Source organism: Lemur catta, chromosome X (assembly GCF_020740605.2).
Source record: "Lemur catta isolate mLemCat1 chromosome X, mLemCat1.pri, whole genome shotgun sequence".
Classification (NCBI taxonomy): domain Eukaryota; kingdom Metazoa; phylum Chordata; class Mammalia; order Primates; family Lemuridae; genus Lemur; species Lemur catta.
Window position 1 is genome coordinate 55,041,314 of NC_059155.1, and position 144,179 is coordinate 55,185,492.

At 40.1% G+C, this 144,179-nt stretch overlaps 1 protein-coding gene across 3 annotated transcripts; it reads left to right on the forward strand.

Moving 5' to 3' along the window:
- The first annotated feature begins 404 nt into the window (after nucleotides 1-404).
- Nucleotides 405-98,632, forward strand: PHF8 (PHD finger protein 8). 3 transcript variants are annotated; one of them, XM_045537628.1, is made up of 22 exons: nucleotides 405-1,101; nucleotides 2,023-2,212; nucleotides 20,487-20,572; nucleotides 21,274-21,382; nucleotides 24,830-24,990; nucleotides 25,606-25,747; nucleotides 27,226-27,412; nucleotides 29,649-29,811; nucleotides 37,102-37,189; nucleotides 37,543-37,649; nucleotides 39,198-39,289; nucleotides 43,058-43,147; nucleotides 45,062-45,364; nucleotides 46,129-46,232; nucleotides 52,468-52,643; nucleotides 52,939-53,024; nucleotides 53,537-53,670; nucleotides 54,236-54,546; nucleotides 73,856-73,951; nucleotides 91,012-91,121; nucleotides 94,823-95,159; nucleotides 96,074-98,632. In XM_045537628.1, the coding sequence occupies exons 2-22, from the start codon at nucleotides 2,115-2,117 to the stop codon at nucleotides 96,160-96,162; spliced, it is 3,069 nt and encodes a 1,022-aa protein (XP_045393584.1). In that variant the 5' UTR covers nucleotides 405-1,101; nucleotides 2,023-2,114; the 3' UTR covers nucleotides 96,163-98,632. The 3 variants fall into 3 exon arrangements, with proteins under 3 accessions (XP_045393584.1, XP_045393585.1, XP_045393586.1); XM_045537629.1 differs by lacking the exon at nucleotides 45,062-45,364; XM_045537630.1 differs by lacking the exons at nucleotides 94,823-95,159; nucleotides 96,074-98,632 and adding an exon at nucleotides 91,888-92,110 and having other exon boundaries at nucleotides 586-1,101.
- Nucleotides 98,633-144,179: the final 45,547 nt, after the last annotated feature.

The window sequence follows — 144,179 nt, forward strand, 5'->3', positions numbered from 1 at the left end:
ATCGCAGTGAGTACTCCCCAGCTACCCCGACTAAAGCCCGCCCCCGCCACCACCTATTAATTTTGCAGTATGGAGTCACAGAGTTCACCTCCTCTCATAGGAGGAGAAGGCTGGGGAGGAGGAGTGTGCGTGTGAGTGTTGCTTAACTCCCAGTTTGATCCGAGAAGGGGGTAGGCTAGGAAGTTTCTGGCCCCACGGAAAATGGAGCCAAGCGTCTGCCTCGCCTAAGATGGCGGCTTCCCCGCCTCTCGGCTCAAGGTCTTCAGCGGCAATTGGGCACCTTGAAGAGATGAGCAAGTGCAAAGGCGGCTGAGCACCGCCCTCCTCTCTCAAGGTGGCGCCCCGCCCCCGATGACGTCACGGGGAGCCGGCGGCTCGCAATTCGCAGCCTCCGCCGCGCTTACCTCGCGTGCCCGGCCCTCATAAGATGGAGGTCGCCTGTGCTCTCCGTAGCAGTGGCGCCACTCTCAATATGGTGGCTGTTTACCCCATATTTCTCCTCCCCTCTCGGTCTCAACTTCCTCGTTGTTTTGAATAAACTTTATTAACTACTCTGAATTGCATACCACCGCCCCCGGGCTTCTCCCAGTGACTTTTCGGGCCGTCTTTCTCGGATCTGGCGGCCAGTTCATCTCCTTCCTCGTTGGTTTGCTTGCGGCTATCTCCTGACAGCCCAGCAACGACGCCACTTGCTCGTTCGCCAGGCGGCCACTGGACTAGGCCCGAGCGGCCAGGCTCGGGGAGTGTTGTGGAGAAGCCTGCCCTGAAGCACCGCCGGCCGGCTGGCGCCGCTCGACTCAGCGGATGGTTCAAGGGGAAGGCAAGCTAGGTTCGCAGCGTTAGAGTGACGATCCCAGAATTCGGCGCGCGCCGCCCCTGGGGCCGGAACTGCCCGGCAAGCCTCCGCTGAGCAAGGCGCAGCGCTACCCCGGAGCCAGCCCGGCCGCCGGCTTCTCGCTGGGACTGAGCTCCGCGGGTGTGAGGAGTCCCTGCAGCTCTGGGCAGGAGGAGGTGCCTGTAGGATTCGGGACCGAAGACATTCTTGTCAGGTTTGGGGCGTGAGGAGGTTCCTGTCAGTTGGGGAGGCGTGAAGAGATTCTCGTAAGTTTCGGGGGCTGCAAGGATATTCCTCTCAGCTTCAGTATCTAGGATGAGATCCCTGAAAATTTGGGGGGACTGGGGAGCCCTCTTCAGTTTAAGGGGGCTGTGAGGAGATGCCTGACAGTTTTTGAGCGGTGAAAAAAAAATCTTTGCTTAGTTTCGGGAGTGTGAAGAAATTCTAATCAGTTTTAGGGGTTTTGAAGATACCCTTTTTAGTTTTAGGGATACATGGAGAACCCTGTCATTTTGAAGTAGAGGACGAGCTGATCAGTTTTGAAATTGAGATTTATTTCAGTTTTGTGGGTGGTTAGACTCCTGATGGTCGAGGAAGGAATGATATTATTGAGAGTGAAGGAAAGGATCATTTAAACTCTTAGAACACGACCCCAGAACTGTGATTTGAGTTGGGCGCCTAGTCTTTTCTGCCTTGTTTCTGAGGGCTTTGAGGTAATTTTCGAATAACCTGAGCAGTTCAAGGATCTCTCATCTCTCTCTGGTTATCCCTATTTGGGGGGGCGAGAGGTGGGTGTTTTCTTGAGGTACCCCCAGCCTCATTCTTGAGCTGTGATTTGCGTCATAATGAAGGGAGCCCTGAGAGGCACAGAAGGAGAGGGTTCAGTGAGGGATTAAAGAAGCTTCCCGAAAAGCCTTCAGATATTTCCCTGAAACCCGGAAAGAAGTTATCTCTGACTCCGGGGCTGAAGAAGGTGGGTGTGTGTAGGGGGTGGGGGAAGCCTCGACAGCTCTGGGTTCTCTACGTGTGACAGAAATTTTGAAGGCCGGTGGACTTTCTCCGGTTGCCCCCTACAGCCACACCAGCTGTGTTGCATCCCAGCGGCACTAACTCCCCATTCGAGAACTGAGGGTTGGTGCTCGGGTGGGGGCCTGATTCACTCTGTAAAAAGTGTTGTTTGTGCCCAGCTGTCATCCAGAGAGGACGCGTGCCGCTGCCTCCCACCCCTCTTCACACCACGAACCTGGCCCGCCACGGAACCCTCCAAGGCCGGGCGAAGATGGCCTCGGTGCCGGTGTATTGCCTCTGCCGGCTGCCTTATGATGTGACCCGCTTCATGATCGAGTGTGACATGTGCCAGGACTGGTTTCATGGCAGGTAAGGGCTGGATGGGATGCAGTGGTCAGGTGTGTTCACTCGCTCTCTCCTTTTCTCAGCTCTTTTTAGGTTCTAGGTCAGGAACTGCCTCCCCACCCCCACCCCACCCCGAAAGAATTAATTCCAACCCCACTCCCAGATCCAGGTTCTTCCATCCCTTCTTGCAGACCAGGGCCTAGCTAACATTGGCCTCTGGTTTCTCCTCTTTCTCTGTTTTCCCCTCCGTATTTCTTCTTTGCATCCTTCTTTTGAATATATATAATTTTAGATTTATAAGCCCCTTCTTTCCCAGCTACAAAGAAAGTATCATTTTTGTATTCTGGCAGTTTTGTTTTGCCTCAGACACTGGCTTTGGGGGAGACAGTACTGCATTTTTGAGATGTTCAAGTACAACAAACATGGATTTCAGTTGTGGCTTTGCAACTTACTATCAGACTGACCTTGGGCAAGTTGCTTTGCCTGTGTGAGCTTCATTGTCTTCACCTATAAAATATATCAAATTCATCCATCCTGACTGCGTAAAGCAATTTGCATGCACTTGATAAATGGACTCAGAAATGCAACAGTATTTTTATTTAATAGATAACAGTATTTTTATTTAATAGATATTGGGTAAAGCAGCATGAGTGAAACCACTAAAAATTCCCTTCAGTTAACCATGTGCGCACATGAGCACCTGTCACCCAGGATTCCAGAAACATTAGTGTCTGGAATACAACTATAATGTCCCATTATTGGGATTTAAATCCCAGCTATGGAAAGAGCCTTAAGAGGGCTTTGTACGCTGGAGTACAACAAAACAGTATATGGTGCCCTTCTCCTGTTGTATGTTAGATTCTAGAATTTTCAGTTGTTACTGGTCTCCTCCAGAGAAGCTGTTCCTGTTATGCTCAAGACAAACTAAAGGTGCTGATGCTGCCAAAATCCTGCCCTCAGCAGGGACCACCCCCATGCAATGCATCCAAATTCATATTTAACCAATCTTTATTGAATATTTACTGTGTGCCAGGCACAAAGTTCTGGTTACTGCGTCATGTTATTTAAGAGGGGACAAACCTAGAGGGTGGGGCCTTCTCCTTTGCCCTGAAAATACGTGGGGGATTAAGATGTCTTTCAGGATTCCTGGCATCTTTGCTAGTGCCGATCAAGTCACTTCTCAGCTTAAAATTCTTTCAGTGGTTCCCCTATGGGGTAAAATTCAGTCTCCTTTATGTGACAGACAAGACCTTTTGTGATCTACTTGTTCAGTCTCATTTCCTACCACTCTTCTCTCTTGTTCTTTATGTCCTAACAAGCCTGAACTACCTATAGTTCTGGGAAAATTTTATACTGCTTTATGCCTTTTTGTCTCTGCACATGCTATTCCCATTAATGTTCTCTCTTTTACAACTCACAGAATACCTCCTCTGTGAAAGCTCTCGTTCCTCTGGGTTCCCATTGCACTTTGTGTGCATCCTTATTAAAAAGTAATTATTTCATCATATCATAGTTATAAATATGTCTGTGTCACTTATGAGCCAGAGCTCCCTGAGGGCAGAGATGTCATGTCATCTTTTCAGTTTTGCTGTTCCCAGAACCTAGCTAAACATATAATAGGTGCTGAGTATATTTTTGAATGAATGAATGAGTCTTCATGAAAAAAATCTATTGCCTATGGCCTTTACTTTGGATTGTATAGGAAATGTATAGGTAGGTTCAGACCTGGAAAATGGGCTCCTGCCTACAATATATATACCCTAACTCCTTACTCTGGGAACAAGGAATAGGAATGAATGTTTCCTGAGTGCTTATGTGTGCCAGACCCCATGACAGGGACTTTGCATAAGTTATTTAATTTACATTCAAGTCTGACAGTTAAATATTTTCTTTGATTGATTGATTGACAGTCTCTGTTGCCCGGGGTAGAGTGCAGTGGCATCATCATAGCTCACTGCAACCTCAAACTCCTTGGCTCAGGTGATCCTCCTGCTTCAGCCTCCCTCGTAGCTGGGACTACAGGTGTGTGCCACCACCATGCCCAGCTAATTTTTCTATCTTTAGTAGAGATGGGGTCTCACTCTTGCTTAGGCTGGTCTAGAATTCCTGACCTCAAGTGATCTTCCTGCCTTGGCCTCCCAGAGTGCTGGGATTATAGGCATGAGCCACCACATTTGGCTGATATTTTTCTTTTAAAAGATGTTAACTTCCCCTGGTTATTTAGGTGAGACATGCTCATTATAGAAAATACAGAAAAAGAATAAAGAAGGAAATAAAAGTCACCTGTGAGTCTACTCACTGGCACAATCCACTGTTAAATTTTTTGTTGCGTTGACTCTTGTCTTTTGACTTATAATATAAACATATTTTCACACAATGGGATTGTATTATAAATACCATTTTGTAACCTATTTCTTTATTCCTACTTACCATTCCTACTTACCATTCTAATGTGAGTATTTGCCGGGTTGTCAAAGATTCAGCTAAACCTGATTTCTGATATCCCACCATATATATGTGTCACTGGTTATTTGGTCATTTCTTTTATGGTTGGACATTTACATTATTTGTACTTTTTATATTATAAATAATGTGAGGAAACTTTGGGGGTTCTGGAAATATTTTGCATCTTGATATGAGTGCTGGCTAAGACAAAAAGAAAAACATTGTGGTGAACATCTTTGCACAGTAGATACTTGACATTTACAAGGAGCACCATTGAGGTTCTTAAGAATTCCAAACCTACAAATATGGAAATGGGCTTATGGGCCAGGCCCCTCTTTAATCACATTTTTGCAGTGAGTCCTGTGTTTCTGTGCACACTCTGAAACAAGTTAACTGCTTTAATTTTTTTTTCCAAACCAGAATTTTTTTTTTATCTCTTGTCATGCTTCTCTTTATGGGCTGCCACGGAACAAGAAAGCTAGCTGAGAATCAGGTCCTTGGTGGGTGGGTACTCTTGCTTACTCAGTGCATTGCTCGCTCTCCCTCTCTCTCTCTCTCTCTCTCTCTCTCTCTCTCTCTCTCTCTCTCTCTCTCTTTCACACACACACACACACACACACACACACACACACTGCACAACAGGCTCACAGTGCTCCATTTCAGTTTGTACTTCAGCACAATTGAAAATGACTAAATATTGCTGGGCACAGTGGCTCACTCTTATAATCCTAGCACTTTGGGAGGAGGCCATGGCAGGAGGATCACTTGAGGCTAGGAGTTCAAGATCGGGCTGGGCAATACAGTGAGACCCCGTCTCTACAACAACAACAACAACAAAAATAGCCCAGCATGGTGGTGCACACCTGTAGTCCCACCTACTTGGGAGGCTGAGCCAGGAGGATCACTGGAGCCTGAGAGCTGGAGGTTGTCGTGAGCCATGATCATGCTACAGCACTTCGGTCTGGGTGTCAGAGCAAGACCCTGTCTCATCAAAAAAAAAAAAAAAAAAAAAGGAAATTACTAAAGATTGCTTTGATAGTTTTTGTCATGCTTATAATAGTTAAGCCTACAAATTTTAAATCCACAAATGTCTAGAGGTGATAGAAATCTATCTGTTCACATCTCTAGTGACTTCCATAGTATAGATTTCTTGAAGTCCAATTAGGGATTATGGAATGTAATGCCAAGTTACTTCCTGGAAAGGTCATAGGAAGGGAGGCAACTCTTCCATTTTTCTGATGAGAATCTGGAACTCATGGAAGTTAAGTGACTTTCTGAGTGTAGATTTCAACTTTGAATTATCTGATCCGAGAGCCCAGATTCTCAAAAGTGGAAAAAATATGGTATAGCTTCATTCCTCCTGTAAGAAGCTAGGTTTTACAAAAACACTTTGATTTGTAGAACAGTGGTTCTCAAACTTTAGTGTGCATCAGAATCACTTGGAAGACCTGTTAAAACACAAGATAGGTCAGCCCCAGCCACAGTGTTTGATTCAGTAGGTGAGCAGGGCCCACCCTCCAGTATCACTGATTTAGAATATTATCCTATCTCGATTCCTTCCCCTTCTTTGGAGTGTGATAGCTTCTGATATTGGGGGACAGATGGGCTAACATATCATTACTGTATACTAGTCATTCTCAAAGTGTGGTTCATCAACTAGGAATTTGTTAAAAGTTCAAATTCTTGGGCTGGGACTCAGCAATCTATATTTTAAACAGGTAATTCTGATGTACCCTAACATTTGAGAATCATTGCCATACATTGGGGAAAACTAGTCGGGAAACATTTATTGGTCTGGGGTTTGACGGAAAAAACCTCACTCCTTTACAGTTTTCCTGTTTTTGAAAGAAGTATTGGTTGACACATCCCCAAGGGGGTGGCTGTGGTGTGGATTCTAAACTCTAGAGGAAAATGCACTGGTTTCAGATCTGGGTTCCAATTCTGGTTCTGTTACTTATTAGCGAAGGATTTCATCTCTGTGAAGCCTCAGTTTCCCTGAGAGGTTGTGATGATTTAAATAAAATTGTTATAGCTGTCATTTGTTGAGCACTAGCTAATGTAACAGTCATTATGCTAAGCACTTTGCCTAATTATCTTTATTTAATCTTTTTGGGAGTTTTAAAAATTATGAATTCTATTTAGTAGTTATAAGACTATTCAAATTATCTATTTTATTTTATTTTATTTATTTATTTATTTATTTTTTTGAGACAGAGTCTCGCTTTGTTGCCCGGGCTAGAGTGAGTGCTGTGGCGTCAGCCTAGCTCACAGCAACCTCAAACTCCTGGGCTCAAGCGATCCTACTGCCTCAGCCTCCCGAGTAGCTGGGACTACAGACATGTGCCACCATGCCCGGCTAATTTTTTTGTATATATATTTTAGTTGGCCAGATAATTTCTTTCTATTTTTTTTGTAGAGACGAGGTCTCGCTCTTGCTCAGGCTGGTCTCGAACTCCTGACCTTGAGCGATCCACCCACCTCGGCCTCCCAGAGTGCTAGGATTACAGGCATGAGCCACCGCGCCCGGCCTAAATTATCTATTTTATATTGGCTGTGTTATAGTTTATATTTTCCAAGGAATTGATCCATTTAATCTAAGTTGTCAAATTTATGTTTGTGGAATTGTTCATTGTATTCCCTTTATTATCCTTTTGATATCTGCAGGCTCTGTAGTAATATATTGTTTCATTTCTGATATTAAAAACTTGTGTCTTTTTATTTGTCAGACTTGGTAGAAGTCTGTCAGTTTTATTGATTGTTTTTTCCCAAAGAACAAGCTTTTTGTTTCATTGACTTTCTCTGTCTTTCTGTTTTCAATTTCATTGATTTCTGCACCTTATTATTTCCTTCCTTCTTTGGGCTAATTTTGCTCCTCTTTTTGTAGAGACGGGGTCTTGCTGTGTTGCCTTGGCTGATCTCAAACTACTGGCCTCAAGCCATCCTCCCACCTAAGGCTCCCAAAGTGCTGGGATTACAGTCATGAGCCACTATGTCCAGCCTGTCTTTTTTTTTTCCTTTCCTTTTTGTTACCTCTGTTCTTTGTGCCTCTGTTTTCTTTTTCCTGCCTTCATGTAGGTTACTTATACCTTTTTTAATAATTCCATTTTGATTTATCTATAGTATTTTTGAGTCTGTCTCTGTATAGTTTTCCAGTATTACATTTTACGTACAATTTACCACCATCAACTGGTGTTGACATTTTACCACTTTGAAGAGTAGAAACTTTTACTTTTCTTTACATGCTTTTATGCTGCTTTGTTTATAATGTAATTAATCTTAAATATTCTACATACATTGAGAACCACATCAGACAATGTTTTAATTTTTGATTCAACCATCAAAAATGATTTAGAAAACTGAAGAGAAGGAAAGTATATTCTGTTGACCCATATTTTTACTCTTTCCCTTTTTCTCTCCTCCTGATGTTTCAAGATTCCTCCTTTTATCATTTCCTTTCTGTTTAGATAGCTTCCTTTGCCCATTCTTTTTGTATAGGTCTGTTGGCAATAATACTTTTAGTTTTCCTTCATCTGGGAATGTCTTGATTTCCTAGAGAATCTTTTCACTTGATATCAAATTCTGGGTTTCCAGTTCTTTCAGCACTTGAAAACTGTTTTGCTACTTCCGTTTTGCCTCCGTGGTTTCTGTTGAGAGATTCTTTGTCATTTGGATTGGTGTTCTCCTTTAGGTAGTGTGTTATTTCTCTCTCACTGCTTTCAGTAGTTTGATTAGTGTATCAGTGTGGATTTCTTTGGGTTTCTCTTTTGTTGTAGTCCTGTAAGTTGCTGAGGCTGTGTTCATTTTTTTCAATCTATTTTCTTTCTGTTCATATTGGATAATTTCTATTCTATCTTCAAATTTACTGATTCTTTGCTCTATTGTCTTCATTCTACTGTTGAGCTTGTCTAATGAGTTTTCATTTAAGTTACTGTATTTTTCAGTTCTAAAAGTTCCATTGGGTTCTTTTCTATATTTTCCATTTCTTTGAAGAGACTTTCTATTTTTTGTTGGCAAAAATCTTAGCTCATTGTAACCTTGAACTCCTGGGCTCAAGGGATCTTCCTGCTTCAGCCTCCCAAGTAGCTAGGACTACAGGCGTGCATCACCACGCCTAGCTAATTTTTAAAATATTTTTTGTAGAGATGGGGGCTTGCTATGTTGTTTCAGGCATGTTCATAATTGCTCACTGAAGCATTTTTATGATTGCTTCTTTAAAATCCCTGTCAAATAATTCCAACATCTGTCTCATCTCAGTGTTGACATCTATAGATTTTCTTTTTACCTTCAAGTTGTGATTTTCCTTGTTCTTGATATGATAAGTGATTATTTTAATTATATTCTGGACATTTCAGACATTATGTTATGAGACTCTGTATTTTATTTAAGACTTCTGTTTTTGCAGGCCTCTTCAGATACTGCACCCCAGTGGCAGGAAAGGGATACTACTTTATTACTACCAGGTGGGGGAGAAAGTACAGGTTCCCCACTTGGTCTCTGGTGACACCCACACCTGCTAGGTGGGTGGATCCTGCTGTCCCTAGTTGGTCTACCATCTTTCCACCTTTCAGTCTTCTTACTTTGTTTCATATATAATGTCCAAGGTTTTTAGTGTACTTAATGGCAGAAATAGGGCAAGTAAGTCTACTCCTCATTGTTCCAGAAGCAGAAGTGACTGGTTAATCCTTACAATAGCTCTTTGAAGCTACTGTTTTCCCCCAGTAGGTTAAATAACTTGCCCAAAGCTACATATCTGGTTAACTGCTGGACCACAAGCCAAATCTGGGTCTCTTGGATTCTTACTGTAGAATACAGAACTATAGACAGTATAAAGCACTGTTTAGGTTAGGTTGTTAGAAATTGTGGATGATAGGGAAAGTCAGTGTTTATAAATTCATACATGCTCCACATTTTTGTTCCAAGTGAAATCAGGTTAAAGTGGAACACCATTGTTTTTGATGCAGCAAAAGGGTAACCCATAGCTTTGGGAGTGTGTGGCAAAGGGAAGAGGAGTCTCAGCATTCATATTCAGGGCTTTCTAGATACAATGTTTGGGCTACAGAATTGCTACCCTGGAGAAGGTTTTGTGGAATTAGAAGGGTCAAAAGGACAGGGTGCTCTGTAAGGATTCATAGGATGTCTCTTTGGAGTAGCATAATTTTTTTAAATAACTTTTTATTTTTAAATGATTATAGGGTCATAGGAAGCTGCAAAAAATATGTTGGGAAGGGGTGTCTTGTGTACCCTTCACCCAGTTTCCTCCATGGTAACATCTTGTATGACTATACTACAATGTGAAAATCAGGAAACTGACATTGGCACAATTTACTAATCTTATACCTGTTTTATATGCACTCATTTGTGTGTGTGAATGTGTATTTAGTTCTCTATACTTTTATCACATTTGTGGATTCATGTAATCCCCACAGTCAAGATACCGAACTGTTCCTTCACCACTGGGGTAGCATAATTTTTGCACCAGCCCACCTGAAACGAGTTTGGGATGGCAAATATGTACCAAAGCATAGGTGGTCAGTGTCCTTGAGAGGGGTACCATGGAAATTCAGGAGACAATGGAAGGTCTGTAGGCATGATGTCCAGCACTGACTTATGGTAGCTAAATGAAAGTTTGTTTTGGAAACAGAGACAGTGATGCACAGTGGTGAAAACAAGGCCTGGGAGTCAGGGAAACCTGGCCTGGAATCCTAACTCTTCCATTTACTAGCTCTGTGACCTTGGGCAGGTCATTTCACCTCTCTTAAGCTTCCGTTTTTCTCAGCTTTAAAATACAGATAATCCTTATTTCATATGGCTGTTGTGAGGCTTAAGAAGTATCTGTAAAGCATCTAGCTCAGTCCCTGGCATAGTAGATAACTCATATCTGTCTGTCATCTAGAACATTCATGCAATAAATATTGAATAGTTACTGTTTGCCAAGGAGTAAGCTAAGAACTGTGGGAGAGAGAGATGAGTAAGACACAGGCTGTGACTTCTAGATAATCTTAGACTAGAAAATAAGATGGATTCATTCATTTATACACTCATGTATTCAACAGATATGTGCTATGTGCCCGTTCTGGACGGGTGGGGGGGGTGGAGCTACCGGGAACATGAGACACTAAACTAATAGTTGTACAGTGTGCCAAATGATAGTAAATGATCTAGAGAAAACTAAAGCAGGGTGAGCCAGAGAAGGAGTGTCACTCCCAGGGTTGAAGGCATGATTATTTTATATAAGGTGATTACAAATGGGCTACATATGAACCCGAAGGAAAGTAAGGGGAGGGAACCATACTGGTAAGTGGGGGAAGAGTGTTCCAGGTAGAGGAAATAAAGGGCCGGAGTGGGGAATAGGCCTGGCATGTTACCATTTCAGTAACAGCAAGGAGGCCAGTGTTATTGGAACAGAGTGAGTGAGGGGAGAATAGTAGAAGCTGAGTTTAAGGGTTGTGGGGCACAGATCATGTAAGGCAGTGATTCTCCAAATGTGGTCTGTGGACCAGCAGGACCAGCATCATCTGGGAACTGGTTAGGCCAATTCTTGGATCCTACCCTAGACTTACTAAATCAAAAACTCTGGAGATGGGTCCCAGGAATCTATGGTTTAACAGCCCTTCAGATGATTCTAATGCATGCTAAAGTTTGAGAACCAACCACAGTTATAGGGCCCTATAGGCCATTGTAAGGACTTGGTTTTTACTCTGGATAGGTCCCACAGAAGGTTTTGAGCAAAGGAGAGTTGTGATCTGATTTAGTTTTGGCTGTTGTGAAGACAGACTCAAAGTGAGGAACAAAATGGAAGCAGGGAGAATTTGGGGGCTACTGTAGATCATTATTCCTTAAAGTGTGGTCTCTGGACCAGCAGCATCATCACCTGGGAACTCGTTAGAAATACACATTCATAAGCCCACCACAGACCTACTGAGTCAGGATCTCTGGGGATTGGGCCCAGGAATCCATGTCTTAACAAGCCCTCCAGATATTTCTGATGATCCCTAAAATTTGAGAAACACTGATCTAGTTAGGCAATGGTGCCTTGGACCAGAGTCATTGGTGATAAGTAGTTGGACTTTGAATCTTTGAATATGTATTGATAAAGGATTTGCTGATAGATTGGATTGGGGTTATGAAAGAAAGGACTCAAGAATGACTCCTTTTTGAGGAGTTTAGTATAAAGGGGAACAGACTAATAGGGCAGTGACTGAGGGTTTTTTGTTTGTTTGTTTTTTGAGATAGAGATAAAAGCCTATTTGTGTGCATGTAAGTGCATATGAAGTGGTTCTGTTGGTGCATCCAAAGTTTAGTGAAGCCTGCTATATGACAGACTTGTGCCAGGGACTGGGTAGACAAAGGAGAAACTTCCCAGGTGTACTGGAACTTGCTCAGTGTCCTTTGCACCCCTCCACGTGTCCTGTACCTGGAGTAGGCGGTAGGGGAATGTTGAGGGTTAGGGGTTGAGACATGAGGAACCCCAGGAGTGGGATAGGAACATTGCCTCAGGCATAGAATAGCAAACTGCTCTTATCTGCTGGGCTGACATCCTTTGATCATATTCTCCAGTTTTGGATTACAAAGCCACCTTCGGATTACAAGCCTGGGGCCCTTTGCAGACATCCAGGCTGTAGCCCCTCAGGCTTCAAGGTCGGGTCCGTTTGCAGACATCCCTCCCTGATCAGTGGAATGTCCCCCTCAAGGTCCAGCAGCTTTTGCTCAGTGAACTGACATGTCCACAGGTTGCTCTTTGGCAAAGTCCTGTCCCACTCCTGGGGTTCTCAGGTCTCGACCCTAACCCTCAATAGGGGAACAGACTGATGGGAATGGTAGATGCCTCAGCTTCTGGTTTTATAGATTGTGCTTGTCTGGTCAAGGCTGTTACAAGAAATCAGAAATTGACTTGAATTTTTCTGATATTTTTTGAACAAAGGAAGGAAGGTGAAATATGCTTTTTCCTCTTTATTTGTGAACGAAGATATTGGCTTTCCCTGGGGCACAGGTGGTGACAGTACCTGGCTCCTTGGGCAACCTCAGAGAGCAGAAGTTGAACAGATAAGAAACCAGACAGGATCTTGAGTAGCCTCATCACCTCTCAGGCTTCTCCAGCCCTCAGCTCCCACTCAGTTCCACAGCCCTGGAAGAATTTAGTGCCTACTTTTATGTTTTTATAGGACTTGACTCTGCTAATTACTGCATGTTATATTCTGGTTATATAGTGTAGTGGTATAGTGGAGTCATGAAGACTTGAATTTTATCCTGCTCTGCTGCTTCTTAGTTTTGTAATTGTGAACAATTTACTTAATCACTCAGACTCAGATTTCTCATCTATTAAATTAGAATTATATTAAGGGTGGTGTTGATAGCTAGTACTTGTCATATTCCAGGTACTTTATTTTACCTATTTAAGCTCATTTAATACTCATAACCACCATGTAAAGTGAGTACTCTTAATACTTCCATCTCACAGATGCTGAAACTGAGGCACAGAGAGGTTAAGTAAATTGCCTGAGTTCACATAGCTAGTTAGCAAAAGAGGTGAGATTCAAACCCAGGCAGTTTGGCTCCCAAGTCTCTACTTTTTCTTTTCTTTTCTTTTCTTTTCTTTTCTTTTTTTTTTTTTTTGAGACAGGGCCTTGCTCTGTTCCCCAGGCTAGAGTGCAGTGGCATCATCATAGCTCACTGCAACCTCAAACTCCTGGGCACAAGTAATCCTCCTTCCTTAGCCTCGCAAGTAGCTGGGACTACAGGTGTGTACCACCATGGCTGGCTGATTTTTCTATTTTTTATAGGGACAGGGTCTTGCTATGTTGCCCAGGCTGGTCTTGAACCCCTGGCCTCAAGCCTCAAACAGTTCTCCTGCCTTGGCCTCCCAAAGTGCTAGAATTAAAGGCATGAACTACTACACTTGGCCCCAAGTCTATACTTTAAACCTCTATGCTTTAGTGTCTCTGAATACTGTACAGAATGCCCTGACTTGTTGTGTAGATTAAATGTGATAACATATGTAAAGTTTGTAGCTTAGTTTTTTTCATAATTCCTTTTATGCAGGCTTCAAATTCAGTCATACACTCACCATCTTTACCTGCTTTTTTTTACTTTATATACCACCCATGAAACTCTTCTGACAGTGCCTTTGTCTTCTCCTCTAGAATGTTTACTCCATGAGGGAAGTGTCTATGCTCAGTCAATATTTGTTGAATTTATGCACTCATATGCTTAATAAATATTAATTGAGTGCCTACTATGTGCTAGACTCTACAGTACACATTGGGACTAATTCATCTTAATCTTGAGAACTGGTGCTATAAAAGTTGTCTTTTTCACTGAGGAAGCCACTCAGAGCAAATCAGCATTTACCACCTTTGGTCCCAGGTGATAAGTACTGAGACAGTACAGCCAGAAACCTGATTTTCGTCTGTCTCTCTCCTTAATATGAGGAGTTATCTAGCCCAATGAATGTTTGTTGACTTGAGTTGAATAATAAGTAAAGCAAGACTGGGAAATGGAAAAGGTGAGGACTTTTGATGTATTGTCTGCCAAATGTGGCGGGGACAGACAGCAAGGAGGTGAGCAATTGCAAGTAAGCATGGTGAGTGCTGAAATAGGGATAGTGTGTGTGGGATGCCACAGCAGCAGGGAAGAAGAGCAGAAATGTTCCAGGCAGAGGGAGCCATGTATAATGAACTCAGAGGCCAAAGCTAGAAAGAGCATGGCACTGAGAACCCAACTGGCTTTTTAGAGCAGCGCTGCCTTCATGGGCGTGCAACCACTATAGTCACATGGGGCCCTGTGCTTGAGGTTTAATGCTCTATGGTGGTTGTCTTGAACTTCTTACCTTTGAATTTGTGTTTTGTATGTGATGGGACAATGTGTGTTGGGGACTTTGAGCCTTGGGTCGTGTGTGGTTTTACCTCCTGCTGCCTTCTTGCCTCCCCAAACAGGTTCTTGGCTGGTTGCCTGGCTGCCTGGGGCTCTGGGCCTAGGTGCAGGTGTGGAGAGAGTCAGGGCTGGGTGCATGCACCCTGCACACTGAATCACCATGTCATCCCAGGGCATCTAAGAGGGTCTATACTTGTTCCTTGAGTATTCCCATACCCAAGGGAGCGTGACAGTAAATAGCATATAAAAGTCCCGTGGTAAGTTGAGAGAGAGAGGCCATGGAAGGAAGGAAAAAGATTTTTTTTTCTGTTTTTTGAACAAGGGGCTCCCACTTTTCATTTGTACTAGGCCCCACAAATTGTGTAGTTGATGCTATATGGGAGGGGTAAGAGGTGAGCTCAGCCAGAGAGGCAAGGTATTTTATGCTTTACCTTAAGAAAAATAGGGTGCCTGCGAGGCGTTTTAAGCATGGGTTCACGGAACAAGTTTGTGTTTTTAAATGATCACTTTGGCTGTAGTGTGGAGGACCAGTTGGGTGGGGACAGAACAGTGGCCAAGAACCCAGTTAGGAGGGCTGGATTAGGACAGGGACTGAAGGGTGACAGAAGGGCATAATTGATAGCTAATTAGGAGATAGAGTTGGTAGGACATGGTGATAACTTGGATAATAATAATGAACATACATGGAGCACTTACTGTGTGCCAAGCACTGTTGTAAATACTTTATATAAATTAATTCATTTACTTTTGATAACAAGTTAATGAAGTAGGTATAGTTTTATGCCCATCTTACAGATGAGGAAACTGAGGCACAAAAAGGTTAAGTAACTTGTCCAGTATCCCACAAGCAAGCAAGTGGCATAGCCAGGATGCAAACCCATGACAGTCTGGCCGTAAACTCTGTGTACTTAACTTGATGGTAGAATGCCTACTTCAGGGTATGGGGGAGGGGTGAATCAAAGATGGCAGCCAGGTTTCTGGCTTGAATGCCTGGTGAGGTTATGGAGTCATTTGCTCAAGTAGCGAACCTTAGAGAGGTTGAAGGGGGAGAAATTGAGTTTGGACATGTTGAATTTGAAGTATGTAAGTGGGCTATCCAGTAGAAATGTCTTCCCCAGGAGACATTTGGAGGGAAGGGTCTAAAGTTCAGTGGAGAGATCTGGCTTGGAGTCATGAATACATAGAGAGTACATGGAACCCTGGGAGTGAGTGAAATCAATGAGGGAGAGTGAGGAGAGAAGAATGCCCAGGCAAGGGGACCTAAGAAACTTCAACATTTAAGGACTGGGCAGGAGAAAAAGAGTTAATTGGGAAACAGGAGGTGCATCCAGAGATATAATTAAGGTCACGTCATATCCTTCCTCATAATCCTCCTGTGGCTCCCTAGTCTTCCCCTAAGAAAAGCCAGAGTCCTTTACGGTACCCTACAGGACCGTACTACATGAGCCCATTACCTTTCTGACCTGTTACTGTCCTCCTAGCTCTCTACTTCAGAACACTCTCCTCCTCTCTGTTCCTTTAAGTCTAGGCATGTTCTTGCCACAGAGCTTTGTACATGCTGTTCTCTCAAACTGGGATACTCTTCTCTCATAGCCATATGGCTTGCTCCCTTATTCCCTTCAGTTCTTTATTCAATAGTCATGTTGTCAGTTCTTCCCTGGCTTCCCTACCTGATACTTTAGTACCACTACCATTCTTTCTGGCCCCCTGTGTGTGTGTGTGTGTGTGTGTGTGTGTGGTATTGTGGTATGTGTGTTATATATACACACATGTATATTCCCCTTTCTGCTTTATTTTTTTCCTCTTAACTCTTCTCACTATCTAACATACAGTGTATTGCACTGATTACATTGATTTATCTTGTCTCTTCTCTGATACCCTCACTAGAACTTCAGCTGTATGAGAGCAGGGATTTTTGTATGCTTTGTTTTGTGTCTTTGTCTCACCAGCATCTAGATCACAGCCTGGCAGATGCCCATTAAATGTTAGCTCATTAAATGTCAGCTGAAGAAAGGATACCAGGCAAATGGAGTGCTAGGGAAGTCAAAGGTAGAGAGCTTATCAAGTGAAGAGAGCACCTCAAGTGGAGAGAGTACAGGGTCAGCAGTGTGAAAATGCTGCTAAAAGGTCGAGATAAAGGAGAAAAGTACCTATTGTATTGTATCAACAAGGGGGTCAGGACATCAGTAATATCTGTTTTAAAGAAGGTGGAAACTAAATTTACACTGTAGAAGAGGATGAGAAAGTACACATAGCAACCCTTAAGTTCTTTTTATAGGTTTACCTCTGATAGAACACCTCTGGATACTGCTGGGCCCCTAGGGGAAACTTCTCACTGTATACACTTCTGTACCTTTCAGTTTTATACAATATACAACTATTACCTATTCATTAAAAAGGTCATTATGAAGCTGTGTAGGTTTAAACAAAGATGTTTGGCTGTGAAGGGGCAAACAGGAGGGAAGGGGGGTGAGTGGGTCTTGTCTTTTTTAGTTGTAAAGATCAGTGTGCTTGTTTAAATGTTACTGTGAGGAGAAGGTAGAGAGAGAGAGGTTGAAGATACTGTGGAAAGAAGGGATAATTGATTAAGAAGGTATGAAAAGATGTGACGCAGGTGGAAAAGATGGCTTTAGAAAGAAGGAAAGATAGTACTTTTGTTGTAACAGGAAGAAAGGATGGGTGCAGGAGAAGATAGATTTGGTGGTAGGAAGTTGGCATAGTTCTATCTGATTATTTCATTTTCTCTAAGAAGTAGGAAGCAAGATAATTAGCTGAGAGAGAAGAGGGAGGTAGTGGGGTCAGAAATATGAAATAGCCACTGTGGATAATGGTAAAGAGAGCTGAACAGGGAATTATAGGAGGATTGTCAGGCAGCAGGATCCAGATACTTTGGACAGTGTGAATTTATTGTAGCACCAATCCAATGAGTGATTTCTCTCCAGCCATGTCCAGTGGTCCAGTGTTATGTAATTGGATTGAGCCAGGGTTAGGGTTTGCATGTGGGGATAAAAGTCAGTGGGGCCTGTGAGGATATCTGTAAGAAAATGCTTGAAATGAGGAATACTGGAATCTCAGCTAGATAGGGAAAGATGAAGTCAAGAATTGGTGAATAGGTGACAAGTAGGAAGATCAAGGGATTTTGAGGGCAAAGAACCAAGTGTAAATGAGTGAGAGCTAGATGGATACACTTGTGGTCAGAGAGGGTGATGTGTGAATTTCGTATTCCAGAGGTGGAGCAGTTGCTGTTGTTGACAGGGTCTTAAGGGTAGTCATGAGAGTTGGTAGTTGAAATGGGAGTGGAGGTAACAGTCTCTGGAGATGAGAAGGTCGAAGAATTAAGTACCTGGGATGTTGGACCTCCACATTGATACTGATCTCATGTAGGATGTTGGCAGGACTTGGAAAGGAATCTGTGAGCAGGTGCTTCAGTGAGTAAAGGGATACGTTGTGGAGATGGGTATCTGGCAGTGATGAGGAGGAGTAGGAAATGGTATGGCTGGTGGTATAAAACTCAGAGTAGTGGGAGCTCTTAACACAAGGGTATAGGAGAGATGATTTTGAAGTCTCACTGGAAAGGGGATGTCTACCGACAACCCAGCCCTGAGTTATGAGGATCTGGGAGAATGTACAGATAGATAGGTCTGTAGCATACGGCTGCTTAGACTTTCTGTGGCGAGCAATCAGGGTCTTGTTTTTTATTTCCAATTTATAACATTTTTTATTTTATGAAATAAAAAATGAATTATGAGAAAAATGGTATGAACAAAAAAGCCATACAAAATGTAAGCCCCCAATTTTTATTATTAAATTGAATGGATATAAAATTACTCTGCCAAATTGCCATAAAAGCTTTTACATAAAAGTGATGCATATTCTTCCTTTCTGTACTCATCACAGACCTGTAGTAAACAGTTCATGGGCCAGCATTAGTCCGTGGAACGCACTTTGAGTGGCACTGGTAGAGAGAAGATGGTTTTCTCACTGAAGGAGGGTTTGTTGAAAGGCATACATATGTAGAGCAGTTTACCAAGGGGTGGGATTGCTGAGGTTATGACAGAAAAGTTGGGAAAGGAGATGGGCAGTGAGTGTTTGGGGTAGAGAAAGCACATAGCCATATGGGGTGAATGTTCAGGAGAGAGAGATGACTGGAAGGGCTTCCTTCTTGAGCACTGTCCAAGGGGAACAGAGGTGTGAGACAAAGCATGCAGCTCAGGGAAGTGAGTTAATGCTGCAGAGTGGTTTAGGCAGGTGCAGGGTGAGGTCTGGATTGGGTAAAAAAAAATAACATTAGCTATCACTTATTGATTACTGTGTACCAGACTGTGCTCACTGTGCTACACACTTTATATGCATTATTTGATTGAGTCCTTACAGAAAAGCCCTACAAAGTCGATGGTGATATCCCCTGTTTATTGATATGCTACAGGTTTACTTACATAGGATTATTAGTGGAGAAGATGGTAGCGTCCTAATCCCAGGAAGTCAGTTTATGAGCATGGTCTTGGCTGAAACAATTTGAGCTCTGCCCTATTTTTATACTCCCTGCTATGTGTGGCCGACCAAAGATTTTAGGAATTTAATCTTAGCCAGAAGTTATTTGAAGGGTTGCTGATGCCTTTCTTGGTGGGGGAAGAGTTTAATTTTGTGAGATTACCACCTCACATACATGCAAACTCAAGTTTTCAAAATTAAATTCTTAAGTCTTTAAAATATGAAATAAATAATACAAGCTCACTGTAGAAAATTAGAAATACTGTTGAGCCTAAGAAATATTGATTTATAGAAATGCCACATATATTTGGGGCTGATCAACAGAGACAGGCCGCCGGAGATGCGAGCTGATCATAAGATGCTGCCCCAGCCCAGACAGAACCATGCGGTTAAAGTAAATAGCATAAGGCACAGCTCATGTTGACTTCTAAAATCTGTTCTAAAGATACAATTACCAGAGCCAGGATGTCTCTGTTTTTGCTAAAGTAATAGCCTTATCATAAAACTTAGAAGTTTGCCCTAAGAAGATTTTATCACTGATTGTTCACCTAGATAGAGTTAGTTAAAGGATCTGTAGTAGCCTTTTAGAAGGCTTTGACCCTAAACCAAACTACCTATTATTATGTAAATCTCGTTGCTCTTGGCAACCAAAAACCCCTATCTGTGTAAAACCAGTCTGGGTTGCATTTCCGCTGGAAGAGATGCTTTATCTTTATCCCTGCTTTATCTATCTTCATAAATCTTTATAAACTATATCTTTGGCTCTGTGTATTATTTTTATTTCTGTTTCCTACTATTTTTCATCCTTTGCGACAACCCCTGTCTGAGGGACCCGAACTTTTGCTGGGAATGTAGCTAACTCCTTGCAAAATACAGATAAGAAAAAGAAAAATGATTACCTATAATCCTTTACTCAGAGCTGCTGTTGATTATAAAATATTATTTTTAGTCCTCTTCATCTAATAAAGTATCTCAATAAAGTTTAAAATTTGAGTTATATTTTGAAGTAATATTTTGGATATACTAAGTTAAATAAAACTATTAAAATTAATTTCACTTATTTTTTTTACCTTTTTATATAGTTATTAGAACATTTAAAATTAGATACTTGGCTCATATTCTATTTCTATTGGATGGTGCCTCTCTAGAGTCTCTTCCAGACCATTCTCACTCTTAATGAAACTTTACTGTGTGTACATTTAGCACTGTCATCATTGTTTTAGACCAGTGTAGTCCCACAGAAGTTTTGCATTTATGAAAATGTTTTAAAATCTGCCTAATACGGTAACCCCTAACCACATGTGGTTGCTGAGCACTTGATTGTAGCTAGTGTGATGGAGGACTTACATTTTAAATTGTACTTGATTTTAATGAATTTAAGTGTAAGTAGCCACATGTACTTAATAGGTACTGTACTGGACAGCACTGTTCTAGACTTTATTAAAAAAAAAATAAAATTTCCATAAACCCTGACTGGTTTTCTCTTTTCCAGTTGTGTTGGCGTTGAAGAGGAAAAGGCTGCTGACATTGACCTCTACCACTGCCCCAACTGCGAGGTTTTACATGGGCCCTCCATTAGTAAGTAGATCTTAGGGTTTCCCAGAGAAGACAGTCTAGAGGAGAGACAAAGCAAAAGAGGCATGGGAGGGCGACTGCCTTTGCCTGAGTGCTTCAGATTCTTTCTCAGGAAATAGCAGAAGCTTATGCAGGCAGACCTGGCAGGCCAGAAGCTGCCCTACTGAGACAGCAGAAGTGCATAACTTCACCTCCCTCCCTTTTTTTTTTTTTTTTTTTTGAGACAGAGTCTCACTCTGTTGCCCGGGCTAGAGTGCTGTGGTGTCAGCCTAGCTCACAGCAACCTCAAACTCCTGGGCTCAAGCAATCCTTCTGCCTCAGCCTACTGAGTAGCTGGGACTACAGGATGTGCCACCATGCCTGGCTAATTTTTTCTACATATATTTTTAGCTGTCCAGATAATTTCTTTCTGTATTTAGTAGAGACGGAGTCTCGCTCTTGTTCAGGCTGGTCTCGAACTCCTGACTTTGAGCGCTCCTCCTGTCTCGGCCTCCCAGAGTGCTAGTCCCTCCCTTCCTAAGGATTGTCTAGAGGCAGCACCCATCTTCACCAGGAATTTTCCTGAATCTGTGAGGGTCTCGTTCACTCCAGATGCTCCGAGGGGTTGTTAGATTGGATGAGAAGAAGGATTTGCTGAGGCTTCTTCTTAGAATAATAGCTCATGGTCATTCTGACTCATGATTTCATGTCTTTTTCTGACTTAGTGAAAAAGCGCCGTGGATCTTCAAAAGGGCATGATGCACACAAGGGGAAGCCAGTGAAGACTGGGAGCCCTACGTTCATTCGAGAGCTCCGGAGTAGGACTTTTGACAGGTGAGGACTCCTGTCCCCAAGGGATTGTGAAGGCCAGGGCTCTGGGAGGCTGGGACCACTCTCTTCCCAGCTTTCCCACTGGCTGTCCCATTAGGTCCCTCCCCCAGTTCTGTGAGTATCTTCAGGGCTCTGCGAATTCCCTCTGGGGAAGGAACTTCTGGTTTGGTCAGTTTCTGAGAAACTTTTGGTAGTTGGGAGGCAGTGTTCTCCTAAGTCAGGAGAAGATACTTACATGTTCCCAAGGAATGCTAGAACTAGAAGGACTCTTAAAGATCAGAAAGTTTAATTCTCTTTTTTAAAATAGAAATAATTTGAGTGGTTTTATAGTCAAAAAGAGGTTTCTTCTTTTTTTATTAAGCTGGCCTTGTTAAAAATTAATTATTTGAATTAAACAAAAAATGAGTTAAAATTAATAAATAAAACACTCTTTTGTTTGTTTTTTAATTCATTGGTCCATTTTCAGATTTTCTGTAACCTAAGTGTTATTTGGATTAAGTGTTTTTTCAACTTAATGTTTTTTGTGTTTATTTAAAGGCAGTGAGTCTCCTCTCTACCCCATACCTCTCAGGTTCCTTCTCCAAAGTCAACAAATTGCTTGTGCTTTCTTTCAGAAATAGTTTTTGCGTATACAAACATATATGTATTTGTGTATCCCTCTTTTTCTTTTTTTGACATAAATGGAAATACTATATTGTTCTGCATCTTGCTTTTTTTGAAAACCTAAATTATGTGTCTTGGAGATCAATCCATAACAGCGCATACAGATATTATTCTTTTTCATGGCATTGCTTGGTGTACAATTTATTTAACCAGTCCTCTATTGATGACATTTAAGTTGATTTCAGTATTTTTAGAGAAAAATGCTATAGTGAATATTTTTGTATTTAAGTTTTTGCACATGTTGAGTATGTATGTAGATTTACTATCTAGAAGTGAAATTTTGTTAGATCAAAGAGTATGTGCTTTAAAAATATTTATAAATATTGCCAATTGTTTCCAAAGTGGCTATATCATTTTACACTCCGACAGACAATTTATGAGCATGCTGATTTCCCTGTATCCTGGCCAGCATTGTTGTGTTTTTTTTTTTTTGAGACAGAGTCTTGCTCTGTTGCCCAGGCTAGAGTGAGTGCCGTGGCATCAGCCTAGCTCACAGCAACCTCAAACTCCTGGGCTCAAGCGATCCTACTGCCTCAGCCTCCCGAGTAGCTGGGACTACAGACATGCGCCACCATGCCCGGCTGATTTTTTCTATATATGTATTTTTAGTTGGCCAAATAATTTCTTTCTATTTTTAGTAGAGACAGGGTCTCGCTCTTGCTGAGGCTGGTCTCGAACTCCTGACCTCGAGCGATCCACCCGCCTCGGCCTCCCAGAGTGCTAGGATTACAGGCGTGAGCCACCGTGCCCGGCCCAGCATTGTTTATTATCAAACTTTTTTTGACTTTCTGGTAAGATGATAAGTGAAATATCTTGTTTCCAGTTACATTTCTTTAATTATGGAGAGGATAAGTAGATTTTTGCACATTTATAAACCATCTTTTTTTTTCTCTGCCTGCTTCTATTGATAATTTTTCTTTGTTGTTGTTGTTGTTCTCTTTTTTTTTTTCTGTTTGTTTTTTTGGAGACAGGATCTCACTCTGTTGTTTGGGCCTGAGTGCAGTAGCATCATCACAGCTCACTGCAATCTCAGACTCATGGGCTCAAGCGATCCTCCTGCCTCAGCCTCCCAAGTAGCTGGGGCTCCAGGTTTGCGCTACCACGCCTACCTATTTTTGTTGATAATTGTTCTACGGTGTTACTGTTTCTTACTGGTTTTCAATAGCTTTCTTGCAAAAAATTTTAATTTTTTAAGAGACAGGGTCTCACTCTGTCACTCAGGCTGGAGTGCAGTAGTATGATCATAGCTCATTGTAACCTCAAACTGCTGGGCTTCAGTGATCCTCCTGTCTCAGCCTCTCAAGTAGCTGGGAATACAGGCATACGCCATTATGCCTGGCTACATTTTTATTTTATTTTTTTAGAGATGGAGTCTCACTATGTTGCCCAGGCTGGTCTTGAACTCCTGGCCTTGGCCAGGCATGGTGGCTCATGCCTGTAATCCTAGCACTCTGGGAGGCCGAGGCGGGTGGATCACTAGAGGTCAGGAGTTCAAGATCAGCCTGAGCAAGAGTGAGACCCCATCTCTACTAAAAATAGAAAGAAATTATCTGGCCAACTACAAATATATATAGAAAAAATTAGCTGGGCATGGTGGCGCATGCCTGTAATCCAAGCTACTCTGGAGGCTGAGGCAGAAGGATCGCGTAAGCCCAGGAGTTTGAGGTTGCTGTGAGCTAGGCTGACGCCACAGCACTCACTCTAGCCTGAGCAAGAGGGTGAGACTCTGTCTCAAAAAAAAAAAAAAAAAAGAACTCCTGGCCTCAAGCAATCCTCCTGCCTTGGCCTCCCAAAATGCTGGGATTATAGGAGCCATCACGCCTGGCCAAAGTTTTAATTTTTATGTAGTTAAATGACATGGGCCTTGTCTCTCCCATGTTTTTCTACTGCTCTTATGGCTTCATTTTTTACAGTTTAATCCTCAGACCATCTAGAATTATGTAAAGAGTAGAATAGACAGTGAGCTTAATATGTTTGTCTCAGCACACCTTGTTAAATAATCTTTTCACTAACATGATTTTGCAAAAAAAAAAAACAAAAAACAAAAAAAAAACCTCCTGTTTCTAGTTAACTAAGTATGTGTGTTGAGAAAGTGATTGTAAAAATTGTCTTCTGGGTTTTCTACCTCAGTCTTTTCCTTTGCCAATGTGTTTTTTATTTGTTTGTTTTTTTAGAGATAGGGTCTCACTCTGTTGCCCAGGCTAGAGTGCAGTGGTACGATCATAGTTCACTGTAATCTCAAACTCATGGGCTCAGGTGATCCTCCCACTTCAGGCTCCTTTTTTTTTTTTTTTTTTTTTTTTTTTTTTTTAAAGAGAAGGGATCTCACTGTGTTGCTTGGGCTGGTCTCAAACTTCTGGCCTTCAGCAATCCTCCTGCCCCAACTTCCCGAAGTGCTGGGGTTGCAGGCACCAGCCACTGCACCTGGCCCACCTTTTTTTGCCAGTGTTTTCAGCTGGGTGATGCTGCTCTGAGTTAGAACAAATTCACTAAACTTGTCAGAAAAGACCTGTCTTTTCTTTGTGGGCAGGCTGTTGACTGATTTATTCCTTTGTCATTCAAAGAAGAGCATGTCATTGACAGGATCTTTCCTACCTCTGCCAGTAGCCTGACCTCTGGCCTTGGACAGGTCATTTCTTCTCTGGCGCATGAGGTTTATGCCTTTAGTTGCCAGCCCACATTAGGTCCCTTAAGGAAGACCCCCACCTCTTGAGTGAGTGACAGCATCCAGTAAGGCCTTTAGTAGGCAGGGCCTTAGGCTCAGGCTTTCTCTCCTGTTGCCTACAGCTCAGATGAAGTGATTCTGAAGCCCACTGGAAGTCAGCTGACTGTGGAATTTCTGGAAGAGAATAGCTTCAGTGTGCCCATCCTGGTCTTGAAGAAGGATGGGTTGGGGATGACGCTGCCTTCACCATCATTCACTGTGAGGGATGTGGAACACTATGTTGGTAAGACACCACAGCCCCTTTTAACAGTGACATTGTTCACTCTCTTCAAGATCTATGTCGCTTCCCCTTCAGTAGTCTACCTTTTGTATTTCCTTTATAGCTGTCTTGAGAATCAGGTTAAGTGTCTTGCCAAAGTCATTTGGCAAAGCTAGAACCAAAATCCTAGTCTCCTCTTCCTTTTCCTTTTAATAGACCACATAATCCTATGTTGAGCCCCATTTTTTTACCCGGAGAATTCTAAGGATCATGGTATCTCTGAGGTCTGTTGAGATAAGAAAGCCTTTGACTGGTGCACTCACATGCCACTTGTCTTCTAATCGTGAGTTTTTAGGGAGAAGAAGAGAAAGAGTGGAGAAGCAGGGCCCAGATTATAGACTGTACTATGTGTGAGGCTGTGTGTCAGGTACTTCTGTAGCCCTTGTAGGTCCAGACCCAGCACATAGGTTTAAGGGAGAGTGTGGTGGATTCCTATCCCTGCCCCCCAAACACACACCATATACTTATAGTGTCTGAGGAGAGAAGCTTTGAGTGTAAGGCCACTATAGGGACTGGTGAGGGGATGAGTCTTCCCCAGTCCCTGGACTACTTGGCGCACAACCTATCTCTTTGCTCCAGGTTCTGACAAAGAGATTGATGTGATTGACGTGACCCGCCAGGCTGACTGCAAGATGAAACTTGGTGATTTTGTGAAATATTATTACAGTGGGAAGAGGGAGAAAGTCCTCAATGTCATTAGTTTGGAATTCTCAGATACCAGGTAAGAGGGGCAGGGGTTAAAAAAAGCCTGACAAAGTGCCAGGAACTTGTGATATACTGAGTGTATATCCTTTCCCTTCTTTCTGGTGGTTTCTTCCTTTGGGATGGAGAGCTGAGTTATACTTTCTAGGGTAGCTGCTCACATTATAACAACTGAGTCATAGTTTTCCTCCACAGTTTCTAGCATTGGATAAATTATACAATAGCTGTTTTAATTAATTTTAATTAATTTTTGTCTCCTTCAAGACCTTAGGCTAGCATTTTTTTTAACCTTTTTCTAGTATTTAGATTGTGGCATGGTCACTGTCTAACTACCAGGATAATTCCTCTGTTCCTAGAAATAGATTTACTAAAATTACCCCCAAGTAGTTTCTCTAAGGATAAGTTTTCTTAGATCGAAAAAGAAAGCTATATTATAACCTTTAGATGGTTCTGTCTGGACTCAAACTCAATAGATATATAGTCTTCTCTGTGATCAGAAGTGTGGGAAATACCAAGAAATCATAATGTAGCTTTTTACCCTTAGGAAGCTTACTGTCTGATTATTTACATTTTTAACTTTTAATTTATAGACTCACAAGAAGTTAGAAAAGAGTGTACAGGAAGTTAGAAAAGAGTATACAGGAAGGTCTGTGTACCCTTCAGGCATTTTCCCTCAATGATAACATTTTACATAATTATAGTACAATATTAAGACCCTTGGCTGCTGTTTTTCAGATGCAAGGTTAAACCTGGGGGTGTTTTAAAAACTATATTTGTTATCCAAATATAGTATGGGCAAGTAAAAAAGCTATATTTATTAATACCTCACTTCATCCTGAAAGACTATTTGAGGTAGCTTACAGAGATACAGAGAGGGAAAAAAAAAGAAAATTGGAGCAAAAGGAGAATAAAAGTGGCAAAGTAGGATGCATTTGGTGAGTACTCTGCATATAAAATGAATGTATGAATGTCTGGACAGTTGGTGGAGATGGACTGTAGAGTTTTCACTGAATTTCTTGAAGGTCAGAACAAAGAGTGCAGTACAATGTTATAAGATTTGTGGCTTTACATAGGATAAAAACAACCAGATGTTTCAAAGAAACACTGCTTTGCCTGGATTTGAGCCCTGAGAGCTTTATCTAGTGGTTTCTCATAAAGAAGACACTGAGATGGGGACAGTATGATAATTTTATAAACCAAGTGCCAAGTGAGCAGACTGGGATAGGATGGGAGAGTTTGAGCATTTAGTGGAGGAAATAAGCACCTTCAACTGGGGAAGGCTGTGAAGCTGGGACTTGGGACTTCTGCAGCTGCGGAGAATGAGGATATTGACCAGTCTTACAGAAATAAGTGCCCTATTTGTTCCTTTGGAGATTTTGTGGAGGGAACTTGTTCTCTGTCTTATCTGACTCTCACTGAAATGTAGGGTATTTTATTCAGGCTTCAACCTTCAATTCCCAATCAGCTGACACCTGCTTTCTACTCCTTCCTTGCTAGGCTTTCTAACCTTGTGGAAACACCCAAGATTGTTCGAAAGCTGTCATGGGTCGAGAACTTGTGGCCGGAGGAGTGTGTCTTTGAGAGACCTAATGTGCAGAAGTATTGCCTTATGAGTGTGCGGGATAGCTATACAGACTTTCACATTGACTTTGGTGGCACCTCAGTCTGGTACCATGTACTCAAGGTAGGAATTCATATGGCTTCTGGAGGCAGCCAGGTCTTGGGCCTCCCTTTATGTGTCAGGTGGCAGCACAAAACAGGCTGTTGAGGCCCACCTGCCTCCTGGATTCTATTTGGGTGATATTTCCACATAACTACTCTATCAGGGTTGAGTACTTGGTAGATGTACCATATATACTAATGATGGTCTGTCTGTACTTTACATTTTTGATGCTTAATCAAAAAAAATTTTGAATAACAGATGGCTTGGGTTTTTCCAGCTGTTACCTTCTTTTTTTTTTAACAACCCCTTCCAAATGGTGTTACCTTCTTAATTGAGCCAATTTATAATCCTACCATCATGTATGAAAATGTTCATATTTACTTCAGAAATTTATGATAACATGAGAAAGTTCCCCCCAACTTTATTGAGGTGTAATTTATATACCATAAAATTCATCCATTTTAATTGTACAGTTTGATGAGTTTTGACCATTGTATATAGTTGTTTAACTGCTAACACAGGATATATGAGAAGTCTTTTTAAAGTCAGGATTCCTATAGATTGTTTCCATTTTAGTGATTGTTATAATTTTGTAATTAGTGTATTCCATGTCAGTGACTATAAAGGATTTTTGAGGTCTGGAAAACAAATAGTTTTGATTTTCACCATTGTTTGTTTTTTATTTTTATTTTTGTTATTTTTTCACCATTGTTTATACTATTTAGTTTTATTATCAGAAATGCCAAGGGAAAAACAGAAAACTTGGATCATGGCTCTTGTCCAAATGATCTCAAATCCTTAACTAGTTGTTCCATTGATTTATCCTGGAGAAATTGGAGTATGTAAATGAAAGTGCTATTAAGAAAATATTAGATTTAACTTTTTTATTTTCAAATAATTTCATTTTTATGGAAAAGGTGCAGAAATAATGGGAAGAACCCTTATGTGCCCTTCACCCAGATTCCTCAAATGTTACTATTTTATTATATTCTCTTTCTCTAAAGCAACATAATAAAATGGTTACATATTTTTTTTTCTGGGACATTTGAGGGTAGTTACAGATAATAGTGTTCCTTTATCTTAATAATTCAGTGTGTAGTTCTTAAAAACAAAGGCATTTTCTTATATAATCAGTATAGTTATCAAAATCAGGAAATTAACATTAATATATTAACTAATCTACAGATTTGATTACCATTTCTCCAGTTGTACGATAGATATTTTTTGTGTTATTGCTTTTCTACACTGCAAATTTGTTGTGAAATATTGGTTAAACCAGTTAAGCTTTGAGGATATTTTTGTGCTACTGGGGTTTTGTTTCTTTTTTGCCAAATTATCTGCCTGGTGATTATCCAGGCAAAATACAATTAGGAAATAAAATGTTCTTCCAACAGATAATCACCTAACATATAATCTTTCAGAAGTCCTTGGGCGATTACTAAACTTTTAAACTTTTATTAGCTTTGATTGTAGATGTGAGAAGAAACACTCTGTAAATGGCATTTAAAGGCACATTCAATTTTCTTCTCATAAGTAATGTGGCCTTAAATTCTTCTAAGGCTAGTAGTATTGATCTGCTCATCTACAGAGGCCATTTTTCGTTTGTCATTGCATCTAAAATAGGAACACTTGGTGTACATTTGTCCTAACTTGAACAATTTTGTTTGAAATGTCCTTTTCAAATTGTTTTTATCAAGTTTATAGAAACTTAAAAGTACAAAAAGCGAAAAGACCTTTTTGAAATTTTCTAAAGCCACATAAAAATGATTCTTGGATGAGTTTGGGAAAGAATTCTGGCATACTGCCATGGTTTTGGAGCATGGAAGAGAGAATAGCCCTTTGGAGTACCCCTGAAGGACTTTTCTGGGAACCCTTGGTATTTTTTTTTTTTTTTTGAGACAGAGTCTCACTCTGTTGCCTGGGCTAGAGTGCCATGGTGTCAGCCTAGCTCACAGCAACCTCAAACTCCCAGGCTCAAGCAATCCTTTTGCCTCAGCCTCCCGAGTAGCTGGGACTACAGGCATGCGCCACCATGCCTGGTAATTTTTTCTGTATATATTTTTAGTTTTCCAGCTAATTTCTTTCTATTTTTTTTTAGTAGAGACATGGTCTCTCTCTTGCTCAGGCTGGTCTCGAACTCCTGACCTTGAGCAATCCTACCCGCCTTGGCCTCCCAGAGTTCTAGGATTACAGGCGTGAGCCACTGCGCCCGGCCAACCCTTGGTATTTTTGGCACTTCAACCTCTTTTTGTTTCAGGGTGAGAAGATCTTCTACCTGATCCGCCCAACAAATGCCAATTTGACTCTCTTTGAGTGCTGGAGCAGTTCTTCTAATCAGAATGAGATGTTCTTTGCGGACCAGGTGGACAAGTGCTACAAGTGTTCTGTGAAGCAAGGACAGACACTTTTCATTCCTACAGGTCTTCCCTGGGCCCCTCTGGGAGGGTTCAGGGAGGGCAGAAAGAAGAAGGAAGCTTGTGGCACCATAACCAACCCTTTCTCATAATATATTGATCTGATTATGTGGGATATCTCTTTCGTATGAGCTGAAGGCTCAGAACTGGCCTCAATAAAATTCATGTGGTGACCAATGGACAGCATGGTTGCTTGGCAGGCTGCCGGTGGAGGGGTTCCAGGAGGAGGCTGATAGACTTTTGTGCTGGATTGATGTCAACTTGGGTAGTTGAACAACAGGACTCTGAGCCAAGACTCTAGGATACTGACTGGGAGGCTGGCATTCTAGGCTATAAATCAGAATGATTTGGGATGATGATGGACTTTTTTTCCTAAACAATACATGCCTGGAGTTTTATCCCTACAATTATGAGTTCTTGGGTCTGGGGTGGGGTCTAAGTATGTGTATTTTGGAAAAGTCCACTTGTCTCAATTTGGGGAGAGTTGACAACTTTACCTGATTGGGTTTTCCATGAACACAGTATACCTCTTTATTTAGATTTTCTTTGATTTCTTTCATCAGAATTCATGTTAAATTATCTTAAAATGTTTGGTAGAATTCTCTAGTGAAATCACATGGACCTGGAGATTTGCTTTTGGGAAGATTTTAATTAACATTCAGTTCCTTAATCTTCACAAGGCTTTTCAAATTATCTTTCATATTAGATGGGTTGTGGTAGCCTGTGCTTTTCAAGGAATTGGTCTATTGTTATCTAAATTGTTAAAGTTATATTTGTAGAGTCCATAGTATTTCCTTATTATCCTTTTGATTTCTTCCAAGTCTCTAGTGATATCCTCTGTATCATTCCTAAAATCAATCCTTAGTTATTTTTGCCTTCTCTTTCGTGTCAATCTTGCTAGAGGTTGGTTAATTTTATTGATTTTTTTAAAGAACCACATTTGTTTCATTGATTTTTCTTTGTTGTCTTTCTGTTTTCAATTTTATTGGTTGCTGCTTTTATCTTTATTTTTCCTTCCTTCTGCTTGCTTTGGGTTAACTTTGCTCTACTTTTTCTAGTTTTGAGATGGGAGCTTAGTTTATTGATTTCAGACTTTCCCTCTTTCCTAATGTAAACATTTAGTGCTATAAATTTCCCTCTCTGCACTGATTTAGCTGTGTCACACAAATTTTGATGTATTTTCATTTTCATTAATTAAAATGTGATTTTGGGTTGGTCCGAGTACAGTGATATTTATAACTAATTGATCACAACCAGTTACAGATTCCTTTGTTCCTTGTCCACTCCCACTGGTTTACTTGACCAGAAAAAAAAAATGTGATTTTGAAAAATTGAGATGTACTTACATAAAATTTACCACTTTAAAGGGTACAATTCAGTTTTTAGTATATTTACAAGGTTCTACAACTATCACTGCTAATACCAGAAAATGTTCATCACCTCAAAAAGAAACCCTGTACTCATTAGCAGTCACTCATCATTCTTCCCTCCTCCCAACCCCTGATAACCACTTTTGTATCCTTTGTAATCCTTTCTATATGAATTTACCTCTTCTGAATATTGCATAGAGATGGAATCATGTAGTATGTTGTCTTTTGTGTCTGGTTTCTTTCACCAAGCATAGTCTTTTCAAGGTTCATCCATGTTACAACATTTATCAGTACTTCATTCTTTTTAATGGCTGAATAATATTCCATCATATGGATATACCACATTTTGTTTATCCATTTGTTAGTTGATAGACATTTGAGTTGTATCTACTTTTTTATTATCATGAATAATGCTGCTATACACATTCATGTACACGTAGTGGTGTGAATATGTATTTACAGTTTTCTTGGGCATACACCCAGGAGGGGAATTGCTGGATCATATGGTCACTCTGTGTTTAACTTTTTGAGGAACCAACATACTGTTTTCAATATTAGCTGCATGCACCATTTTATATTCCCAACAGCAGTGTATTGAGGGTTCTGATTTCTTCACATCCTTCCCAACACTTGTTATTGTCTGTCTTTATGATTATCGCCATCTAGTGGATGTAAAGTGGTATCTCATTGAGGTTTTGATTTGTGTTTCCCTAATAACTATTGATGTTGAGCATTTTTCCCTATACTTACTGGACATTTGTATATCTGTTTTTTTTTTTTGGTGAGAAATGTCTATTGAGTCTTTTGCCCATTCTTTAATTGCCTTTTTATTGTTTTTTTGTTTGTTTGGTTGTTTTTTTTTTTTTTGAGACAGAGTCTCACTCTTTCCCAGACTAGAGTGCCGTGGTGTCAGCCTAGCTCACAGCAACCTCAAACTCCTGGGCTCAAGCGATCCTTCTTCCTCAGCCTCCCCGAGTAGCTGGGACTATAGGCATGTGCCACCAGGCCCGGCTAATTTTTTTCTATATATTTTTAGTTGTCCGGCTAATTTCTTTCTATTTTTTTTTAGTAGAGACGGGGTCTCGCTCTTGCTCAGGCTGGTCTTGAACTCCTGAGCTCAAATGATCTGCCCTCCTCGGCCTCCCAGAGTGCTAGGATTACAGGCATGAGCCATTGCACCCAGCCTTTGTATATTTTGAATACTAGACCTTTGTCAGATATATGATTTGCAGATATTTTCTCTCTTTCTTGGGGTTGTCTTTTCACTTTCTTGATAGTGTCCTGTGAAGCCCAAAAGTTATGAATTTTAATGTCTAATTTACCTATTTTTTTCTTTGCTTATGCTTTTGGTGTCTAAGAGACTTACCTAATACAAGGTCATAAAGATTTATGCCTATGTTTTCTTCTAAGCATTTTATAGTTTTGGTTCTTACATTTTGATCTTTCATCCATTTTGAGTTAATTTTTGTGTATGGTGTGAGGTAAGGGTCTAATTTCATTCTTTTGCATGTAATTATCCAGTTGTCTCAGCACCCTTTGAAAAGACTATTCTTTCCCCATTGAATTGTCTTCGTTCCTTTGTTAAAAATCAACTGACCAAAGATGTATGGGTTTACTTTTGGACCTGGAATTCTATTCGATTGATCTATAAGTCTGTCTTTATTACAGTATCACACTATCTCAATTATTATACATTTATAGTAAGTTTTCAAGTTGGGAAGTGTCAGGCCTCCAACTTTTTCAAGGTTATTTTGGCTATTCTCGGCCCCTTGAATTTCCATATGAATTTTTTGGTTCAGCTTTTATATAGATTTTTTAGTGGTTGCTGTAGTTGTTACATTATACATGTCACAGTCTACTGATATTTATCTTTTACCAGTTTGAAGAATGAGGTTGAAACCTCTTTTTATGTCCCTCTACCCTTCCCATTTTCTTAAATTTTCTGACATTTCACATGTATTTTTCTTTCTTTTTTTTTTTTTTTTTTTTTTGAGACAGAGTCTCACTTTGTTGCCCGGGCTAGAGTGAGTGCTGTGGCGTCAGCCTAGCTCACAGCAACCTCAAACTCCTGGGCTTAAGCGATCCTACTGCCTCAGCCTCCCGAGTAGCTGGGACTATAGGCATGCGCCACCATGCCCGGCTGACCTTTTTTTTTTTTCTATATATATTTTAGTTGTCCAGATAATTTATTTCTATTTTTAGTAGAGACGGGGTCTCGCGCTTGCTGGTCTCAAACTCCTGACCTCGAGCGATCCACCCGCCTCGGCCTCCCAGAGTGCTAGGATTACAGGCGTGAGCCACCGTGTCCGGCCTCACATGTATTTTTCTTAAATATTTCTTCTGCATACATTGAGAGCCACATCACACAATGTTAGAATTTTTGCTTCACCTGTTCGAACATAATTTAGAAAACTCAAGAGAAGGAAATTCTATTGTATTTACCCATATTTTTAATCATCTGTTGTTTTTTTTTCCCCTGGTGTTCCAAGATTCCTCCTTTTATCATTTTTTTCTGTTTAGAGTTTCAGGGTAGATCTGCTGGCAACAGATTTGCTTACTTGTCCTTCATCAGTAAATGTCTTAATTTTCCCTTTCATTCTTGAAGAATATTTTGCTGGATATAGAATTCTGAGTTGATACTTCTTTTTTCAATACTTGAAGAGTGTTGTGCTGTTTCTTTCTGGCTTCCCTGGTTTCTGATGAGATTTGGCTGTCATTTGAATTGTTTTTTCCCCCTAAAAATAATTTGTCATTTCTTGCTGCTTTCAATATTTTTTCTTTTTCTTTAGTTTTCTGCAGTTTGGCAATGTTGTGTTTTGGCACAGATTTCTTTGGCTTTATAACTGAATATGTTCACCGAGCTTCTTGAATGTGTAGGTTTATGTTTTTTGCCAAATTTGTTAAGTTTTTAGCCATTTTTTTTGTTTCAGGTGTGTTTCTAATGCTCATTAAAGCATTTTTATGATGGTTCCTTTAAAATTCTTGTTATATAATGCTAACATCTCTTTCTAACATTATATTTTATAATTTTGGACTTTCTGTTCTGTTTCACAGGTCTGTCTATTCATGTATCAATATCATTGATTTGATTACATTAGTTTTCTAGAATGGTTAATATATTTTGAGACAAGTCATCCATTCCCACCTGAACCCTACCGCCATCTGCTTTTCTCTTTTATAGTTTTCTATTCCCAGGCATTAGTTCACCCACCTTTGAATCCTATGCCAGGTCTAACATAATGCCTTTTCTATACTGGGCACTTAATAACTGTTTGGTGAACTGAATTTGCCTACTAGAGGTTTGAGTTAGATTAATTTACATCTTGATAGAAATGCCCGTACACTGGGTACATTTCGTAGTTCCTCTACAAGTGTCAAGTGTCTGCTGTGTGCCCCAGCATTGGGCTAGGTGCTAAGGACAAACAATCAATAAGCCTTTTTAGCATATAATGTTTAAATAGCCACAATAGCACCAATAGAGGTATTCACCAAAAGTTTTGGAGAAAAGTTTCTCTAAAACTTTGCCAAAAGTTTTAGAGAAGAGTACTTTTAGTCTAGCCAGAGTAGGGATTGACCAAGGAAGGAAAGGCAGGAGAGACATTTCAGACATAGAGAAAGGCATAAGCAAACTGAGGCTGTGTGAAGTAGCTTATGGATACTAGAGTCTAAAGAACAAGGGCTGGGGGTAGGGATGAGTGAAGCTGAAAAATAGGTCAATGAAGGTTTATTTCATATCTTTCCTTTTTTTTTTTTTTTGGTGATAGGGTCTCGCTTTGTTGCCTGGGCTACAGTGCAGTGGCATCATCATAGCTCACTGCAATCTCTAACTCCTGGGCTCAAGCAATCTTTCTGCCTCAGCCTCTCAAGTAGCTGGGACTACAGATGTGTGCCACCACACCTGGCTAAGTTTTCTATTTTTCATAGAGATAGGGTCTTGCTATATTGCTCAGGCTGGTCTCAAATGATCCTCCCACCTCAACCTCCCAAGTAACTTGGGACTACAGGCACACACACCACACCCAGCTAATTAAAAAAAACTTTTTTATGGAGACAGGATCTCACTGTGTTGCCCAGGCTGGTCTTGAACCTCCAGTGATCCTGCTGCTTTGGCCTCCCAAAGTGCTGGGATCACAGACATGAGCCACTACACTCGGCCTATTTATTTAGTTTCTAAAGAAATATTTCATTTCAGGTGTAGCAAAAGATATAAAGAATAATATAATGAATAGGTATTCATAACTCACTTAAAAAGATATAAATATTACAGATATATTTGAAGCCTCAAGTAATACCTCTCCTCATTTACGTGCCCATTCTTCCCTCTCAGAGCTAACCATTGCCCTGAAGTTGGTATTTATCATTCTCATGAATTTTATCCTTCTATTACACGTAGATATGCCTCACTAAACAATATATATTATTGTTTTACGTTTTTGAATGTTATGCAAATGGAAGCATATTGGATGTATTCCTTTTTTTTTATTTCAACATATTATGAGGGTACAAATGTTTAGGTTACGTATATTGCCCTTCCCCCACCCCCCGAGTCAGAGCTTCAAGCATGTCCATCCCCCAGATGGTGTGTATCACACTCATTATGTATGTATATACCCATCCCCTCCTGCCCACTCCCTCTGAACATTATGATTGTGAGATCCATGTTGATAAATGTAGCTGTAGTTTGTGCATTTTACTTGCTTTAAGGTATTCCATTGTATGAGTATATGACAATTTATCCATTTTCTCATGGATAGACATTTCTTCGAAGAGTTTCAAGTAAAGGATGATATGGGCAGATCTTTATTTTAGATATATCACTTAGGATTGGATGTGGAGGATAGATTTGAGATTGTCATAGAGCAGCAATTTGCAAACACTTTGTTCTCCTTTATACTCTCAGAAAGTTATTAAGGACCCAAAAGGGCTTTTATTTGGTTTATATTTATCAATATTTACCATATAAATTAAAACAAAATTTAAAAGTATTTATTAATTCATTGAAATATTATAAGCCCATTACATGTTTTAGCACAAATAATTTTTATGAAAATTATTTGTAAACCAAAAACATTTAGTGAGAAGAGTGATGTTGTTTTACATTTTTGCAAATCTCTTTAACATCTGGGTTAATAGAAAATAGATTCTCAGGTCTGCTTTTGCTTTCAGTCTGTTTGATATCACGGCATGTATCGTCTGGAAAACTCCACTGTACACCCATGAGAGAATAAGGGTGGAAAAGGCAAAGAACACCTTAATATGATCATGAATATAGTTTTGGCCTGAAAGAGTCTCAGGGAGCCTGAAGGTTCCCTGGATCACACCTTGAGAACAGCTGGTATAGAAGAGCCAGTTTAGAGGCTGTTGCAATAGGCTAGATGAGAGATAATGAGGGTTCTGAACCAAAGAATTGGTTGGATGGATGGAGAAAGGAAGATGAACATGAGAGAAATTTAAGAAGAAAAACCAGAAGGTCCCAGAAGGTGATACAGGGTCAAGGGCAAGGGTAATAATCAACCTGCAAAACATCTATTTAGCTAGGAAATGGCAGCATTTGAACCCAGGTCCATCCAATACAGAAGGTCTTTTTGTTTTACCCAGGGTAGAGTTAGAAGGAGTAGTTATGGCAAGGAGGTGAAGCCCTTCTTAGAGATAAGAGAGAGGATGAGTAATGCAACAGAAAGATTTTGAAGTAGAGAGGAGAGAAGTAGTAGTTATTAACTCCATAGGTTGGTCCAGTTCAGGGTTATAATGATGGCAGACTACTAGGCCAGGTTGAGTGTTGGGATAGTGGGAGATCTCAGAATGTTCTGAGTCACTGACAGGCTAACTGCTCTTAGGAGTTGGGGTTGAGCTGAGTGGGCAGTGGAGGTGTCCAGAGGAAGAAAGGCCCTCTGCCAGCTTTGATTTTTGCCTTGTTACACTGCAGGATGGATCCATGCTGTGCTGACTCCTGTGGACTGCCTTGCCTTTGGAGGGAACTTCTTACACAGCCTTAACATTGAAATGCAGCTCAAGTGAGTCCTGAAGCTGTGGTGATCCCAAGTTGGTGATTCCTGTCTGCTAAGAGTCCTTGGGCTCTCCCTTGGAGTGAGGAGTGCAGTGGAGGAGGGGAGACAATCAGAAAAGGATGAATCCTGTTTCCTGATGATGTCCAGTTTGAGGATTAACACCTTTTCCTCACTTAATAGTTATGTGACTTTGGGCAAGTTATATAACCTTTGAGCCCAAAGTTTTCTAATGTATAAAATAGGGTCTTATAGGGTCATTGTGAAGATTAGAGATACAAAGCATCCAAAATAATACCTGATACGTAGTAGGCACTCAGAAAATGGATCCTTGTTTTTATTGTTATGCCGCCTCCTTCCAGAGCCTATGAGATTGAGAAGCGGCTGAGCACAGCAGACCTCTTCAAGTTCCCCAACTTTGAGACCATTTGTTGGTATGTGGGAAAGCATATCCTGGACATCTTCCGAGGTATGAAGCCCTTTGCCAACTATCCCTTTTGCCCTGCTTCCCTGAGTGTGTGTGTTCTATCACCACAAAGATCTCCTCACTATGTAGATCAAAACATGTTGTACACTTTAAATGTATACAATAAGTGATAATTACAGCCTTAAGAAAATCTCCTTAGTGCTACCCCTTTATAGTTTCACCCACTCTCTTCTCCTGCACCATCCATAAATTCTGGAAACTACCAATATGTTTTACATCTCTATAATTTTGTCATTTCAAAGGCATTACATAAATGGAATCGTATAATATGTGACCTTTTCAGATTCATTTTTTTACTCAGCATAACTCATGGCAGGGCATGGATTTTAACCTTTTTATTTCGCACGGGTGGCTGAGAAAATTGGATCACAGTGCAATTATCCCTATTTCCCGCTAGTTAAGATAAGAAACTCAATCTGAAATGTCTAAGAATTTCCTGGATGTGATTCCCGTGGGGATAAGGCCTAGTCCTGACCATTTTGACACCCTGTTGAATCCTGGGTATCAGCCCAGGTGAAAGCCTACTTGCTTGCTGGGTTTCTTCTTTCCTGGTCTGCTCTGAAATAGAGCAGGTCCATTGCTCCGGCCTGAGATTCTTCAAGGTGACTTGGCCAGGAAGAATCAGTATCTCAGAGTTACAAAGAACCTCAGAAACCAATAAGTACAGTTTCCTATCTGATACCTCATGCCCTTATTCTGCCACCTAGACAGACTGTCACTTATGTGTTCAATCAGATGATGGATAACTAACTGCTCATTACCTGTTCTGAACAGCTCAGTTCAGTAGAAAAGCCTTTATAGAGCCTAAATCTGCCTATTTGTAATAGCTTCCCCCTGAAATAAGGCAGAACATAGCTAATCAATCTTCTATATTAATGGCCCTTCAAATCTGAGTAGATAGCAATCATGGTCCTCTTGAGTGTTCTCATTGTGAAACCCAAGAGGGAGTAATGTAATGGAAGAAGCACAGGCCTCAGATTTAAGAAGACATGGTCTCAGTCTTGGCTCTGGTACTTTTTTCTGTTTGTTTTGTTTTTTTATTTCAGCATATTATGGGGGTACAAAAGTTTAGGTTATGTATATTGCCCTTGTCCCCCCCACCCCCCGAGTCAGAGCTTCAAGCGTGTCCATCCCCTAGATGGTGCGCATCGCACTCATTATGTATGTATACACCCATCCCCTCCCCCCCCATCTGCCCGACACCCGATTAATGTTATTCCTAAATGTTGGCTCTGGTACTTACTAGGTGTGTGCACTTGGTCAAGTCTCTTTGCCTCTCTGAGCCTCAGTTTCCTGCACTGTAAAATGAAGATAATATTATCTGGCTCATAGGATGGATTAAATAAGATAATAAATGTCAAATGCCTACCACTTAGTAGGTACTTAGTAAATGAACACTATTAGAAGAACTAACGTCTAGACTTATGCTCAGAACCCTGAGCATTTTCTCTGGTTGCCTAACAAGGGTAACAAGTCCTTTACTTCTCTACATGGCTTCTTTGACACTCTGCTTGCTCTTTTTCCCCTTAGGTTTGCGAGAGAACAGGAGGCACCCTGCCTCCTACCTGGTCCATGGTGGCAAAGCCCTGAACTTGGCTTTTAGAGCTTGGACAAAGAAAGAAGTAAATATGCCTATTTCTCTATCTCTTCTAGAGTTCTGCCCTCCATAGGGACTGGTATTTGGTAGATGCATTAGAGACACAGACCAGAGAAGCTTGTGGGCTCCTGGGTGTAGAGTGGAGAACTGGGCTAGCATTCCTTGGATAACAATTTAAGCCTTCTTTCTGATTATAAAAAGTAATACATACTTACACTGAGAAAAATACAGAAGGGACTGGGTGCGGTGACTCTAGTCTGTAATCCCAGCACTTTGGGAGGCCAAGGCAGGAGGATTGCTTGAGCCCAGGAGTTTGAGGTTATAATGAGCTATGATTGCATCATTGTACTCCAGCCTGGGTGACATAGCAAGACCCTGTCTCTTAAAAAGAAAAAATATAGAAGAGTATAAAGAAAGAAAAAAATCACCTGTAATTTTAATACTCAAAGGGAACTACCATTAAAATTTGAGTATGTTTCCTTCTGATATTTTTAGTATGCATTTTAAAACATAATTACTGTCATACTGTGCAGTTGACCCTTAAACAATGTAGGGATTAGAGGCTCAGACCCCTCCCTATGCAGTTGAAAATCTGCCTATAACTTTCGACTCCCCAAAAACTTAACTACGAATAGCCTACTGTTGATCAGCAGCCTTACCAATAACATAAATAGTGATTGACACATACTTTGTATGTTATATTATGTGCTATATACTGTGTTCTTACTATAAAGTAAGCTAGAGAAAAAAAAGTTATTAAGAAAGTCATAAAAGGAAGAGAAAATACATTTACTATTCATAAAGTGGAAGTGGATCATCATAAAAGTTTTCATCCTTGTCTTCATAGAAGGAAAAGGAGGGGTTGGTCTTACTGTCTCAGGGGTGGCAGAGGTAGAAGAAAATCTGTGTGTAAGTGGATCTTTGCAGTTCAAACCCGTGTTGTTCAAAGGTCAACTGTATATCCAATTTTGTATCTGAATCTATTGGCTTATCTTAATTTTCCTGGGTCACCAAATTTATCCACACACATTTACTAATAGTTACTTGATATTCTTTTGCAGGGAATACCTAACCCACTTGCTTATTATTTCCTTTTAATTAATTATTTTTTTGGGGGGTAGTTATAGAGAATCATACAGTAAATATCTGTATGCATCAGTCTCTGTCCCTCATCTCTTGATTGTTTCTTTTTCTTTTTTTTTTGAGACAGAGTCTCACTTTGTTGCCCAGGCTAGAATGAGTGCCATGGCGTCAGCCTAGCTCACAGCAACCTCAGACTCCTCGGCTTAAGCGATCCTACTGCCTCAGCCTCCCGAGTAGCTGGGACTACAGGCATGCGCCACCATGCCTGGCTAATTTTTGCTATATATATTTTTAGTTGTCCAGATAATTTATTTCTATTTTTAGTAGAGACGGGGTCTCGCTCAGGCTGGTCTCGAACTCCTGACCTCGAGCGATCTGTCCACCTCGGCCTCCCAGAGTGCTAGGATTACAGGCGTGAACCACCACGCCCGGCCCAAAATAGTTTTTTAGAAATGTACCAATATCCATCTATCCAACCAAATACTAAACAGTTATAAAAGAGAGTAAGAAAGCTCTCTATGTACTGATTTGGAAAGATCTCCAGAATTTGTTAAGTAAAGGTGCAGATTCATGTGTATACTACCTTATATATGTGAAAAGGGGGGAAATAATTTTATTTGTATATGCTTGTATTTGCCTGAAGATACACAATCTGGAGGATGCAGAAACTAGTGAAAGCGGTTACCTCTGGGGATGGGATGGTGAGGTTGATGGCAGGGACAGGGTAGGAGTGAGGCTTTTCAGTATATATCTTTTTATATAGTTTGATTTTGACCCTTGTAAATGGATTGTATCCTTTCAAAATATTGAGTTTTTTAAAAACAACCATAAAGTGCAAAAAAAAAAAAAAAAGAAGAAATAGCAATATATACTCTTATATTTCAGATACTCCTTCTCCTGCATACAGTGACCAAAGGAGACCTTTTAGCCACTGCAGGCTTAACTTGCGCAATCTCCCCATTTCTTGTTGCCAGCCTTCCCCTCAGATATTCTTAGACTTCATGTTTTGGGCCTTCACTTGCTCCCTGGGCTCACCTATACCTGGACTTTATCCTGTAATTCTGTTTCTCTACACCTCTTAAGTGTGGCTACCTTAAGTTTCATCTCTGACACCTCCCATGAAGTGAACTTCAGAGTGACTGTGTCCCAGAAACACCAAAAGGGAGGTGGATGGGGCTTTAAGCACTCATGCCCTGGGTCAGGATGGACCCAAGGACCGAGGGATAGCCCCAGACAGCATGGCCAAAGGGAGCTGGAGGACAATAGAACACAGTTCTGAGGAGCCCATGCTCATGGAAGATGTCTTTTGTGAAGTGTAGACAACTTGTGTGGGAGGCACTTGCTCCCTCACCTTTCCAGAGACCCTGTTGTGGGAGGGAGGGAGCCATTAAGGTTATACAGAAGGGTCACATCGGTTCTCAGTTCCCCTCCCAGCCACCAAAATAAATTCCAGATAAATTAAAAGAGTTAAAGGAAAGAAGAATTAAACCCTGAGAAACAAGAAGGAAATGCTGAGGAATTTTTATCAGCCCTCTGGATACAGAAGTGAATAAAAAGTGAGTGGGGAAAATCATAGTAGAAAAGCTTGAGATCTACATAAAAACGTAAATCTTGTTACTCAAAAAGATGGCAGATAAATTAAAAGAGAACCAACTAAAAGGTTGCTGTTGAGTTAGCTATGGGCCTGTAGCTGCTCAGCACTGAGTTCTGTCCTCACAAGTAGGGAGGCCAGTTTGTCCCCATTGATCTCCCTGAGGTCCTTGACTTTTTGAGGGGTGTGGCCCAAGCCCACAACTGAGTTCCTCACACCTCTTGATACTGTCATTTATCAGGTATATGTTTTGCAAATATTCTCACAGCGTGTGGCTTGTCTTGAAGTAGCAGAAATGGTGAAGTAGCAGAGGTTTTCAAAGAGAAGTTTTTATTTTTGATTGAGTCCAATTTATCTGCTTTTCTTTTCTGGTTCATGCTTTTTGTGTCCTAAGAAATCGTTTTTTTTTTTAATTCAGGGTATTATGGGGGTACAAACATTTTGGTTACATGTAATGCTGTTTGCCCCACCCAAGCCAGGGCTACAAATGTGTCCCTCCCCTATACAGTGCGTTCCACTTCCATTAGTTGTGAATTTACCCCCCCCAACTCCGACTGGCACCCAGTGAGTGTTACTACCATGTGAACAACTTAGTGTTGGTCAGTTAATACCAATTTGATGGCGAGTACGTGTGGTGCATGTTTTTCCATCCTTATGATACCTCACTTCGAAGGATGGGCTCAATCTCTATGCAGGATAATATAAGAGGTGCTAGATCACCATTGTTTTTTGTAGTTGAGTAGTATTCCATGGTATGCATATATCACATTTTATTAATCCACTCATGTATTGATGAGAAATCTTTGCCTAACTGAAGGCCACAGAGTTTCTCCTCTGTCTAAAGGGTTTATTGTTTTAGGTTTTACATTTAGGTCTGTGATCTATTTTGAGGTTTTTTTTTTTTTTGTGTGTGTGTGTGTGTGTGTGTGTGTGTGTGTGTGTGTGTGTTATAAGATATGGATTGAGGTTCTGTCTTTTTTTTCATATGGATATCCAATTGGTCCAGGACCATTTGTTGAAAAGACTACCCTTTCTCCACTGAATTGCCTTGACACATTTTGTCAAACATCAGTTATCCGTTGTTGTGTGGGTTTATTCCTCATGCCTCTTGTTTGACAGGCTCTGCCAGACCATGAGGATGAGATCCCGGAGACAGTGCGGACTGTACAGCTCATTAAAGATTTGGCCAGGGAGATCCGCCTGGTGGAAGTAAGACGCATAGGAGGGGAGAGAAGGTGTTTGGGAAGGGCTTGAGGCTCAAATGGCAGGTTAGGCCTCTGCGCTTGGCATGAGAGTCCAAGGGAGGAGTTGGGAACACCCCACCAAGGATCCTATTTATTCAGTCATTCATTCATTCAAATAATTATTATGTGCTTTGAGTGTGCCACACATTGGGCTAGTGTCTTATAATACATAAATAATACAGTGCTTGCCCACAAAGAACTCAGTCTAGTAGAGGACCATGAGCAAAGTTAACCTAAGTCTCAGTTTCCTCATCTCTGAAATGGGGATAATTGTACCTACCCAAGGATTGCTAAAAGCATTAAATAAGATAATGTGGGTAATGTGGGTTGAGTGCTAAGTATAGTGCTTGGCACACAGTGGGTACTCAATAAATTTTGATGCTGGGTTGTGGTGGTGGGTGGTGGTGGTGGTTATAGTTGTTGTTGTTATTAATATTTTGACTCAGTCTCTACATTCTGCAAAATGACAGTTCTCTCAGATTGAAGATGATTACAAAGCCATGTTTCAACAGGTGGCATATACCACGAGGCAGTAAGGTATAGTGGTAAGAGACTCAGAGAAACCTGGGTTCTGGTTCCTGGGCAGTAAGGTATAGTGGTAAGAGACTCAGAGAAACCTGGGTTCTGGTTCCTGCTCTGTCACTTGCAAGCCTTTCAGAGCCTCAGTTCCCTCATCTGTAAAGTGGGGATAACACCAGCCTTTCAGAGTTTTGTTAGAATTAATAGCTAATGTATGTAGAGCACAGTGCCTGGCAGAGTAAGTACTCAATAAATGTGAGCTATTGTTGTTAATAGACTTTACAGCAAAGAGAGAACTTGGTGTGGGATGGTAAAGTAGCAGAGGCACCAGAGGAGAATTAGACTTGGGGATGTTTAAACTTTCCTTTAGCTCAGAAGCTGTAAAGTTCCATTTAATGTCCAGGATATACATCCATGCTGAAGGGTGGTCAGATTGAGCTACTGGGAAGTTGGGCTTCCAGACTCACTGCTTGTAGCATGTTTCACTGCCTACACCATAGCTTACAGTGTCCACCTCCTACCTCATTTTCCTCTACTCTTATCTGTCAAAATCCTTCAGGATTTAGTTAAAGACCTGCCTTTTCTCCAGCTCTTCCCATTTAAACCAATTTTGTACACACACAACTTTGGGCTGGTTGGAAGAAGACTTAGAGATAGATCATATCAGGTCCACTGGCGTTCCAATGTTTTAAAGCAGTGGAATCTTTTTTTAAAAAGTGAGATCTTATGTGGAAGCCCAATATATACAACAAATCAAAGCATAGCTGCTTTGAATAGGATGAAGGTAGGAGACTTGGGGCTCCACTTGTTTCTCTCATCTGCCTTCTACTTACCTCCAGTCCCCAGGGCTCCTCCCAAGAAGCTCAAAGGAGCCACAAAACATCTTCAAAAACCACCTTTCCAGTGTAGCTCTTAAATTTTACAGCGGAGCAAACAGAACCTCAGAGTGGTCAGATAACTTTCCTGAGGTTAGAGAGCTAGGTAGTAGCAGAATTAGGACTAGAACCTCTCTCCTTCTCTCAAGTCCTGTAGTCCTTAGAGTTTGAACCACACAGATTAGTACTTGATTATTTTCTGTCTCATATCAGTTCCTCTTGGAGTCTTTTCTCTCCAATTTTGATAGTAGTGCTGGGCTTTTCCTTTGCTCGTCTTCTCCTTACTCATCAATGGCTGGGCAAAGAAATGCCACCCAATAAATTCTTGATGACTCATTTTGCAAAATCTAGGGTGTGCATATGTGGAGCATCTGTAAGCCACTTCCATGGCAGTACCATCCGTGCCAGGAACAGACCTCTGCTCTTAGTTTTGAGAGAACCCTTGAGTAAGCTCTAACTCCCCTCGTGTACTAACACTCTTATAGGATATCTTCCAACAGAACGTTGGGAAGACGAGCAATATCTTTGGGCTGCAGAGGATCTTCCCAGCCGGCTCCATTCCCTTAACCAGGCCAGCCCATTCCACTTCAATGTCCATGTCCAGGCTGTCACTGCCCTCCAAAAGTGGTTCAAAGAAGAAAGGCCTGAAGCCCAAGGAATTCTTCAAGAAGGCAGAGCGAAAGGGCAAGGAGAGTTCAGCCTTGGGGCCTGCTGGCCAATTGAGCTATAATCTCATGGACATATACAATCATCAGGCACTGAAGACAGGCTCTTCCCAGAAAGCAAAGGTGGGTGCTGGCCCATGAGTTCAGCCCAACCCTTTTGGGTGTCCCTTGGAAGAGCAGGGTTTCAAAAGGACAGGCTATCCTGTTCTCCTGCCACCTCCCTTAGGGCCCCTGGTGTTTGGCTACCAGTCCCACTCATTTAACAGGCATTTATTGAGACCTTTTCTATGCTGGGCACTGTGATAGGTGCTGTGGATGTAACTCTCAAGAGGCTAACAGGCTAGTGAGAAAGACAGACATAAAAACAAATGAGTGCAGTGAACTATTGTGGATGCCACAATCAAAGGTGTATGTGGGACCTTGAGACATAGTGGAGGGTTGATTCCATCTGGGTAGGGAAGATGGTCAGGAGCTCTTTTCAGAAAACATGACACTTGAGCTAAAGTTTCAAATGCTGGGCTGGAAATGAGATTTGAGAACATTGTGTATGAGTGTCACGTTGGAGTCTTGAATAGGTCCTTGAGAAAAGCCCTCCCCTAGGGTTCTACGTTGCCTCAAGATTGTGGTGCTCTCCATGGGCATCTGATGTCCCCCCGCCCCCCGCTTCTTAAGGGAATATATTTCACAAAACTGATAGGTTTCCCCTGAGCCAGCCACACATTCTCAACCTCCTGCTCCTGTGAGTGGGGGCGGGGGGCAGTATGGCACAAGGCCTTGGTTCAGGTGGTTTTGACAGTGAACTCAACCAGTGAAACCAGAGGGAACTGGCCATCCTGATTCACGTGGGAGTCCCAGGCAGGTGACAACTGAGCTTCCTCCTTCCGCAGTTCAACATTACTGGTACCTGTTTGAATGACTCAGATGATGACTCGCCAGACTTGGACCTTGATGGGAATGAGAGCCCGCTGGCCCTATTGATGTCTAATGGCAGGTGAGGTGGGAAGAAGGAGCACAGACATATTGGGACTATCAGTGGCAATATGCCACTGAGACAGGGCATGGAATTGGGACCTAGGGTTGGGACACGGACCAGGAGGGGCTGTATTCAGGGCAATACTTAGCTATTATCAGTTATCATTGCTTAGTTCAAAGAACCATGATGGTGTTGGTGGGTGGGTAGGGGGGAGGTCTGGAATCTAATTGGCAATCTTATCTTGAGAAAGCACTTACATAATGTTATAGAAATTTCAGCAAGTCATTGGGTCAGAACCACTGGTAGAAATAAGTAGTAGTATAGGATACTTGTTAAAAGCATTAGTTTTTTATATACCTTTTGACTTGCAATTCGACTTTTAGGAATTTAATTTACAGAAATCCTTGCACAAGGTGTGTAAAGAGGGAATGTTCAATGTTCACTGCATCATTGTTTGTAATAGTAAATAATTGGAAACATCTAAATGTTCATCAATAAAGGCTAGATAAGTAAATTGTGGTATATATCTATAGAATGGAATATCACGTAGCTGTTAAAAATAATGAGACAGCCTAATGTCTGTTGACACAGAAAGATGTCCAAGATATATTCTGAAGTAAAAAAAATCAGGTTACAAAATAATATGTAGGAATAGTTCCATTTTTATTTTTACTTATTTATTTATTTTTTTTTTTTGAGACAGTGTCTCGCTCTGTCTCCCCGGGTAGCATGCAGTGACATCATCATGGCTCACTGCAACCTCAAACTCCTGGGCTCAAATGATCCTCTTGCCTCAGCCTCCCTAGTAGCTGGGATTACAGGTGCACACCACCACACCTGACTAATTTTTTTTTATTTTTGGTAGATGTGGGGTCTTGCTCTTGTTCAGGCTGGTGTCGAACTCCTGACCTCAAGTGATCCTCCTGCCTCAGCCTCCCGGACTGCTAGGATTACAGGCGTGAAGCCACCATGCATGGCCCCCTTTTTATTTTTAAAAACATGTGCACACACCTATGTATATGCATGTGTGGCAAAGCAATATACAGACTTTTTTGTTTCTATTTATTTTAATTTTTTGAAAAGTTTAAAAATATAATTTATAAGGTTTGAAATAAAAAAATGTGAAAGAGCACACAGTGAAAAAATCTCATACCCATCTTTCTTCCCCTGTTTCCCTCCCATGGATGGCCAATGTCAGTGTTTTCCCTCCAGAGATATTTGTACAAACTTAGGCAAATAAATATATTTGTTTTATATTTTATACTTGTTACATCAAATTTTTAACAGTGGTTATCTCTGGAAGGTAGGATAGGGGAGGTGTGAGAGCAGGTTTTCACTTTAGTAGCATTGGAATTTGTACAATAACCATGTATTACTTTTCTTAAAATAATTTTTAAAGAACACTTTCTACAAGAATAAAATAGAAGCTGTTTAGAACAAAATCATGGATTTGGGAATCAGATGATTCTGAGTTCAAATCCCAGCTGTGACACATATTTGCTGTGTGACCTTGACAAATTAACCTCTCTGAGCATGTGTCCTCATTATATCTATTCTATAGCTAAAATTTATCTTAGGGTTGTTGGAGGATTAAATGAGATAATGTAAGTAAAGTGCTAATCACAGGGCCTGGCACATAGTAAATGTTTAATGAATGGTAGCTCTTATAAATGTGATGATGAAGATGGAGGTAAAAGGTGATGATGATGATGTAGGTATGGCCAGAAATGGTGAAATATGTAGGGAGGCTGAGGCAGAGGAAAGCATTACAGATTATCATCTAGATACACAGAACACTACACAGCAGCAATCAAGAGCCAAGTACCAGGCCAGGTGCGGTGGCTCATGCCTGTAATCCTAGCACTCTGGGAGGCCGAGGTGGGCGGATCGTTTGAGCTCAGGAGTTGGAGACCAGCCTGAGCAAGAGCGAGACCCCATCTCTACTGAAAAAAATAGAAATGATCTGGAAAGCTAAAAATATATATAGAAAAAAATTAGCCAGGCATGGTGGCATATGCCTGTAGTCCCAGCTACTCGGGAGGCTGAGGCAGGAGGATCACTTGAACTCAGGAGTTTAAGGATGCTGTGAGCTAGGCTGACGCCACGGCACTCTAGCCCGGGCAACAGAGTGAGACTCTGTCTCCAAAAAAAAAAAAAAGAAAATTATAAAAATAAAAAAGAGCCAAGTACCAAATATGAACAATGTAGGAACACAAACAACAAAGATACCTTAATAGCCTCTTTCTAGGGAAAGGTTGTCTTCAGATCCCAAGGGAGAGTGTAATAGGTCCACCTGAATGGAAAATAAGGGAAAAGGAAGTAAGAGCAGGGTGGATTTTGAAAGCAGAACTATTCTTGGGGTTTGAGAACCCAGTTACTAAAGAGTAAGATTAAAGAGGCTGTTGAACATTGCCTTTGTTCAGATCTCGTGGTAGGTTTCCTGGGGCGGAGAAAATTGAGAGTCCTAAGATATTTTGAGACATTTTCCCCTCCCCCACCAGTCCTTCTTGTGCTTCTTCTTATTACCTGCCACAGCTGCCAGAAGCTGCTGTTAAGTGAACCTCGAGAGTCAAAGTATAGAAATATTTACAGATGATGTGATTTTATCTCTGGGCTTTTCTCCAAATTCAGTGTTTTGTGGGGAGTGAGGTATAGATGAAACAAGACTGGGTATATGTTAATTGCGGAAACTTACTTGAGTGACAGGTACATGGAAGTTCATTATACTTTTATATTTTTGTAAATGTTTGAAATTTTTTATAATTAGAAGTTAATAAAAGACCAAGGTATAAATAGTTATCATTTCTTGAGTATCTGCTCTGTGTCCAAGTTTCTTAGCTGTTTACATACAGTATTTTATGTAGTCATCACAACCCCCAAAATAAGTATTGTTATTATTGTTACCAATGTGAAAACTGAGACCCAGAGAACTTTGTTTTAATATTAGCTACACTGAGCACTTTCCATGTGTCAGGCTCTGCATTAGCTCATTTAATTGTCCTAACAACCCTATGATGTAGAAAACACGTCAATTTAATGACAGTCAATTCACTAAAAGGCAATTCAATAAAATGACTGCTGATTGTAAAAAAGTATACTGATTTACTAAGAACTTGTTTCTGTTTATGATGTTTATTCTAGCAGTTTATACTGGTTATTATTGTTTACCATATGTAACAGGATTGTATAAGCCACTTTTGAGGTTTTTCCATTTGCTTTATATGGTTTTAACTAATTTCTTTAGGTATAATTTATGTACTATAAAATTAACTTGCATTAAGTATACAATTAAATGAATTTTAGTAAATTTACATAATTGTGCAACCATTGCCATTATCCAGTTTTAGGATATTTCTGTCACCCCAAAAAGATCCTTTGTGCCCATTTGCAGTCAGTCCATATTCTCATCTCCAGGTCCATGCAAGCCCTAATCTACTTTCTGTCTCTATGTATTTGCTTTTTCTGGACATTTCATATAAATGGAATCATACAATATGTGGCTTTTTGTGTCTAGCTTTTTTCACTTAGCCATAATGTTTTTGAGATTCATCTATGATGTATCATCATTAGTTGATTCCTTTTTATTGTTGAACAGTATTCCATTGTATGAATATACCACATTTTGTTTACCCATTCACTAGTTGATGGTCATTTGGATTGCTTCTACTTTTTGACTATTATGAATAATGTTGCTCTGAGCATTTGTGTACAAGTTTTTGTGTGGACAGACGTTTTCCTTTCTTACCTACAAGTAAAATTGTTGGGTCATATGGTAACTCTATGTTTAGCTTTTTAAGAAACTTCCAAGCATTATTCTAAAGTGTCTGTACCATTTTACATTTCAACCAGCAATCATAAGTTTTTCCATATACTGGCCAACACTTGTTATTTTTTTGTCTTTTTGATTATAGCCATTGTGGTGGATGTAAAGTGGTATCTCTTTTGTGTGTTTTTTAAAAATAAAAATTGTATACATTCAAGGTGTACAATGTGATTGATATTTGATATCAGCTACACTGTGAAATGATTACTACAGTCAAGCTAATTAACATTTCCATCATCTCACATAGTTACCATTTTTTTTGTGTGGTGAGAATATGTAGATCTACTCTCTTAGGAAATTTCAAGTATACAATACGGTATTTTTTTTTTTTGAGACAGAGTCTCACTCTGTTGCCTGGGCTAGAGCCGTGGTGTCAGCCTAGCTCACAGCAACCTCAAACTCCTGGGCTTAAGCGATCCTCCTGCCTCAGCCTCCCGGGTAGCTGGGACTACAGGCATGCGCCACCATGTCTGGCTAATTGTTTTCTATATATATTTTTAGATGGCCAGATAATTTCTTTCTATTTTTAGTAGAGACCGGGTTTCACTCTTTCTCAGGCTGGTTTCGAACTCTTGACCTTGAGCGATCCTCCTGCCTCAGCTTCCCAGAGTGCTAGGATTACAGGTGTGAGCCACTGCACCCGGCCTACAATACAGTATAAACTATAGTCACCTTGCCGTACATTACAGCTCTAGAACTTATCCATCCTACATAACTGAAACTTTGTACCCCATTCACCTTCCCCTAATGACCACTATTGTACACTTTGCTTCTATGAGTTTAACTTTTTAAGATTCTACATATAAGTGAGATCATGCAATATTGTTTTTCCCGTGGCTTGTTTCACTTAGCATAATATCTTCCAGGTTCATCTATGTTGTCACAAATGGCAGGATGGTTTTGATTTTCATTTCCTTAATGATTCATGATGTTGAATATCGTTGAGCTCCTTTTTTTTTTTTTTTTGAGACAGTCTCACTCTATTGCCCCGGCAAGAGTGCCGTGGCGTCAGCGTGGCTCACAGCAACCTAAAACTCCTGGGCTCAAGCAGTCCTACTGCCTCAGCCTCCCGAGTAGCTGGGACTACAGGCATGCACCACCGTCCCTGGCTAATTTTATATGTATATGTTTTTAGTTGTCCAGTTAATTTCTTTCTATATTTTTTCAGTAGACATGGGGTCTGGCTCTTGCTCAGGCTGGTCTTGAACTCCTGAGCTCAAATGATCCGCCTGCCTCGGCCTCCCAGAGAGCTAGATTATAGGCATGAGTTACCATGCCTGGCCTCGTTGAGCTTATTTTTGTGTGATTATTGGCCATTTGTATATCATCTTTGGAGAAATGTCTGTTGAGACCCTTTGCCTTTTTTTTTTTTTTTTTTTTTTTTTTTGAGACAGAGTCTCCCTCAGTCGTCTGGGCTAGAGTGCAATGGCATCATTATAGCTCACTGCAACTGTAAACTCCTGGGCTCAAGCGATCTTCCTCCCTTAACCTCCTGAGTAGCTGAGACTACAGGGGGGCACCACAATGCCTGGCTAATTTTTCTATTTTTTTGTAGAGATGGGATCTTGCTCTTGCTCAGGCTCGTCTTGAACTCTTGGCCTCAAACAATCCTCCCACCTTGGCCTCCCAAAGTGCTAGGATTATAGGCATGAACCACTGTGCCTGGCCTTGTTGCTTGTTTTTAAATTGGCTTATTTTGTTATTGACTTCTAAGAGTTCTTGAAATATTCTGGATATAAAACCTTTGCTAGATAAATGGTTTGCAAATATTTTCTCCCAGTCTATGGCTTTTCTTTTCCTTTTCTTAATGGTTTCTTTTGAGGTGTAAAAGCTTAAAATTTTACCTAATCCCAGATCACAAAGATATTTTTCTGTGTTTTCTTGTAGAAGTTTTATCATTTTAGCTTTTACTTTTAGATCTATGATGCATTTTGAGTTAATTTTTGTGTATGATGTGAGGTAAGGGTCCACATTCATTTCTTTGCATATGGACATCCAGTTGTCTCAGTACCATTCGTTGAAAGGACCATCCTTTCCTCCACTGAATTGCCTTGGCCTCTTTGTCAAAAATCTGTTGATCATAAATTTAAGGGTGTATTCAGAACTCATAGTTCTGTTTCCCTGATCTGTATGTCTGTCCTTATGCCAATGTCACACTGCCTTGATTACCATGGATTTAGAGTAAGTTTTTAAATTGAATAGTATAAGTCCTCTACCTTTGTTCTTTTTCAAAATTGTTTTGGCTGTGTTAGGTCTTTTGCATGTTCATGTACCTTTTATTATCAGCTTGTCAATTTTTACAAAAAAAGCTGGCTGGATTTTGATTTGAATTGGGATTGCATTGACTCTACAGATGAATTTGGGGAAAATTGTCATCTTAATAATATGTATGACTGTTTGTTTTTATGTTCTCTTTCCCTTTTTCTCTAGTACCAAGAGGATGAAGAGCCTATCCAAGTCTCGGCGAGCCAAGATTGCAAAGAAGGCAGAGAAGGCTAGGTTGGTGACAGGACAGGCGATGGAGGACGAATTTGACTTGGATTCAGATGATGAGCTCCAGATTGATGAAAGATTGGGAAAGAAAGCGACCCTGATAATAAGACCAAGTATGTCTCTGTTCTTTCTCTTTCCTTCCCTGCCCATTTTGCATTAGTTTTTGACCCCTGTGATAGACTTAAGACCTTATGCCTGAGCTTGTGGACATTCTGATTTACTAAGCTCTGTAGGCCTCCATTGTTTCCTTTGTTCTAGAGATTTGTTTGTCAGCTGATTGCTAAACTCTCTAAATTAGTCATCTATGGTCATTACTTCCAGTAAAATTAGTCTTATTTTCCTTCTTCTGGGTATTTGGTTCAAATGCTAATCTTAGCTTCATAATAAGTGTATTCCATTGTTTTCTAGAATTTCCCCGGAAATTACCCCGTGCGAAACCTTGCTCTGACCCCAACCGAGTTCGCGAACCAGGAGAAGTTGAGTTTGACATTGAGGTGGGAGCCTGCGCTGTATCTATTCGTCTTCTCATTCTGGTCACAGAGACAGAAGATAGATTGTCATTCTAGTTGGGGGAAGGGGGAAGACAACCTATGCCTTCAATTCTTGAAATATTTATTAAGTGAAAGATTGTATGTTAAGTGCTGCTGAGCATATAAATGGAAGATTACAATTTAGTTGAAATATTTTAAAAGTCCCTTAGTATAGAGTAGAATAAAAGGCAGTGTGATGTAGCAGAAAGAACATCTGATTTGGAGTATCTGATGTGACCTTACATGAATTATTTAACTTCACTGAACCTTAGTTTTCTTATCTGTAAAATGGGAGTTATATAATACCTCACTAAGACGCTGTGGAGATTCAGATGAAAGAATGAATATTCTGCTTAATACTTGGTCTATACTTGGTGCTCAGAAGATCAGTATCAGGAGTCAGACTATCAACTCTGTATTGGGGCCATACCGAATGAACCCTGGGCAGTTGAGGTGATATGCTCTCTCTCCAACAGGAGGACTATACAACAGATGAGGACATGGTGGAAGGGGCTGAAGGCAAGCTTGGGAATGGGAGTGGAGCTGGTGGAATTCTTGATCTGCTCAAGGCCAGCAGGCAGGTGGGGGGACCTGACTATGCTGCCCTCACGTGAGTATTGGCTTTGGTCTCCCCTTTTCATTCAGACAGCACCCACCTCCCACCCAAGGGGCTAGGTTAGCCAGTCAGATATTTATTGAGCCATTTAAAGGGACAAAGAATTATCCAGGGCATTTGGGCTGAAAGAATAAAACAGGCATTAAACCTGTCCTAGGGAACTTAAGATTTGACAGTGACAGGATGTGTAGACTTCAAGGGAAATCAATTTTGGACACTTTGGAATTTCTAAGAGGGGCTGCAAGATTCTTGGCGAACTGTTAAAAAAAAGAACGCAGCATGGGTGAACAGAGAGGGAGGTGTGCCCCCTTTTTGCCCCCTTGCCTGCTGTCTGTAGAGAGACTTTTAAGGCAAGAAAGACTGGCTTTTCATGAAAACAATCTGATACTATCCTGATCCTTTAGCTTGATTTCTAATTTTTCCACTTTGAATGGTTCTCCCCTTCTTCCTCGCACCCTGATCCCCACAGCTGTTGCCCCTTCTCCCTGAGTATTTTGATGGCTGGTTTCTTCTGACATCTAGAGAAACTCCCTCAGCATTTTTCCTCTGTCCCTTGCAGCGAGGCCCCAGCCTCTCCCAGCACTCAGGAGGCCATCCAGGGCATGCTATGCATGGCCAACCTGCAGTCCTCATCGTCCTCACCGGCTACCTCCAGCCTGCAGGCCTGGTGGACCGGGGGGCAGGACCGAAGCAGTGGGAGCTCCAGCAGTGGGCTGGGCACAGTGTCTAACAGTCCTGCTTCCCAGCGCACCCCAGGGAAGCGGCCCATCAAGCGGCCAGCATACTGGAGAACTGAGAGCGAGGAGGAGGAGAACGCCAGTCTGGATGAACAGGACAGCTTGGGAGCGTGCTTCAAGGATGCAGAGTATAGTAAGGGCAGCTAAGCATGTGGGCCCAAGCCAGAAGGGGTTCCCTCAGTCCTAGTCTCAATCCCAATAATAATAAAGAACAGCCTGTAGTGAGGAAAGGCCTGGCCTTACACCTGATACTTAGTTTCTCTGAGCCATGTTTTCCTAATTTGTAAAATGGAGATATCTCACAGGTTGATGTAAAAATTAGAGATTATGCTTGCACAGAGCATCTGGCACAGTTTCTTGTTCATTGGAAGCCCTCAAAAAATGGTAACTATTATAATTAGCTATCATCTATTTTCAGTGCTGTCCAACCTTCACTGCTGGTGACTATTTTTTTTCCTCTTGCCTATTTTACTTCCATCACCTGTATTGTTTGTGTTCTATGTCAGCCAGTTTATCCCTTGCAAAGTTATTTAATGAACTTTTAGTGGGCTTTTTACATTTAAAAGATGACTTATTTTTTTAACCACTATTTATTGAGTACTGCAAAGCACTTTTTCATGTAATAAGGTGACTAATGTGGATTTTAATTTTAATATTATTTTCAAAAATTACACAAATATGGTTAATGCTCATTGACCCAAATTAGAGCAAGACAGAGAAAGGAAAAATTCCTTTTGACTAACACTCTTCCCTCTTTGAGCCCAAAGATAACCTTTGTTATCAGTTTGATGTATACCTTTCATTTTGTTGTGTTTACATCCATATAGAGACATATGTAGGTAGAGGTACAGTTTTCTTTAATGTGTGTGGTTCTGCAGCTTGCTTAGGTATCTTTCAACATCAGTTCATGGAGATCTGCTTCTTCAATACATAGAGATCTACCTGCTGCATAGTATTCTATAGCATAAATGTATATAATATGTTTAATCATTTGCTACTGATTGACATTTAGGTTGTCTAAGTTTTATTTTTCCTAACAGTGCTACAGTGAAAACTCTTGTAAGTAACCTTTTGTGCCTGTATGCTAGTTAATATTTCTCTAGAATAGATAGACCTATTGGGTTGAAGGGTATGGGCAAGCAAATATTAGTAAATATTGCCAGATTTCCCTCTAAAAGGGCCAGTATCTGAGCAGTGTTTGAGAAATACCTGTTTCCCTACAGCCTTACCAGTGGTGGATACTATCAGCTTTTTAAATTTTTGCCAATCCCATGGCAAAAGATGGTGTCTCTGTTTATTTGTTTTGTGTGTTTATTGACTCTTCTTTATTCCTTTTCTGTGAATTATCTATTTAATCTTTCATCCATTTTTCTATTGGGATGTTTGTTTTTCTTATTGATTTGTAGGAGTTCTTTATGTATTCTAGATTTGTTGGAGTGTTTTTGTATATTCTGGATATTTCTGGAAAATATTTTCTTTCAGACTATTGTATTTTAATTTTATTTATGGTGCCTCTTAGCATGTATAATATTTCAATTTTTATGTAGTTATCTTTATGAATTTTTAATAGTTTTTTGTATTTTATATTTTGAATAAGAGGGCCTTCTTATTTTCACCTAAAACTGTATAGGAGTTAAAATTTTAGCTCTTTATCTGGAATTAAGTTTTATGAATTATGGGAGGTTAAGAATCTGAATTTATTTTTTTCCACATGGATAGTCTATTTGCCCCAATACCATTTATTGACTAGTTTATCATTATCTCCCTGATTCAAAGTTTCACCTTTGTCATAAACTAAATTCCCATATATATGTGGATTTATTTTTCTACTTTAGTCCCAGTTCTGTGTCTAAATAGCTATGTGACCTTGGGCAAGCTAGTTAACCTTACTGTGCATCTCTGTGATAGTAGTACCTACCTCATAGGTTGTTTGGAGGGTTAAATAAATATATATAAAGCACTTAAAACGTTGCCCAGCACATGGTAAGTACTGCATGTTATATATTAGTAATTATTCCATTCCATAAAATCAATTTGTTCACCTACAGTACCATGTAGGTTAGTTGCTATACGCCTTGTTTCTGATAGAGCAAATCCCCTCTGCAGACCTTGTTTGGACCTGAGGAGAGCACAGATGCTCAGCAAGCCTCTCATGTCTGAGCTAAGCTGTGATTGATCTTAGAGACTTGCCAAGTTCCCTTGGCCACCCACCCTACCTTCAGCAGTCAGTCCCGTTGACCTACAGTTAAGACATCTGGACTTCGTTTAATTAGCCTTTGCAGAAGAAACAGCTCACTCAGCCTCTGCTAGCCCTTCCCCTCCCTGCTTTGCCCGGCAACACTGGAAAGGCAATTTAACAAGGAATGAACTCACTACTTCTTATTTTTCCAGAATTTTGAGGCTTCTATTGAGCTTTTTCTATTCCAGATGAATTTTAGAATCAGCTTGTCAAATTCCATTTTATTAGGATTGCATGGCATTTGTAGATTAATTTATGGAGACCGACATCTTTCATCAGAGGCCTTTCTGCTATAATTGAATATGTGCATTCCTGAAAAACCTTGTGTCCTGAAAATTTGTACACTAAAAATAGTAGGGCATATAAGAACAAGAGATTGGGACCATAGCTCTGAAAATCTGTGTGATTTTGAAGCCATAACATTGACCAAACTAATAGTAGTCCTAATAATAATCCTTGCCCGGTTAGAGCCCATTGGCATTTGTACTCAGCATCACAGTCAGTGGATCTTCTATAATGTTAAGCCCTGGACTCAGGTTTCCTTTTTCCAGATGTTGTTTCTTGAGGACATTTGCTTAAAATAGATACCAGCTTTATCAAATTAAAATCTGATCCGAGGCCTAGTCTTTATCGATTTTTCTTTTCTTTTTTTTTTTTTTTTTTGGAGACAGAGTCTCGCTCTGTTGCCCGGGTTAGAGTGAGTGCCGTGGCGTCAGCCTAGCTCACAGCAACCTCAAACTCCTGGGCTTAAGCGATCCTACTGCCTCAGCCTCCCGAGTAGCTGGGACTACAGGCATGCGCCGCCATGCCCGGCTATTTTTTTCTATATATATTTTTAGTTGTCCAGATAATTTATTTCTATTTTTAGTAGAGACGGGGTCTCACTCAGGCTGGTCTCGAACTCCTGACCTCGAGCGATCCACCCGCCTCGGCCTCCCAGAGTGCTAGGATTACAGGCATGAGCCACCGCGCCCGGCCTGATTTTTCGTTTTTAAGAACCCATAAGGAAATGTCTTTGCAACTTCTGCTCTCTCAGTTAGCCTCCTGTCACCAGAACTTAATTTTGTAGAAAACAGTGCAACCATTTACTTTTTCTCTGATAAGAGACACTATTGTAGGATTTTTAGCTTTTGTCTATGCATCTTTATGTATTGCTAAGGCTTTCTCTGTAGTTGTGAGAAAGTCTACCATGGTTAAAAACAATATGCCAGGGCAAATTGTTGAACACCTTCTGGACAGCATCAACATGATTTCCCTATTTATCTTTCGGGTATGAGTAGTTACAAACAGGCCATCTTGTTTTTCTGTCTTCAAACAGTCTCTCTCTCCATTTATTCATGTCTTCTTGTATATATCTTCTTTGGCTTATTTCTTCTTTAATCTTATGTATTTTATTTTGATTCCTATGAAAAGTGGCATCTTTTTATGTATTACATTTTCTCATTGGCTATTGTTAATATGGAGGAAAATAGTTGATTTCTCCATGTTGATCCTGTGTTGGACTGCTTTACCATACTCTTTTTAGTTCTATTAGTTTTTCAGTTAATTGTCATCTTGAGTTCTTGAGGTAGGTGATCTATGTGTCCTATATTAGTTTAGTAGAGCTACCACAATAAAATACTACAGACTGGGGAGCTTAAACAACAGAAATTTATTTTTTCACACTTCTCGAGGCTGAATGTCCAAGATGAAGATGCTAGCAGGATTTGTTTCTCCTGAGGGCTCTCTCCCTAGCTTGCAGATGGCCTCCCTGTTGCACACATGCCTCTAATGTCTCTCTCTGTGTCCTGATTGCCTCCTCTTAGAAGGTTACCAGTCACATAGGATTACGGCCCACCCTAATGGTTTCATTTTAACTTAATGACTTCTTTAAAGGCCCTGTATCTAAATATAGTCCCATTCTGAATACTGTGGTTTTAGGGCTTCAAGGTAGGAATTTGGGGGAGCGGGACACAGTTCAGCCCATAACGTCCATTTTCTTTCCAGTATTCATACCTCTAGCTTTTTCTAGTTTCATTACAGTGTTGAGTCATAGTAATGATAGGGGGCATCCTTATGGTGTTTCAGACTTTAAAGGTAATGTTGCCAATGTTTCTCCACTCAATAGGTGGATCTTTGTAGGTCTCTGATAGGCTATCCTCATAAATTTCAGGAATCTCTATCTCTAGTTCAAAAAGTTTTTTGTTTTAAAATTAAGAGTGGTATTAGGTTTTATCAGGTAGTTTTTTTTGGCATCTTTTGGCATTTTGATGCAAATACATAGTTTTTCTATGCTATTAATAATTTAATATGATTAGAATTACTGATTTTAAATTGACATTTTTTTGAGATTAGGTGTACTTGATTGTGGTGTTTAACAATTGTTTGGGCTGGGCGTGGTGGCTCACGCCTGTAATCCTAGCACTCTGGGAGGCCGAGGCAGGCGGATCGTTTGAGCTCAGGAGTTCGAGACCAGCCTGAGCAAGAGCGAGATCCCGTCTCTACTAAAAAAATAGAAAGAAATTAGCTGGACAACTAAAAATATATAGAAAAAAAATTAGCTGGGCATGGTGGTGCATGCCTGTAGTCCCAGCTACTCAGGAGGCTGAGGCAGGAGGATCGCTTGAACCCAGGAGTTTGAGGTTGCTGTGAGTTAGGCTGACGCCACGGCACTCTAGCCCGGGCAACAGAGTGAGACTCTGTCTCAAAAAAAAAAAACAAAAAACAAAAAACAATTGTTTGTCTAGTTTTTTTGATTGCTGATCTTTTCAAAAGCTAGTTTTTGATTTTATTGATAATCTCTGGTATTTGTTTATTATTTTCTTGATTTCTGAAATTATTTTATTCCCTTGTTTAATATTCTTTGATATCTTGAGTTAAAAGCTCTGCTGATTTATTTTCAATCTACTTTTTGATAAAAAATTGCTTTTATTTTTAAAATTAATGTAAATTGACTTTTTTTGTATACACATGTTTAGATTCTTGCAACTACCATAATCAGGATGTAGAACACTTTGATCACCCCCTAAACTCCTTTATGTTATTACCTTCTTTGTAGTCATGCTCTCCCTCTATTACTCACCCCTGGCAACCACTGGTCTCCTCTCCATCACAGTGGTTTTGCCTCTGCTAGAATGTCATTTAACTGGAATTATGCAGTATGTAATATTTTGACCCTGACATCTTTTACTCAGCATAATGCCTTTAAAATACATTATGTTGTTGTATATCAATAGCTTGTTCCTTTTTATTGCTGAGTAATATTCGAGTGTATAGATACAAGGGACACTTGGGTTATTTCCAGTTTGAGACAGTTATGAATAGAGCAGCTGTAAATATTCATGTATAGGTTTTTGTCTGAACATGAGTTTTCATTTCTCTAGGGAAAATACCTAGGAATGGGTTTCCTGGATAGTACAGGCAGTGGATGTTTTCATTTTATAAGAAACTGCCAACTGTTTGCCAGAGAGATTGTACCATTTTACATTCCCATTAGCAATGTGTGAGAGTTCCAGTTGCTCTGCATACTTGTCAGCACTTGGTATTGTCAGTACATTTATTAGTCATCCTAATAAGTGTATAGTGATATCTCATTTAATGACACATCTAATGCCTAATGATACTGAACAACTTTCCATGTGTTTGCCATTCATATATCCTCTTTTTTTGAAGTATCTTCAAACAGACATTTTGAACGACTTACTAAGATTTCTTTTTCAGGATTTAACTATGGATTTTTTTTTTTAGTATATATACAGTTTTCACATTATTTCATCATGGGTGAGTTTACTTTTTACTATTCGTTCATTCATTTATTTTAAGATTAGTCAAGTGCAGTAGTGAGAAGGAGGAAAGAGTTTGGGTGAGTTTTTTATAGTATGTGTCTTTCAAGGAATTAGTCCATTTCATCTAAATTTTAGAATTTATGGGTATAGAGTTGTTTATAGAATCCCCCTATTACATCTATGAGGTCTTTAATGATTCCTTTTTCATTCTTGTTATTAGTAATTTGTGTCTTCTCTCTCTTTTTTGTCATTCTTGCTGGCATTTTTCAGTGTAATCTTTTCAAACCTTTTGGTTTCATTTTCTATATTTTCTTTGTCAACTTCATTAATTTCTGCTATTCAAATTTATTTTTGGCCTGCTTGCTGTGGGTTTATTTTGCTCTTCTTCTAGTTTTGAAATTAAAAGTTTAGATTATTTATTTGAAACCTTTTTTCAGTTGTTTTTTTGTAATTTTTAATTGGCATTTTTAAAATTGATATAGTTGTACATTTTTAGGGGTACAGGTGATATTTTGATATATGCATACAGTGTGTAATGATCAAATCAGGATAATTGGGATATTTGTCATCAAACATTTATCTTTGTGTTGGGAACATTACAATTCTTTTCCAGCTATTTTGAAATATACAATAAATTATCCTTAACTGTAATTTCCATACTATACTTTCAAATACTAGAACTTATTCCTTCTGTCTAACTGTAGTTTTGTACCCATTAACCAACTTCTCTTCCTCCCCCCTCCCTCCTTCCCTTCCCAGCGTCTGGTAACCACCATTCTACTCCCTACCTCCATGAGATCCACTATTTTAGCCCCCACATATGAGTGAGAACATGTGACATTTATCTTTCTGTGCCTGGCTTATTTCACTTAAGATATTGACCCTCAGTTCCATTCATGTTGCTGTAAATGATAGGATTTCATTCATTGTTTTTTCTTCTTGCACTCAAAGAAGGTCATTCATGAATTTCATTCATTTTTATGGCTGGATGATATTCCATTGTGTATGTATACCACATCATTTTCTTCATTCATCTGTTGATGGAAACTTAGATTGATTCCATGTGTTTGCTATTGTGAATAGTGCTGCAATAAACATGGGAGTTTAGACATCTTTTCAATATGCTCATTTCCTTTCTTTTGGGTGTATAGCTATCAGTGGGATTCCTGGATCATATGTTAGTTCTATTTTTAGTTTTTTGAGGAACCCCCATACTCTTTTCCATAATTGCTGTACTACTTTATATTCCCACCAATGGTGTTCAAGTGTTCCCTGTTCATTGTATCCTCACCAGATTTGTTGTTATTATTATTATCATTGTTTTTTCTTAGAGATGGAGTCTCACTGTGTTTGTTGCCCAGGCTAGTTTCAAACTCCTGGGCTCAAGCAATCCTCCCACTTTGGCTTCCCAAAGGCATCTGTTCTGGTCTTTTGCCAATTTATTTCATGGGATGATTTGTTTTTTTGCTGTCGAGTTACTTGAGTTCCTTATATGTTCTGGTTATTAATCCTTTGTTGGATGGATAGTTCATAAATGTTTTGTCCCATTCTGTAGGTTGTTTCTTCACTTTGTTTACTTTGCTGTGCAGAAGGTTTTTAGCTTGATGTAGTCCCATTTGTCTATTTTTGCATTTGTTTCCTGTGCTTTTGAGGTCTTACCCAAAAAATCTTTGCCCAGACCAATGTCCTTTAGCATTTCTCCAATATTTTCTTCTAGTAGTTTCATAGTTTAAGGCCTTACACTTAAGTCTTTAATCCATTTTTGGTTGATTTTTACATATGTTGAAAGATGGAAATCTAGTTTCCTTCTTCTGTGTATAGATATCCAGTTTTCCCAGAACCAGTTTTTAATTCAAGTGTCCTTTCCCCAGTGTATAGTCTTGGTGCCTTTGTTGAAAATGAGTTGACCATAAGTGTGTGAATTGTTTTTCTGGGTTTGCCATTCTGTTCAATTGGTCTATGTATTTGTTTTTATGCCAGTACTATGCTGCTTTGGTTACTATAGCTTTGTAGGATAATTTGAAATCAGATAGTGTGATGCCTCCAGCTTTGTTCTTTGTGCTCAGGATTTTTTTTTTAGCTATTTGGAGTCTTTTGTGGTTCCATATAAATTTTAGGATTATTTTTCTATTTCTGTGAAGAATGTTGTTGGTATTTTTATAGGGATTGCATTGAATCTATAGATTGCTTTGGGTAGTATAGACAATTTAGCATTATTAATTCTTCCATTCCATGAGCATGGGATATTATTCTAGTTTTTTGTGTCCTCTGTAATTCCTTTCATTAGTGTTTTATATTTTTCCTTGTAGAGATCTTTTAGTTCTTTGGTTAAATTTATTCCTAGGTATTTCAATTTTTTTTTAAATAAGGTAGCGCTCAGAATGCTTTCTGTTTTAAATTTTTGTAGCTATTATACATGGAGCTACTTTCTTGATTTCTTTTTCAGATTGTTTGCTCTTGGTGTTTATAAGTGCTCTTGGTTTTTATATGTTAATTTTGTGTCCTGCAACTTTGCTAAATTTATCAATTCTAAGAGGTTTTTGTGTATGTGTGTGTGTGGAGTCTTTAGGTTTTTCTAAATAATAAGATCATGGCCTCTGCAAACAAGGATAATTTAACTTCTTTGCAATTTGGGTGCCCTTTCTTTCTTTCTCTTGCCTAATTCCTCTGGGTAGGACTTCCAGTACTATGCTGAATAATAGTGGTAAAATTGAGCATCTTTGTCTTCTTCCAGATCTTAGTGGAAAGACTTTCAACTTTTGCCCGTCCAGTATGATGTTAGCTATAGACTTGTCATATACGGCCTTTATTGTGTTAAAAGTATGTTCCTTCTATGCTCAATTTTTTGAGGGTTTTTCTCCTGAAGGATGTTGAATTTTATCAAATGTTTTTCAGAATTTATTGAAATGATCATATGGTTTTTGTCCTTGATTCTGTTGATATAATGTATCACGTTTATTGAATTTTTTGTATGTTGTACCATCCTTGCGTCTGAGATGAATCCTACTGGATCATGGTGAATGATCTTTTTAACATGTTATTTAATTGTTTGCTAGTATTTTTTTTTTTGAGACAGCCTCTCTCTGTGTTGTCCAGGCTAGAGTGCCGTGGTGTCAGCCTAGCTCACAGCAACCTCAGACTCCTGGGCTCAAGCGATCCTCTTGCTTCAGCCTCCTGCATAGCTGGGACTACAGTCATGGGCCACCATGCCCAGCTAAGTTTTCTATTTTTAGTAGAGATGGGGTCGTTCTTGCTCAGGCTGGTGTCGAACTCCTTAGCTCAAGGGATCCTCCCGCCTCAGCCTCCCAGATTGCTAGGATTACAGGCGTGGGCCACCGTGCCCGGCCTGTTTGCTAGTATTTTGTTGAGGATCTTTGTATCTGTGTTCATCAGGGATTTTGGCCTATAGTTATGTTTGCCTTGTCATTGTCTGATTTTGGTACCAGGGTGATACTGTCCTCGAAGAGTGAGTTTGGTGGAAGTATTCCCCCTTCTTCAATTTTTTTGAAATAGTTTGAGTAGAATTGGTGTTCTTACAATGTTTGATAGAATTCAGCAGTGAGTCCATCAGGTCCTGTGCTTTTCTTTGATGGGAAATTTTGTATTACTTCTTCAGTCTTGTTACTCATTATTGGTCTGCTTAAGTTTTCTGTTTCTTCATTCAACTCTGGTAGATTGTATGTGCCCAGGAATTTATCCATTTCCTCTAGGCTTTCCAATTTGTTGGTGTATAGTTAATCATAGTAGTCTCTAATGATTCTTTGTATTTTTGTGGTATTAGTTGCAATGTTTCTTTTTTTGTGAGACATTTCTAATGTAAACATTTAATACTAATTTTCCCTCTAAGCAGTGTTTTTGTTGCATCCCCCAATTTTATATGTCACATTTTCATTTCGTTCAATTAAAATATTTTCTCTTTTCCTTTGTGGTCTCCTTTTAGACTCATAGATTATTTGAAAGTACAGGCTGTCCTGGGGTTACGGACAATGTGACTTATGACATTCCGTACTTATGGACAGGCTCCCATAAGGATAATTTATAATTAAATAATTAAATTAATAGTTCAGTAACTGATTTCTTCTGCTCATGTAAACAAACCTGCATGGCATAAGCAGTTTGTTGGCACAGCATTTTTACACCAGCGGCTAATTTCATTGTTTATACAGTCACACAGCATCACTTTTAACTTTTTTATCTGATTTTGTGAGTCTGTGTTTGCCTTTATGACCATGCCTCCAAAGCGAAAGTCCACTGCAAATCCAGGTGAGCCTGCAGCAAAAAGAAAGGTGATTACGATGGAAGTGAAAGTAGAAAAAATCAAGCACTCTGAGAAAGGCCAGATGCCATGATTCATTGAGAAAGCATTAGGCTTCAGTTGCTTGACTATCAGAACAATTATAAAGGCTAAAGTGAGAATAACACAGCATGTGAAAGGCAGTGCTCCGATGAAAGCAGCACTTATTACTAAGCTGCATAGTGCATTAATTATTGAAATGGAAAGGTTATTGATTTGGTTCGAAGATCAAAATAAATGTAACATTCTTATTAGCCTAGTGTTGATACAACATTAGATGAGTATTAACCTCTAATATTTTTTTGAATTTCTTGTATCTAAACTTTTTGTATGAGTTCGTTTTTATGTTCTGTTTGTTTGAATTAAAAGAAAGAGCACAATAGTTTCTGTACATTATAATTACAGTACAGGGGTATTATTACACTATTACACTGTATTATTACTACATAGGAGCCATTATAGTATTGTTGTTATTGTTATTATTACTGTATATGCACTATTTTATTAGGGATCCGAGTTACATACAAATCTGACCTAAAGATATTCTCAGGAATGTATCCCGTCTGTAACCCAAGGACCACCTGTATGTTTGATTTTCAAGTGTTGAAGATATTCCAGTTATCTTTCTGTTATTTATTTCTAGTCCAGTTCACCTATGGTCAGAGAATATAGATGGCATGATTTCAGTTTTTAAATTTTATTACGATATGTTTTATTAACCAGGGGTTAGTTTATCTTGGTAAATTTTCATCATGAACTGGAGAACAATGAGTATTCTGCTATTGTTCAGTTGAATGTTCTTTAAATTTTAATTAGATTAAGTTGGTCATTGACACTTTTCTGCATCCTTGCTGATTTTCTGTCTACTTGGTTTATTGATTACTGAAAAGAGATGTGTTGAAGTCTCCAAGTATAATTGAGGGTCTATCATCCCTTTCAGTCCCATCAGTTATTGTTTCATCTATTTGGAAGCTCTACTGTTAGGTGTATCCATATTTAAGATTATTATGTTTTGTGAATTCACCCTCTCGTCATTATGTTATATTTCTTTTTATCCCTGGTAATTTTCCTTGGTCTGAAGTTACTTTGATAATATAGCCAGTCCAGCTTTTTAAAATTAGTGGTGGTGTAGGGTATGTCTTTTTCTTCTACCCTTTTATTTTTAATCTACCTATATGATTACACCTAAGGGGGTTTCTTGTAGACAGCATTGATAATTTGTCTTTTAATTGGTATTTTTAGACCTTTTAATGTAATTGGTGATATGTTTAGGTGAAGGTTTACCATTTCATTATTTGTTTTCTGTTTGTTATACTGCCTTTTGTTCATCTTTCTTATTTCCTGCTGCTTTTTTGATTATTTGAGTAATTTTTTTTTGAGACAGAGTCTGGCTCTGTTGCCTGGGCTAGAGTGAGTGCCGTGGCATCAGCCTAGCTCACAGCAACCTCAAACTCCTGGGCTTAAGCGATCCTACTGCCTCAGCCTCTCAAGTAGCTGGGACTACAGGCATGCGCCACTATGCCTGGCTAATTTTTTCTATATATATTTTTAGTTGGCCAGATCATCTCTTTCTATTTTTAGTAGAGACGGGGTCTCACTCTCGCTCAGGCTGGTCTCGAACTCCTGACCTCGAGCGATCCACCTGCCTCGGCCTCCCGGAGTGCTAGGATTACAGGCATGAGCCACCGCGCCCAGCCTATTTGAGTAATTTTTAGTATCCCATTTTAATTTACCAATTGAGTTTTTTGTTTACTGTTTTTACCTGTATATACCAGTTCTTGAAGAGACCATTCTTTCCCCATTAAATGGTTCTGGCACCCTTGTCAAAAATCAATTAACTATAGATGTATAGATTTCTTTCGGGACTTTCAATTCTATTCCATTGATATATATGTCTGTCCTTATACCAGTACTGTAATGTTTTGATTACTGTAACTTTGTAGTAAGTTTTTTTAATTTTAATTTTTTTTTTTTTTTTTTGAGTCAGAGTCTTGCTCTGTTGCCCGGGCTAGAGTGAGTGCTGTGGCGTCAGCCTCGCTCACAGCAACCTCAAACTCCTGGGCTTAAGCGATCCTACTGCCTCAGCCTCCCGAGTAGCTGGGACTACAGACATGTGCCACCATGCCCGGCTAATTTTTTCTATATATATTTTTAGTTGGCCAGATAATTTCTTTCTATTTTTTTTAGTAGAGACGGGGTCTCACTCTTTCTCAGGCTGGTCTCGAACTTCTGACCTTGAGCGATCCACCCGCCTCGGCCTCCCAGAGTGCTAGGATTACGGGCGTGAGCTACCGTGCCCGGCCTAATTTTAATTTTTTTAATTTAATTTTCCTTAGCTAAGCTTTTGAAAACCATGTAGTAAATTTTAAAATAGGGGAAATGTGAGTCCTCCAACTTTGTTCTTCCTTTTTTTATTTTGAAATTTGAGTAATATATTTTTTAACACACTATATCCAAAATATTATCATTGCAATATGCAATCAGTATAAAATATTAAGGAGATACTTTATATTCTGTTTTTTTAATTTTAAAATGTTAGAGAGGTACAAGTGTTTTTGTTACATGGATGAATTGAATAATGCTGAAGTCAAGGGTTTTAGTGTGCCCGTCACCAGAGTAGTGTACATTGTACCCGATAGGTACATTTTTATCCCTTACCCCTATTCTTTTGTTTTTTTTTTTTTTTGAGACAGAGTCTCGCTCTGTTGCCCGGGCTAGAGTGAGTGCCGTGGCATCAGCCTAGCTCACAGCAACCTCAAACTCCTGGGCTTAAGCGATCCTACTGCCTCAGCCTCCCGAGTAGCTGGGACTACAGGCATGCACCACCATGCCTGGCTAATTTTTTCTATATATATATTTTTTAGTTGGCCAGATAATTTCTTTCTATTTTTAGTAGCGATGGGGTCTCACTCTTGCTCAGGCTGGTCTCAAACTCCTGACCTCGAGCTATCCACCCGCCTTGGCCTCCCAGGGTGCTAGGATTATAGGCGTGAGCCACCGTGCCTGGCCTACCCCCATTCTTAGTTTCCAGTGCTCTTTACACCACTATATGACTGCATATACCCATCATTTAGTTCCCACTTACTAGTAAGAACATGGTCATCTTTTTAAAAATTATTGCTATGGATTAAACGTTTGTGTTACCCCAAAAATTCATATGTTGAAACCTTATAACCAATGTGATGGTATGTGGAGGCGGGGCCTTTGGGAGGTGATTAGTAATCCCAATATTAAGATGGGATTACTGCCATTATGAAAGATACCCCAGAGAGATTTCTTGCTCCTTTTGACATGTGAGGGACACAGTGAGAAGATGGCTGGCCATCTATGACCAAGAAGCAAGCCCTCATCAGACACTGAACCTGTTGGTACCTTTATTTTGGACTTCCCAGCCTCCAAAACTGTGGGAAACAAATTTCTGTTGTTTATGAGCCACCCAGTCTATGGTATTTTTGTTATAGCAGCCAAAATAAACTAAGACAATTGTTTTGACTATTTGCAATTCCATTCAAATTTTAGGACCAGCCTTTCCGTTTCTCAGAAAAGGCCATGGGTATTTTGATAAGGATTCTGTTGAATCTATAGATTGCTTTGGGTAGTATTGCCATCTTTACGATATTAAGATGTCCAATCTGTGAACACAGGATGTCTTTTTATTTATGTTTTCTTTAATTTCTTTCAACAATGTTTTGTAATTTTTAGTATACACATCTTATGCCTCCTTGGTTAAATTTATTCCTACTTATTCTGTTTGATAACTAGTGTAAATGGAATTGTTATCTTAATTTCCTTTATGGATTATTAATTGCTAATTTATAGAAACAAAACTGATTTTTGTATGTTGATCATGTATCCTGAAACTTTGCTGAACCTGTTACTAGCTCTAATGTGAATTTTTGGTGGGTTCTTCAGGATTTTGTATACATAGGAAAAGTTTATCTGTGAATAGAGATAGTTTTATTTCTTCCTTTCCAATCTGAATGCCTTTTATTTATTTTTCTTGCCTAATTGCTCTGACTAGAACTTCCAGCTCAATGCTGAATAATAGTGGTGAAAGTGAGCATCTTTCTCTTATTCTTGATCTTAGAGGAAAGCTTTCAAGTCTTTCAGTATTGTGATGGTAGCTGTGGGTTTCATAAATGCTCTTTATCAGCCGGGCGCGGTGGCTCACGCCTGTAATCCTAGCACTCTGGGAGGCCGAGACGGGTGGATCGCTGGAGGTCAGGGGTTCGAGACCAGCCTGAGCAAGAGTGAGACCCCGTCTCTACCAAAAATAGAAAGAAATGATTTGGACAGCTAAAAATCTATATAGAAAAAATTAGCCGGGCATGGTGGTGCATGCCTGTAGTCCCAGCTACTTGGGAGGCTGAGGCAGTAGGATCACTTAAGCCCAGGAGTTTGAGGTTGCTGTGAGCTAGGCTGATGCCATGGCACTCACTCTAGCCCGGGCAACAAAGCGAGACTCTGTCTCAAAAATAAATAAATAAATAAATAAATGCTCTTTATCATGTTGAGGAAGTGCCCTTCTTTCTGAGTCTTTTTACCTTGAAATGGTATTGGATTTTGTCTCATGTTCTTTCTGCATCAGTTTTCTCATGCTCAACCACCCCTGCATTACTGGGATAGATCACATTTGGTCATGGTGTATAATCCTTTTAATATACTGCTGAATTTGATTTGCTAGTATTTTGTTAAGGATTGTTGCATCAATATTCATAAGGGATGTGGGTCTGTAGTATCCTTTTCTGGTTTTGGTATCAGGGTAGTGCTGGCTTATAGAATGAGTTAGGACATATTCCCTTCTCTTCTATCTTTTGGAAGAGTTTGAGAAGGATTGATGTTAATTCTTTAAATGTTTGGTAGAATTCATCATTGAAGCCATCTGGTCCTGGACTTTTCTTCGTTGGAAGCTTTTTGATTATTGATTTAATCTCTGTACTTGTTATAAGTCTGTTGACATTTTCCATTTCTTTATAAGTCAATTTAAGTGATTTGTGTGTTTCTGGGAATTTACCCATTTCATATAGTATATCTAATTTGTTGGCATGCAGTTGTTCATAGTATTCTCTTATAATCCTGTTTATTTCTGTATGGTCTGCAATAATGTCTCCACTTTCCTTTTTAATTGTAAGTATTTATGTCTTCTCTCTTTTCTTATTTGTTAGTCTAGTTAAAATACTTGCCAATTTTGTTGCTATTTTCAGAAGTAACTTTGGTTTTGTTGATTCTTTCTATTTTTCTCTTCTTTATTTTATTTATCTCTCTAATCTTTATTATTTCCTTCCTTCTGGTAGCTTTGGGTATAGTTTGGTCTTTTTTTCTAGTTTCTTAAGGTGTGAAGTTAGGTTATTGATTTGAGATCTTTTTACCTTTTTAATGTAGGCATTTACAACTATAAATTTCTCTCTGAGCACTGCTTTTGTTTCTTCCTGTAAGTTTTGGTATATTGTGTTTTGTTTTCATTTATTTCAAAGTTTTTCTAATCACAGTTGTGATTTTTCCTTTAACCAATTTGTTGTTTCAGTGTGCATTGTTTAATTTCCTTCTATTTGTAAATTTATCCTTCTGTTATTGGTTGCTAGTTTTATTTCATTATAGTCAGAGAAGATACCTTATATGGTTGTAGTCCTTTAAAATTTATGGAAACTTGTTTTGTGGACTAACATATGGTCTATTCTGGAGAATGTTTCATATATACCTGAGAAAAAAGTGTATTCTTCCCTTTTTGGGTGGAGTGTTCTATACATGTCTGCTGTGTCTTAGAGTGTTAGGTTTATAGTGCTATTAAAACATTCTGTTTTCTTATTTATCTTCTCTCTGCATGTTTTATCCCTTATTGAAAGTAGGGTATTGAACTCTCCAACTATTGTAGAGCTGTCTGTTTCTCCCTTCGCTTCTGTCAATATTTGTTTCATATATTCTGAGGCTTTTCTGGGTACATATATATTTGTATTTGTTATATTCTTTATGGATTGACCATTTTATTAATATGTAATACCCTTCTTTGCCTTCTGTAACAATTTTTGACAGAAAGTCTATTTTGTCATATATTAACATAGCCCTCCCAACTCTCTTTTTGGTTACTATTTGCATGGAATATCTTTTTCCAGCCTTTGACTTTAAACGTAGTTGTTTGTTATGGATCTGATATGTGTTTCTTGTAGACAGCATACAGTTGGATCATGTTTTTAATGCATTCTGCCAATCTCTGCCTTTTAATTGGTGAATTTATTTTATTTATATTTATAGTGATTACTGATAAGGAAGGACATTCTTTGCTATTTTGGTATTTGTTTTCCATGTTTTACATCCTTTTGGTTCCTCAGTCCTCCATTACTGTTTTCTTTTGTGTTTAAAGGATTTTTTGGAAGTGTACCAATTTGATTCATTCCTCACTTCCTTTTGTATATATTTTTTAGTTATTTTCATAGTGATTTCCCTGAGGATTACAATTAACACCCTAACTTTATAATGGTCTAGTTTGATTGATACCATGTAGCTTCTATAGCATGCAAAAACTCTGTTCCTATACAACTCCACCTCCCTCCAGTGTTACAGTCATTACAAATTTCATTACAAATTTATTGACATAGGTTTGTTGTTTTATGCATCTTTTTAATCATGTAGGAAACAAAAAATAAGAGTTAGGAACCATAAATACAATAAAACTGGCTTTTTTTTTTTTTTTTGAGACAGAATCTTGCTCTGTTGCCCAGGTTAGATGGCCATGGCGTCAGCCTAGCTCACAGCAACTTCAAACTCCTGGGCTCAAGCGATCCTTCTGCCTCAGCCTCCCGAGTAGGTGGTACTATAGGCATGCACCGCCATGCCTGGCTAATTGTTTTCTATATGTTTTTGGTTGTCCAGCTAATTTCTTTCTATTTTTTTAGTAGAGACAGAGTCTCGCTCTTGCTCGGGCTGGTCTCGAACTCCTGAGCTCAAACGATCCGCCCGCCTCGGCCTTCCAGAGTGCTAGGATTACAGGCATGAGCCACCGCGCCCGGCCAAAACTGGCTTTTATATTTGCCTCTGTAGTTACCTTTATTAGTGTTCTTTATTTCTTTGTTTGGCTTTTAGTTACTCTCTACTGTCCTTTCATTTTAGTCTGAAGGACTTTCTTTAGCATATGTTAAAGGGAAAGTATATATATTTTTTATGTATTCAGGATATTATGGGGGTACAAACATTTTGGTTACATGTAATGCTGTTTGCCCTGCCCAAGCCAGGGCTACAAGCATGTCTCTCCCCCATACAATGCGTTCTGCTTGCATTAGTTGTGGGTTTATCCCTCCACCCCACCCCAACTGGCACCCAGTGAGTGTTACTACCATGTGAACACCTTAGTGTTGGTCAGTTAGTACCAATTTGATGGCGAGTACGTGTGGTGCATGTTTTTCCATCCTTGTGATACCTCACTTCGAAGGATGGGCTCAATCTCTATCCAGGATAATATAAGAGGTGCTAGATCACCATTGTTTTTTGTAGTTGGGTAGTATTCCATGGTATACATATACCACATTTTATTAATCCACTCATGTATTGATGGGCACTTGAGTTGTTTCTACATCTTTGCAATTGTGAATTGTGCTGCTGTAAACATTCGAGTGCATATGTCTTTATTATAGAATGTCTTTTTTTCCTTTGGATAGATGCCTAGCAGTGGGATTGCTGGATCAAATGGTATTTCTATTTTTAGCACTTTGAGATATCTCCAAATCGCTTTCCACAGGGGTTGTACTAATTTGCAGTCCTACCAGCAGTATAAGAGTGTTCCAATCTCTCCACATCCACGCTAGCATTTGTTGTTTTGGGACTTTTTGATAAGGGCCATTCTCACAGGAGTTAGGTGATACCTCATGGTAGTTTTGATTTGCATTTCCCCAATGATTAGAGTTATTGAGCACTTTTTTGTATGTTTGCTGGCCATTAGTCTGTCTTCTTTTGAAAAGTTTCCGTTCATGTCCTTTGCCCATTTATTGATAGGGTTGTTTCATTTTTTCTTGTTGATTTTCCTAAGTTTTATATAGATTCTTGCTATCAGCCCTTTGTCAGATGTGTAGAAAGCAAATATTTTCTCCCATTGTATAGGTTGTCTATTCTCTCTGATGATAGTTTCGTTGGCTGTGCAGAAGCTTTTTAATTTGATCAGGCCCCCTTTGTTTATTTTTGTTGCTGCTCTGATTGCTTTGGGGGTCTTCTTCATAAATTCTTTGCCTAGGCTGATGTCTGAGTCTTCCTGACATTTTCTTCCAGAATTCTTATGGTTTCATGCCTTAGGTTTAAGTCTGTTATCCATTGTGGGTTGATTTTTGTGAGAGGTGGGGATCTAGTTTCAATCTTCTGCATGTGGATATCCGGTTTTTCCAGTACCACTTATTGAATAGAGATTCTTTTCCCCAGTGTATATTTTTGCCTGCTTTGTCGAAGATTAGATGACAATATGAGGATGGTTTTATATCTGGGATCTCTGTCCTATTCCAAAGGTCTATATCTCTGTTTTTGTGACAGTACCATGCTGTTTTGGTTACTATAGCATTTGACAAAAGCCAGCACACTTTTATGATAAAAACCTTAACAAAATAGGCATAGATGGGACATTCCTTAAGATTATTAAGGCCATATATGATAAATTGACAGCCAGTATCATACTGAATGGGGGAAAATTGAAAGCATTCCTGCTTAGAACAGGAACTAGACAAGGTTGTCCACTATCTCCACTTCTATTCATCATAGTGCTGGTAGTCCTTGCCAGAGCAGTCAGACAAAAGAGGAGAATTAAGGGTGTCCAAATGGGGGCAGAAAAGGTCAAACTTTCACTTTTTGCTGATGATATGCTATTATGTCTAAAAAATCCTGAGGGTTCAACCAAGAGACTCCTGGAATTCATAAATGAATTCAGTAAAGTCTAAATGGATGTTGGGTGAATGAATCAAAATTAGGTGAATCTGGGAGAAGGACATTTGCAGCAAGGGTACAAAGTAGAAAAGCATGAAATGTATGTGTCACATTCAGGGGCTCTTAATAGAGTATGGATTAAGTAAACGGTATACTTGTAAGCGAGTGGGAGGAGCTGAAGTAGCTATCATTCTGTCTTCACCCCTTTGGATGAAATCTCAGTTTACCCTGCTTTCCCCTCTCCCTGCAGTTTACCCTTCCCTGGAGTCTGATGATGATGACCCTGCTTTGAAATCTCGACCCAAGAAAAAGAAGAATTCAGATGATGCTCCATGGAGTCCTAAAGGTGATCCAGTATTTTGTTCCTTAAACTTTGTAAATGTGGTTAGAGGAAAAAATAGGCTGGGGATAGGAGGGATATTTAATATCAGAAGACCTGACTTAGTCATTTATTTGTTATTCAGCAAATATTTGTGGAGTGTTTGCTGTGTGCCATGCACCATGTTAGGTGCTGGAGCCAAAATGATGGATAAGACACAATTTATGTAATGAGTCCAACAAAGCTAGAGGTAATGGAGTGTGTTGCTTTTGATGTTATATGGCTTGAGGTGAAAGGAAGAAGTCCTTGAACAGATGTCAGCAAGCATTCTAAGGCTTCTGGGAACATTCGGATGGCATCATCCCAGCCCTCTGGTAATTATGTTGTCAAGGAGGGACATTCTGCTGACTATGTTTAGCTCTACAAGGCCCAAGACTCAACTGAGAGGCTGTTGCTGAGGAAGGAAGGAAGAATGGCCATTGAGTGAACATGGAATTTAGAGGATGATAAAAGAATTTTCTTCATTTCCTTGGCTGGATGGTTTTCACATTGAGGGCACATCAAGTTAGCTTTTGCTGCTTAACAAACTGCCCAAAACTTAGTGGCTTAAAACAACAATTGATCATTTCTCATGATTCTGTAGATTGGCTGAACTATTCTTCTAGTCTGGGCCAACTTGACAAGGGCTGGATGGTCTTAAAAGATCTAGGACTTAACTTAGATCACTAGGGCTTCTCTCCACATGGTCTTTCTTCCACCAGAAGAGCAGCCCAGGCTTTTTCACAAGGTGGGAGACAGGTTTCTAGCAGCAAGAGAGGATAAGCCTCAATGTGCAAGTACTTTTCAAGCCTTTGCTTGTGTCATTTTTGCTATATCAAAGCAAATTACATGGCCAAGCCTTGATTCCGTAGTCCATGGCTCCCAACCTTTTTAGCACCAGGAAACGGTTTCATGGAAGACAATTTTTCCATGGGCCGGTGGGGGTGTGGAGAGGATGAAGAGTGATAGGGAGCAGTTGTACATACAAATGAAGCTTTGCTTGCGCACCTGCTGCTCACCTCCTGCTGTGTGGCCTGGTTCCTAACAGGCCACAGACTGGTACCTGTCCAGGGGTTGGGGACCACAGCCATAGGTGGAAACATAGATTGTACCTCTTGAGAGGAGAGCTGCAAGGTCACATTGCAAAGGTCATGCATACAAGGAGGTATGAGCAAACTGAGGGCCGTTACTGCAACAGTCTGCCGTAGAGGGCACTGGGATCTCAATAAGTGTGGTTCACCAGGAGATAAAGGGCCTGCTGTTCCCATCCAGCCCTATTTAGCCTTTCTGGTGTTTGCTTGAGGTTGGGGGAGTGGGGGAACAGGGAATTCCTAAGAAGTGTTCTCTTAGTGAATCAATCAACAAATGTTTGAATTTAAAAAAAATTCAGGCCTATTTTTGTGGTTTTATTTTATCCTACAGTTTCTAGCTTTATTTTCTCCTGTCAAAGTTTTCTGATTAACATAATAGAAAATTTGGAAAATACTGAAAATAGAGGGAATTATAAAGAAGAAACCACCCATGATTCTGCCACCCAGAAGCAACCACTGTTAACATTTTGTCATATTTCCTTCTAGTTTTTTTTCTATGCTTCTTTTTCTTTTTATGGTTGAAATCACACTGTGTACAATCACATACCCTACTTAAAAAATTTTTTTGCCTTTTAAACAAAGTAATATATATAGCAAATCAAATAGTATGGAGGAATTTAGGATGAAAAGCGATGTTGTTATGCCCCTACTTTCCCCACCTTTGATCCCTTGCCTGAGAGGCAGCCTCATAGTTTTCATTTCCTGGTAGATACCTCCAAAACTCAAGATAATAGAGTTTATACTACTATTTCTTTTTTTTTTTTTTTTTTTTTGAGACAGAGTCTCTGTTGCCCGGGCTAGAGTGAGTGCCGTGGCATCAGCCTAGCTCACAGCAACCTCAAACTCCTGGGCTCAAGCGACCCTACTCTACTGCCTCAGCCTCCTGAGTAGCTGGGACTACAGGCACGCGCCACCATGCCCGGCTCATTTTTTTTCTATATATATTTTTAGTTGGCCAGATAATTTATTTTTATTTTTAGTAGAGATGGGGTCTCGCTCAGGCTGGTCTCGAACTCCTGACCTTGAGCAATCCACCTGCCTCGGCCTCCCAGAGGGCTAGGATTACAGGCGTGAGCCACCACGCCCGGCCTATACTACTATTTCTTGATCTGTCAACTCTATTTCTCCTTTCTTCAACTTCTGTCAATCTCTCTTGATTACTGACTTTGTAAGATGTGATATTAGTGCCCCTACTTTTTCTTCCCTCCTTCAGCCTTCTTTGAACCATACATTTTTGTTTATGCTATCAAGGATGTTAACATATACATTGTCTTGTGATTAATACTCTACCTTGACTAGAAGTTGACTGTAAGAACTGAAACCAACAAATATATCTGGCTTTTTTGCCTTAATATTATCTCGTAAGCATGATCCTATGCTGTTGTTTGTTTTTTTAATGGCTACAAAATATCTATTCCATAGATATAACTAATTTATCTAACTTCTCTTTTAATATGAGACAGGCTATTGCCAAGTTTTCAGTTAGCGATAACATTTGGGATGAACATCTTTATATGTAAATGTTTGTATTCTGATTATTTGCTTAGGATGGATTCCCCACGAAAACCTCAGAAGGGCCAAAGTATATGAGGATATACAGTGAAAAGTCTCCCTCCCACCCCTGTTCCACAGTCTTCTAATTCCCCACCTGGAGTCAACCAGTGTTATCACTTTCTTATTTATCATTTCAGAGATAGCTTATGCATATACAAGCAAATATATGTATGTATTTTGCTTCCCCCCGTTTTCTTTTACTCAATTAGAAACATACTTTATACACCGTTATATGCTTTTCTTTTCTTTTCTTTTTTTTTTTTTTGAGACAGAGTCTCGCTCTGTTGCCCGGGCTAGAGTGCCTAGCTCACAGCAACCTCAAACTCTTGGGCTCAAGCGATCCTATTGCCTCAGCCTCCCAAGTAGCTGGGACTACAGGCATGTGTCACCATGACCGGCTAATTTTTTTTTTTCTATATATATAATTTTAGCTGTGCAGATCATTTCTTTCTATTTTTAGTAGAGACGGAGTCTCGCTCTTGCTCAGGCTATTCTCGAATTCCTGACCTCTAGCGATCCTCCTTCCTCGGCCTCCCAGAGTGCTAGGATTACAGGTGTGAGCCACCGTGCCCAGCCTGCTTTTCTTAATAATGCAACTTGGAGATTGTTTACATGCCCACAAGCAGTGCATGAGAGTGCTTGTTTCCTACACCATTGCCAACACACTTTGTTAATATGAATGTTTTAAAAGCTCTTGATAAGTATTGCCAAAGTGTTTTCCAGAAAGGTACCAATTTACACTTCCTCCAGCCATGTGTGAATGCTTGTTTATGAAATCCTTGAGGTATTGAACATATCAGTTAGGAATAGTGTTTGCCTATGAGTAATAGGAACCTCTCAAGCATCCTTAGTGAGTGCTTATTTCCTCAGGGTCACAAGATGGCTACTTCACTTCCAGCATTGGGAGTCTGGGTTGTAGTCAGGAAGAAGGGAAAAGCAAAAGGAAAAAAGAACAGGCTTCTGAGTACCCTCTCTCCCCAGGAGTTTTAAGTTCCACTTTTTAAAAACATCTCTTTGGTTACAGTTTTGTCACATGGCCAAGACTGTAGGTCAGAGAGGCCAGGATGTGTAGTTTTTAGCTAGGTATATTGCTGTCCCACAAAATAAGGGATTTTGTTAGTATGCGAGTGGGAAAGGGAGAATAGCTATGTGTTTGAAAATGGGAAGTCTCTACCATAAGTTTTTGATCTTGGTAATTCACAGGCAAACAACAGCATGTCAGTGATTTCATTTGCATTTCTTTGATTAAGCATTTTTAATATATTTGTATTAGCATTAGAATTTTTTCTTTTGTATATTTTTTGTCTTTTGTCCATTTATCCATGTGGGTCTTCAAGCTTTTCAAATTGCCCTTTTTATGTAGTGAGGGAATAGTCATCTTTTGTTTCATATACAGACATATATATAATATATGTTATATTAATATATATAATTTGCTCATAGTACTTTTACCTCATTCTACCTGAAAAATCTGAATATTTCTATATCAAATGTTGATCTTTTGTATTGTTTCCTTATTCAGAGAATAGATAATTAACACCTCTGTATTTTTTAAGCATGATTCTTTTTAAACATCTTATGTTTTAATCTATCTAGAATTATTTAGCATATGGTGTTGTCAGAGAATCTAAATTGGTTCCTCCCCCTAATAGGTAATTATTGATGCTAGAATCATATTCCCACATAGCTTAATTGCTTTCTTTGCCAGGTCTACTGACTCATACATATCATAGGCTGTTTGAGAAACATCTGTTTTGTACCATCAATCTTCTGTCTGTTCTTGTGCTGGTATCTCACTTATTCAGTGCCTGTTTGTTCTTTTAAAAATCCCCAAACTTTAAAAAAGTGACTTTTAGGCCAGGCACAGTCATTGACATGTGTAATCCCAGCACTCTGGGAAGCCGAGATGAGAGGATCATTTGCAGCCAGGAGTTTGAGACTAGCCTAGGCAACATAGCAAGATCTCATCTCTACAAAAAATTTAAAAATTAGCCAGCATGGTGGTACGTGCCTCTAGTCCTAGGTACTTGGGAGGCTGAGGCAGGAGGATCACTTGAACCCAGGAGTTCAAGGCTGCAGTGAGCTATGATGACACCACTGCACTACAGCCTGGGCAACAGAGTAAGACCCTGTCTCAAAGAAAAAAACGGGGGACTTTTCATTAACTAACAATGAAAAGATACTCCCTTAATATGAAGAAGAATATCTAGCTTAAACGAAGAGAATGAAACTATAGAGCAGAGCTACTTTAGTTGGTGTTCATGGACTTTTAGAATTCTGAATCTCCTAAATTTGTATTCAAATTTTATGTAAATGAATGTATATGTATGTATATTTCTTTAACTAATAACTTTTATCACATTTTCAAAGTGAATTCTTAACCAAAAAAAGATTGAAACATTCTACTAAAGGTATTCCCATTAAAATCAGTAATAAGAAAAATGTGCCCACTAACACCTCTATTTTTTAGTATTCTAGAAAAGTTCTAGCCAGTGTCATTAGAAATGAAGCAGAAATAAGAACTCTAACTATGAGAAATTAAGAGACCAAGTCATCATAATTTGAGCTGTCAGGGTGGGAATCCTGTTCATTTTTGGCCATCATTGTATTTGTAGCACCACGCATCACGCCTGTCATGTTAGAGATATTTAATAAGTAATCTTGATATGTGAAAGAAAAGATGATTTTATAATAAATATAGAAAACTGTGATATGATATGATTATGTAATATATTAGCAAATGCAAGAGAATCAACTCAAAAATATTAGAACTAATAAGAGAATTCAATAAATTGGGTAATCACTGTATATAAACCAGATATCCAAATATCAAGAGTTGCCATATTCAGTAATAAACATAATATACTGAGGAAAAAAATCTATTGATGATAGCAATAAATATTAATATATGAAGTATACAGGGATAATCTTAAGAGGGTATGTGTAGAACCTACATGAACAAAACTTTTTTAAAAAAATTATTTTTATTTCAGAGTATTACGGGGGTACAAACGCTTTGGTTACATAAATTGCCTTTGCACCACCCGACAAGTATGCCCATATCTCAGACAGCATGCATTGCATCCGTTAGATGTGGATTTACCCCTCCTACCTGCCTGACACCCTATAAATGTTACTTTCCATATGTGCACAGTTGTGTTGTTCAGTTAGTACCAATTTAATGGTGAGTACATGTGGCGTTTGTTTGTCCATTCTTGTGATACTTCACTTAGAAGAATGGGTTCCAGATCTATCCAGGATAATATAATAGGTGGTTCATCATTTTGTTTTTATGGCTGAGTAGTACTCCATGGTATATGTATACCACATTTCATTAATCCACTCATGTATTGATGGGCACTGGATTGTTTCCACATCTTTGCAACTGTGAATTGTGCTGCTCTAAACATTTGAATACAGATGTCTTTTTTTAGTAGAATGTCTTTTTTTTTTCCTTTGGGTAAATACCCAGTAGTGGGATTGGTGGATCGAATGGTAGTTCTACTTTTAGTTCTTTGAGGTATCTCCATACTACTTTCCATAGAGGTTGTACTAGTTTGTAGTCCCACCAGCCGTGTGTGAGTGTTCCTGTCTCTCCACATCCATGCCAACATTTGTTGTTTGGGGACTTTTTGATAAAGCCGTTCTCATTGGAGTTAAGTGATATCTCATTGTGGTTTTGATTTGCATTTCCCTGATGATTAGATGTTGAGCATTTTTTCATATGTTTCTTGGCCATTAGTCTATCTTCTTTTGAAAAATTTCTGTTCATGTTGTTTGCCCACTTTTTAATGGGGTTGTTTGATTTTTTTTCTTACTGATTTGTCTCAGTTCTATACAGATTCTAGTTATTAGCCCTTTATTGGATGTAGCATGCAAATGTTTTCTCCCATTCTGTAGGTTGTTTGCTCTAGTGATAGTTTTTTTGGCTGTGCAGAGCTTTTTAATTTGATCAGGTCCCGCTTATTTTTGTTGATGCTGTCATTGCTTTTGGGGTCTTAAATTCTTTGCCTAGGCTGATGTCTATAAGAGTTTTTCCAACATTTTCTTCTAGAATTGTTATCACCTTAGGTTTAAGTCTGTTATCCATTGTGAGTTGATTTTTGTGAAAGGTGAGAGGTGCAAATCTTGTTTCAGTCTCTACATATGGCTATCCAGTTTTCCCAGCACCATTTATTGTATAGGGATTCTTTTCCCCAGTGTATGTTTTTGTCTGCTTTGTCAAAGATCAGATGGCTATATGAGGATGGTTTTATATCTGAGTTCTCAGTCCTGTTCCATTGGTCTGTGTATCTCTGTTCTTGTGCCAGTGCCATGCCATTTTGGTTATTATAGCCTTGTAGTGTAGCTTGAAGTCTGGTAAATTAATGCCTCCCAATTTGTTCTTTTTGCCGAAGGTTGCTTTAGCTATACTGGGTGTTCTCTGGTTCTATATGAAGCGTAGAATTATTTTTTCTAGATCTGTAAAAAATGACGTTGCTATTTTAATAGCAATTGCATTGAATCTGTAGATCACTTTGGATAGTATAGACATTTTAACAATGTTGATTCTGCCAATCCATGAGCATGGTATGGTTTTCCATCTGTTTACATCCTTTTTCTTTCTTAGTGTTTCGTAGTTCTCCCTGTAGAGGTCCTTTACCTCCTTAGTTAAGAAAACTTCAAAACTTTACTGAGGAACATAAAACCTGAATAAATAGAGGTGTGCCATGTGCCTGGTTATAAAGACTAAATGTTTTAAAGGGTCATTTCTTTCCAAATTAATTTATACATTTAACACTATCCTAAATCAAAACCTAAACCAAACAAAAGGAGTTTTGTGGGGAACTCATTCTAAAAGTAATTTAAGAAGTAAACAGGTATGATTAGCTTAAAGCATATTGGGTAGGAAAATTAAATAAAAAAATTAACCTTTTTAGATATTTAAATATACTATATGCTACAATAATCACAATCACAAGAATAATCAGTAAATATTTTTCCTTTATTTTTGTTGTTGTTTTTGAGAAAGGGTCTTGCTCTATCACCTGGGCTGTGGTGTCTTCATAGCTTACAGCAACCTCAAATTCCTGGACTTACACAATCCTCCTGCCTCAGCCTCCCAAGTAGCTATGACTACAGGGGCACGCCATAATGCCTGGCTAATTTTTCTATATTTCATAGAGACAGGATCTTGTTATTACTCAGGCTGGTCTTAAATTCCTGAGCTCAAAGGATCCTCCTGCCTTGGCCTCCCAGAGTGCCAGGATTACAGGTGTGAGCCACCACGCCCAGTCTAATTTTTCTTTCTTAAAAAATTTTTCTTATGAAAATTTTCAAACATATAGATAATTAGACATGGTAGTACTGTGAACACCTATGTCACCCAGAATTAATAATGAACATTTTGCTGTGTTTGCTTTATTCTTTCTTTTTTTTTTTTGAAGCATTTTAAGCAAAATTTCAGACATCGTGGCATCTCTAGTTCCTGGCTGATCTTCTGATTGTTTCCTCCATTACTAAAGATGAGGTATTGAAGTCTCCAAAGATAGTATTGTTGGATTATATATTTCTCCCTTCACTTCGGTCAGTTTTGTTGTTAGGTACATATATATTTGTAATTGTTGCAGCCTCTTGATGGATTGGCCCTTTTATCATTATAAAATGCCCTTCTTTGTCTCTGGTAACAATTTTTGTCTTAAAGAGTGTTTTGTCTGATATTATTATAGCCATTCCAGTTTTTATTGGGGTACAATTTTCATGGTTGTCTCTTCTTCCATATTTTCATCTTCAGTTTCTTTATGTCTGCCAGTCTAAAGTTGTGGGTCTGATAGATAGCATATAGTAGGATCATGTTTGTTTTATACAGTCTCCCAATATCTGCCTTTCAGTTGGAGAGTTCAGTCTATTAATAACTGATGAAGTAGGATTTACAGTGTCTATTTTGCTGTTTGTTTTCTGTGTGTCTTATTCCTTTTTTGTTCAGCAGTTCCTCTATGACTGCCTTCTTTTGTGTTTAGTAGCTATTTTATAGTGTCTCACTTTATGTATTAAATTTTTTTATATTAAGGGGGTACAAAGTTTTTTGTTACATGCATAGCTTTTGTAATACTTTTCTCAGGGCTATAAGTGTGCCCATCACCCGAATAGTGTTCATTGTATTTGTTAGATAAGTTTTAACTCTTCCTTTCCTCCCCTCTCCGCACTTCTTGATTTCCAACAATTTTTACTTCTTTCTGTGCCCATGTGTGCCCATCAATTAGTTCCAGATTATTGGAGAGTACATGTGGTGTTCCTCTATTCTTGAGGTACATCTCTTAGAATAATGGTCTCCAGTTCCATCCAGATTACTGCAGAAGACATTAATTCATTTCTTTTTATGGCTGAGTAGTACTCCATGGTGTGTGTGTGTGTGTGTATATATATACATATACATACATACCACATTTCTCTTATCCACTTATGAATTGTTGGGCACTTAGGTTGATTCCACATCTTTGCAAGTGTGACTTGTGCTGCAAGAACCATTCGAGTACAGGTGTCTTTTTGGTAAAACAACTTCTTTTCCTTTGGGAAGATATCCAGTAGTGGGATTACTAGATGGAATGGTAGGTCTACTTTTAGTTCTTTGAGAAGTCTTGATACTGTTTTCCATAGAGTATCCCATTTTAATTCTCTTTTTTTCTATGTATATTTGTCTATTTGAGACAGAGTCTTGCTCTGTCGCCCAGCTAGAGTACAGTGGCGTCATCGTAGCTCACTGCAACCTGAAACTCCAGGGTTCAAGTGATCCTCCTGCATCAGTCTCCCAAGAGGCTGGGACTACAGATGCACACCACCACACCTGGCTAATTTTTCCATTTTTAGTAGAGATGTGTTCTCGCTTTTGCTCAGGCTGGTCTCAAACTCCTGAGCTCAAGCAATCCTTCGGTCTCGGCCTTCCAGAGTGCTAGGATTACAGGAGTGAGCCACCATGCCCAGCCAATTTCTATATATATTTGAATTATTTTCCTAGTGGTTGTCCTGGTGAATAACATTTTAATTTATACCATTCTAATTCACATTAATATCAATTTAATTTCAATACTAAACAAAAACGTTGATCCTATATAGCTCCATTATTCTTCTCCTTTATGTTATTACTGTCACAAATTACATCTTTATACATTGTGTTCATGAGCATAGAATTATAATTATTACTTTATGCAGTTGTCTGTTAGGCCAGATAGAAAAAAGGTTACAAACAAAAATACATTCATACTGTCTTTTAATTTTACCTGTCTAGTTACCTTTACCAGTGTTCTTTATTTCTTCATGTGGATTCAATTTACTGTATTGTATCTTTTCATTTCATCTTGAAGGTTGCCCTTTGGCATTTCTTATAGGGCAGATCTACTAGCAACACACTCTTTGATTTTGTTCATCTAGGAATGTCTTTTTTTTTTTTTTTTGAGACAGAGTCTCACTTTGTTGCCCGGGCTAGAGTGAGTCCCCTGGCATCAGCCGAGCTCACAGCAACCTCAGACTCCTGGGCTTAAGCGATCCTACTGCCTCAGCCTCCCGAGTAGCTGGGACTACAGGCATGCGCCACCATGCCCGGCTAATTTTTTCTATCTATATTTGTAGTTGTCCAGATAATTTATTTCTATTTTTAGTAGAGACGGGGTCTCGCTCAGGCTGGTCTCGAACTCCTGACCTCGAGCAATCCACCTTCCTGACCTCGAGCGATCCACCTGCCTCGGCCTCCAAGAGGGCTAGGATTACAGGCGGGAGCCACTGCGTCCGGCCCATCTAGGAATGTCTTGATTTCTTTCTTTGAAGGATAGTTTTTCTGGATTTAGTATTCTTGGTTAGGCCGGGTGCGGTGGCTCACGCCTGTAATCCTAGCACTCTGGGAGGCCGAGGCAGGTGGATCGCTCGAGGTCAGGAGTTCGAGACCAGCCTGAGCAAGAGCGAGACCCCATCTCTACTAAAAGTAGAAAGAAATTATCTGGCCAACTAAAAATATATATAGAAAAAATTAGCCAGGCATGGTGGCACATGCCTGTAGTCCCAGCTACTTGGGAGGCTGAGGTAGAAGGATCCCTTAAGCCCAGGAGTTTGAGGTTGCTGTGAGCTAGGCTGATGCCACGGCACTCACTCTAGCCGGGCAACAGAGCGAGACTCTGTCTCAAAAAAAAAAAAAAAAAAAAAGTATTCTTGGTTGATAGTGTTTTTCTTTTAGCACTTTGAATATGTCATTTCACTGCCTGTAGCCTCCATGGTTTTTGATGATAAATAAACTGTGAGTTCTGTTGAGAATCCCTTTTATGTTATGAGTTGCTGCTGCTGCTTTTTTTTTTTTTTTTTTTTTTGAGACAGATTCTCACTCTGTTCCCCGGGCTAGAGTGCCATGGTGTCAGCTTAGCTCACAGCAACCTCAAACTCCTGGGCTCAAGCGATCCTACTGTCTCAGCCTCCCGAGTAGCTGGGACTATGTGCCACCATGCCCGGCTAATTTTTTCTATATATTTTTAGTTGTCCGGTTAATTTCTTTCTATTTTTTAGTAGAGATGGGGTCTTGCTCTTGCTCAGGCTGGTCTCGAACTCCTGACCTCAAGCGATCCTCCCACCTCGGCCTCCCAGAGTGCTAGGATTACAGGTGTGAGCCACTGCGCTCGGCCTGTGAGTCACTTCTGTCTTGCTGCTTTGAAGATTCTGTCTTTGTCTTTGGTTTTGTTTATGACATGTAGCCTCTTTGAGTTTGTACAGCCTGGAGCTTGTTGAGCCCTTGAATGTATAGATTGTTTCTTTTTTTCAAATTTGGAAAGGTTTTAACCATTATTTCTTCAAATAGTCTTTCTGCCCCCTTTTCTCTGTTCTTCTGGGACCACCATATGCATATGTTGATAAATGTGATGATGTTCTTCAGGTCCCTTCGGCTCTGTTCATGTTTCTTCATTCTTTTTTTCTTTCTGCTCACAGACTGAATAATCTCAGTTGACATATCTTTTCAAGGTCACTAATTCTTCCTTCTACCTGCTCAAATCTTCTGTTGAAACCCTGTAGTAAAGTTTTCATTTCAGTTATTTTACTTTTATTTCATGGTTGTTTGTCAGTGTGCACGTTATTTTATTTTTTTAACTATTTGGTTTCTTTTTATAATTTCTGTCTCTATTGGTATTCTCTATTTGGTAAGACATCATTCTCATACTTTCCTATAGTTCTTTAGACATGGTCTCTTTTAGCCTTTGAAAGCATTTAAAATAGCTGATTTAAAGTCCTTGTCTGGTAAGTCCAACTTTGTTTAGGAAGTCAAGGACAGTTTCTGCTGATTGCTTTTTTCTTGTGTATGGCTATGCTTTATTTCTTTGTATGTATTATGATTTTTTTTATGAAAACTGAACATTTTAAATATGGTAGCAACTCCGGAAATCAGATTTTTCCCACTCCACTCTTCAAGGTTCATTGTTGTTGCTGTTTGTTGTAGTGGTTGTTTCTTAAGTGATTTTTCTGAACTAATTCTGTAAAGTCTGTGTACCTTTTGTTTCTGGCCACTGGTGTCTCTACTTATTTAGCTTAGTAGACATCTAATGACTGAACAGAGATTTCCTTAAATGTCTGGAACCAGTGAATCTAGTACATGCTAAGTAGCTCTGTGTGCGTATTGGGGCATGCCTTTAATACTCAGCTAGGCAATTTACAGCTCTACCTTAGCTTTCATTTCCTGCTTCTGCAGACTTTGACTTCTCAAAGTCAGGCAGAGGTGAGTGCCTGGGGCCTTCTCAAGTTTTATAGTCTCTACACTGCATGTGGCTTTCTAGATTCCCAGAAATGTGTGGGAGCTTTTTGAATCCTCTATGGACATGTCATTCTTCAGCTTTGTTTTAAGCATTTGGGTTAATAAATTGTTGGCCACAACTGTTATCCCTCATCTTAAGCATCTGTGACATAAACACTTGCCTTTCAACATTTTTTATAAATTCCTTCCCAGGGAGTGGGAAGCTTTTGGCACTATGCTTTGAAAGAAAGCCCCAGCTCCTTTCTGCTTAGTATATTACTGGGAATGTGGGCTGATATTTTTCAAGGCTACCACTGAGCTGAAGAAAGGCGGATGTGTGTAAGGCAAGTTAAAATGCCCCAAAGCTCATTATTCTTACTGAGATTCAGGTTTCTACAAGCCCTTGGTTAATTTCCAGAGTTATTGAAAAAAATTATTCTGACAATTTTTGCTAGTTTTTCTGTTTTTATTGAGGATTGAGTTTTTGGAAGTCCTTATTTAGCCATTTTTATTGATGTCACCCATCATGACATCTCATCCTAAATATTGCAGTATGCATCTATTTAAAAATGACATTTTCTTCCATAACTACAGTACCATTATATGACACCTAAGCAAAGTAACATTTATTTCTTAATAATATCTGATATCAAATACTTCAATTTGAATGCCAAATAATTCAAATTTCCCCCAGTTTTACCAAAAGTATCTTTTATAATTAGCTTTTTCAAGCTAAGATCCATTCAATGACTACATATTACATTTTGTTATTATGATCTCAGTCTTGTTCATTATTTAAAATTTATTATGATAAATTTAAAAATAGGATACATAAAAGTAGGATAGTACATGAACACCTATATTCTCAGTAGCTAGATTCTATAATTGTAATATATTTTGTAGTTCCTTCATTTATCTATCTGTCTATAGTTTTTCCTGAGCCACTTCAAAATAATGTGCAGCCATCATAACATATTTTACCCTGTAGTACTTCAGTATCTCCTAAGAATGACACCCTTCTGTTTAACCATACTATGTTTTTTATGCTTAACAAAGTTAATAATTCCCTAAGATCTTCTAATACCCAGTCCATAACCAAATTTCCCCAACTATTCCCTAAAAATATTTTTTATAGCTCCCCCTCCACAAAAAGAAAAACCCAAAGAGGGTCCTCCCTCCCCCCAGCTTTAAACAACCACCACTTTCTCACATTCGTTTATTCCCTGGGCCAGGAATTTGGAAAATGCACAATGGGGACAACTTGTCTCTACTCCATGATGTCTGGGGTCTCAGCTGGAAAACTATGAAGGCTGGGGGTGACTTGGTTGCCAAGAGTTTGATTCATCTGAAGTCTTATTCACTTATATGTCTGGTGCCTGGCCTGGGAGGACTCAAAGACTAAAAGTGCCAACATGTGGCCTCTCCATGTAACTAGCTTCCTCACTGCCTAGTGAGGTAGTCAAGGCAAGAAAAAATTTTACATGGTGGCTCGGGTCTCCAAGTGTGAGTATTCCAGCAAGTGGGCACTGAAATTGCCTTTCCTGACCTAGCCTCAGAAGTCACACAGTATCACTTATACCTTCGATTCAAGAAGGAGGCACAGACCCCACCCATCAGTAGGAAAGGTGTCAAAGAATTTGGGGCCATGTTTTAAAACCATCACACATATAAAACTATAGAGAACAGTATAAAAGATATCCAAGTATCCATGACCCAAAATTATGCACAGACAATTTTGTTAGATTTATTTTGGATCATATTTTAAAAAAATAAAATGTTACTTTGAAGAAAGAACTTCAGCCTCCTGAGTTGCCTATTCTAGACTCTGCATACTGCTTATCCAGAAATTTTCCTTTATAATAGCAATAGCTAACCGAGTTTTTAAATCTAGGTCACCACTACCACCACACCTTTTTTTTCTGTGACATTAGCTTTTTTTTTTTTTTTTTTTTTTTTTGAGACAGAGTCTCGCTCTGTTGCCCGGGCTAGAGTGAGTGCCATGGCGTCAGCCTAGCTCACAGCAACCTCAAACTCTTGGGCTTAAGCGATCCTCCTGCCTCAGCTTCCCGAGTAGCTGGGACTACAGGCATGTGCCACCATGCCCGGCTAATTTTTTCTATATATATTTTTAGTTGGCCAGATAATTTATTTCTATTTTTAGTAGAGATGGGGGTCTCGCTCTTGCTCAGGCTGGTCTTGAACTCCTGACCTGGAGCAATCAGCCCACCTCGGCCTCCCAGAATGCTAGGATTACAGGTGTAAGCCAACGCGCCCAGCCAGCTTTTTTCTTTAAAATAGAATAGTATAGTGAACTCCCATATATCCACCAGTGAGAATGAACCATTATCAAGATTTTTTCATATTTGCTTCATCTATCACTTCTTTTTTCTTTAAATTTTTTTTGCTTTAAAGCAAACCCCAGATATTATGTCATTACCCTGATGTATTTCAGTGTGTATTTCTAAAAAATGGACATTTTTCACATAACCACAATCCTGTTATACATAACAAAATTAATGATAATTCAATAATTATTTGATGTTACCTAATTCCAAGTCCTTAACCAAAGTTCCTAAATTGTCTGACCAGAAAAGGTATTTTTAAAATAGATTTGTTGGCTGAGTGCGGTGGCTCACGCCTGTAATCCTAGCACTCTGGGAGGCCGAGGTGGGCGGATCGTTTGAGCTCAGGAGTTTGAGACCAGCCTGAGCAAGAGCGAGACCCCATCTCTACTAAAAATAGAAAGAAATTATATGGACAGCTGAAAATATATATAGAAAACTTAGCCAGGCATGGTGGCGCATGCCTATAGTCCCAGCTACTGGGGAGGCTGAGGCAGGAGGATCGCTTGAGCCCAGGAGTTTGAGGTTGCTGTGAGCTAGGCTGATGCTACGACACTGTAGCCCGGGCAACAGGGTGACACTCTGTCTCAAAAATAAAATAAAATAAAATGAATTTGTTTAAATCAGGATCCAAACAGGGTCCACATGGCATTTGAGTGTCATGTCTTTTATGTCTCTCAATCTAGAGCAGTCCCCTCTTTGTTTTATGCTATTGATTTGTTGTAGAAACTGTTACAATTGCCCTGTAGTGTGTCCCACCTTCTAGACTTGTCTGCTTGCCTCCTTGTGACATTGTCTTTTTTAAGAGACTAAGCCGGTTACTTTGTAGAATGTCTGCTTGTTTTCTAATGGTGTCATTTAACTTGTTTTTCTATCCCTGTGTTTCCTAAACACTGGGAGTAATATGAATGGCTTGCTTGATATTTTAGCTCTTTAACAAACCTACTTCTCAGGTGATGCTGTGTATTTCCTATTGTGTTGCATCAGAAGGTGCTTGAAGTTGTGCTGTCTATTAATGACACTAAAGTTAATAGTTATGTTAGTGATCTCTTGATCTCATTATTGTAAGATTTTTCTTCTTGGTACTAGCAAGTAATCTGTGAGGTAATACATTGATACTGTGTGAATATCCAATTCCCTAGAATCAGTTGTTTCATTAGGACTTGCACACTTGTGATTTTCTAATTCTGTCATTCTTTCCACATTTATTAGCTGGCATTTTCTGTAAAGAAAATCTGTCTTTTCGCCATCTGGGGCTGTTTGGTTATCCTGAAATACATTTCTTTTGAAAGGTGGGATGAGTATTTTGTGATTCAAGGTTGGTAAGGCACTATAAGAGTTATGCAAGAAGATGGTCTTCTTCGGGAACTCATAGCCTGTTTGGTAGACAAGCTAACACACGTCAAAATTAGAGAATAAGACAAAGTGGTATGTGCTATGTATCAAGTAATTTGTATGGATCATAAGTTCAGAGGAAAGAGAGTTCAATGGGACCATAGAGGTCCTAGAGGATTTGCCTATGAGCTTGATTTCCTGGGCAGGTTTGAAGGATGGGCAGGTTTTTAATAGGCAGACAAAAAGGAAGAGGGTACTCTAGACTGTGTAGATAGTGAGAATGAAGGCACAGGGAGAGAAGATGAGTTGTACATATTCTGGATGTATAAGAAGAAGCCATTTGTCTGGAGAAGCTGAGAATATGGATGTGGAAATAAGGTTGGGGAGGTAGGTAGGCCAGGAGCAGAACGTGGACAACCTTAAATGCCAATTCAGGGAGGTTAAATTTTTATCCTTGGCCGGGCGTGGTGGCTCACACCTGTAATCCTAGCCCTCTGGGAGGCCGAGGCGGGTGGATCTCTCGAGGTCAGGAGTTCGAGACCAGCCTGAGCGAGACCCCGTCTCTACTAAAAATAGAAATAAAAATTATCTGGACAACTAAAAATATATATAGAAAAAATGAGCCGGGCATGGTGGCGCATGCCTGTAGTCCCAGCTACTTGGGAGGCTGAGGCAGTAGGATCGCTTAAGCCCAGGAGTTTGAGGTTGCTGTGAGCTAGGCTGACACCACAGCACTCACTCTAGCCCGGGCAACAGAGCGAGACTCTGTCTCAAAAAAAAAAAAAAATTTATCCTTTAATCAGTGTGTCCTTTGGGCATTTGTGAATTAGCTTCTTACCTGATAGGAAGCAAAATCTGGCTTTATAAAAAGCTAGAAGCAGGAAGACTAATGAGACCACCTTTGGGGAGCTTGGAGAGGGGGAATATGGTTGGCACTCCTATAAATGTCTTAGAGAGTGACACTTTCTCATTCTGTTTCCCCTGCAGCCCGTGTGATACCAACTCTACCGAAGCAAGACCGTCCTGTACGTGAGGGGACCCGGGTAGCTTCCATTGAGACAGGCTTGGCTGCAGCAGCTGCAAAACTGGCCCAGCAGGTGGGTGTTGGCACCCTAGGCAACGGCCCTGCAACTGATTGCAGTTTGACTTAGAGCCTCAAAACTCTGACCTTCAGGCTGGTAGGATCCTACCATTGTCTTAGTGGGGATTGGGTAACCTTTAATCTTTATCCTTGACAGTATCCCAGCCTCCCATCTATATCTACATCCCAACTCAGTGACAAGCTACACATCACACAATTGATAAGATTTGGGATGAAAGAAAATATGGGGCTAGAGAAAAACCCTTGTGGATACCACTTGCCTTTCTTGGTGTATAAAAACCTTTCAGATGGGAAGGATCAGGTCCATCCTTTCCCCTCAGATAAAGTCCTGAGGAAGCAATTTAGCTGGGTACACTCAAGTTTTCAGCCACCCAGCAGTATTGGAATTTGCTCTATTAGAGGTTTTTCTCATCCTCTTTACCAAATACTATTATCTTGATCTTCATCCCTTGCTTTTCAAGAAAACTTCACCCACTGTTTTTTGTACTAAAGGGTCATCTTCACTAAAATCAAGTTCACTACCTAGCATTACAGTTTACAAAGTTCTTTAATGTGTGTAATGTGGTAAGCAACTCCAGGAGCATTTGGAGGTGAATCTTCTGGTTCTTTACTTATCAACATCTCGTTAGTTCCTCATGCCACATCCTACAGCTTAGAGCAATACCGAGCATCTGCTTTATGTTAAGTACTTCCATGTACAATGTCTCATGTAATCTTCCCAGTAGCCCTGTTCAATAGGTGATATTTTCATCATTTTACAGGTGAAGAAAATGAGGCTCTCTTTAAGTGACTAGTCCAGGATAATACAGCCAGTAAATGGAAGAAACAAGATTCAAACTCATATCTTTTAACTTCAAATTTTATGTTATTTGCTATTTAAATAAAGTGAAATAGTTAAATGTTTATATAATTAAGTAATTAAATCCTATTTAAATAAAATTTAATAGAATGATTTTTTCATGTGATGTTCTATGGATCTCTGGAGTTGCTTAGAAGTATCTTGGAGGCTGTTGTTGGGAGCCAGCAGACCAAGCAGGCCAGGTGGTCCTTCTTTGGCCAGAACTTCTCTGCTATGTATATCCCAGTGCCACATAAGATGTACTTTAATAAAAAGGGGTTCTACTCCTTTAAATAAATGGATAAATTACTTAAAAGTGTGAAAACTACTCTTAGTACCTTTTAAGGAGATCAATTCTGTTTGGGTTTATCAGAGACAACTTCAAAGAAGAGGTTTTGAAATTGGGGAGGGGTTTTATAGGCTAAACTTTTGGATGGAGACAAGGAGGCATTCCAGAAGGGAACTTCTTGGTACGGTATACAAGGCCCTCTTGATCTGGTCTCTAGTCACCTCTCCTCCCTACCTCCTGCCAGCCCTTCATGCATACTCTTTATACCAGCCACACTGTACTACAGTACTCATAGTTCACTCAGTGTTATCAGATTGTCTCATGCTTTTGTGCCTTTGCATAAGCTGTTCCTTCTGCCCATTGGGAATCATACCCTCTCAGATGCCTTACTTAACAGCCCTTTACACCACCTACCACCATTTTATTTCAGTGGCTGCCTTCTTTGCTTCCATAGCATTTTCTCATGGTACTTACAACCATAAGTGTATTTTTCTTTATCCCTTATTAAACTAGAAATGCTTCAAGAGTGGGGCTATATTTAAGTTGAAATCCCCACTATGGTAAACATACGTGTTCAGTCAGTGTTGGGGTGAGTGAGTATATGAATGAATGAACAGATCTTTCTGGAAGGGAGAATTCATGCTGGAGGGTAGGGTAAAATGAATATTGGTTAAAAGAATGGATTCTGGAGCCAACCTGCCTAGGTTTGAATCCTAGCTCTACCACTTGAGCAAGTTACTTAATTTCTCTTTGCTGTAGTTTCCTCATAGACTTTGCCTTAGGATTAAATGAGGTAATATATGTATAAGCTCTTAGAATGGCACTTGGTGCAGAGTAGGTAATATAGGCATGTTAGCTTTTCATTATTATCATTATGGGTTGGCTAGGTGTAAGCAGCCAGATTGTGGAAGACTATGAATGTCAGGCCAGGGAATTTGAACGTGAGTGGGGACCTGCTAACAGACTTTAGAGAAGGGAATTGGCAAGGTGAAAGTGGTCCTGTCTTAAGACAGTCTAGTCATCTGTGGGGGTGTCTGGATAAATTATATGTGAAAGAGATTGGCAACAAAGGTAGGAAAATTTAGGCTAAGTGATCCTAGATATAAAGAGGTAATTTGTGGAGTCAGATGAGAGAAAAGGGGATAGAAATGTAGTTGTTGATATGGGTGGAGTAGCAGTGTGGCTAAGGGAAGAGATTCTGAAACCAAATGACTTGGATCTGAATCCCAGCTTGGCCACTTACTGATCCTGTAACTTTGGGAAAAATGACTTACCCTCTCTGTGCCACAGTTTCTTCATCCTCAAAATGGGATTATAATTCTTATTAGTGTTAAATGAGTAACCATAGAAGAGTACCTGGCATGTATTACTAATACTATTATTCTTATCCACCAGAAATTCCTGTGGTAGCCACAGCCTGTCAGATCTCTTCCGAAGGCAGGATTAGGCCTGTGTTGCAAGAGAAGGCAAAGAAATGTAATCACTGAGTTGGTCTGTGTGGCTGTGTAGCATTTCAGAAGGTGAAGTTGTTCACATGCTCTCAGTACCACCTTTCCAGGTTCTCAGGGCTCCAGATGCCCACCATGCAGGTACCCACTATGCAGTGGATAGTAGATCTGTAGAGCAATGGATGACTAAATTCAAGGTATTGTTAGAAGTGACCTAACTCCTTACTTGTCTGTCCCATCCAAAATTAAGGTTTTTAGACCTGGTGACCTAGAGGATTGTTACGTCCTCTGCTGAAAGAAAAAGACCAGCAAGAAGAAGAGAAGCCATTATAAGAGATGAAGATAGAATAATAATTTACCACTTGCTGAGTACCTACTATGTGCTATTTTTATATCATTATTTTATTTAATCTTTCCAACAACCCTGAAAGCAGACTTTTTAAAATCCATTTTATAGATGAGGCAGATGAGATTGAGAAAGGTTAGTAACTGTGACTAAAATCATTCAATTTAGGGAGCACAAGCCTGGATTTGAACCCTGGTATTTCACTCCAAAGCTAATAATCTTTCTATTCTAAGATGTTCTGTTTTGAGAAGTTTGCAGAGTGTGTCTTCAGATACACCTGGTTAAATACTAGACTTAACTACTTTTCAGCTGTGAGGCTTTGGGTTCAAGTTGCTTAATATCCCTGCACCTCAGTTTTCTCATCTGTAAAATAAGGGTTTTTCCTTCTTAGGGCTGTTATGAGGATTAAATGAGATAAAGTATATAAAGTGCCTCTGCTGCTGTTGTAAATTTTGTTATTATTATTAGAGATGTCCATGGTCCACCTCATTAGTGGCAATGCTAGACCAAAACCCTGGTCTCCAAACTCATTTACAGTTCTCTTGCCATTGCACTAACAAGTGGCAGTGATGGCTTAAGGATGGATGGTACCAGAGAGATGACCTCAGGTATTAGAAGGCTATGTGTTATGTGTATATCCAGGCTAGACTTGGTGGGGGTAGAGAGGGGTTGGTGGGTTGTAGAACCATAGTGACCACTGTCTAGTTCCTTTGTTGGGAAATTTTTTTCTTTTCTCTACTGCTGAATCTCTCCTTTCACTTGGTTTGTGTTTTAGGAGCTTCAGAAGGCCCAAAAGAAGAAATATATCAAGAAGAAGCCTTTACTGAAGGAGGTGGAACAGCCTCGCCCTCAAGACTCCAATTTCAGTGTGACAGTACCAGCCCCAACTCTGGCCACTACACCACAGCTTCTCACCTCCTCCTCACCCCTGCCTCCTCCTGAGCCTAAACAAGAGGCCCTGTCAGGAAGTCTTGCTGACCACGAGTATACTGCTCGTCCCAATGCCTTTGGCATGGCCCAGGCAAACCGGAGCACCACACCTATGGCCCCCGGTGTCTTTTTGACCCAGAGGCGCCCTTCAGTTGGCTCCCAGAGCAATCAGGCAGGACAAGGTATAACAGCCATATGGTTGTAGAACTGAGGGATCTTTGGGCCACCTGCTCCACATTCTAAGTGCTCTAGCAGATGAGAATACTAGGGAGGGACACTGAAGGCCAAACTAAGGTACTTGGACTTGATCATGTGGGCCATGAAGAGACATTGTCTGATTTTAAGTAGAGACAAGAATTAGGTTTGATTTTAGGAAGATCCTTCTGGTGGCCAGAGTGAGAACTCTAGAAAGAAGGTACATGTATAAGTTCAGGCAGGAATAAAAAGAGGCTAAGGCTCTGACAGCGGGAATGGAGAGGGAAGGGGTAAATTGATTAAATATGAAGGCAATCAAATAGGATGTGTGAGGTGATTTGATGTGGGGAGAGAGAAAGAGGCAAGAGAGAGTTAGGAGACTCAAGCCCGCCTTTCCCTCACTTAAGCCCTTAAAGTCCAGTCCCTAGAGTATGTAGCTCAAGGGTGCTAAGGTTGATGTGACGTTGAAGGTTGATGAGGGTAGAAGTTTCTACTGAAAAAAGGCCCTGGGGATGGCATTTGCAGGGACACTGAGCTATAATCACTAACCAGCCACTTGTCCAATCATGGTAGGCAGGATAAGAGGATGTGGAAGCATATTCACCTCCCTTCAGAATTATGGAAGAAAAATGATTGGGATCAAAGAATTCGTTGGGGAAAAAGAACCAGACAAACTGTAACCAGAGATTCTGTAGCTGCTGCAGGAGGTTGTAGGAGGAAGAGCCAAGGTGGTGTTGAACGAAAGTAGTTAAGGAGGGCTTCTTGCCCGATGTGGCCTAAGGATGGGGAAGCTTTGTGGGCAGAGAAACAGAGGAGGGGAGATGGCCTGAGGGCAGTTGGTGCCAGAGTTACTTCTGAAGCTTTTTCCATAGCCCTTGCTTACTTTTCCCTTTCCCCACAGGAAAGCGTCCCAAAAAGGGCCTGGCCACAGCAAAGCAGAGACTCGGCCGCATCCTGAAAATCCACAGAAATGGCAAACTACTTCTGTGAGCCCTCTTGTGTCCCACTCCCCACCCCTTCACCCCCATTGCCTTCTCTGTTGTCAACTCTCGGGGCGCTCCTGGATCCTATCTGCCCCAGACGAGATACTGAGGCACTTTGTCCTGCTTTCTTGGGACTGACCAAAGGCACGGACTCCCCCATGGACCCCTCCGCCAACTCCCCCAGCTCCTTCCCCCACTTTCGTTTGAGCATCCTGCCTTCTTTCTCCATACCTCTGAGTAGCAGGTAAATGGAGAGGTTTCCAGCTGACTAGTGCCCTCTTTTTTACTCTTCCAGCCCATTTCCCTTTCGCCTGCCTTGTCTGTCCTTTATTCCTGTCCCTCCCTAGAGCTGGAAGGCAGAATGAGGAGAGCCTGAGCACTTTGATATTTCTCTGGCCACAAAGTGGGAAGCCCAAGGCTTAACACTCTGCAACTCCAGCCCTGTCTCCAGAAGCCTACCCACCTCCACCCATTCTTCCTTCCCCTACGTCCCCCTAGTCCAGTGGATGTGCCCCACCTCCAGGCTCATTCCTGGGAGAAAGCTGTGGTCCCTGCCCCCTCTTGCCAAATGCTTCATAGAAATAAAGAGAAGGGCCCAGTGTCTCCTTACTGCCCCACTGTGGGCCATTTCTGGAGGTGGCCTAGAAAGGCTGACCAAACTTATCCTTGAGAAGAAAGGAGATTCCTGTCACTTTTCAGGATGGATAGAGGACAGACACCCAAGCCTTTGACCATGATTTTGTAGCCCATTGGAGGAGGCTACTTTTGGCTGGTTACACATTAAGTCCCTTGTCCCAGGGTGAGCTCCAGGGATTTGTCTGGATTTTGAGGTCCTACAGAACATTATCCACATGGCTGTGGCTGGGCTCCAACAGGTGAAAAACATCTCCCAGAAACCTAAGAGTACCTGCCACTGAAGGAGATAACCCTGGTCCAATAGCCTGCTTCCTGTACCTATACCACAGAGCATAGCCTGGACCTTCTGGAGGGGGTATAGCAGGACAGCCTACCCCTGGGTCCTCCATTGGGAACCTCTATGCTTCTTTCTCCACTGAGGTCTTGGTCTGAAGAAGACCTCAAGACTCATATCTTCACTCCTTGGCCTTTGCACTTCCAGACAACAGGTCACCATTCAAGCAAAGTGCAGACAGGCCACTCAGAGCCCAAGCCAAGGAGAAGAGATGCCCATCTGTGAAGGAGCAGAAATCTCATCCTCCCTTCCCCTCTCTTTCCTTTGTGGATCGTCTCCACTGTCCAGACAGTGCCCCCACCTGTCTTGCCTCACTGGCAATCTGGACTTGATGGAGAATGGCCCTCCTCCATTTGGCACTGCCCAAGTAGAGTGTTTCTTTGCCCTCTACCACCCACTCCAACGTCACCCCAGCTTGCCCAGTGCTCCTGGGGAATTCAACAGCTACCATGCAGGCCACAGGGAATTTGTGAGGCTTCCTTTGTCATCTCTGTGTCTGCAGTTTGTTTTTCTTTTCTTCATAGCCCCGCCTGTACCCCTTCCTTGGAATCGGGGGTTCCTGTAGCCCATTTGCTTTTTCTACCTTGGGGACCCCAGGGGCCAAGCAGTTCTCCATCTAGTCACACCAAAGGCAAAAAGCCTGGCTACCTCCCTCCTAGCACATGAGGTCCCTACTCCTCTCCTCTCTGTTTCTACCCAGCTTTGCTTATTTTGGGGATTTCAAGGCAGCAGAGGGTAGTGAGGGGAGAGCAGGAGAAGCCTCTGTCCGTGTGTAGGCAATTGCCTGACTAGGCGCTGACTGCTATAACCAAGACCAGGTCCCCAGCCCTTTTGTCCATTAACAGCCCCTCTTGATCTTTCAAAGGCAGCTAATTGCTAGCAAATCCCCCTGATTCCCAGCCTCTTTCACCTCTGTTTCTTCGTTAGAAGTTTCTGTGGAACTGAAACCCAGCCTCCATTTGACTGGGTTTCATTTAGTTTTGTTGGATTCTTGGAGCCTCCTGTTTGTTTTGTGTTGTTTCCAATGAAAAGCAAGTTTACCCTTGGAGTTAACGCTTTTCCAAAGAGGCTAATGTTTTTGTTTTCTTAATGTTTCAGGTTTAAGTGAAGTGAGTTGGGGAGGGGTTGGGAGTGGTAGTAACCAAGGTTTAGAACGTGGTGAGATAGTTACCTCTGATCTCCAATCCCCAGCAGAGAGCTGTGGGTTTGGATAGGGGGCAGGGAGAAAGGATTTCTATTCACCTTTAATATATTTTTACAAAAAAGCAAACAATTTAAAAACAAGCCCACTGCTTCTGTACATGTCTAAATATATTTTTAGAAGTGGGTAGGATTGTGAATTTCTGATGCAGGGCCTTTTTATAAATAGGTTAGAGTAGCATCATCCAGACTTCTCTGTTGTTTTTTTTTTTTCCCTTGTTTTTTCTTATGTTGTGTTACTAATGTAATTTATATTTTTTTTAGATCCTCCCTTTCCTATAGAGATAAAAGTGATTTATCTTGGCAATTGCTTTGCTTGGCGTTCTTTTTGTGGTGGTGATGGTGGTGGTGGTGGTGTGGTATGGGGTCCAGGAGTGCTGCCTTGTCTTTGTACTCTTTGTCTCTCCCTCAGCAAGTTGTCAGTGGGCACTTCCCCTGGTGCCCAGCCTTACACCTGAGGTGAAAAGGGGACAAGGCTCCCTGCTCTCAGGAGGGATACACTTCACAGATCTGAAGCAGACAATCATAAGTAGAGTGAACATAAAAGAAAGGGTGCAACAATTCAAAAGGGCCTGACAAGTTCGATGGGAAGGCTTTCCGTAGCTTCCACGTGCTGTTGTTACTAGCTACACTTGTGTCCTCCCTGTGAATGTGGGATTTTTTTCCCTTTCTCCAACATCTCCAGACACTTGTGGTACATTGTGGACTTAATTACTGTGCTTAGGGCCAGTGCGAGGGATAGAATATAATTATCAAAGCTAATACATCTCGCTTGTTTCCTTGTGCCAGGCACTGCTGTTAGTGCTTTATAGATATTGACTTGGTTCATTCTCACCAACATCTTCATCCGTAAATGTAACCTTCTAGCACACATACAGTACGTTCTGGGACCAACCTAGTCAGTCTGTTCTACCACCTCTCACTGATAACCACTACCATTTATTAAGTGCCTTTTGGGTGCTAGGCATTGGGCTAGAGATTTTACTTAGGATATCTTATTTAATCCTCACTGGCAACCCAGTGAAGTAATTAGCTGAATTTTATAGTTAAAGAGACTGAAACTTGCCAGTGGTCTTCCACAGCAGGATCTGCCTGATTCCAAAACTCATGTTCTTTCCCCTTCATATTAGAAAATCCTTGGAGGCTCAATCACCTAACAGGTCTTTATTACCTGTTGTTTGTAAGATGCAGCATTGAAAGTTGTGTCCTGAGGAGAGCCCCCAGGGTGATGTTAGGAACCTCAGTTCCAAATTCATGACCACCCTGACTCTGTGACCCAGGGCTGCTTATTCTCCGTGGGTCACCTGTAAAAGGATTTTGAATCCAATCAAGATCTCCTCCTGGAGATTCTGCTGCTGTGGGTCAGGGGTGAGGCTGTCTGGGATTGGCACCTGCTGGCTAAATGATCTCCAGTTTTCACAATCTGCGTTTCAGTATTAGGAGGGGTTTGGAAAGAGAAAGCTCATGTCTGGGGCATGGGGAATTGTAGAAAGGAAACAGGAAAGAGGAGGGATTTCTGAGCCTTTACAGGAGTGCAGGCTGGATTCTTTTTGTCACCAATTCCCACCCCATCTTCCTCAGTGAAGGGACAAAGCACTGTCACCAGCCTCAGGTTACAGGATAACCTAGAGTCTTGGTCTTCTGACTCCTCATTTCAGGCAGGAGGTGCCAGCAGATCAGAGGCTCCTATCTTAAAACTGGGAGGAAAATAAGGCACCAACTTCAGTCTTCCCTTTTTCCAGTATGGAGTGGAAAAGTGCACGGGACTTGTCGCTAAGAGCCCTCCTTCTCAATGACTAACCAAGTAATTTGGGGGAAATTTCTTGTCTGGGTCTCAGTTTCTACATTTGCCAGGTGGAATTATCTCAACTCTGAAGCCCTCTAGAAGCATCCCTAAACTTTCTGGATGCTTTTGATTCCCCAACTGAACCTCTGGCATTGTACAGAATACAGATCTCCATTTCTGCTTGCTCATGTTGTGTCCGCTACCTCAACTTACACAGGCCTCTCCATCAGGACTCTATTCACACCAAATTGACTGAAATGGCACTTGCCCTCCAACAAGTTAAATGGAGGAGAAGAGCATCATATGGTGCAGTGTATTGACAGATGAGCGGGGATATTGAGCAGGCACTCCATCCTAGGGAAGCAGGGAGTTTAGGGAAAGCCTTCCTGTCCAGTGATGCCTGAGCTGAAGGATGAAAAGTAATTAACCAGTCAGGCAGAGAACAGTGGGAAGAGTATTCCAAGCCAAGGCAATAGCATGAATAGAAACAGATGGGGGAGGAAAATCCTGTGTATGGTTAAGAGCAAGCAACTTAGTGTAACTGCAGCTGTGACTTTCACCTGGGAGGATATATGCAGAATCTCCAAGAAGGAATGTGTAGTTTGAGGAGGTATTTGATCATAATTGATTAGTTTTTAGGCATAATATTTATTTTAAAACCCCAGATATGGAAGATAATGTAATTCTGATGGTTGTCAAAAGATGTGACCTTATTCCATGAGTGACAGAGAACTATTAAAGGGTTTTAAGCATAAAATGGCATGGTCCAAGTTGCTTTTAGAAAGAATCCCTTTGGGGGTGGCTTAGGAGGGGAGAGAGAGACTGAAGCCAGGGAGGCCGGTGAGGAAGTTACTACAGGAGAGAAGGGGAAGGCACTATCTCATCTTCTAATGTCTCATCAAATGCCACTTCCCTAAGGAAGCCTTCATGCAGCTGTGCAGTCAACTCTGACATTTTCCTAGGCTTCTACATCCCATGAAGGGTGGAAATCCAAGGACTTTCCAGGAGAACGACCATGGAGTCAGCCACTCACACAACCCAAGAGACAGAAGATGGACTCCTCTATCCCCCTTTCAGCTTTTTAACTCTTATAAGATAAGTTTACCTTCTCAGGTCATCTCCTTTTCCATAGGACCACATCATAAGGTCAGCACTCACCAATGAATGTGATAAAGATACAACACCCATTTTGTATTTTCCTTGTCAGGAGTCCAGTAGCCTTCCCCACATTCCATTCCACTCTGTCATATACAACCTTTCAGGAGTATCTCCCCAAAGTTCTATAATATTTTCATCATCCCCTCCTGCTTAAGAACATTCCATGACTTCACACTGTTTTTTATACCCTCTGGTTCTCAAGGCTTTCCATAACCTGGCCCAACCTGGAGACAATGGGCTGTGGTGGAAAGATGTGCCTGGGAGTTAAGATGACCAGTGATTCAATCTGGCTCCGTCATCTATGTGATCTTAAACTGGTTGTTTCATATTTCCTTGCCTCAGTTTTGCCATCTGTAAAATGAAGATACAATCCTTACTCCATAGAGTTGTCAGGAGGAATTCTAGTAGCTAGTGTCTTTAAAGATTTAATTCAATGTCTGGCACTCAGGTGATTAGTGAACGTAGTTTAATTTTTCCCAGTCAAAATTTGCCCAACAAGGCCTATAATTTCATAAAAAGAAATAAAGAGAAAGTAAGCCTTTAAAGGAATGGAGAGATTATTTCAAACTGGGGCAGGAAACTGAGTTGGCTTCCTGAGGATTGTGGTGTTTGAAGGCCACAGGGAGATGGCTGAGTCAATAGGGGTGGTAGACTTTAAACTCTCATAGAGGAGATATAACCAAGTCTATGACACAAACTTGTTGGAAGGTGCCAATGTGTCATCCATACCAGTTCAATATCAATTTTTAAATTCTACAGTAGTTTATCAAAACCTCTTTTGGGTCAGGCCCTATGCATGCTATTGGAGGGCTTGATCTTCAAGGAAGAGGTAGTTTAGTATACAGACATGTAAACCCATGTATAGCATACTGGAATAAGTACTATATTACAAATAAGTACAAATAAATACTATGTTACATGAAAAGGAGACCCAACCCAGTCTGGGAAGCAGGGAAGGCTTCTGGGAAGAAGTGATGCCTGATTGAGTTTTGATAAATCAGGCAAGGGAAGGCAGAAGGATGATTTGGAGTAGAGCATTCCAAGCAAAGGGGACAGCATAAGCAAAAGTATAAAGTCATAAAGTAGCCTGGTGTATGAGTAGAACTACGAGCCCTTGAGTTGAGCTGGAGTATGGTGTCAGGTGTCAGGGATGAAGCTGAGGAGGTTGACAGGGATGGGATCACGGAGGTCTGATTCATGTTTCAGAATGTTCTCTCTGGTGACTGTTGGGGTGGGGAGAGACTGAAATGGGCTGGCATGGAGGCCAGTGTCAAGGTGGTTGGAAGATTCCAGTTAAGATGCAGTGGGGTCTAAACCGGGGCAGTGGCTGTGAAGATACCAGAAATGTTAACACACACCCCTTATTTTTTTACTCTGAACATTTTCAAATATTCAGAAAGTCAAGGTAATTATACTATGAACACCCATATGTCAACCACCCAGATTCTACAATTAGCATTTTACTACACTTGGCTTTATCACATATATCTATCCATGTATCAACCCATCTTTTTAAAATGCATTTCAAATTTATGGACATGTGTATACATCCCCTTAAACACTTTATCATGCATGCCATTTATTAGAGTTCGATATTTGTGATTCTTTTTAAGGCAAAATATCCATACAATGAAAATGCACACCTTAGGAGCATAATTTCATGTGATTGATTGATTGATTATTTATTTATTTATTTATTTATTTATTTTCTTGCTCTGTTGCCCAGGCTAGAGTGCCATGGCATCAGCCTAGCTCACAGCAACCTCAAACGCCTGGGCTCAGGTGATCCTCCTGCCTCAGCCTCCCGAGTAGCTGGGACTACAGGCATGTGCCACCACACCAGGCTAATTTTTTCTACTTTTAGCAGAGACGGAGTCTCACTCTTGGTCAGGCTGGTCTCGAACTCCTGAGCTCAAGTGATCTGCCTCGGCCTCCCAGAGTGCTAGGATTACAGGCATGAGCCACTGCGCCCGCCTCCGTGTTTTAACAAATGTATATATCTGCGTAATCCACACCTCTATGAAGATACAGAACATTACTGCCAACCCAGAAGGTTCCCACATGCCTTTTCCTAGTCAGTCACAGTCCTTCCTCTTTCTACAGTAGGCCTTGAGTTGGAAAGGGTAGAGTTTGGAATTTTGAAATAGACATTCCAGGAAGAGGGAACCTAGGTGGCTCCCTCTTCAGCAAAGGCATGGAGGCAGTTAACTAGGAAGGAATACACAGACATTAGTATATTTTGGGTGGATGCCCTTTAGCCTCCCACCCAAATTTACGGGTCAAAGCATGAAACAGTAAAAGCAGTGAGGAGTTCAGTCAAGGGATTGTCAGGCCCTTAGGAGCTAACAGTCTTGTGGGGGTAGAGAGAAACACAGTCACAATTCAGTATAACAAATGTTGAGGCCAGGCACGGTGGCTCACACCTGTAATCCTAGCACTCTGGGAGGCCGAGGCAGGTGGGTCACTCGAGGTCAGGAGTTCGAGACCAGCCTGAGCAAAAGCGTGACCCTGTCTCTACTAAAAATAGAAAGAAATTATCTGGCCAACTAAAAAATACATATATAGGAAAAAATAGCCAGGCATGGTGGCACATACCTGTAGTCCCAGCTACTTGGGAGGCTGAGGCAGAAGGATCGCTTAAGCCCAGGAGTTTGAGGTTGCTGTGAGGTAGGCTGACACCATGGCACTCACTCTAGCCCGGGCAACAGAGCAAGACTCTGTCTCAAAAAAAAACAAATGTTGAATGTTATATTGTACCAGGGTCAGTGCTGTAACCAAGGGAAGGATGGAAAGTAAGATAAAGCAAAACAAAAGTGCCACAGGGCTTCAGGATATATGTGTATGTCTGGGAGAGAGAAGTGATAAGGTGGATGTCCCAGACTCTTAGGACTGGAGGAGCTCAGAGGAAATGGGAGAAGAACAATTAGCAGCCATGAAAAATTTCCTGGAGGTGTGAGAGGAGTTAAGTCTTGAAGGATGTAGACTTTGGTAATAAGTGTGGTAGACATAAGGATGTGTCAGTTGCAGATAACATAAAATGCAAGTCAAGCGTAGGACATTAGCTCATGTAACTGAAAAGTCTAGAGGTATGTGAGTTTTAGGCACAGTTTGATCAGAGCTTTGGTTCTGATGATTTCAGTGCTGCCCTCTTTTGTGTGTGTTAGCTTTGTTTTCAGGATACTTCATGGTCACAAGATGGCTTCCTGCAACAAATAGGGATATAGTCACTTCCCACAATCATTTTTTGAAAGGCCTGAGTTTTGTGCCAGTTGAACTATCCTTGACTCAATCCCTGTGGCCCAGGAATGCCAGTACATTGACTGGCCGATGGATTATGTGGTGAAATCATTGTAAGAAAAGGACCCCCTGGAGCTGGGAGTGAGGTCATCCCACATAAACCACATGACTTTCATACAATGCTTCCACTTGTGCTTATTTGCCTTCTAATCTTCTTTGGTGGAGTGCCTGTTCAAATCTTTTCATATTTTTAATTGGGTGGTTTCTTACACTTAAGTTTTGAGAGCTTTTTATTTATTTAGGATACAAATCCTTTGTTAGGTAAGTGATTTGCAAATATCTTTTCCCAGTCTGTAGCTTGTCTTTTCATTCTCTCATCAGTGTTTTTGACAGAACAAAAGTTTTAAATTTTTATAAATTCTAATTTATTGATTTCATTTGTTTTATAGATTGCCCTGCTTAAGAATTCTTTGCCTAACCTTAGGTCATGAAAAGTTTCTCCTATGTTATTTTCTAAAAGTTTAATAGTTTTATGTTTTACATGTAGGTTTATAATCCATTTTGAGATAATTTTAGTGTATCATAAGAGGTTTAGGTCAAGGTTTTTTTTTTTTTGGCCTATGAAATGTCCAATTGTACCAACACCATTTGTTGAAAAAAACTATCCTTTTCCATTGAATTGCCTTTGCCAAAAATTAGGCTGCCATAATTGTATGGATGTATTTCTACAATCTCCATTCTGTTCCATTGTTCTTTGTATCTCTCCATCAATGCCACACTGTTTTTATTACTGTAGCTATATAGTAATCCTTAATATCAGGTACAGTGATTCCTCCCACTTTCTTCTTCTTCTTTTTTAAGATTGTTTGGCTATTCTAGGGCCTGTGCCTTTTCATACAAATTTTAGAATAAGCTTTTCTGTACCTATACATATTTTGCTGGTATTTTGAAAGGAATTGCATTAAACCTATAGATCAATTTAGATAGAATAGACATGCTGTGGAGGGTTTAAAATATTTTTTGATTTTATATACTTTTTAATTGAAGTATAACCAACATATGGAGAAGGCCACAAGCTCTAAATGTACAGATTGATGAATTGTCACAAAGTAAATGCATCTTTATAATCATCACCCAGATTAAGAAATATAAGTAGCACCTAGGGGAATTAGTCTTACCACCAAAGGAATAGGAGAGAGCTCTTGGACCCACTTGAGATGAGGAGGCCCTCAAAAGAGTTTTACCCTTAGGGAAAGAGACTAGAAAATAGCCTTCCTACTGGCATAGGGATACAACAAGTTAGTTTGTCTCTCTTGGCCTGGGCTTTGGATGGGGGAAATCTTTTCCTTCTCTATGAATTCTCTTTTTTTTTGAGACAGAGTCTCACTCTGTTGCCCAGGCTAGAGTGCCATGACATCAGCCCAGCTCACAGCAACCTCAAACTCCTCGACTCAAGCAATCCTCCTGCCTCAGCCTCCCGAGTAGCTGGGACTACAGGCTTACATCACCATGCCAGGCTAATTTTTTCTATTTTTAGTTGCCCAGATAATTTCTTTCTATCTTTTTTAGTAGAGACGGGGTCTCGCTCTTGCTCAGGCTGGTCTCAAACTCCTGACCTCAAGTGATCCTCCCGCCTTGGCCTCTCAGAGTGCTAGGATTACAGGTGTGAGCCACCACACCTGGCCCTCTATGAATTCTTAACCATGGAACTGAGCTTCAGATGGGTTTTTGCTTGAAATCTAACCTACATATATGGTCCCAGAACCTACAACCTGTGAAATTTACAGATAAATTGATATATCTGGGGCACCTGGCAAAAGCAAATACAAAACTTCTCAGTATGGACATACCTGCAAACTAGGCTGAACAGGAGTCTAATCGATAAACCCCAGTTGAACATGAATGAAATAATCCACAATAGGCAAGAGTCAGGAAACACAACAAACAGTAGGATTTAACTTCCATGAACTTCATAAAACAGAACTAGCTAATAAAGATAATAAAGGAAGTATATTAAAAATGATTAAGTACGTAAGAAAATCAAAAAAGAAGAAAACACTATTGAAAATAAAAAGAATGGACAGATTTGAAAAAAAGAACGAAAGCAGACTTCTAGAAATGAAAAACACAGTAAGTTAAACAGAAATTATACACTATCGAAAAGATCATTTAACTGGAAGATAGATCTTAGGAAATTACTCAGCAAATAGCACAGAGAGAATTAAAGAAAGAGAAATGATAGGCAGCTAGGACTTGTGGAGGATAGAATGAGAAGGGTTCACAAACGAGTAATTGGAGTTGCTGAAGGCATAAATAGAGGAAAAGGTGGAAGAAGTAATATACAACTGTCTACCCAACATTTTCACTTGGAAGTATATCCAAAACTTAACTCCTGGTCATCTCTCTCCAAACCTGCTTCTCTCCTAGCTTCCCTCATATTAGTAGATGGCAACTTAATCCTTCCAGTCACTCAAGCCAAAACCTTGGATAATCCTTGATTCATCTCTTTTTCTCACACCCCGTATCCAAGCTATAAGCAAATTCTGTTGGACTTCCTTAAAAATATTTTCAGAATCTGACCACTTTTCACCACCTCCACTGCTACTACCTTGGCCAGAACTACTGTCATCTCTCACTTAAAAAATTACAATAACCTCCTGTCTTGCTGTTTCCTCCATTGCTTCCCTACAGTCTAATCTCAACACAATATCAAGAGGGATCTTTTTAAAAACATAAGTTAGAAACTTCCACTTGTGAGAAGATGGATGGAGTAGACATATTTTTCCCTATTCTGCCCACTAAGTAAAACGAAAATCCCTAGTTATTATATATAAAGCAAACATAAGACTTTAAAAGGTGGCGAGAAGGCAGATTAGCTAGGCTTATCTGGACCTGAGGAACAACACAGTGATGAGTTCCTTGGTTTTCTTTTTGCCTCACACATCCTAGATTGGATGCTGGAGAAACTGGCAACCCACAGACAGACACCACAGGTGCATACAAGAAAAGCCCCCTCCCTAAGAAAAGCCTTTCTGTAGCTAAAGACCCAAGAAAGGGGCAGCCTAGCAACACAGAAAATTTAGATAATGACCATTCTACTCTAGCCAACCACAGCAGAAAAACTCTGGCTCCACCCCACCCTCACTGAGTGAAGAGCTTAGACTCTTTCCAGGCTGTGAGGAAGTACTTTAACCTCCCTCCACTCACCACTGGGGTGGTGTCAAAGAAAGCCAAGTACAGGAAGGAGAGAATAGGAAGGAATTTCCACCTCCATCTGGCACCACACCTTTCCTTGTCAGAGTCTTCTCTGAAGAGGCCAACTTAGAAGATTTAACAGAGCTCCAGAGTCTCATAGCATAATACCCAAAGTATCCAGGTTTCAATAAAAAATTATTCATATCAAGAACCAGGAAGATCCTTGGCTGTGCAGAAGCTTTTTAATTTGATCAGGAACCCATTCTACTAAGTGAAGTATCCCAAGAATGGAAAAACAAGCACCGCATGTACTCACCATCAAATTGGTATTAACTGATCAACACTTAAGTGCACATATAGTAATAACATTCATCGGGTGTCGGGCAGATGGGAGTGGGAAGGTGGGTATGGGTATATATACACCTAATGTGTGCAGTGCACACCGTTGGGGGGATGGACACACTTGAAGCTCTGACTCAGGTGGGGCAAGGGCAATATATGTAACCTAAACATTTGTACCTCTGTAATATGCTGAAATAAAAAAAAAATTTTAAAAACCAGGAACATCTCAAACTGAACGAGAAAAGACAATCAACAAACGCAAACACCAAGATATAGTTCACCCTTGAACAACATGGGTTTGAACTGTGCAAGTCCATTTATATGTGGTTTTTCTTCCACCTCTGCCACCTATGAGACAGCAAAACCAACCCCTCCTCTTTCTCCTCCTCCTCAGCCTACTCAATGTGAAGATGACAAGGATGAAGACCTCTACGATGATCCACTTCCACTTAATGAATAGTACATATATTTTCTCTTCCTTACGATTTTTTTAATAATATTTTCTCTGGCTTTATTATAAGAATACAGTGTATAATAACAGTATATAATACATATAGCACACAAAATATGTGTTAATTGTATGTTATCAGTCAAGCTTGCAGTCAACAGTAGGCTATTGGTAGTTACATTTGGGGGGAGTCAAAAGTTATACAAGAATTTTCCACTGCACAGGGGGTTGGTGCCTCTAACCCCTGCATTGTTCAAGGGTAAACTGTACAGAGATGATAGAATCGTGTGAGAAGTGTAAAGGAGCTGTATAAAAATGTCTCAAGAAGCAATTACAAACCCACTTGAAACAAATGAAAAAATTAAAAGTCTCAGCAAAGCAACAGAAGAAATAAAGAAGAACTAAATGGAAAATTTAGAAATGAAATATAACTAAAATAAACTCAATGGATGGGTTTAGCAGCAGAATGAAGACAGAGGAGGAAATTAACAAAGAACTTGAAGATAAAACAATAGAAATTACCCAGTCTGAACAACAGAAAGAAAACAGACTGGAAGAAAGATGAACAGAGCCTCAAGACCTATGGGGCTAGGGGGTGTGGAACCTGTGGCCTTGGGGCCACACGTGGCCTTCTGGATCCTTGACTGTGGTCTTTTGACTGAATCCAAATTTTACACAAAAAAATCCTTTTAATAAAGGGATTTTTTTCTGTGAACTTTGAATTCAGTCAAAGGGCCACACTTGGGGATCTGGAAGGCCACTCATGTCACATGTCATTGGAACATCAGAAAGAGAAGAGTTAGACTGTGGGACTAAAAAAAGTATTCAAAGAAATGCTGAAATTTTCCTAAATTAGGCAAATTTATGCTTTTGATGAGATTCTATTTTGTCCTGCAGAACTCACAGCTGGAGTTGTCCCAAAAGCAGTAGCTGGGGAGTTCCCATAAGGGAGTTCCCCAAACTGTCCTAAGATGGGGCTGGCTGAGATTCCAAAGGAAGAAGCAATAAATGCCAGGGTAATCAGTCCAAAGCATTTATTAGGGGAATTTACTTACAGGTGCTGCAGCAATCATCATGATGAACAGTGAAAGAAAAGGGGTGTTCTACCTAGGTATGTCTATAGCAAGGGGGTCAGGTTATGGAGTTTATATGAGGATTTAAAGAATTTGGCTCAGGGCTGAGGCCAGTTTCTTTCAGTGTTTCAGGCAACAACCTAGATACCTTTATTAGTGCCTGGAAATATTAAAAGCCCCAGTTTGGGTTCAAGCCTACTGGGAAAAACCTGCAGCTGGTTGGGTCCACAGAGGGCTCAAAGGACTTTGATTTTCAGTCAGGACACAGAAAAAAATAAGGGGGAATTGGGAGACCCTACAGGTTCTAGTATCATTTATGGATTGCATTTATGATGAATCTAAGGGGTGAAATGAAATAGTTTCTTTCTTAAAAAGATTATTAACTCTTTTTGCTACTACATAAATGAAATTTATTCATTTATATTTATCATGTCTATTTCAATTTAAACATAAAAAAGCCTGGTTGCTGATTTTTATAAAATTTACTCTTATAGCATAAGCCATAAGGTAAGGCAAATTTTATATAAACCTTTTTTCTGAAGAAACTTCATTTTATATTTCAGATCAGAAAACAATTTTCTCAACTTTCATTTGCATTTTACTGTATTATGTCCTTCCTTTGGTGGGGCAATAAGAACATACACAATGCTTATTGATTAAGTTCACCATCTTATATGGGCGTGGTTCCTGGCACCCCCACCCCCACAAAATTACAATAGTAACATCAGAGATCACTGATCACAGATAACCACAACAGATATAATAATAATGAAAAGGTTTGAAATATTGTGTGAATTACCAAAATGTGACACAGAGACATGAAATGAGCACGTGCTGTAAGAAAAATAGTGCCAAGAGACTTGCTCAATGCAGGGGCTACAAACCTTCAATTTGTAAAAAAAAAAAAAAATACAATATCTTCAAAGCACAATAAAGTGAAGCACAATAAAATGAAATATGCCTGTACTACAAACAACTTTACACTCATCAACAACTTAGAACAATGGACCAATTCCTCAAAAAATATAAACTACCACTACTCACCAAACATGAAATAGATAATTCTAGTTCTCTTGCTATCATTAATAGCCCTATAACTATTAGGGAAATTGAATCTTATTTAAAACTCCCCAAAATCTTCAGGCACAGATGGTTTCACTAGATAATTCTAACAAACATTTCAAGAAGTAACAATTCTACACAATCTCTTTCAACTCATTCTGTGCAGCCAGTATTACACTGATACCAAAATCAGACAGTGCAAGGAAGCCAATATCCCTCATAATATAGATCCAAAAATTCTTTGCAAAATATTAGCCAATAGAATTCAGTGATACATTGAAAGAATAATATATCATGCCCAAGTGGGGTTTATTCCAAGGATGCAAAATTGGTTCAATAATTGAAAATCAACCAATGTAATCCACCATAAAATCAGGTGAAAATGAAAAATTGCATTATCATGTAAATTGATGCACAAAATAGCATTTGATAAAATTCAACACCTATTCCTGATAAAAACTCAAAAAACTACGAATAGAGGAGAACTGTCTTAGGTCAGGCTTCTATAATAAAATACTATAGACTGAGTGGCTTAAACAATAGACATTTGTTTTCACAGTACTGGAGGCTGAGAAGTGTCAAAACTCCCTACCTTTTATATATATGTGTATATATATACATATGTATGTATATACATAGACCACAGACACACACACATATATATATGATTATTCTAATGTTTATATGGAAAGGCACAGGGACTAGAATAGCTGTAGTGGGTTGAAAATTGGGCCCCAGAAAAGTATGTCCACATCCAAACCCCTGAAACCTTTGAATGTGACTTCATTCAGTAAAATTATTTTTGCAAATGTGATTAAGTTAAGGATCTTGAGATGAGATCATCCTCGATTATCTGAGTGAGCTCTAAATCCAATGACAAATTGGCCTTATAAGAGACAGAAGCAGAGAAGACACAGATACAAAGGAAAAGGCCATGTGAAGATGGAGGCAGAGATTGAAGTTTTGCAGCCACAGGGCAAGGAACACCTGGGGCCACAGTGATCAAGACCTTGTGATATTAGGGAAGAGATAGACTCATAGATCAATGGAACAGATAGAGAACCCAGCCAACCTATTTTTGACAAAGTTGCAAAAGCAGTTTAATGGAAGAAGGATGGTCTTTTCAGAAAAAAGGTTCTGGAGTAATTGGATATCTATAGGTAAAAAGTGAACCTTGACCTAGACCTCATACCTTATACATGTCTTCACAATTTTTGGTTATTTTCAGTTTTTAACTACTATGAATAAAACTGCTGTGAACATTTGTGTTATAGGCTTTTGTGAAGACATGTAGTTTCATTTCTTTAGGGTTAATGCTCAGGAGTGGGATTGCTGGGTCATATGGTAAATACATGTTTGTTTTTTTAGGAAACTGTTTTCCAGGGTGGCTGTATTATTTTATGTTCCTACCGGTAATGTACAACAGATACAGTTTCTCCTTTTCTTGGCAGCATTTGATATTGTCATTATTTTTAATTTTAGCTGTTCTAATAGGTGTATAGAGATACCTCATCATAGTCACAATTTGATTTTCCTAATGGATAATGACATTGAACATCTTTTCATGTGCTTGTTTGCCATCATATATCCTTTAGATATACTCTTCTGTCCCATGAACAGCCATCAAGCTGCCTGCAACAAAGACCACTTTTAGCCATATTTCCATATCCTTAAATACTAGTTAGCAACCAAAAAGAGTAAACTATCAATACATGGGTATCAATAGTTTGGTTCTATTGATGGGTCTCAGGGTCATAATGCTCAATGAAAAGAAGAGCCAATCTCAAAATATGATGCAGTGTATAATTCCATTTATACAATATTCTGGAAATGACAAAATTATAGAGATACAAAAAAGATTATTGGTTGGCAGGAGTTAGAGATGGTTGTGGGGGAAGTGGAGTGTGTAACTATAAAGGGGAAGTACAAAGAAGATGTTTGTGGTGATGGAATGGTTTATCTTGATTGTGGTAGCTACATAAATTTACATATATGATAAAATGACATAGAATAATAGATAACTGTAAAAATGTAAAATTCTTCATTTTATATTGTGATATAATTATGTAAAATCATCCATTAGGAAAAAAATGGATGAACATGGGACCTCTCTGAACTCTCTTTGAAACTTCCTGTGAAGCTATAATTTCAAAATTAAAAGTTTAAAGATATAAGTCAAATTATATCACTCCTTCGCTCAAAATAACTGCAATGATTCCTCACTTTACTCACAGCAAAAGCCCATAAGCCTTATTTTATCAGGACTTACCTGTCAGCCCTGCCAACTTTCTGATCTCCCTTTCTTCCACTCTCCCCTTCACTCACTCTATTCTAGTCACATTGGCTTCCTTGCTGTTCCTTGGAAGTGCCAGGGATTCTCCTGCCTTAGGCTCTTGCTCTAGCTGGACATTTATGACACTCAGTTTTGGAGATTTTTCTTGAATTATTGATTGTTTCTTTCTATCTGTTTTCTCTTATTCTTTTTGGAATCCCTGCTATTTGGAAGTTAGATCTTCTGGTCTAGACATTTTATTTCTCTTTTCTCTCCTATTTTATATCTATCTATCTCTACTTATTAATTATTTAGCTTTACTCTCTGAAAGATTTCTTCAAACATATGAGTATCATCCAACTCTTCTAAACAAGTTTTTCATTTCTGATAATACCTTTTTAATTTCCAAGTGCACACTTTTTTGTTTTAAAAATAGTATCCTAGGTCGGGCGCGGTGGCTCACGCCTGTAATCCTAGCACTCTGGGAGGCCAAGGCGGGTGGATTGTTTGAGCTCAGGAGTTCGAGACCAGCCTGAGCAAGAGCAAGACCCCGTCTCTACTGAAATAGAAAGAAATTATATGGACAGCTAAAAATATATATACAAAAAATTAGCCGGGCATGTTGGCACATGCCTGTAGTCCCAGCTACTCGGGAGGCTGAGGCAGAAGGATCACTTGAGCCCAGGAGTTTGAGGTTTCTGTGAGCTAGGCTGATGCCATGGCACTCTAGCCCGGGCAATAGAATGAGACTCTGTCTCAAAAAAAAAAATAGTATCCTAAGCCAGGTGCAGTGGCCTGTGCCTATAGTCCCAGCTACTTGGGAAGCTGAAGCAGGATGATTGCTTGAGCCCAGGAGTTCAAGGCTGTAGTGTGCCATGATTGTGCCTGTGAATAACCAATGCACTCCAGCTGCACTCCTGCCTAGGCAATGTAGTGAGACCCTGTCTCTTAAAAAAAAGTGTCCTGTTCTTGTTTCATGGTTATATTATTTTCTCTTAACTTTAAGGAATGGTTAATAGCTGTATAAAAAAGATTTCCTTTTACTGCACAGTTTCTTTCAAGTTTCTTCCTATCCTTCTCTATCTTTCATGTTAGAGACTTTCCTCAAATGTCTGATAATCTGTTTGAATATGTTCACTTAACCCCCTGTTGCAATATGGGATTCCTAAACTCAGTTGTGCCTTGAGTTCCCCATTCTAGAGACCCTCTATTTTATTCTCTCCTAAGAATAATTCTTGAGTCTTCTTCCAGGGCACAGGAGATAAGTCATCCAGTTAACAGAGTGAGAAGGGGATCTGGAAATCTAAGTGCTTCTTAAACAGGCTTTTGTGCAATCCTTCTGTTAATATTGTTATCCCTGTTTTACATTGCCAGAAGTACCTGAAGTATCCCAATGGCCTTTTTTTTTTGGTGCAGAAATAGAAAAGCTCATCCTAAAATTCATATGAAATTGCAAGACACCCCAAATGGCCAAATCAATCTTGAAATAATCTAAATTGCAGAACTCACATTTTCCTATTTTAAACATAATATAAAGCTAAAATAATGAAAATTCTGTGGTACTGGCATAAAGATAGAATTGAGAGTTCAGAAATGGGCCTGGCATGGTGGCTCACGCCTGTAATCCTAGCACTCTGGGAGGCCAAGGCGGGCGGATCGTTTGAGCTCAGGAGTTCAAAATCAGCCTGAGCAAGAGCAAGACCCTGTCTCTACTAAAAAATAAAAAGAAATTAGCTGGACAACTAAAAATACATAGAAAAAATTAGCTGGGCATGGTGGCACATGCCTGTAGTCCCAGCTACTTGGGAGGCTGAGGCAGAAGGATTGCTTGAGCCTAGGAGTTTGAGGTTGCTGTGAGCTAGGCTGACGCCACGGCACTCTAGCCACGGTGACAGAGCGGGACTCTGCCTCAAAAAAAAAAAAAAAAAAGAGTTCAGAAATGAAGCCATACATCCATCTATGGTCAATTAATTTTGAAGAAGGATGCCAAAACAATTCAATCACAAAAGAATACTCTGTTTAAGAAATAGTGCTTTTTGCTGAATTATTACATCAATGAAAAAAAGATAGTTCTTTGGCAACTAAATATGTGCATGCAAAAAGTTGAAGTTGGACCCCTACCTTACACCAATATACAAAATTAAAATAAACCACATATCTAAATGTAAGAGCTAAAAAGATAAAAACTCTTAGAAGAAAATATAGGAATAAATCCTTATGACTTTGGATTTGGCAATGGATTCTTAGATATGACACCAACAGCACAAGCATCAAGAGAAAAAATTAGATAAATTGGACTTTGTCAAAATTAAAAACTTTTGTGCAGCAAAGGACACTATAAAGAAAGTGAAAAGATGACCTACAGAGGAAATATTAGCAAATTCTATAGCTGATAAGGCTCTAATATCGAGGATATATTAATATAAAGAATTTTTATAACTAGACAACAAAAAGACAAACATTCACTGGGTATGGTGGCTCATGCCTGTAGTTCCACCTACTAGGGAGGCTGAGGCTGGAAGATCACTGGAGCCCAGGAGTTTGAGGTTGCAGTGAGCTTATATCATGCCACTGCACTCTAGCCTGGGTGACAGAGCAAGACCTTGTCTAAAAAAGAAAAAAAAAGATAATGAAATTAAGACATAGACAAAGAACTTGAATAGACATTTCTCCAAAAAATATATATAAATGGCCAAGAAGCACATGCAAAGATGCCCAACATCATTGGTTATCAGGCAAATGCATGTCAAAACCACAGTGATATATGCCATTTTACACGCTCTAGGATGGCTACAATAAAAAATAAAACAAAAACAAAAATCAGAAAAAAACTGCTGTTGGCAAGGATGTGGAGAAACTGAAACCTTGTACACTGGTGGTGGGAAAGTAAAATGGTGCAGCCACTGTGGAAAACAGTTTTGCAATTCCTCAAAAAGTTAAACAGAATTACCATATGACCAAGAAATTCTACTTCTTGGTATGTACCTCTCAAAATAAAAACAGGTACTCAAACAAATACTGGTACATAAATGTTGATAGCAGCACTATTCACATTGGCCAAATGTCTATAATGAGATGAATGGATTTTAAAAAGTGGTATATCACTATGATAGAATATCATTTAGTAACAAGAAAGTATGAAGTATTGATATATACTAGAACTTAGATGAACCTCACCTTCCACCACTGAATCTTTCTTAACTTCGTTTTTATTTGTATATATTCATGGGGTACAAGTGCAATTTTGCTACATTGACATATTGTAGCAAAATATACATACATTGTGGTGAAGTCAGGGGCTTCAGTGTATCCACCACTGGAGAAATGCTCATTGTACTCAGCAAGCAACCTCCCAACATTGACTCCCTCCCACTACTCTCCCCTCTGAGTCTCCATCATCCATCATTCCACACTTTGCTTCCATGTATACACATTGTTTAGCTCCCACTTACAAGTGAAAACATGCAGTATTTGTCTTTCTGTGTCTGAGTTGTTTCACTTAGAATAATGGCCTCCAGATTCATCCGTGTTGCTACAAAAGACATGATTCCATTCATTTTTATGGCTGAATAATATTCCATTGTGTATATATACCACATTTTCTTTATCCAATCCTCCAACTTAGGTTGATTCCATATCTTTGCTATTGTGAAAAGTGCTGCAATAAACATATGAATGTCCAATATGGAGGGTCTGAGTTCTACCACTTTTCCACATTGGAAGGACCATCTTGATATGCCTCAAGTCACTGGACCCCTACCAGTTCCACAGAGGTGGCAGGCTTCTGTAATTCCAAAGGATTTAACTCAAAGCCTCTAGAATCTCATGAGTCTTTCCAAGGTATCTAGGGTACCTGCTACTTCCTCGTCTCTAGGTCCTATCAGCATGATGCCATCAACAGAGTGGACTAGAGCATCTTTCCAAGTGCTCCCTACAACACTATAGTGAATGTCATAACCACACTGGATGGTGGTGTGGTTAAAATCTCCAAAGACTAAACTGGAACTCAGACTTGGAAATATGATATATCTCTACAGGACAGTAAGTGTATAAAATTTTCTATGCTAAAGAAATCAAAGTGCTTTTAGTGTTCTCTGCTTGCTGGAATGTAGAAAAGAGTATTGATTTGCTCCAGTTAGGGGGTCACATCTGGGAAAGCAACTGCTGTGGAGTCACCACCTGGTTGTATTTATGATAATCCACATTCATGTTCCGAGGTCCATTCATCTCTTGCACTGGCTAAAATTGGGATGGAGAAGAGATATGCATTACTACCTCTGCATCTTTTAGTATTTTGGTGGTGGCGCAAAATTTCTGACATTTCCACATGCGTGTGATATTGCTATCACAATAGGTTTAGTATCTTGGTAGGAAGGAAGGAGAAGAACATCTAGCGACTTTTTAGCTCTCCTTAGCACAATAGCTCTTACTCCATGGGTTAGCGAGGCAACGTGGAGATTCTTCCAGTTTCTGAATAAGTGGGTGCGCGTGTGCATGCATGCGCATGCGTGTGTGTTTGTAGTCCACAAATATCTTCAGGAACTAGAAAAACAACCATGAGATGAACTTTCTTCAAAATTTCATCCATCAACTGACCCTGATAAGCCTCCCTCTGACTGACAGGCCATGGTGGCATTCTGCATTCCAAGGCATTAGAGTCAATTGCCAATAACTGCCAAAGGTTTGGGTGTTTCCCTTTCTGCAGTGCAGATATACTTAACCAACTGGCTGCAAGTTCCTTGAAGAAATAAATACTAGAATGAAGGTTCACATTATAAATTTATGTTTGTTCCCTGACTTTCTGTTCACTTAAGGGGCTCTGGGTCTATGAATTGACTCAAGTCAGGGACTGAAATTCAGTGGATAGTGGTTCAAATGACTCTTCTGTCAACAGACCTCCAGGGTTTTTGAAATTGTTGTATTTACAACGATAAAATACACCAGTTTGCAATGAGTTTTATTTCAGTCAGTTTCTTTGTTTACCATTTGTTCCTGCGTCTCAGCTCTTCTGGGCACAATTTTCTTCCTCTTGAGGTGCCTGTTTAAAAGTTCTTTCAGCTCATATTTGTCTGAAAATTATTTTTATCTGGCTCTTGCATGATAGGGTAGCTGGGTATGTAATTCCAGACTGTTTTCCAACTTCTTTTATTCCTTGTGAAGTATTCAGTCAGTTTAATTTCCATTCCATGGTGGTAATCTGCATTATCTCTCTGCCTGATTTTTCTCTGGTGTTCTGTAGTTTTACTATATGCCTAGTTATAGATTTCTTTTTCATTTTTTTTATCCTGCCCAGGACTTGTGCTTTCTGAATCTGAGTATTCACGTCTTTCAGCAATTCTGAAATATTCCCGGCCATTAAATTTAAAAATATTCTCTTCAGACTCTTCTCCTGTAGCATATGTTAGACATACGCTGGTCCTTTTGGGTCTCTCCTCCATCCCTCTTAAGCTCTCTTTCATACTTTCCATCTTTATATCCCTTGGTGCTGTATTCTGGATAATCACGTCAGCTCTGTCTTCTGTATCATTATGCCTCTCTTCAGGTTAATGTTCTGTTGAACGTGTATATTAGGTGTTTGTCTTCAATGACTACATTTTTCAATTCTGGAAGCTTTCTTTGACTCTTTTCACGTCCAACTTTGAAAAATACTATCTTGCTCTTTTTCTTATTTTCGCATGTCTTCTTTCATGTCTCTTACTTAAACATACTACCTCTTAGTCTCTATATGATAATTCTATTAACTGAAAATCCTAGGGGTCTAATTATGCTGTTTGTTGTTTCTGCTGACTCTTGCTCATGGGAGATTGTTTCTTCCTGTGTTTTGTGATTTTGGAATTTGAGCTCCTATTTGGCATGGCATTGTGGGAGTCCTGTGGAGAATGTCCCTCCAGAGAAATGCTGTGTTTGCTTCTGCCAGGCAGACAGTGCAAGGCCTCACCATCCTGGGAGCACATTTAATGTTAATTTGTCAGGCTGAAGGGTCCTGGACTGTGAAGATAGTATAAATTCTAACCAAAAATCATATGAGATACAGGTTCATCTTCGTTTCCAACTCCCTGCCAACAATGGCTCTAAAGCCTTGTCTTACATCCTCGCATGGTCATTAAAACCCAAATGCCATGTTACCAAGGCCAGTAACTCACCCCAGAGAAGACATGGTGTCAGCTTATGTGCTTACAGCATTGTGTTTTGGCTTCCTCTTCATTCTTGGCCCCTGTGCATTTACTTTAACCTTTTGGTGACTTAGGCTATACATTTAAAAGAATTGTTGTTCCATTTTATCTAACATGTCTAAGAGTTTTGTAGTATGTGGGAGGGGAGGAGATGGTAAATCAGGATATCTAGTCTTCTATGTTTCTAGACACAATCATTCTTTAAATTACTTGAACATGCCATTCTCTCTCTCTCTCTCTATCCTGCAGACTTGCTATTTCTTCGGGGAGGAACATACCTTTACCCTCTCTTTGCCTGGGTAACTCCTTCTCATGCTTCAGATTTAAGTTCAGCAGTCAGTTCCTCCATAAAAAGTTTTTTGACCATCCCTGCCACGTCTGTGCTCCTGTAGCACGTGTATTACTCCCACTAGGGAACTATTACACTGTTTCCTATCAACATGTCTACCTTCCTTTCAGCCTGTGGCAGCAGGTATCTTGGCTCGTGACTGCTTCCTCTGTGTCTCCATGGCACCTAGAATGTACTTGTTGATCAATAAAATAAATATTTTTGAATTAATGAACTTTCCCCCAGCCACTCCAGCTTTTAGAAATAGGCCCAGGATCAGCACTCCAAGCTATCTGCCTCACCCCATCTCACCACGTCAACCTTGTTCTGTTTCTAGGGGATGTGACCGTCTCAAACAATTTCCCAAACCCCGTGGGACCCTAGTGAGTTGTCCATCAATTTCATTCTTGCAGACTGCATGATTAATTGACTACAGTGAGTGATCTCTAACATCAGGCCACTCTGACTGTCACCCTGACCTCGCTGCCCATTATGGTCACCATACCCATATTCCCTGTGATGGCTAAGTGCCATTGCCTGGCCCTTGCCACTTAGGATACACATCCTCATCAAAACCAGGGGTTCCAATTTGGCTGCAGTGTTCCCCACCAGCATTTCATGGCCTTGGGAACAGCTGATGAAGCATTCGTAAAATATACTGGCATTTTCTTCACCAATGTAGTCTCAAAATTGTGGAGAGAGATTCTGCAGTCCCACCCAGGTGACATAGTCAAGGGATAGGTGGGCATACATGATAGTTCCCCTCCAGCTTTCCCCACAGTTTTTAATTACTTTCTCTACAACATGCCAAGTGTTCTCACACAGTTCAAATTCTGTGAAGTGCATCCACATTGACAATTAGGCTCAAACTAAAGTCGTGTTCCCCTACCTAGTCTAGTACTCTCAAAACCCATTCCTGTAAATACTCCTCAGATTGTGTTGGCCTTCTTTTCATGTTTCACTCTACTTTTGTCCCCAAGTGGTTTAGGGTTCTCCACAAATCCCCCAAGAGATGCCCATTCCAATTGCCAAGGTTTCACTATTTCCCAATTAATGCTCTGATTTTCACATAAGACCCCCCTGGGAGCCTGTGAATTCAACCGGTATACTTGGTCAAACTGTACAATTAGGTTTTGTACAGTTAGCCCCGGGAACCAAGCAATGTGAGATCCTTTAGCATAATCACAGAAAGTACTTAAATTTTAATCCATATTTTGTGAGGATGATTGAGGGAGTTCATCACTTTCTTCCTTGAAGTTAATTAGTGAGGTCAGATGCAACCACCATGACCTATGGTACTTGAATTCTTCATACCTTCTTCACATTGTCTGGCAGAAGTTATGTGGTCAGTCAAAGGTTGTTTCCAGTGGACACTTTATTCTAGGTGCTCAGAAGCAATAACTTAACTGTTTCCCCACTATACTCCTGTCCAGAAATATGAGTAAGAGCTTCACTGTCCCCTGTCCCATTTCAACCAGATAAGACATCCAGAATTTCCCAGGGAGTCATCACCTCAATCTTACTTTCTTATACCATTTCTTGTGTCATCCAGGGTTGTTGAATACAATCGACACAAACTGAGTCTGCCCAACTCAAGTGAAAGGCAGTTTATTGAAAGTATTAATATGTGGTAGCAGTCTTGGGGGGCAGTGTTGGTGCGTCTCAAGGAATCAACAAGAAAAGAGTGGACAAGGCTTGGGAATGGGAAGAAATTAAGTGAAACAAGCAGAGAGGGAAGCAGTGACTTTGTAATTTCAGGAAGAGTCCAGTGAACACACCACTTTTGGTGCTGATGAATCTTCAGTCTTTCCTTTTCTCATGACTTCACTTGCTGGTCTATAGACCTGGGATTGAGTATGTGATTTGACCAGCAGGAAGCAGGTGACTGCTGTATTACAGTCCCACTTAGGGATGGTTCTGAAAGACACTTGAGAGAGGAATTCCTCTCAAGGGGCAAAACTTTGACTGTTATATCTGATTGTCTATTTTGCCTAGAAGGTGAGATAACCGAAGGTGAGGTCTGCATTAAGTAATTAGCCACTGATGGTTTGGTCAGTTTGTCAAGGACATGGAAGGAAAATGAGTTAAGACAAGGAGATCTGGACAAGAGGTATGTGAAAGTGTTGTTGAACCCCCAGATCCAGGCTCATGTACCAATGTGCAGCTGAAGCCAAACACTGTGACACCAGTGCTTGGTGATAGAGAAAGGTTGATTTGATTTGGCCAAAGTGAGAAGACTGGGAGAGCAAGATCTCTCAGATCCATCCATCTTAACAAAGAGAGGAAGTAGGGAGTCATTGTGTGGCTGGGGAGTAAGGGAGGGGGAGTTTCAGGGAACTTAGGGGAGAAGTCTGTGTTGCTTCAGTCTCAGATAACGTCTTGAGCAACCATACTTCTGTGTGTCAGCAGCTGGTCACAACTTTCTTTAAGTGCATTCCCTCCTTATGTAAAACAAACTCATAAAATTTTCTTGGGACCTTGGAGTTGTCTCCTGCTTGCCAAAAAAACAGTACACTAGCATTTAATAATCACTGTGAGAACAAGGGGTATTGGGCAGGAAGCGAGCAGTTTTCATGTGCAAAAAAACAAGGGCCTAGTCAGAATTTACATCATGTCAGTCACTAAAAATGCTGGGTACTAAAATCTCAAGGGGTCCTGCTACAAATGTCCATGTGGAAAATGTCACAGAGTACCTACATACTTCAACTTCTGTCACAGCACCTTGTATACATGTGACTAAGTTCTGGCACACGAGCTCAAGAAGGATGTATCGCTTCTAGGAAGGGATTTTAAAGGGAGGGACCACACAGTTCTACCCTTCCTTGTTCCTGCTAGTTGAATGTTGGAGAGATGGTGAGCTCCGGGTGCCGTGTTGAGCATGAGGAAGAGAGCCACACTGTGGAGATGACAGAGCCAAGAGCCAGAGGGAAGCTGGTCCCTGATGAGTTCACAGAGCCTCAACGCCATCCTGGACTGCTTACCTCCAGATTTCTTTTACATGAGATAAAAGTCAGCTTCTGTTTTCTAAAATGTGTGTGTGTGTGTGTGTGTGTGCACGCACACGTGCATGTGTGTGTGTTATGCACCTGAACCTGAGCCTAATTGATATATCAGGTAACAAACCCTGACCGGCTGATATGCTGGTGGGAGGAAGTTAAATGTAGAATGGACAATGGAAGGGCGAATCCATAAATTCCAGCTACATTCTGCCAGCCGCTTGCCAACACCATGACTTAGTCTACATGTGTATTTTCATGTTTTCTGCTGAAGAGTCTAACTTTGAATAATTATTCACTATTTCCCCTTTCTTCTTTCTCCTTTTAAAAATAGGAGTTGTCTGGTGATGATGGTAACAACCTCTTCTGTATGCCTTAGCTATTAGACTAGGAATTACAATTCTGATCCAAACCATTTATTTTAATCACCAAAGTATTGGAATCAATTGTATAATAATAACTGCTGTTTATTGAGCCAGGCCATATACCTTACAGACATGGTCTCTAATCCTCACAACAACTGCAGCGTTGGTATTACCCCCATTTTACACATGAGAAAACTGAGGCACAGAAATGTGCCCTGGATTTGCTGTCATTAAAATATTGCTGAAAACCTCAAAAAAATAAAAAAGAGAAGTTACCATGATTTTTTTATTCTTTACTCTTTCATTTTCCCACTTTTGTTGATGTTGTCTAAATTTATTATTTGCAAAATGTGATGTCAGGACTGGAATCAAGCTCAGTGAGAGGAATGGATGTTTTTCTGAGATTGTGGATGTGAGGAAGTAGCAACCTGCTTCTGGGTGACTCTGGATGAGGTACCTGAACCTGAGTTTGGTTTGTCTCCTGTTGAAAAAACTAGCGTGTATTTTCAGTTGTGTATATTATGGTTGGATGCATTACAGGCTGGAGCGTCTTCGAATACACTGGAAGAATGGTGTGAGGGCGTGTCCTGGGCAACAAAGGAATAGAAGTTAGGGGGACAGCTAGCTGCTCTTCTCCAGGAATGGCTCCCTACTTACCCACAGTGGAGAGGGTACAGCAGCAGGGGTACACCTGTTGGGTGACACTGCCCACTGCACCCAAGTAATTGGTCCAGGGTTGGATTCGCGGCCCAACTTAGGAAAATCAGATTCTCTCTTCTTCAGCGCTTAGAATTTTGTGCTGGAGAGATGGGACTTGACAGTTGAAAGCTAAGTCATCCTAATAGTGGAGTTCTGAAGAAAACATCCACGAATTTTCCTTGTTGAGCCACTTAGCATTTACCTGGTCCTTGCCTTTCCTGGAATCTGGTTGCTTAACTCTCCTTTGGAATGTTTTGTAAGTCTCCCGATCCTCCCAATACATTTCCCTTTGTCCTTAAATTATCTTGAGTTGCTTTTGGTACTCACAGTCAAAAGAAAGTTGAAGGGAGTTGGGGGCGGGGTACCAGACTAAAAATTCAGAGGCAGAAAGGAAATGGATCAGTTGAGGGCTGGGTATAGTGTGGAAATGGAGTGTGGGAAGTTCCTGAGGAATTGGAGCAACAGATATCGGATATGTCGGGTGGGACCAGGGGCCAGAAGGCACCTGTAGGCCATGGTTTCAGATGATTAGCTGGAAAACTGGTGCTTTCTCCTTTTTTCCACTGGCCTGCCCAGAGCTGGACATTCACCTTCCCTCATCAAGATGATTAGACTGGATTCTTTAGTTGCAAAGTGACAGAAAACCAGCTTGAACTTGCTTAAGGGAAAAAAAAAAGATTTATTGGCTCAGCGAAATCTGCGAACAATCAAATCACAGAAAATGCAGAGATGCTTTCAGGGGTCTCAAGAACAATAGAGCCAGGGATTAAAATGCTGTGAGGACTCAGGCTTCTTGGTGCCAGGCAACAAGACCAGATGCTAGCTAATTAGAACACGAAAGGAATTTATTGAAGAATACTGTAGCTCACAGATCCAGCCTCTGGCTATTAGTGCTTTGAAGAAATAATAGCAAATACCACCTAGATTCCAGGTACTTTACACATGTAACTAGTTTGTTGAATGGATGAATTCGGTGGGGGCATAGTGACAAATGCTTTTACATTTTCCCCACTTTTGCCTTTAAGCACATTCTACAATATATACCTTCTCCACCCCTTGGCAGCATCTCATGCTGATCCCACAGTTTCCTATCACTTCCATAAAAAAGAATGGTCTCATTTTCAGATACAGTATTTGAAAAATCCACACAAGCTACTCAGAATTTCTTTAGAAGCTTCTTCCATTCTAGGTAACGGCTTCAAATTCTCATCATTTTAAAGCGTCTCTTCTTTTCTGCCACTCAGTTCAGCCTCTAGGTCCCTAGCTCCAGGCCTTGCAGAGGGTGTGGTCTGTCCTTTAACACCTCCACTCTCTCCCCTCAACCCCCACTGTCTCTTCCAGAGGTAGGGGTCGGGGGTAGTTATTAGCGGAAAAAGGACAAAGTCTTACTGTCTCTGTTTATCCTGAACATTAGCACCCTGGGCTGCGCAGGAGTCCAGATACTAGCTCACTCTTCATGCTGCATTTTTGGGTTCCTCAGAGTCACTCTGTAGGGACTTTTTCATCCATTCCCTGAAGCAAGTGATATTCTCTCCAACTGTTCTCTCCTCACCCCACCCACCTTCTGGTTCCTTCTCTCCTGACAATTCACACTGCCTTTTTCTTCTGGTTCCCCATCACCCTGGCAGGCTGCCGTCTTGGGTGAGGTCCTTTCCAGAGGGCTCCGTGTTCAGCTACCTCCTGGACTGCCATGTTTCCCAGTGAATTCTTCACGAAGGTCCCAGTCCCTTTCTTTACGTACACCCCCAAATCCCGAGATCACGTGTCAAGAATTCTCTCATCTTTGGCTCTGGAAGAAACATGCCACAGACCTCCATGTTTCTGCAGCTCGGGGAGAGCACTGCCCGTCATCCCTTCTGACCAAAAACTCCAATCTGTGAGTGTTTCTCCTGGGGCAGCCCACGCTAGGTTTAAGGTGGGAGGGGGGCAAAGTGCTCACTATGCCTACAAATTCCCTTCATATAATTTTCTTTCGAGGAATCCGCAGTTTTCTCTTACATACACTGATCCCTCTGGCCTCCCTCCTCACGGTCTCTGCTCCACACACTCTCTGCTCCTGCTACACTGGCCAATTGCTGGGCCTTGAACAGGACGGGCATGCTCCTGCCTCAGACCCTTTGCGTCCATGCTTCCCTATGCCTGGAAAGCTGTTTCCCCTCTTACCTGCCTGACTCATTCCCTCAGCTCCTTCCGTTTATTCAAATGTCACCTTCTCAGTGAGGCATGCCCTCACCATCCTATATTTAACATTGCAACCCACCCACACCGGCACTCCTGATTGAAGCTACCCTGCTTTATTTTTTTCTACAGCACTGACCACCATTGACTCTTCAACATATTTTAAACATTTACTTGGTTTGTTGTCTCCATCCTCTACTAAAATATGAGCAAGGGTGTGTCTGGCAGCTCCTCTTTAGAATGTGGAACTTCTTGTCAGACACTTGTTTCACCTTTGAGCCTTTAGTAAAAATTTCCAGACACTAGGAAAAACATATTACACACACACACTCACACACCCCTTCTGAATTTAGGAAAAGAACAGTGATGTAAGGGTAGTATTGTTGTCTCCTTTTATGATGAGACAAGCAATGCCCAGAAAGGTAAAATAATTATCCCATTAAGTATCACAGCTGGGACTCAAATCCATCCTTTTTCTTTCTTTTCTTTCTTTTTTTCTTCCTTCCTTCCTTCCTTCTTTCCTTGCCACTTTATTGAGGTATGATTGACATGTAAAAAGCTGTACATATTTAATATATACAACTTGATGAGATTGGGGATAAGTATACACCCATGAAACCATCCCCACCATCAAGGCCATAGACATATTGATCACCTCCCTGCCCCCTTCATTATTATAATTGTTTCTTGTGGTGAGAACATTTAACATAAGAACTATCCTCTTAGCAAATTTAAGTATACAATACAGTATTGTTAGCTATAGGCACTATGCTGTATAATAGAGCTCCAGAACTTATTTGCCTTGCATAACTGAAACTTTGTGCCCTTTGACCTTCATCTTCTCATCTACCCTTACCCCCCACCAAGCTCTTGGCCACCACCATTGCACAAACTTCTATGAGTTTGACTATTTTGGATTCCACGTATAAGCACGATCACATAGTATTTTTCTTTCTGTACCTGGCTCATTTCATTTAGCATAATGTCTTCTAGGTCCATCCATGGTGTCGCAAATGGCAGGATTTCCTTCACTTTTAAGGTTGAATAATATTCCATTGTATGTATTAGTATATACCACATTTTCTTTATCCATTCATCTGTCAATTGACATTTAGGCCGTTTTCATATTTTGGTTATTGTGAATCATGCTGCAGTGAACACGAGGAGTGCAGGTATCTCTTTGCGATCCTGATTTAAATCGCTTTGGATACATACCCAGAAGTGAGGTTGCTGGATCCTATGGTAGTACTATTTTTAATTTTTTGAGGAACTTCCATACTGTTTTCCATAATGCCTGCACCAACTTACATTCCCACCACCAGTGCACCAGGGTTCCCTTTTCTCCACATCCTTGCCAACACTTGTTATCTTTTGCTTTTTCAGTAATAGTCATCCTAATAGGTATGAGGTAATATCCCACTGTGGTTTTGATTTGCATTTCTTTATGATTAGTGATGTTGAGCACCTTTTCATTTAACTGTTGGCCATTTTTATATCTTCTTTTGAGAAATGTGTTTTCTGGTCCTTTTCCCATTTTTTATTTGGGTTATTTCTTTTTTTGCTATTGAGTTTTTTATGTATTTTGGGTTTTACCCCCTTGTCAGATATATAGTTTGCAAATATTTTCTCCTATTCCTTGTCAGATATATAGTTTGCAAATATTTTCTCCTATTCTGTGGGTTGCCATTTTTGCTGTTGTTGATTGTTTCCTTTGCTGTGCAGAAGCTTTTTATATGATGTGATCCTGCTTGTTTACCTTTGCTTTTGTTGCCTGCTCAATTTCATTCCTAAGATTTTCTTTTCTTTTCTTTTCTTTCTTTTTTTGGTGCTATTGTAAAGGTGATTGCTTTCTTGATCTTTTTTTTTTCAGATTGTTCACACTGTCCGTGTATAAAAATGTAACTGACTTTTGTATGTTGATTTTGTATCCTGCAACTTTATGATATTTATTTATTAGTTCTAACAGGTTTTTTGTAGAGTCTTTAGAGTTTTCTATATCCAAGATCATGTTGTCTGCAAAGAGAGACAATTTTACTTCTTCCTTCCCAATTAGGTTGCCTTTTATTTCTTTTTCTTGCATAATTATTCTGGCTAGGACTTCCAGTACTATGTTGAATAGAAGTGGTAAGAGTGGGCATCCTTGTCTTGCTCCTGATCTCAGAGGAAAAGCTTTCAGCTTTGCACCATGGAGTATGATGTTTGCTCTGGGCTTGTCATATTCATATATGACATTTATTATGTTGAGGTCCATTCTTATTATACCTAATTTGTTGAACTGATGTTGAGTTTTGTCAAATGCTTTTTCTGCATCTCTTGAGATGATCAAATGATTTTTCTATCTGTCATTCTATTAATGTGGTGTATCACATTGATTGATTTGCACACACTGAAGCATCCTTGTTTCCCAGGGACAGATTCCACTTGATGATGGTGCGTGATCCTTTTAATGTGCTGTTGAATTCAGTTTGCTGGTAGTTTGTTGAGGAATTTTGCATCTATGTTCATCAGGAATATTGGCCTGTAGTTTCCTTTTCTTGTAGCACCCTTGTCTGGCCTTGGCATAAGGGTAATGCTGGCCTCGTATAATGAGTTTGGTAGTATTCCTTCCTCTTCAATTTTTTTTGAAGGGACTTGAGAAGGATTGGTGTTAGTTCTTTAAATGTTTGGTAGAATTTACCAGTGAAGTCATCTGGTCCTGGGCTTTTCTATTTTGGGAAATTTTTTATTCCTAACTCATAATGTTGTTCTGTTCAGGCTTTATATTTCTTCATGATTCAGTCTTAGTAGGTTGTATGTTTCTAGAAATTTGTGCATTTCTTCTAGGTTATCCAATCTGTTGGCTTATAATTGTTCATAGCAGTTGCTTATGATCCTTTGTATTTCTGTGGTACTGGCTGTAATGTCTCCTCTTTCATTTCTGATTCTATTTATTGGAGTCTTTTCTCCCCTAGTTATTCTAGCTTACTTAGGGTTTGTCAAAATTGTTTTATCTTTTCATAAAAACAACTCTTAATTTCATTGACTTTCTCTGTTGTTTTTCTAGTCTCTATTTCATTTATTTCTGCTTTGATCTTTGTTATTTCCTTCCTTCTGCTAATTCCAGGCTTAGTTCATGCTTATTTGTCTAGTTCTTTGAGGTGTGATGATAGGTTGTTTGTTTGAGATCTTTATTTTTTCTTAATGTAGGCATTTATTGCTATAAACTTCCCTCTTAGTACTGCTTTTGCTGCATCTCTGAGTCTCTGTGTGTTTTGTTTGTCCATTTTTGTGTGTCTCTAGATAGCTTTTGACTTCCCTTTTGATTTCTTCTTTGATCCATTGGTTGTTCAGGAGCATGTTGTTTAATTTCCACATATTTCTGAGTTTTCCTCCTGTTACTGAATTCTAGTTTTATACCATTTTGGTTGAAAAGGTGCTTGATATTTGTTAAGGCTTGTTTTAGGACCTACACATGATCTATCCTGGAGAATGTTCCATGTGCTCTTGTGAAGTATGTGTATTGTGCTGCTGTTAGGTAGAAAATTCTGCATATGTCTGTTAGCTCCATCTGGTCTAAAATGTTGTTCAAGTCCAATGTTCCCGTATTGATTTTCTGTCTGGATGATCAATTCATTATCAAAAGTGGAGTATTGGCCGGGCGCGGTGGCTCACGCCTGTAATCCTAGCCCTCTGGGAGGCCGAGGTGGGTGGATCGCTCAAGGTCAGGAGTTCGAGACCAGCCTGAGCAAGACCCCATATCTACTAAAAAAAATAGAAAGAAATTATCTGGACAGCTAAAAATATATCTAGAAAAAAAATTAGCCGGGCATGGTGGCGCATGCCTGTAGTCCCAGCTACTCGGGAGGCTGAGGCAGTAGGATCGCTTGAGCCCAGGAGTTTGAGGTTGCTGTGAGCTAGGCTGACGCCATGGCACTCACTCTAGCCGGGGCAACAAAGTGAGACTCTGTCTCAAAAAAAAAAAACAAACAAACAAAAAACAGTGGAGTATTAGAATCTATTGCTATTTTTGTGTTGCTGAATACAAGCAAAGCAAGACAGAATTGGGCTTCTTGGGTAGCATCCTGCAAGGCTGGGAAAGCTGGGCACTCACTTGGCTCTCGCTTTATCCCATTGGAGAAATCATGGGCCAAGAGGGTCTCTCTTGGCACTGAGCTGTGCCACCTTGGGGGAGGGGGGAGGTAGGTAAAGTGAGACTGTTCTTCTTAACTTCTTCAATGTGTCTCTTGTCAGATATTTTTTGCTCCATCAGGTGCTAAGACCACTCACCTGGAGTCCTCAGCTTCTGTAAAGGTATTCTCATTTGTGAGGGGTTGTTAAAATTGGTGTTTTTCTGGGTGTTTGAGGGTTGGAAACTTTTATTCTGCCATCTTTCTGTCATCACTCTGAAATCCATTCCCCTTTAATTCTGAGGTCTGTGCTTTTTCACTACATTATACTGCAAGTTATTTGACAACTTTGCATTGTCTCATGGTGAAGAAGGATATAATAATATCTACAATGTAGAACATCTGTATAGATAAAGTAAGATTCCTTGGAACTACATGGATCTTTCCTTTTTCCCTCATGTGATAGTGACTCATACTAGTGCCCCCTTGAATCCTTTGGCTCCTTCTGCCTCCTAAAGGAAAAGACCTTATTGAAAGTCCTTCCTTTCATCTATGTCAAACCGCTCCTGTATCAGTTAAACTGCCCTCAGATTCAAACAACAGAAACCCCATCTCACGTTGCCTCAAGAAATAATGGGAATTAATTGGCTCAACTTATTAGAAAGTTCAGCAGTAGGATGACCTGCAAGCATAGTTCCTCAAAGCTCAAGTCCCCTTTTCCTACTTTTAATTTCAGGATTCCCTTGTGGGTGTAAGGTGACTGCCAGTAGCCACGAGGGCTATGTGCTTCCTCAAGCAACCCAGAAGAGAGAATGTGGACACCTCTCTCAGCAGCCATCAAACAAACGCTAATTCTCTTCAGTCTGGCTGAGTCATCCTAGGTCATGTGTGCTTGATGATCTCTGTAACCAAAACCTGATTCTCTTGGTCCTGGGTTATGTGCCCAGCCTGGTGTTTGTTTGCTAACAAGAGACTTGTTTTTCTCCCAAGGATGTAATCCAGCAAATGATGACCATTTGATTCACTGTCCTGTCACTTATGTGTCCTGCAAGATACAATATATACACTGACCAGGTGATACTGAACTAAAGGCAGCCTGCCTGCCTTCCTCCCTCCCTCCCTTCCTTCTTTCCTTCCTGTCTCTTTCTCTCTCTCCCCCTTCCAACCTCTCTTCCTTTCTTCCTTCCTTCCTTTTTTAAAATTGAAGTTTTGTTGTGGTTGCAGCTTTTCTTCTACCACTTTGATGGATCAATCTTCTGAGTTTACCTCCCAGGAATCTGGTTTATTTTGGTATAATTTTTATGGCATTAAAATGGCATGATTATCAGAGGACCCAAGGATACTGGCATCTTTCCCCAGCCCACTGTCACCACTCCCTATAAGGTTCTAAATGAAGAGATACATGCAGGGGAAATGATAAGTGAAAAATAAGATACAATTCCAAATGCCTGCTGGCTTGATAGCATTTACTCCTATGATGGCAGGATCTCAGTCCTACCTTGCAGTATTTCATAGTTATTTCTCCTTTTAAAGCCACCTCTCAGGCTTCCTCCTGGCCACTAACACTAAGTCTCCCCAAATGTTGGCCAGTACCCTAGACTTTTCTTTATTTCTCTTTCTTTCTCTCTCTTTCCTTCCTTCTTTCTTTTTCTTTCTCTCTTTCTTTCTTGCTTTCTCTCCCTTTCTTTCTTTCTTTCTTTCCTTCCTTCCTTCCTTCCTTCCTTCCTTCCTTCCTTCCTTCCTTCCTTCCTTCTTTCTTTCTTTCTTTCTTCTTTCTTCTCCCTTCCTTCTCTTCCCTCCCTTCCTTCTCTTCTCTCCCTTCCCCTCTTCCCTTCCCTCTCTTCTCCCTTCCCCCATCCCGCCTTCCTCCCCTCTTCTCTCTCTCCTCTCTCTCTCTCTGTCTCTCTCTCTCTCTCTCCTCCTCCTCCTCCTTCTTTGCTTTCTTCTTTCTCCATCTTCCTTTCTTTTTAAGAGATGATGTCTTGCTGTGTTGCCCAGGCTAGATTCAAATTCCTGGGCTCAAGCAATCCTCCTGCTTCAGCCTCTCAAGTAGCTGGAACTACAGGCATGTACCACTGTGCTCAGCTTTAGACTTTAAACATTTTTAATGAATTTTGCCTGTTTTTTAATTTTATGTTGTGAAATTTATCCCAGTTGTGTCTACAGTAGTTGATTTATTGTCATTGCTATGGAGTTTTCCCTCTCGTAATGCACTTTTTTATTGTAGTTAAAAAGAGACATTTTTCAAAGTAACGGCTTTTAAAAGTCATTGATATGGAAGAACTGGCAACCATTGACTTTTGATTTGATAGAGCAACCTTACAAGTAATTATTTAAATTCTTTAGTAACATGGAGATAGCAATTGCAACATTATTACCAGGGCAAACATTTATCAAATAAGACAGCCAATCAGTATTTTAGGTTTCTTTTGGAGGCTACTTTCACAGGACATGGCAACAATTTCTCTAGTTTTTGGAATCTTACAAGATACTGTTGTGCAACTGATATTCCCAAGGCTAGATTCATATGAAGAAAGAATGTAACAATTGATAACAATTACTCAATACACAGAAGTCTATTTTGCACAGAGGAAAAAACTTTATATCTTCTGTGAATGTTTTCAACCTAACACTTTAACAAATCAGATTCTTTTAAATAGTTTGGGAAGAAGAATAGTAATTCTCTGTAGCTACAGAAGGAAGAGGACAGCTACATCTATTTCTGAAACTCTCTTTTTAAAAACAATCTTTTTATTTTAAAATAAAACATAGATACAGAAAACCACATGGATCAAATGTGTGGCTCAAGGAATTTTTTTTTTTTTTTGACAGAGTCTCGCTCTGTTGCCTGGGCTAGAGTGCCGTGGCGTCAGCTTAGCTCACAGCAACCTCAAACTCCTGGGCTCAAGCAATCCTCCTGCCTCAGCCTCCCGAGTAGCTGGGATTACAGGCATGTGCCACCATGTCTGGCTAATTTTTTTCTCTATATTTTTAGCTGTCCAAATCATTTCTTTCTATTTTTAGTAGAGACGGGGGGTCTCACTCTTGCTCAGGCTGGTCTCGAACTCCTGACCTTAAGCGACCCACCCGCCTCGGCCTCCCAGAGTGCTAGGATTACAGGCGTGAGCCACCGCGCCCGGCCTCAAGGAATTATTAAAATGTGAAAACAAGGGTATGAAATAAAACTTTGCCAGTCACCCGGGAAGCCCCTTCTATGTGCCACATCCCAATCACAGATTCCCCTGCCCCCTGCCCCTAATAAGTAACTACTATCCTGACTTTTATGTTAATTAATTGCTTGTAATTTTTTGTAGTTTTATTACCCCAGTGTGAAACCCTAGACACAATAGTTGAATATTGCCCACAAACCTATAGATTCTGCCTTCATCTTTTTTACTTTTTGACCATTTATAATTTATACTAATAATACTACCAGTATAGTTACTGGGGACATTAAAACATTTTTTGACATATGATCTTCCCATTCTCCACTGTTCTTCACTACCAATTGTTAAAAATAATCATACAATACTTACATTGTCAGAGCACATAGCCTACATAATATACTCTCTCCCTCTTAACCCATGTTGATTCTTAGTTCTACAATAATCACACATTTAATGCTCACAACAAGTCCTATGGTGATTATAGACACACATCTGGTTATCTGTAGCAGGTTATCTGGGCCTGGTTCTCTGATAGATTCTTCAGGAAGGGCCCGTGGGCCCTTGCATATTGATGAGTTTTTCTGTGTCATTTATACTTGAAAGTCAGTTTTTCCAGATATAAAATCCTAAGCTCACACTTTCTTTCCTTAACTATATTAAATATGTGACCTTGTTTTCTTCTGGTATAAAATGTTTTTATTGAAAAGTCTAAGGGTAATCTAATTTTTTTACCCTTGTAAACCACAAATTCTTTTTTCCCTAAATGCCCAAAATATTTTCCCTTAAAAAAAAGGTCCAGTAATTTTGCTATAATATGTCTTGATGTTGGTCTCTCTGGGTCGATATTGTCTAGTACATAGTGTGTAGGAGAAGGGCTACATGGGTTTGAGCCTTACTCCTTCCTGTTAGTTGAATGTTAGTGAGATAGTTGGCCTGGACTACTGGTCTTGATATTTAGGTCTTCTTCGATTTTTTTCATCAGCAATGTATAATTTTCATCATACAAATACTGTACACTTTTTGTTAGATTTATACCTAAGTATTTTATTTCCTATGGAGCAATTGTTAGTAGTATTACCTGTTAAAATTTTGTTTTCCATTTGTTCATAGTCAATGTATAGAAATGCAAGTGATTTTTATGTGTTGATCTCGTATTATGTGACTCACTTATTAGTCTAGAGGTTTCTTCGTAAATTCCTTTTCTACATAGACAATGATGCTGTCTATAAATACAGAGTTTTATTTCTTCCTGTCTAATTCATATTACTTTTCTTTCTTTATTTTGCCTTGTTGCAGTGGTTGAATCTCCCAGTACTGTGATGAGAGTGGACATCCTTGCCTTGCTCTCTATCTTAGTGGGAGAGCATTCAATCTTATACCATCAAGTATGGTGTTACCTGTAGGTTTTTTCTTTGAAGATATTCATTTCAAATTGAAGAAGTTACCGTGTATTCCTAGTGTTGTGAGAGTTTTTTCTTCTTGTAATCATGAAAGGATGCTGAATTTTATCAAATCCTTTTTCTGTGTCAATTGATGTGCTAATCTAGCATATCAATAGGATAACTATCCTTCTTTATCCCGTTGATATGCTGGATTGCACTGACTGATTTTTAAAATGTTTAAAATTGATACATAATAGACATATATTTTGGGGCAAATGTGACAATTTAATACACTTACATAATGTGTAAAGATCAAATCAGGGTAATTGAGATATCTGTCACCTTAAATATTTGTCTTTTCTTTATGCTAGAAATGTTCAAATTATTCTTTTCTAGCTATTTTGAAATGTACAATAGATTCTTGTAAACTGTAGTCACCCTACTGATCTATCAGACACTAGGCCGTATTTCTTCTATCTAGTCGTATATTTGTACCCATTAATCAACTTCTTTTCATCCCCCTGTCCCCACTACTCTTCCCAGCCTCTAGTAACCACCAATCTATTCTGTATCTTCATGAGACCTGCTTTTTTAGTTCCCACACATGAGAGAGAACATGCAATATTTGTCTTTCTGTGTTTGGCTAATTTCATTTAACAGAATGACCTCCAGATACATTCACAATGCTGGAAATGACAGGATTTCATTCTTTTTTGTGGCTTAATAATATTCCACTGTGTATACATATACCACATTTTCTTTATTCATTCACTGATGGACATTTAGGTTGATTCCATATCTGGGCTCCTGTGCATAGTGCTTTAATAAACATGGGAGTGCAGATATCTCTTGGATACATTGTTTATCTTTCTTTTACATATATACCGTGTAGTTGAATTGCTGGATTATATGGTAGTTCTATTTTTAGTGTTTTAGAGGAAACTCCATACAATTTTCCATGGTGGTTATACTAATTTACAGTCCCACCAACAGTGTACAAGGGTTCCCCTTTCTCCACATCCTCACCAACATTCATTATGCCCTGCCTTTTTGATAAAAGCCATTTTAACTGGGGTGAGATGATATCTCATTGTGGTTTTGATTTGCATTCCTCTGATGACTAGTGATGTTGACAATTTTTCATATACCTGTTGGCCATTTGTGTGTCTTTTTTTGAGAAATGTCTATTTTACTCTTTTAACTATTTTTAAATTGGGTTATTTGGTTATTTTCTAAAAAGTTGTTTGATTTCCTCATATATTCTGGTTATTAATCCTTGTCAGATGGATAGTTTGCAATTTTTTCTCCCATTTTGTGGGTTGTCTCTTCACTTTGTTGATTTTTACCTTTGCTGTGCAGAAGCTTTTTAGCTTGATGTACTCCCAATTATCTATTTTTGCTTTTGTCACTGGCACTTTTGAGGTCTCACGCAAAAAATCTTTGCCTAGACCAATGTTCCAGAACATTTCTCCAATGTTTTCTTCCAGTAGTTTCATAGTTTCGGGTCTTAGATTTAATTCTTTAATACATTTTAGTTTGATTATTATACATGATGAGAGATATCTGCATATGGATATCCAGTTTTCCCAAAATCATATGCTGAAGAGACTGTCCTTTCTATTGTATATTCTTAGTGCCCTTGTCAAAAATGAGTCGGTTTTAAATGTATAGATGTATATCTGCTAAAAAAAAAAAAACCAAAGATTCTGCCATGAGATTACTGGGATTGATAAACAAATTCAGCAAAGTCTCAGGTTACAAAATCAATGTGCAGAACTCAGTAGCATTTCTATATGCCAACAACAGTCAAACTAAGAACCAAATCAAAGACTCAATACCCTTCACAATAGCAACAAAGAAAATAAAATACTTAGGAATATATTTAACTAAGGAGGTAAAAGACCTCTACAGGGAGATCTATGAAACACTGAGGAAGGAAATAACAGAGGACATAAACAGGTGGAAAACCATACCATGCTTATGGTTCGGCAGAATCAACATTGTTAAAATGTCTATACTACCCAAAGTGATCTACAGATTCAATGCAATCCCGATTAAAATGCCAATATCATTTTTTGCAGATCTAGAAAAAATAATTTTACACTTCATATGGAACCAGAGAAGACCCTGTATAGCAAAAGCAATCTTAAGGAAAAAGAACAAATTGGGAGGCATCAATTTACCAGACTTCAAGCTATACTACAAGGCTATAGTAACTAAAACAGCATGGTACTGGCACAGGAACAGAGATATAGACCAATGGAACAGAACTGAGAACCGAGATATAAAACCATCTTCATATAGCCATCTAATCTTTGACAAAGCAAACAAAAACACACCCTGGGGAAAAGAATACTTATTCAATAAATGGCACTGGGAAAATTGGATAGCCACATGTAGAAGACTGAAACAGGATCTGCACCTTTCATGTCTCACAAAAATCAACTCACGGTGGATAACAGACTTAAACCTAAGGTGTGAAAATATTAGAATTCTAGAAGAAAATGTGGGAAAACCTCTTCTAGACATTGGCTTAGGCAAAGAATTTATGAAGAAGACCCCAAAGGCAATCACAGCAACAACAAAAATAAATAAATGGGACCTGATCAAATTAAAAAGCTTCTGGTTTCACATTCACTCAGGATACAAGAACCTTCAATTAGTATATGGATTGCTTACAAAGGGAATTTTCCCATGAATTGTTGCTGAATTGGTGTGTTTGTATAGTAAAAGGATGGTCCAGGGCTTCCTACTTCACCATCTTGCTGATGTCACTCTCTTTGAAAGGTGCCTTTTTCATAGCATCCTTTTCTTTGTTTCTTTTATGGGTGCAATATCTTCCTTCTGTGTGTAAGATAATTTTACTGGAGTTTTAAAGATAACAAAAGATAATTTACCAGGCCAGAAAGGAAAATTTTAAGTGAATAACAGATAGTACCTCTTCTAGAGAATGTCACCATTAAGTAGGATACCTACTCGATGTTTCTCTCCTTATCCTCCAGCCTGACATCATGTGTGGGCAAGATTATCTACTATCCACTGTATGGTTTTGGCCATGTACTTCCTACTTGCAGTCCAGCTCTCACCTTGGCATCAGAGAAAGGAAGTCATTACTCTGTTCCCTAGTCCTAGGCTAACTGTATTTCCTACTACAGCATAACACTTCCCAGACCCCTTTTCATTCTGGGACATTCTAACACCTGCCTGAAAATGGTGACCTGGTCTCCATGGCCCACACAAGGCCATCACAATAGTCAGAAGTATATTTCACAGAATGTATTGTTTTTCAAGCTAAATAACAATATTTGTAGTGGGACCAGCAATTCAGTCTCATCCATTTTTACAGCATTTCCTCCAAGAGGAGTCAACAGCAATTTAAGCCTTCATGTCTCCTGATGTGGTCCCAACTACATTTTGTGAGCAAAAGCTTTGGAAAAATATGAACACACATTTCTCAAGGACAAATAATAATTTTCAGTGACAGTCCATTCCAAATCCATGTTTGTATAAATAATTAAGTCAATGGAAGCATAATAATACTATTAAAGTACATGCAGATTATGTCAATACACAAAACATTTAACATTTTATTCATAATGGATACTATGAGTCCAGGAGTTTGAGGCTTTAGTGAGCTATGATCACGCCACTGCACTCCAGTTGTGCCAAAGAGTGAGACCTCATCCCTAAAGATTAACCTGTGAGCTGTTGATTTAAGAAGAACACGATATAAAGTTGACTGGGAAGGTCTGTGTAAGGGGCAGGAGTTGGTCAAATCCACTATTAGACTTCCCCTTGAAGTGACTGGGTGGGGACCTGCACAATCTGCAAGGACTTCTAAGTTCAAAAAGTAGAGGCCTTTGCTCTGGGACTGTTTGATTTCTTTGGAGAACCCTCTGGTACTTTGCTGGAGTGTAGATGCTTGGCTCTTGTGATTTCTACCCACAAGCATGGGGGAGGTAAAGGGCAGGTAGGGGAAGATAAACTGTTCCAACACACACTTCCAATTATTCCCTGTTTGAGGCTCTACATCTCACTCCCACTGTTAGGATACCTTTTCTGCACCTCTTCAGAGTTTTCAAGGTAGATTAGCTCTTTTCTGGTGGATCTCCTCCCATGTATGCACTATGCCCATGTCTTTCCCTGCTTTCTGTTACCACACCTCCAGCCCCTTTCTGCTTGCCAGAAAGATGTTGAAATCTCTCCCATTGATGGAAACTCCACCAGTTTTATTTGGAGTTGTGAGTTTCTATGCTTGCTTCCTTTACTCTTGTTTTTTAGGGTCTTAGGACTCAGAGGAGACAAATGTATCCAATATTCTTGAATGGAAATCCAAATCTGCCAGAGATTATCTGGATATGCCAAGTAGGTAGAACAACATGTGAACCACTGGGTTTGGGAATCTTACAGGCTTGAGTTTGAATTCTGACTCTCTGACATCCTTACTCAACTCACTTATATCCATAAGCCTCAATCTGTCTACTTGATAGAGTTGTGGGAAAATTTTCTTTGATACTACAGATAAAGCATCCAACACAAGGCTTGGCATACAGTAGGTTTCAAAAAATAGTAGTGAGGCCGGGCGCGGTGGCTCACGCCTGTAATCCTAGCATTCTGGGAGGCCGAGGTGGGTGGATTGCTCAAGGTCAGGAGTTCGAGACCAGCCTGAGCAAGAGCGAGACCCTGTCTCTACTAAAAAAATAGAAAGAAATTATCTGGCCAACTAAAAAATATATATAGAAAAAAAATTAGCCGAGCATAGTGGTGCATGCCTGTAGTCCCAGCTACTGGGGAGGCTGAGGCAGTAGGATCGCTTAAGCCCAGGAGTTTGAGGTTGCTGTGAGCGAGGCTGACGCCACGGCACTCACTCTAGCCCGGGCAACAGAGTGAGACTCTGTCTCAAAAAAAAAAAAAAATAGTAGTGAACACTTTTTATTTATTTATTTTTATTTATTTTTAATTTTAAAGAGATTTATTCTGAGCCAAATTTGAGGACCATGACCCCGAGCCATGCCTAAGAAACCTTGAGCAAGTGGACTCGCTGTTGGTGGGTTACCATTTGGTTTTTTTATTTATTTATTTCAGGATATTATGGGGGTACAAACATTTTGGATACATGTTATGACTTTGCAACACCGAAACCATGATTTGGGGTGGGCCTTTCCCCCCCTACAATGCTCATTGCGTCCATTAGTTGTGAGTTTACTGACCCCCAACCCCCTAATCCCTAGTAGTGAACACTTTTTAATGGGAGCAAGTGGGAAATGTGATTGGAAAGATTCAAGTCAGGTTTTTTTGGGGGGAGCTTGAATGCCAGAATTTATTCTTGTTGACATTTAGGAGCCTTGACAGGCTTCTGAGCCAGAGAGTAATGTGATCCCAAATAATTTTTTGGCTTGTTCCCTCAGTCTGGTCTGGGGAGGGAGCAAGAAGCCCTTGGACCAGCAGCTCTTGGGTTAAAATCTTTGCCTGCATCTGAGTTATTTGTAACCGTTGTCATAGCAACGAGTTTGGCAATCAAGCCAGTGCTGAAAGCTCCTGACAGTATGGAGTTGAGGGCAGTGAGAGAAGATGGAAAATTTGGAGGGGGGGTCATCTGTGACCAGCATTTCACTTTTTTGATTGTCTGAAGCTTTTAGCTTGAGACGAGGGTGAGAGTCCTTCAGGGAGAATTATTGGACATTGGAGACTCTCTTGTCCAATCAGGAGATTAGAGATACTTCAGATGTGAAAATAAGCCGAGAGAGGGACCTCGGCTCAAGGCCACACAGAAAGTCAGGGACAGAGACAGGATCAGACTTTTTAAAAATAAAAACGACTCAGGGTCACGGAACTGAAGCATAAATAAACCTGGAGATAACCTTGGGAAATACTTCATACACCTCCCCATCAATGCACACATGCCCTTCTTATTGTTCTTGTTCATATGAGAAACCTGGGACCCAGAGTGGTTTAGAATTAACTCAGGGTCACAGAGAAATTACGGTGCTGACTTGAGATCAGAACCCAGATGCCTTGGGCCTCCCAGGCCTGGGTACTTCCTGAGGAAGTGGCAGTCTAGGATTCACAGTTCAGAGAAGCCCCTTTCTGCTGACTGCCAAGATAGGAGGGTTTCCCAGCATAAGATTGATTTGACTGTCTTGGCCTTTGAGTCCTTGAATCCAACATGTATGTGTTCAGGTCACATTTCCCCTCCTCCCATACCCCACTTTATCTGTATGTATGTGTGTCCTCCTGCCTGCCACATTGCTGTTGCACGAATGGCAGCCAGGCCCCACCCCACCCTTGACCAAACACACCTGCCACGTGCCTCCCCATCCCTATCACGCACAGGGGTAGGCACTTCTTTAACATTCTCTTATGTAATTCAATCCTCCCAATTATTATTCTCTGTCTCCCAATTTAGGTGGAAACCTAGAGAGCCAGACAAAGATGTGACTGATCCAAAGTCACATAGTGAGTCAGCCTGAATCCCTCCTCTGCCAGAAAGATGGTTCTGCCCATTCTATCACACACTGATTTCTCAGCCCTCAGAGTTCTTCCAGCACTTATCTTTGTCTTAATGACCCCCTTAAATGTGTGCAATATGTTTCCTCTCTGTTCTCTGCCCTACGTGCAGCCTAAACTTCTCCTGTCTCCTCATAGCTGATCCCTCACCAAGTTCAGTTGATTTTCTTCTTTATGTCTGTCAAATCTACCTTCTTTCCTCATGCTCTGCCACTAACTTGCTCCAGTCTCAACATTCCTGACACAAACAACCTCAAGTTTACTCACTACCTGCCTGCTTCCAGAGTAGCCATTCATCACATGAATTCAGGTGTATAAATGGTTGAATGATGAATGAAGTTGGATTTGGCTCTGTGATTGTGCAGTCTTGCTTAAGAGGGCCTATGTGATATCATTTGTTGCATGACAGTCTCCCCTCTGTCCCAGGATGTGAATTCTCTAGAAGGGAGAGTGGCTTGGGTCAGCTGATGCAGGGTGAGGTGACCCAGCAGTCCAAATCAACCAGATCTTGAGCAATGAGGTGTGGTGGACCAAAAGGTATGCATGATGGAAATTGAGGGGCCTTCTGAGGTAGATGCTATTATTTCCCCTCCCCCTTATAGGTAAGGAAACTGAGCCCCAGGGAAACTCTGGAGACTTAAGCCAAAGTCACACAGCTAGGTATGGGTGTGGTTGAACTCCAACTCTGATCAACTCCAAGTCACTTTCTACATATTCCTGGCCTCTCACAACATTCCCTTTGAGCAATATAATTGCAATAGTTAATTAGAGTTGTGTCTCAAACCCAAATCTTAGAGAAATAATTATAAAGGTAGAAGAGAGAGAAAAAATCATATTCCGATCATCTATTGTGACCTTGTGCTGTGGGGTACCAAGAGGAATGGGGGGCAGAGATGAAGCTTGAACATTTTTGAGCTTCTATTACCTGCTTAGTTTTCCCTCTACATGACCTCCTAACACTCATTGCAGCCCTTTTATGTGGAAATGATTAATATCCCATTTCACCTCTGAAAAAATTGAGGCTAACAGAGAGGAAGTTTATAAGTTTAGGCACCCAATAAGCAGGAAGGGTAAGACTTGAATAGGTATATCAGGCTCCACAATGGAAGGGGAAGATAAAAAACTCAGAAGAAAATGGGAACATGGCTTCTACAAGGAGTTGGGACAAGAGAGGCCAAGTCAAGAGGGGCGAGGCTGACAGGAGGGACCAGTGGAGGCTTTGTTTGGAAAGAAAGGATACAGTTTGGCAGTGGATGGCCCAGAGCTAGAATTCCAAGCCCAGAGAAGGCACTTTCTACTAAAAATAATAATAATATTTTGTCTATAAATAGACAAAATTTTCTGATGCTAATAGTATGACTCATTAAGTGTATTGAAATGTTTGTCTTTGGAGAGAGGGGGAATGGGAGTGGGGTATGGCAATTCTGGAGAGTAAATATTAATAAATAAAATGAAGAAATACAGAAATCAAGAGAAGAGTTTTCAATAAACTAATGATTATAATATGCCTAATCTAAGGAGCATGAGTAACCTCACCCTCTGCCCAGAAGTGCCCAAATGACAAAATAAATGCCCCCTTGATCCCAAAAGTAAAGCCTGTTGGTTGATGAATATTTGAGAAAGAGGAGTGATGTCAGCAAGATGGCAGAATAGGAGCTTTCTACTATCATCCTTCCACAAAAGCATTGATTTTGACAACTACCTACAGATGAGAATACCTTTGTGGGAATCCAGGAGTACAGTGGAGAAGTTCCAGCACCCAACTGGAGTAAAAAACCTAAGAATAGATGCGTTGAAGAGAGTAAGAAGAACAATATCACTTTAGCCATGTCACCCTTTTCCTAAGATAGCAAAACTCCGTGCAAGAGTGACTCTCTTGGTCTATAATTTCTCCCATCAGGGGAAGTAAGAACACAGTGGGTGAGATTGTCTGGCTCTCCCAGCTGTGCAGGATGCTGATCAAGAATCCCACTTCTGGCCAGGTGCAGTGGCTCACGCCTGTAATCCTAGCACTCTGGGAGGCCCAGGCAGGTGGATCGCTCAAGGTCAGGAGTTCGAGACCAGCCTGAGTGAGACGCCGTCTCTACTAAAAAAATAGAAAGAAATTATCTGGACAACTAAAAATATATATAGAAAAAAAAATTAGCTGGGCATGGTGGCGCATGCCTGTAGTCCCAGCTACTCGGGAGGCTGAGGCAGGAGGATTGCTTAAGCCCAGGAGTTTGAGGTTGCTGTGAGCTAGGCTGACATCACGGCACTCATTCTAGCCTGGGCAAAAAAGCGAGACTCTGTCTCAAAAAAAAAAAAAAAAAAAAAAAAAAAAGAGTCCCACTTCTTTCTCACTTACCCAGATTACTAAGGTGATCATAGAGATGAATGGTTGGGAGAGGTTATGAGGAGAGAAGAGAGGCCACTGACCTTACTAACAACTCCTTGGACTTCATCAGGAACCGCAACCATGAGCCTCTTGGGACACCTCACCTGCAGACACCCCAAACTGGCCATGAGAATCCCAAATGATCCATGTGCATCACCTCCCCCTCCAAGGCCAGCTCTCTAAGCACTACCCCATGGATGGCAAGTGCAAGTGTCTCACACAGACAGACAACTGGACTCTGCAGGATTGAGAGAAGACATGTAAACTTGAGCATTTCAGGGCACCATGCTAGGGAAAATAAACAGGAGGCTCTCAGCACTTGGCCATATTTCAGGATCAAGTGAAGGCATACAATCTTAAGAATTACCACCCAGGAGGTAACAAGAAGTGTGGAGCAGGCACATTCAAAGCAAAGATCTGAGAGAGCTTAAGAATTCCTAGCCAGATGGACTGATGAAGGCATTTCCTTCCCAAAGCCAGTCAGTAAAGCCTAGAGGCTGTGAATACAGCAACACAAGGCTTCGAAGAATGGGGGGAGGGGAATCAAGGAAATATGACACAACTAAAGGAGCACAATAGTATTCCAGTAACCAACCCCAAAGAAATGGAGATCTATGGATTGCTCAATAAATAATTCAAAATAATTGTTTCAAGAATTCTACTACATGAGAACACAAACAGACAATTCAAAAATAGCACAAAAACAATGCCTGAACAAGACAGGAAGTTCACTAAAGTGATAGAAATCATAAAAAGAACCAAACAGAAATTCTGGAGCTGAATAATACAATAAATGAAATGAAAGATGCAATGTAGAGTATCGGCAGCAGACATAACCAAGCAGAAGCATGAATCTGTGAACTCAAAATAAGTCATTTGAAATTATCATGTCAAAGGGGAAAAAAGAATAAAAAGGAATGAAGGAAGCCTACAAGAGTTATGGGACACCAAAAAGAGAGCTAAGGCCAGGCACAGTTGCTCATGCCTGTAATCCTAGCACTCT

Coding starts and splice junctions, on each gene's coding strand:
- PHF8 (XM_045537628.1), top strand. CDS start 2,115: ATGGCCTCGGTGCCGGTGTATTGCCTCTGCCGGCTGCCTTATGATGTG. Junction 43,148..45,061: donor GGGAGATCCGCCTGGTGGAA/GTAAGACGCATA, acceptor ACACTCTTATAG/GATATCTTCCAACAGAACGT. Junction 91,122..94,822: donor CTGCAAAACTGGCCCAGCAG/GTGGGTGTTGGC, acceptor TTTGTGTTTTAG/GAGCTTCAGAAGGCCCAAAA.